This window comes from Canis lupus, chromosome 32 (assembly GCF_011100685.1).
Source record: "Canis lupus familiaris isolate Mischka breed German Shepherd chromosome 32, alternate assembly UU_Cfam_GSD_1.0, whole genome shotgun sequence".
Classification (NCBI taxonomy): Eukaryota; Metazoa; Chordata; class Mammalia; order Carnivora; family Canidae; genus Canis; species Canis lupus.
This window is the reverse complement of record NC_049253.1, coordinates 15,316,888-15,438,783: the sequence shown is the minus strand read 5'-3', so window position 1 is coordinate 15,438,783 and position 121,896 is coordinate 15,316,888. Positions and strand designations below refer to the sequence as shown.

The following is a 121,896-nucleotide window of genomic DNA, read 5'->3' as shown; positions in this document are numbered from 1 at the left end:
TAGAAAGGGAGGTGGGCAGGGGGTTGGGGTGACTGGGTGAGGGGCACTAAGAGGGGCACTTGACGGGATGAGCACTGGGTGATATGCTATATGTTGGCAAATTGAACTCCAATTAAAAGAAAAGAAAATTCAATTAGAGTAGATGGCAAAAATGGATTTAAAAAAAATCCCTGACCTAATTTTCACATATAAAAACATATGCACACAGTCTTTGGTAAAACTGTCCCTTATTGCCCACGATAGCTTGGAGTTTAATGATCTCTAGTCACACCCAGCTGTGCTTGTTGCTTTACTAACAATTTCCCTTTAACTTTTGAGAATTTTAGAATAGATTTTATACAGATATGAGAATTCTCTAATCAAGGTCAAATCTAATTCTTCTTGATGCAGCTTTCTTCACCTTCCCTTTGTCTGGATTTTCAATAATCATACTCTGTGACAGCCTAATATAGTGTTGCAAAAATTTGCTTACCCATCTATATTTTCCATGAACTAAATTTCTTTAAGGCTAGGGACCATATCTTTTTCACCCTTATATTACAATCAGCCCATCTTATGAGATATTTAATTCTAAACGTGAATTTCACAAAGGCAGTACCTTTTGGTGCCTAGATCAGTGCTTGGCACAGTAAACAGCCATTAAATATTTCCTGAATATGCATGGTAGGCTCTCACTAGGTTTCTTGGATATAATTTTACCAGGCTCTCAAAAAATATTTCCTACAAAAAAAATAATTTGTCTTTTTTAGTCTTGTCTTTACTTTTCAGACCACTTTCGTGTTGTCTGACCATATTATTTCTTTTAAACATTGTTGCATGTTTCATTGTTGACTTTCATCATTGTACCTTCACAGCCGTTTATCATGATATTGAAACCCAGATCCTAAAAGGGAGATGTCAATGACATGGAGGACCAGAAAATTCCACCTTTTTCTCCCAGAGACAGATTTAAAACAATATACAGACCAAAATACCTTTATGAGAACTTAGGCTAGTTAAGAAGTCGCAGTACCCTAGGTAAGGGGAAAGCTGAGAACAGCTGCAATGACATGGGTAAGAAGAGTCATTTCATTTTCCTATGGCTCCACCCACCTCACCCCTTGCCCAAGCTAGCACATCTCAGCCTCTGGCTCCTAGTTTCTCCAGGGGAGTATGGGGAAGAGAAGAGTAGAAAACAAATCCAACGTTCTGGCTTTTTATATGGGAGGCCAAGGGGCTGGTTTCTGTCTTGCCTGACTTGGGAGTGCGGATGGAACTGGTGATAGTTGGCACGAGAGGGCCAGTGCTCCAGGTGGAGGCCAGAGTGGTTCAGCACAATTGGGAGAGGGAGAAGTGTAGAGCAAGTGCTTGGTATTCCAACTTTTTGGAGGGCTGTCCAAGACTGCTGTCTTGCCTACCTGAGGTGCTAAGGGGGAGCCAAAATACTTTGGATGCCTGAGGGCCAAGGAGAACAGAGTGGGGTAGCCTCTTACCACAAGAACATGCTTACTGCAGAAAGACACCAGAGGGAGCCAGAGATCTGGCTCCTAGGAAAATTGGTAAGCCTCTCTAATTGGCAAATTATACACACAGCCCAGAGAGGTCACATCCTCCTAAAAAGGTTTCAGAGATTCTGAGAATCTCCAACCAGGCTGATAGATGAACGTGTTCCCCTGTATGAATCAGTCTGTAGTGGTGGCTGCTTTTTCAAATGCATAAAGCTCAGAAAAAAAATCAGAACGCATGCACATTCACACACAAAACATGACCCAAAGGAGCAAAATGAATCTCTAGAACCCAACACCATGGAAGCAAATTACCAGAGGAAGATTTAAAAATAGTTTTTAAGAAGCTCAAAGATCTACAAGAGAATGCAGATAGGCAACTACACGAAATCAGGAAAACAATGTATGAACAAAATGACACTATTAACAAACAGAAACTAGGGACACCTGTGTGGCTCAGCGGTTGAGCGTCTGCCTTTGGCTCAGGGTGTGATCCTGGGGTCCGGGATCGAGTCCCACATCAGGCTCCCTGCATGGAGCCTGCTTCTCTCTCCGCCTGTGTCTCTGCCTCTCTCTCTCTCTCATGAATGAATAAATAAAATCTTAAAATAAAAATAAAGAAACAAACTAACAAAGAACCAAACAAATTCTGGACCCGAAGAATACAATGACTGAATTTAAAAAAATTACTAGAGGGGTTCAATAGCAGACTTGATCAAGCAGCAAAAAGAATCAAAGAAAAAGGGAAGAAATAAAAAAGAAAAGTGAAGAAAGCCTAAGGTACTTATGGGACATCAGCAAAAGGACCAAGAGTTGCATTATGGTACTTCCAAGTAGAGAGAAAGGGACAAAAAATTTATTTGAAGAAATAATGGGCCCAAATTTCCCAAATCTGAAGAAAATGAACATCCAAATTCTAAGTTAAGCAACATTTTACTAGACAGGATATCTGATGACTGATTATGCTTTTAATGGCCTTAGTTTTATTATCTAGGTGGGCTTATTGAGTTACTTTTATTCAGCGGAGGAGCAGACATTGTAAAGAATCAAATCTGCAGCTCTGTTCCAGTGTCTTATTTGGGGAAGCATGGCAATGAGAAACAAGACCCTGAAGGGGCAGGCTTGGGGGAGAGAATTATAGGGAGGGACACCTTCCCCTTAGCCCCAGTGAATTCCTGTGATAGTATATCAAGGGCAAATATCCACTCATAGATTGTAAAATGATGGCTATGATATAAACCATAATCTCTTCCTTTCAATGAATCTTCTTACCAAAGAACCAAGGATGAGTTGAAATCACTAACTCTGTTCTAAACGTTATGCAACTTGGTGATTTACGTGCTTTTTCAAAGTCACACGATAGAGAAGTAGTATCAGATACTCTCTAAAACCACAGTTCTTAACCTCCAATAGGATGACAAATCCTTTAAGAATATGATAAAAGTATGGACCCAAGTATCCTAGAAAAAGGAATCTATACATACAAATTAACATAAAATTTCAGAGGTTTCACAGACTGCATGAAGCCCATCCATAGATGCCTTATGTATCTGTGGGGATTCTGGGTTTAGAAGACTTTCTACTTTGATAGAAACTCTGGTGCTGTTTCCTCATGTCTGAAATAAAAGGGTAGAATGGTCTGTGAAGTTCGTCCAGCTGGGAGTGAAATGTAGTAGAGTACAAAATCTGATAACAAACCAACCAATTCTGAGTGCTTGTATAGGGGGTTGGTGGGTAACAGAAAAGCACAGGATAATTTTTGTATTTGTTATAGCCAAAGAAAGATTAGCCTAGAAAATGAAGAGGTCATAGCATTTTGCTATCCCGTAGCAATTTAAATCCAGAAAGCATGTATATAATCTCATAGCAAAATTCTGAAAGCCAACAAGCGAATAAAGCCAAATATACCAAATATCCCACCAAGAAATCATTATTAGAGTTGTGATTCAGAACCACTAATTAAACATTTATTAGGTACTTAAAAAAAAGCTTATAATTTTACAAATTAAATGATGCTTTAATGGATATATTATGCCTTAGAATTATCTAAATCATATGTGGATAACATTACATTAATAAAAATGAATACATTTTATGTATACATGAAAGACTGGAAATTTCCTTCAATAATTTTGCTCTTTACAAAATATATAAATAAAACAATTCAACTTCTAAAGTATTACCACATTCAAGAAGAAGATATTGCTATCACCATTCTAAATTACTGGAATGCATTAATCTCCTGTTCCTTCATCTTCTAATTGTAACGGCAAAGTAAAAACTGAATTGAAATTAAGTTGGATTGTGACAACAATGCCAGGGATAGGCACATAAAGTAATAATTTCCAAACACAGAATACTGGGCCCCCAGAAAAGTGACAGTAGAGGAGTCTACTGGGTCTTGCACTCGGGCACATCTTTTCCTGAGGAGGCATGCCATAGACCAGGCTGAGGATCCACATTCTCTGCTCCAGCAATTTGTTCTTCTGAGAAAAAACAAAAGGAAAAAAAAAAAAAAACCTAAATCATCTTATTTTATTAAAGAAAACCCATAAAATTTGAATACAAGTAGAAATGAAACCAATGTTAAGACAGTAGAGATATGAAGAATGAAAAATGACAATCTGGTCATTAATGAGCTCAAGTTTGGTCATTAAAAAGGTGCCTTTCACTTCACCAAAGGTGGAGAAGTTTCTTCCCCATTTTCTCATAAAATCAACTGTTAGAAAAGCCATTTTGTACATAAAACCAAGAAGTAATAAAGTGTCACTTGAAGTTCATCAGTTTGAGATTCAAAGTGAATCAAACATAGGTTGGGTCTTATTTTCCTTTGCGTTAATTTTGGAAAAATACATGCTGTGCTAAACAAATAGCATATATTTTGAAGAATAGTCATTCTCAGAAAACTCTGAGGCTTTTAAAAGTACTTCATTTGTTTATAAACAATATTCATTTTCAAAGGATCATATTTAATAAAGTAAATCTCATATATCTGGTCTTTGCAATTACCTCAAGTTGTTGAGAAAATTCAAGTTATCTTTTATAATTCAAATTAAAAACTAACATTAAAATTCTTTTAGAACAGTATTCTACTACTTCAGGCTGGAACCATCTCCTTTAATTCTGAACTGGTCAGTTTTTATTCATATATTCTTCCAGACTACACTTTTGTTTATTTCACTTAAAAGTAGTACCCCCCCCGCCCAAAAAAAGTAGTACCAGAGTGATCCATATATTGATAAAAAGACTTAAACATTTCTATTTACAGTTGAATTAATTCATATCAAGCATGTGCCTCTGGCACGATCAGAAAAAAAAATCAAAAGGTGATTTAAAGTTTCTCCATTTTTCAAAAAAATCTTCTAAAATAGCATGTATGTGTATACAGCAAAAGTTCCATTTAAGTGCCAGCTAATGGAAGGTCCTTAAATGTTTGTTAAATATTATTCCATAAAGTGAATAAATGGTTCAGAAATGTTCTCAAAGTTGGTGCCTTCCTATACCCCCAGGAACACTTCCAGACTGCTGACTTGATCTAGCTAAAAATGATCGGACAGCTGCCTCTTTTAGCATATACTTTTGTTGCTTTAGCTTTCCTCCAACTGTGTAACAGCATTTCTGACAGGCAGATGCACTGGCACATGGACACATGATTAATGCTGAGCAGTGAGAAGGACAAGAAATGCAGTATTACAGAGCATCTCTGGCAATGTTCCACACCTCTGTGTCTGGCACCCAGGCAGAGATGGGGATGACCCTTGAGGCTGCCTCCCTCTATCCAGTCAGGTGCCTAGCGCTGATTTTTTCCCCAAATCTCACCTGACCATCCACTCTTCATCTCTACTGTACCCGCTCAAGTCCATGCTACCATCACCTCTTGCTTGGACAACTGTCATAAACTCTTGCTCCTATTATTTGTTGGTTACCATTTAGGTAAGATGGTATGTTCAAAATTTACAACTCCTTATGATCCCCAACCCTCCCCTCTCCTGCGCCTCATCATGTTCTTTAAAATATTTCAAAGGCTTCCTCTATATGCTTTCAAGATAAAGTAAAAATTCCTTTATATAATCTGTGGTCTGGCCACATCATCTTTCTTTCAACCCCTCCCCTGGTTATGGTCCCTTCTACCTTGGGCTTGTCACTGTTCCATCTGCCTGATTGTTAAGCTAACTCACGTTAACCTCTCAGATCTGTTTTCTTCTTCAAGGAAGACTTCCTTAATATTCCCAAAACAAAAACCTATTATAAGCCTCACAGCCTTTTGCACTCCGTAGTTTTACCTACTTTTATTATTATTATTATTATTTTTGACTACTTGATTACTGTGTGTATCTCCTACTAGACTCTAACCTCCAGTAGGGTAGGGGCCATGTCTGGTTTTGCTTATCAATGTAGCATCAGGGTCTTACTCTGACACATAGTTGGAGATCAAATTTTTTTGCTGACCGAATGAATAAGTTAATGAAACAAGTCTATGATTTGGCTTGTGTAAAATGAATATAATTGGAAATACTGGCCCATTGCATTGATAAGAAAGGCTTCCTCAGTAAAAAATTTTATTTATAGGGTAGTGCTTTCATATTTTTGAGAATTGCTTATTTATCTTAGGGAAAAGTTGAGGGTTTATGAGGCATAATACAGACTTAGGGTAAAAAATGATGCACTTTAGGGCTGTGCTTTGGAGAAACTTTCTCACAACAGAAATGTCAAATGAAGTCTGCACTCTCTAGCTTGCTCAACTATATCTTGTCTAACTTTCCCTTTGGGGCCAAAATTAAAGATAAGTTCTGACAGTTATCCCTTGATTTCCAAAGAACCAGTATATTTACCTACCTGGGCAAAGGCCTAAACCCGAGTTATCAAAGTAGCGAACTGGATGAGGTGATGGTAAAGACTTTGATCGGCTGTCAAAAAACCAAGACTTTGGCGATTCCCTTGGCACAGGATCTTGTAAATTCCGTTCCTTGCATTGAGAAGGCGTATGCGGCCTCTTTTTGGGAGCTGTTATAGTCACTTTAGGAGACTGTGGAGAATTCTCACAAGTAACTTCTCTGTGAGCCTCTCTTTTAAGGATTCTCTCCTTCCATGTTTTGACTTCGTTGGAAAGATGATGGTTATTGCTTGAATGTAGCAGAAAAAGAGAGAGAGACTAAGTCTGCGCAATTTCTGAATTTATTAACACATAACATTTTTTTTAACTGTGGTAAAATATATATGATTAACTTTTTTTTTAAATTTTAGTTCCACTATAGTTAGCATATGGTGTTATATTAGTTCCAGGTGTACAATATAGTGATTCAATGGTTTCATACAACACCTGTGATGGTGCTCAACATAGCAAGGGCCCTTCCCCCCACTCCCCATCCTTCCCACCCACCCTCTTTCTGGTAACCATCAGTTTGTTCTCTACAGTTAGGAGCACTGGGCATTATATAAGATAATGAATCACTGACCTCTATATCTGAAACCAATAATATATTTCATTACATGTTAATTAACTGAATTTAAATTTTAAAAAACTCTGCTTCTTGGTCTCTTTTTCTCCCTTTGCTTGTTATAATTGATCTCATACTTCTAATTTTAATTTCCACCTAATGCCTCCTATATGGACTATTTCCACAGTTCAGAAAATGAAATGAGGCCTTGTAAATTGAAAAATTGTAATCATGAAGTCCTAAAAAGAAAGCTTAGAGTATGATACTAGGTTTCCAATGGATCAATATCATCCAGAGTGGTTTACTTATTGATACCTTGCAGCAATAATTTGATACATTAGTCTTCTGAATAGATGAACTTTTTTTCAAAGATTTTATTTATTTATGAGAGAGAGCGGGGGTGGGCAGAGACACAGGCAGAGGGAGAAGCAGGCTCCATGCAGAAGCCTGATGTGGGACTTGATCCCAGGACTCTAGGATCACACCCTCGGCCAAAGGCAGGCACTAAACCACTGAGCCACCCAGGGATCCCCTAACAGATGAATCTTTAATGTACTTCTGTTATTTTAAAAGAAATATATTACACCATACTTCTGAGTTATAGTCTTGCTTGTTGCAGGAAATGCCACCAGCATTTAACCAGTTCCTGCAGAGAGAAACCTAGAGGGAAGTCCCAGAGGCTCTGCTCTCCTTTATCTGGTCTTCCATGTCTGTGGACACAACTCCACACTTAATTCTCAAATCTATCTCCTTATATTTATGCCCACTGACCCCATTCTAGCCCATGCCAAAATTATCTTTTGCCTGCACTGCAGCAGATAGATTCCTAAACTGGGTTTCCTTGATTGCTTCAGCAGCCAGAGACACTATCTGATCTCATCAGGCCCTGGCTTAAAATCCTCCACTGGAGGTAATTTTCTCATTACATTTTGGATACCACCCAAACCTCTTCAGAGTGTCCTGTGTAACCTACACCAGTTACCTCTGGCATCTCTCCTTGCACCTGACTCTGTTTCGTTCTCTATGCCCTGGCCCACACTGTTTGTCTTTGAGCTCCACCAATTGGTTATTCCTTCTGACTGAAAGCCTTTATCTGGCCTCTTATCCTTTTCCCACAGCTACTCTTTTTTTTTTTTTTTAAAGATTTTATTTATTTATTCATAACAGAGAGGGGCGGGGGCAGAGACACAGGCAGAGGGAGAGGGAGAGAAGCAGGCTCCATGCAGGGAGCCCGACGTGGGACTAAATCCCCAATCTCCAGGATCATACCCCGGCCGAAGGCAGTGCCAAACCGCTGGGCCACCGGGGCTGCCCTACAGCTACTCTTACATCAGTTTCTTCATCATCACTCTTCCCCATACCCAGATAAGGTCCTATTTGTGGCTTTTTATTGTTACTGTTTAATAGCACTCATTGCAAAAAATTACTTGTTTGTATAGTTATTTGTTTAATGCCTACTTTTCCTCTATTGTATCATCACAGTAAAGTGGTTGGCACAAGATTCTAATCTTTGATAGAAGTCAAATAATTTGTCAGAACTGTTTAAAAAGTAAAAGCAAATAGGCTACAGTAATGGACTTAAGGAGTTCTCTTTTGACTTGGGTATGCAGACTTGTGGTATAGTTAAGCTGGCCCTCAAAGATCTTTATTTACTTCCTGTTTCTTGGCTTTGTTAAAAATAGATCAATTGATAGCCAACATCTGGAAGGGGGGGTACCAGTCTTATTCCTTTTAAAAGACATTTATTACATTTACTCTAAAAATGACTTTCCCCACGTGTGAAGGGTTGTCAACTCCAAAAAATACGTATGTGTATACACCAAGCTCCCCACATGTAATAGCCAGATACCTAATTTTGATATCATATAAGCAGATTTTACCTTTTGTGTGTGTGTGCGTGTGTCCATTTTCTAAAGGCTAGGGCTTTTATCTTGTGATCTGTTGTGTTGTTTTTTTAAATTCATGAGAGACACAGAAAGAGAGAGGCAGAGACACAGGCAGAGGGAGAAGCAGGCTCCTCGCAGGGAGTCTGACGTGGGACTCAATCCCAGGTCTCTAGGATCAGGCCCTGGGCTGTAGGCGGCGCTAAACTGCTGGGCCACCTGGGCTGCCCTAAGCAGATCTTACCTTAATAGTTCATTCTTTTGCTTTATTAGCTGTTCATTTTGCTGTTTTAACTTAGAGATTTCCTTTTCTAGCCGTATATATCCACTTTTTAAAATAAGAGCTTTTGTGCTTTGTACGATGCCACTGCCACCTCCACAAGTTAAGGGTTTATTTGGAGGCTGAGAGTCCGTATATTCTGATACAACTGTGAGGGAGACAAATTACACAAATAGGTGATAATTTTAATTATCTCCAGAGTTCAAAATAAAAGTAACATTACAAAAAGAGCAGGAAGTCACTGCAAAAACCAGAACATCTTAATCACCATCTCCCTAGAAGCCATCCTTGCTTTCTTCCTCCTACCTCACCTCCCATACCTTTTTGATCAACACTTCTAATTGTTTCTAGAGTCCTTCTGCTTCTCTTTACCCACCAATTCCACTAGCCCAACACTGCTCGCTGGAACCTTTCACTACCATGGCAGCAGTAGCAATCACCCTAGTTAGTGGTGTCCTTCACTGCTCTCTCCTCTACATCAGTGGAAACGCAGCAGGGCTTCCTGCAACACAGAATGTGTGTAGGGTCCACCACCAGTCATTCAGCACACTGTAAATTCTCAACATATACCTGTTACCTAAATAAAACTCAGAATGATACCAAAGCTATACTATTACGATATACTAAATTCAAGAGTCTATTAAAGTATACTTTTAAGTATATACTATTAAGTATTCTATACTATGTGTGTGAAAATAAGGTAAGGAATTGTTTTGTAAATCTTAGGTAAAACTGCATAAAAATGTGAGGTACTTATAAAGTAAAATAATCCACTGCATAACTGACAATTTACAAGAGGGTTATGTGTGTGGGGGGAAGATACTCAATATCCATTTCCTTTTGAATTATTCTGAATTCAGATACAATATGTACCCGAAAGTCACAAATCAAGAATAATTATCCTGACCCTTCAAAAGGCATACTCGTTGCTTGCTTGTTTTCGATCTTATCCCTTGAAGTTTTCCAGATAGGGGTGCACTTATCCTGCAATAGACTCTAGAGAAGTTCAGGCCAAACATGTACTAGACAACATCTTGAACACTATCTCATTATTTTTAAGTGAATGGATAAAAATACACAGAAGTATTATCTTATGTTTGCTTGACATTCAGAATTTGTAGTGTGCTTTCACACATAATTTTCAGTTTGATCCTTACAATAAGTATATACATAAGCTAGAAGGACAGGTATTGTCCCCATGATTTCATCTAGTCATGAAGTGAGGGGAATCTGCCCTTAGTTCAGTGCTTGTTTACTACACAAAGCTGTCCCAAACACTGTTCAGCATCCTCTCTTTTCAAATGAAACACAAGAGGCAGTAATATGGAAAAAGGTACAGGTTGAGGAATGCATATGTAGAAATTTGATCATTAGATTTGAAACTGTGTCATAGCCAAACTGTGGAAGGAGCCTCGGTGTCTATCGAAAGATGAATGGATAAAGAAGATGTGGTTTATGTATACAATGGAATATTACTCAGCCATTAAAAACGACAAATACCCACCATTTGCTTTGACGTGGATGGAACTGGAGGGTATTATGCTGAGTGAAGTAAGTCAATCGGAGAAGAACAAACATTATATGGTCTCATTCATTTGGGGAATATAAAAAATAGTGAAAGGGAATAAAGGGGAAAGGAGAAAAAATGAGTGGGAAATATTAGAAAGGGAGACAGAACATGAGAGACTCCTAACTCTGGGAAACGAACTAGGGGTGGTGGAAAGGGAGGTGGGCAGGGGGTGGGGGGGTGACTGGGTGACGGGCACTGAAGTGGGCACTTGACAGGATGAGCACTGGGTGTTATTCTATATGTTGGCAAATTGAACACCAATAAAAAATAAATTTATAAAAATAAAAAAAGATTTGAAACTGTGTCTAAGATAAATCTGAAAGTTTTTCTCAAGTAAGCATCAACTCTATTTTCTATACTAAGAATATGTAGGATATTATTTCCTTATTTCTACTGTGTGCTGATTGTATTTTTACTGCGCATATGGTTAAAATCTATTAGAACATGTTTGTGTTTTTATTGGGAAGGGTACTTCTACCTTGATAGTTACAGGATTCTTTTATAGTACTGAAGATACTCTACTCATGTAAAGATCTAATAACACAAAGGTAAAATTAATATTTTTTAAGAATCTATAATGGATAAGCAGTTGAGATTACAGGAAGCTAAGGAGATGTCTGTCACACAATAAATTTGATCCCAATAAATTCATTTCAAGATAGTTTTTTCTAAATTAGTGATTAACAGGTTTATTCTTGACTGTCACATCTACAATGTCTTCAAAATGTCTAAGTGTATTGAGAAATAAGATGGAAAGGACCTCGAAACATCAGCATTTTCTACTTACTTGAGGTATCCTGGGCTTGTTGATTTCTTCTGAGATTTTCTCTCAGTACCCTTATAACTTCTTTTTGATGTTCTACAGTGGCCTTTGTAGAAGTAATTCTAATAAGAACAACAATGGAAATATGTAAAAGCCTAGCAACCGATTTTTAATGGAAGGATAAACAGAAATGCTGTCGAGAATTTTCTAATAAGATTTATCTCATTGACATAAAACCCATAAGTGGCAGTAGATAACTCCCTGGTATCAAATTTTATAGCTATAACACCATCAGATTGGAAGTATTCTATTTTGTTGCAAGAGTAATTTTTAAAATTCTTCTTAAATTTCTGGAAGGCCAATAGCTATTAATTGGATACAATTACCAGACCATAAAGTGAGAACTTCTACACCTATTTCTACATTGTCAGGGAAGCAAACCCTGGCTGCAGCTTTAGTCTAATGTGATACAATCAGAGGTCAAATTCTACTCACTATTCCCTAGTACAAAGTGACATTTTATGTATTGTAGGCTTAAGTATTAATCAGCAGTTATGAATCAAGAGACTTTCTGCCTTTAGAGACTCTGGCAGTATCAACCGATTCTATTCTATATGTGAAACTGATCTTTTAAAAAAAGATCAATTGATTGATTTATGAGAGAGAGACACACACACACAAAGAGTGCAGGAGGGGAAGACATAGAGGGAGATAGAAACTCAAGCAGATTCCACAGGGAGCCAGACATGAAGCTGGATCTCAAGATCCTGAGATCACAATGTGAGCCAAAACCAAGAGTTGGATGCTTAACTGACTGTATCACCCAGGCTCCTCTAAAATTGCCTTTTTATAATGAAAAACTTGATGGGTATTAGTTTCACTAAAACCAATAGTCTTCTTAATGGAATGTGGGAAGCTTGAGTGCTTTCCGGGCAAATTTGGTATCACGGTTAAATATTTATAGGAAGAACAAAAAGCATCAGGAGTCAGAAGGAATCTTAAGAAATCCTCTACTACAAACCTATCCTAACTGATTATGAATATAAAGACCAGAGAGATTAAACTGCCTGTATGTAAAGTGATATAATAATAAGTGGCAATATTATATTTCTAATTCATTGTCCCTGACTCTGTTTAATGTTCTTTCATCAGATTAGATCATAAAGAACTTTAGGCATGCCATGATGTATAGTAGTATATATAAATAAATAAAAAGAGGTTATGCTTTTGGGTACTAGGTACCATAATTTAAAAGGAAATACGATTTTACATAAAAACACAACAGGAAGAACAAATTAAATTATGAGAGCCAACAGAAATCTTAGTTGAACTGCCAAGCACACACAGATGTGTGTGTGTGTGTATATATATATATGTTATTATTATTCATCTTCAAGCATAAAAAAGGCCAGTTTTAAACTGTTTATAGAAGACAGCAAGAATCATCAAAAAAAAAAAAATCATCATCAAAAAACATGGTGTGTTAGTAATTGACCAGAACTATGCTTATTTTTAAAAACTTTGCATATGTAGTAAGAATTTAACAAGTTTAAAATCTGTGGATGTTTGTATTTAGTTTAAGAAGTTATTTTAAAACGTTAACCAAAGCAAAAAATTTTATATAATTTAGAAGGGAAACTTAAGCTATTAAAGTCGTGTTCAGTTAGACATACTCTTTTTCAAACTCTTTGGCATTCTTCTTCTTTTCTAGATCCATTTTCACCAGTTTCATCTTGAGATCTTCAATTTCTTCTTTATAGGGCTTAGCTCCTAAAGCAACTTTATCCTAAATTTTTAGGGAAAAGAAAAATAATTCCAGAACACTTTTAAAGAGCTGTTAACTACCTTATTTGGTAGGAACATTTTAAAACAGCAAATTCCAAACATATGAAAAGCAAAAAGGCACAAAATTTAACCCTAAAATGAATAACAAGTAGATATCTGATGTGAGGTATACATGAAACTATTGGAAGGTATAATTAAGAACATAAGACTTTCAGGTTTTTTTGTTTTTTTTTTAAAGATTTTATTTATTTATTCATAGAGAGAGAGAGAGGCAGAGTCACAGGCGGAGGGAGAAGCAGGCTCCACGTAGGGAGCCCAACGTGGGACCTGATCCCAAGTCTCCAGGATCACACCCTGGGCTGCAGGAGGCACTAAACCGCTGCGCCACCGGGGCTGCCCTGACTTTCAGTTCTTAAAAGACTTTTTTTTCAATTAAAAATGAGAAACAAGGGGATCCCTGGGTGGCACAGCGGTTTGGCGCCTGCCTTTGGCCCAGGGCGCGATCCTGGAGACCCGGGATCGAGTCCCACATCGGGCTCCCGGTGGATGGAGCCTGCTTCTCCCTCTGCCTGTGTCTCTGCCCCTCTCTCTCTCTCTGTGACTATCATAAAAAAAAAAAGAGAGAGAGAAAGAGAGAGAGAGAGAGAAACAAAATGAAACAGAAAAGTTGAAAATAAGGAGTAGACAAAGTAAATCAGGAAAATGAAACAACAACAAAAAGTCAGAATAGCAATATAAATACCAAACTGGAACTGAATTCAAGGTATAGAGTATTATAAAGTGTTGTTGTGATTATTTGGACTAAAAGATGGTTAAATCCAGTGCTGTAAATGTATCTACTTTCTCCTAGATAATCAAAAATCCTATGCAAATACATATTTACATGTATTTATTAGTTTTTAAAAAAACTTTTGAGTTTTATTTCTTTTAAAGATTTTATCTATTTGAGAGCAGAGCACAAGTGGAGAGGAGGAGGGACAGAGGGAGGGAGGAGCTGACTCCCCACTGAGCAGATATCCGGGCTCCCATCCCAGGACTCCGAGATCATGACCTGAGCAGAAAGCAGACACTTAACTGACTAAGCCATCTAGGTGCCCCCATACTTACATATATTTAGGCTCTTTTTTTATAAATAGATTTTTATTTTTTAGAGCAACTTTAGGTTTATAGAAAAACTGAGCAGAGTACAGAGTTCCATATGCTCCATCTCCCTCCCCCCCCCCACCTATTTCCCTTATTATTAACATCACATATTAGTATGATTTGTTACAAATGATGAGGCAATATACATTTCAGGCTGCCTTAGAGTTTACTGTTCCTATTGTACATTATATGAATTTTGACAAATATCTAATGACATGTGTTCATCATTACTATATCCTACAGAATAGTTTTGCAGTCTTAAAAGTCTCCTGCTCCACCTACTCATCCTTCCCTCTCTTACCCCTTTTGGATCATTGGCGAGCCTTGATCTTTTTATTGTCATAGTTTTGCCTTTTTCAGAATGTCATACAGTTGGAATCACAGATTACGAAGTCTTTTCAGATTGGCTTCTTTTAATTAAGTGTGCATTTAAGGTTTATCCATATCTTTTTATGGCTCGATAGCTCATTTCTTATCATTACTGAATAAATCACTCATTTCTTTTTATTGCTGTACCACAGCCATACGATGGAGAATTAGAATTACAAAAAATAAAATCCATCTAAATAGGGACCCAGAGAGTTCTCTTTATTCCTCCAGGTAAATAGGGTTTCTATGGGGGTTGGGTTTATTCCCAACCGCTGTACAAACATTTACATGCACACCATGGCTAGCAGACTAAAGAGGTGCAAAACTTCCATAAATGGTAAATGCTCAGCTTAAGGAGGTCGATGACTGGGTAAGAGAAGCCCATTCTTGGAGGAGCCCACTGTCTGCTCAGTCACAGCACCACTTCAACCCCACCTTCTCAATCAGGTGCTGATATCAGGGACTCTCTGAGCATATGACTGGCTGGAGTATTGTAATTTTGTAAGAAACTGCCAAACTCCCTTTCAAACTGGCTGTCCCATTTGCAGTCCTACTGGCAATGAATGAGAGTTCCTACTGCTCCACCTCCTCACCAGCATTTAGTGTGGTTTTGGATTTTAGCCATTATGGCATGTTGAAGTATCGCAGGTTATGTAGTGGTATTTTGTAATTCTCATAACATATGATGCTGAGATTCTTTTCATATACTTGTCACATGTATATCATCTTAGGTGGGGTGTCTGGTCAGATCTGTTGCCTAGTTTTTAATCGGCTTGTTTTTGTGATCACTGTTAAGAGTTCTTTGTGGGACTCTGCCCTAGGACCCCAGGATCATGACCTGAGACAAAGGCAGATGCTCAACCACGGAGCCACTCCAGCGTCCCAGGTATTTTTAACTTAAATGGAGTTTAACTTACCAAGTTTTTTTTCTTTTACGGATAGTGTTTTTGGTGTTGTATCTAAAAAGTCATGACCAAACCCATGGTCACCTAGATTTTCTATCTCATCTTCTGGGGATTTTCCAGTTTTGTGTTTTACACTTAGATTTTTGATCAACCGAGTTAATTTTTGTGGAATATAGAAAGTCTGTGTCAAGATTTTTTTGTTTGTGGAAGACCAGTTCCAGCATCATTAGTTAAGACAGACTATCCTTCTCTACTGAATTGCCTTTGCTCTTCTGTTAAGGATCAGTTGGCTGCATTTGTGTGGACCTATTTATAAACTCTCTATTCTCTTCCATTGAACTATCTGTCTACATATTATTTTCAAAGTTCAAAGAAGGGGATCCCTAGGTGGCTCAGCGGTTTAGCGCCTGTGTTTGGCGCAGGGCGCGATCCTGGAGTCCTGGGATCGAGTCCCACTTCGGGCTCCCGGCATGGAGCCTGCTTCTCCCTCTGCCTGTGTGTCTCTGCCTCTCTCTCTCTCTCTCTCTATCATAAATAAATTAAAAAAAAATTCAAAGAACTCTCAAAATAAATAAAAGGTATCCATTTATGACACCAAAAAGGAAATTTCAAAATATTCTAGAAATGCAGAAATTACTGTTTTTTGTTTTTGTTTTTTGCCACAGTATAATAAAATAAATCAGTCATATTTAAAATTGTTTAAAACATTCTTAGGTAAAATAAATCAAAATAGAAAATACTGAATTAGAAATGAAAGACAAGAGAATTCCGTATTTCAAACACATGGCCAAAATTACACTCAAGAAACATTGATGATCTTAAACAGTTTTACTGTCTGAAAAGACAGAAAACGAATTTCTTGGTTAACATCACCTATTTTATCATCTGCAGCTTGGATGGATTCAGTTGTTAAACTTTTGTGGCTCTACTGGAAAAAGAATTTCTTTGAAATTCTGATTTGAATGACATGAAATTTATGAATTAATTTGGGAAAAACTTAGGGTCATATAGTTTTTAGATTCCAACCTAGGAAATGATGTGTTTTTTTATAAAACCACATGTTCTATTTCTTTTTAATTTTTTTTTTCTTTTCACATCCTTTGCCCTCACTTTTTTTGTTAAGGTTAGTCATTCAAACATCTTTAGATTTTGTGTCCATTATAAATAATGGCAAAATCTTTTTCTCATCATGCAGGATGTCCATAAAGTTCTAGTGCAATTTATTTATTTTTGAAGATTTTATCTATTTATTTGAGAGTGAGAGAGCAAGCATGAGTGGGGAGGCAGAGGCAGAAGGAGTGGAAGAAATAGACTCCCTGCTGAGCAGGGAAACTGACTCAGGCTGATCCCAGAACCCCCGGTGAGAGATCATAACCTGAGCAGAAGGCAGATGCCTTTCCAGCACAGTTTAAAGTTTTGATCAATTCACTGCTACTTGATATAAACAATTTGTAATGATATAACAGAGGAAATGTATCAATATTTAAACAAAATTGTTAATGATTCATTTGTTCAAATTATTTTCTTCTCTATTCAATTAACAAACCCTACATTATTTATTATATTGGGACAGTTATAGCCAAGATGTTTTCAAATAATGGTGAATAGGTTAAACAAAAGTTTTTTCTTATGTCAAGTCTTGAGTTAAATACATTGTTGTATTTTTAAAAAATGTTTTGTTTATTTATTCATGAGAGACAGAGAGACAGACAGAGACACAGGCAGAGGGAGAAGCAGGCCCCATGCAAGGAGCCCGACGTGGGACTCGATCCGGGGTCTCCAGGACTCGATCCAGGGTCTCCAGGATCAGGCCCTGGGCTGAAGACCGCGCCAAACCGCTGAACCACCTTGGCTGCCCACATTGTTGCATTTTATAGAATGTTTATAGTAATACCGAAAAGCAAATGAAAGAAAACTCAAACTGTATAAAGATTTTATGAATACCCTATATTTTGCTTTCTTTCCCCATAGGTGTTATATAATGCCAAAACCCAGAAATAGTTATTCCTGGTATACAGCAAAAATATATCTGTCTCCATAGATGCCTGTATCAATCCAGACAGAATGTGAAGAAATCTGTTGCTTACTTCCTTTCTTGAAATACTTTTACTTACATGAAGAAACTGTAACCACTGTTTTGCACTCTATGCTGTACTGCCCCTGCCCAACTTACTGGCTACTCCACCTTGGTATCCTTTGGTTACTCCTTATCTCTTCCGCATTATGCTCATGCCTTCATCCAATCTCATGACTTATATACTGACAATTCCCCAAACTTACACCACAAGTCTAGAGCTCTCTTAGACTTAAGTATACAACTGCTTTAGTCATATCTCAAGTTGGATGTCCCCAGTACCCATTTCAAAATCATTATGTCCAAAACTTAGTTCTGATTCAGCTCTCATGGTTTCAAACTTGCTCTTCTGACAATCTTTCCCATCTCCATAAATGGCAAGTCCATCCTTCCTGGTGTTCAGGCCAAAAACTCTGGAATCATCTCTGACTCCAAGAAATATGGGAGGAAGGGATGTGTCCCATTTCTGGGCCAGAGCCTTTAAGAGTAGAGGTTTTAAGATGATTTTTAACTTTTCTATCTGTCCCTTTCCTATGAACCAGGGCATGGACAGTTAACAACTTGGCTTTAACCATGCAGATGAAAACAGCACCTGAGGGGGTGGCAGAAAAACAGGAGGGAAGTGAGCCTGTGGAGCCATCTGCCAACCTGGAATTCACACTTTTATAGGAGATAGAGAAATAAAGCTCCCTCTTGTTTGAGTTGTTGCAGTTTGGTTCCCTTTGTTGTAGCAGTTGGTATGTCAGATTAACAAACACACCCTCCTGGATTCTATTTTCAAAGGGCATCTTTTAAGAAATTTAATCGGACCATCATAACCTTTTGCCAAAATCATCTGATGACTTCCCATCTTACTCAAAATAAAAACCAAAGTTCTTACAACAGCCTGTGAGACCCTTTATGACTGGACTCTGCTACTTCTCACCTTATTTCCCACTTCTGTCCCCTTGCTCACTCTGCTCAGGAGACATGGGCTTTGTTTCTTAAACATACCTGCACTATTTGCGATTTCCTTTGCTAAGAAGGCTCTTCTGCTACCACATAGCTCACGCATCCCTTCAAGAAACCTCAGTGGTGTGGCTTTCGTCAGCTCCCCTTTATAAGATCATGTCTGCTTCCCTCATGCCCTCACATCCACCCAGTACCCATATACCCCTCGTCTCGCTTAATATTTTCCTACTGCATTTTCACCATCTGACACAAATATGTACTTGCTTATTTTCTGTCTTCCTAAACCAGAATGTAAGCTCCTTGAAGGAAGGAGGGACTTTTATTTCTTTCCATTGCTGTACACATGACATCTAGAGCAATGACCAACATATGCCAGATATTCAACAGATATGTATCTTGACTGAATAAAAATGTGATTTGACATATTAAATGATTTCTCTCAAAAATTCTAGAGCTTTCCAATTGATTTTCATGGCTTTTAGCTTTACATTTAACAAGATTTTTTTTTTTTTTTACAAGATTGTTTTTTATTGCCTCTCTGTTTCATGTCTTATTGAATGAATCAGAACTTTCAGAACAATGTTAAAATGATGAAAGGAGCAGACATTCTTGACTTGCTCCTAATTTTAACTGAAATGAAGAGATAGCAAACTTAAGTGCTTATTAGGGGTCAGGCTCAAGCAACGGAAGTGTGGGAAGGGCTGGGGCTTTAAAAAAAAAAAAGTGGTAAAGATGTGATGAATGAAGGTGACTTGTTTAACGGCAATCAAGTTCAAAGACAAGCTTTCCTAAACAGGTCAGAGTCAGGCCACAGGCTACCAGGTGGGACTTACTAATGGGATTAAATTAAAAAAAAAAAAAAAAAAACAACAGGGGGCAGCTTGGGTGGCTCAGGGGGTTTAGCATCACCTTCAGCCCAGGGCATGATCCTGGGGACCTGGGATCAAGTCCCACATCGGGTTCCCTGCATGGAGCCTGCTTCTCCATCTGTCTGTGTCTCTTGTGAATAAGTAAATAAAATCTTTAAAAAATAAAAAATAAAAAAAATAAAGGATTTTAAAATTTACTTAATAAATATTTAGATAAGTGGGGTTTTTTTGAAAAAGAAAATTACATTTTAAACTATAAAGAATAATCTTTATATATCTTTTACAAAATAATTTTTCTAGGAATATAAAAATAATAATTTTATATGGAAATATTTTACATGCATTTCATTTCTCAATTTCCACTTGCTTTTTAAAAGATTGAGTACTGAACTTCACGTGTACATAGGTAATAGGAAGTTCAAAGTTCAGACACCCAAATTATCCTCCATTTCAACAGTAAAAGGAAAAAAAAAATCTTGTTATTATAGAATGAGTTCGTTAAGTTACCTGAAGTAATTGGATCCTTTCTTTTGTTTTTTCAAGGCATTTATTTGATTCATTAACTTGCGACTGAAGTTTTGCTATGATGTCATTAGTCATCTCAAGTTCTTTCTGCATCTTTACAATCTTGTTTTCCTTGTGCAAAGCACTTTCTTTAGCTTCATGCAGTGAAGCTTCCAGCTCCTGAATTTTCTGTTAGAGAAAGCACACATATATAAGGTGTGCCAGAATCACAGTATATATAAGTTTAAGACAAAGATGATCATCTATAGATATTAATGTTTCAGACTGCATTAACAAAGAATAGAAGAGAAACCAAATGTCACTCAATTTACACATGTATTGTTTTCTTTATTAGAAGCTGATGATTTTTGGATTAAAAAAGACCCAAATTTTATAATATAAGGTTTAGTGCTTATTTTATTTATGGTTAGTGCAGTGTTAAGCACTAACATTTTAAATTAACATTTTAAATTAACACCACTTAAAGCACACTTGTTAACTGACTCTTTAAGAAATGTACATAGTATATCTTTCCCTTTATTTTTATTACCTGGTTTTTAAATTAAAAAATACAAGTATATAGAAAAATTCAAAGGCATATAATGAAGGGTAAGTTTCCCCATCTCAGAATGTCAGCTGACCCTGTAGCAACCACTACTAAACTCTTTCAACTGTATCCTTCTAGAAACTTTCTAGGCCTATCTGAGCATTTGTGAAATCTATAGTTATAAAAACAGCCATATACACAAGTAGGAACATACTGAGTATACAGTTTTTTTTTAACTTGACAATGTATTTTCCAGATCTTTCCATGACCAACACATATAAATGTCTCCACCTTTTTGTCTTCATGGATACATACTTAGTTTCTTGGTTGTACTATAAATTAGTTAACCCATCAACCACTAATGAACATCTAGGTTATTTCCAGTTTTTTTTTTTTTTTTGCAAGTATAAAAATACCTGAATTTATTTATAAAAAGATTTACTTGTTTTTTGCATGCGCGCACACGAGAGAATGAACAGGAGTGTGTTGGGGGTGGGGGGAGAAGAAGAGGGAGAAGCAGGGAGCCAGATGAGGAGCTCCATCCCAGGACCCTGAGATCATGACCTGGGCCGAAGGCAGGCACGTAACCAACTGAACCACCCAGGTGTCCCCCAAATACCCAAATTGTTTCATATTTACAAGATTACTGACCTACACACATATACAGGTTTTCCTAGAAAACGTCTGTTTCTTTTTGGCCAAAGCAGAGTTTATTTTTGTTTAAATGAGTGAGGAATCCAGATTTATTTTTTTCCAGGTGGCTAACTGGTTGTCTGGAATCAAATATTACATAAATCCTCTTTAGGCTATTGACATTATCAGTTCTCATCCTTACTTGAGTATACTGCTGCTGAATCTCTACTCTGGTCCACTGCTCTATTTGACTATTTCCGTTATCATTACCAAATTATGCTGTGCTACTCTAATTTGGCATAATTACCAAACTCCTAGCAAATGATAATTATCGGATAAGGTATTTCATGGGATCGTTGGAGATGGAATTTCCTTCTGTTTCCTTTTTGCTTTGGTAGATAGGTTTAATATTTCTGCTACTTTTGTCTCCTCCAGCTAGCAAATCTGTAGGGATTAGCAAACCAATAAACTGTACTAGTGATCTTCTAGTTTCCACGGTAATTGATTACTAAACTAGTGGTTGATGTTTTATTGTATTTACTTTGGTAAAAATGATAAATTGTAATTTACTCTTCGGTTCTTCACTAAGTCATTTTGTGTGCTAACAAAATAAAATAGCATATTTGCTTCACAGATTCCCAAGTAAGGCTAGTTGATGAAATAAGTGAATCATTAGAATAAGGTATTGATTCTTGGATACAGGCTAATCTGCAAGGCATTTGTTATATTTTTAACCTCTTCCATTTTAATTTTGATAGAACATTAACCAATATTAAAGACTCTGATGATAGAGAAGAGCTGGACTATTCTTTCCCTTAAGCTACTTCTATAAATAGACACAGATTACAGTTCATGATCAAAGAAATTTATAATGTACTGTAATGGCACCTTAAGAGGTGTATGTATCTCTTAATCAAATTAAGTTATGAGTTACTTATGTTTTATAATTCAAAGGGAAGATGTCATATAGTATACAGTTCTGTAGTTATTTGAGTGATAGCCACAATAAAACTATATTTAAAAAATAAGCCCATCACACACACTAACGTTGTCCATATTTCCTAATACATTTGGTACTATAATTTTGTTCTGAAATATTATATAAAATACATTTTAACTCTGATCAATCTGCAAACTGAAAAGCATCTTATAAGAAATCACATACCTCTGTGGTTAGTTGTGTGGCTCCTGATGTAACATGAAGATTCTTATTGTCTTCTGTGGCAGAATTTACCGGGATACCAGACGTCCGGGTGAGCTTCAAAGTTTGATAGTTTTTAAATAGTTGTTCATTTTTCTCTTTCACTGAATTCAGGTCACGTTCCCATTCTTTGGCTATGATGGCATATCTTTCCTCAAACTCTGTAGATTCATTCATTATAGCCTATTAAATAGTAAAACACCATTATAACACTAAAATCAACTACATGTAAAAATACTATGAAAACTACTAGAATTCTAGGGCAACGCATATGCTGAAATTCATTATTTAGAACATTCTAGAGCAGTACTTTAAAAGAATGTGAACATTCTTTGTGGTTTGCATCAGTTCCTGAAATTTCAGAAGATGCTGGATGTTGATGATGAGAATAAAAGGAGAATAAGGATTGGAGAGGATTTACATTGATTTGCAAGATGATAAATCTCACTTTATTAGATCAGTTGTAACATGAAGAGGAAATCTGCACAACTGTGCAGGTTAAAGTCCTTATGTGTATTATGACATTTATAATGTCATATACAAACATTAACTGACATGTAATGGCAGAGCATATCCAATAAACTTAACAGCAATCTATTTTCCTGCTTCAGTTCAAACCTCAGTGTTTACAGGGAAAAGAATTCACTGACTTTTATAATGAATCTGAAAATCTTGTATTTCTGTGCAGGGAGTAACAGTCAATTAATACTTTATATTGAAGGCATATTCTGAAATTACTCCTATAGCATCTTTTTACTTCTAATTCTTATGGGATATTCTCTTTGCTCTCATCATTAATGCCTTATTGGTCTTATCTACATCTTTAAGGCACTTCTATCAGACTTGGATGCTAAATTAGTTGTGTTCTTGCTGGCATCCTGGACTCTCCTTTGTTCTAGACTACTGCGCTCATACCAGATGAAGTTATCAATTCCTATTTTCAAGGTGCTGGAAGAAGCCATATATCTACACATATCCACTCATCCGCACAGTAGGTATCCCTACTTTCTACCTCACAAGTAGGCCTTCGATATTACAAGAAAAACCCTGATTATACATGGCAATTATCTTATCCAAATATTGGTTTTGATGCTTTTCTCTACTGATTGTGGACTTTATATATATATATATATTTTTTTTTTTTTTGAGGCATCTCGTTTACTATTTTGCTAGCTTGAGGTAGTCAACAAATGGGAACATCCAGAAGAAAACATATTTTGAAAATATTATCTGCATTTCAGTGTGATTTAAGTATAGTTTCCAGATGAAGTTAAAGTCTCAAAAAAGACCTACGCAAACATATGAAACATAAAACCAATCTTAGAAGCTATAATATTGATCTAGTTCCCTTTCCTCCAGCTGCATGATACAACACACAACTTTCTGACCACTGCATATTTTACCAGGATACTTCAGAGAGCAGAATGAATATTCTGATCAGTACAAAGTAAAACAAATTAACAAACTGGTCCTAAGCAGTGTTGGTTCTTATGAATCTGTACACTCTGCCAGTCACTTTGGGAATGAAGATACAAACCACATCTCTGAACCTCAGAGTTGAAGGACCAGTGAGTGCATAAGGTCACCGAGATGAAAATAACATCTCAGTAAAGTCACTAGACAAGTTTTCTATGGAAAGACCACACAGCAGCTGTCTGTAGCCCTGAAATAGGCTCGTATCTTACCCTATCTGAGGCTACTTGGAGAAAAGACTTAATCCCTACAGAAGCAGAGAGAATTGAGAAAGATAATTCAAGATTCTGTAAGTGGAAACTGATTATTATATCCCAAGATTTTGTCTTCTTTACAAGTCTAAGTTGATATTTTAAATTATAACATGTTAGAGGAAGAACATGTTTTACCCAATTTTTTCTCGTTTCATTTTCAAATAACAAAATAAAGTATATACAAATAAATTAAAGAAGCATACTTAAGATTAAGTTGCTCAAAGTCCTTTATAAGAAAAAGGTAGAGAAACTAGAGCAAACAACAAGAAGAATGAGGTAGCATATAAAAATCACTACTTACAATTATTTTGTTATTATAGAAGTTATTCACTTGACAAATATTATCATTTTCTTTCTGGATGCCATTTTTAAGCTTTTCTATATCAAAATGAGTATTCAACCATTCTTCCAAAAACTGGGTTATTTCTCTCCTATTACTTAGCACTTGTTGAAATTCAGTCTTTAGTAAGTGGAAATCATTTTCTGAAAGATCTTTGAGAATTTCCTGTTTGAAAAATAAGTATTGAGTTGTCTGGACATTAAGAAAGTTTTTATCTAAATAGCATACAAATATCATAAAAAGGGGAAAATACCTTACTGAACTCTCATTCTTAATATTTTGAAATAATTCTAATTTATTTTAATTGTATTAGAAATAGAATTCTAATTTACAACCTTGTTCCAATCATAAAAATCTGCCTGTACAGGCTATGTAAGGAATGTCTACAAATTCTGCCTGTTAGAATTGAAAACTCAAAACTATGTGACAAATAATCAGTATGTGAAATGCTTCGGCATGTAGCTTTTCTGTGCACCCAGGCCTTGTATGCATGTTGGTAACTGTTTGCCAGCCTCACACTGCTGGGTGAAAGCCAGATAATCCATGTGGAGTTATAATAAAAATGTTCCTGATTCCCAACCATAGATCTAGGATGTTTTAGAAAGCATTTGGAAACTTATTCTGGGATTCTATGAATTCCTGCTTGTTGGTACTAAATCTATTTTTCTGTATCTGCGGAGTCCTAAAAGGAGGCCACCTAGTCCATTATGTGGCACTCTCTACATCTGGCCAGCAGTCAGCATGCAAGCTATTTTTAATTTTTGGAATATGAAAATGGCTCCAAGCCCATGAAAACGTACCTTCTCTATATGATAAAAAGGCTTAAAAAAATCTAAATCATTTGAAATAACTTATACCTCAATACGTAGATCCATCTTCTGGCTCAATTTGAGGTCCGTTAATTCTCCAGATGGTACATTAAAATCTTGTTGAAGGTGCTGTATTTTAATTACCAGTTCATTGTGCTTTTCCACTTCATCAATAAAAACCACTTCTAATTTATTTATGGATTCATGTTGTTCTTCCTTTATCTTTGTAATCTGGCTTAACACGTACTTTTAAGAAAAACATTAAACAGATTGGGAAATGAACCTTTTAACAACACATTTAGAGGAAGTTTTGAGTACTCAGGACTAAGAAGTGGGATGGCATCTTTTATCTATATCGTCTGGTAAGCTGAGGAAGCAGGAAAGAACATTTCTCTATCCCTAATTTTCTCCTCAGTATCTTGGGAGAATAACTTCCAGACTTCGAGTTCCTTATTTCGGATTCCCTACTGGATACACTTCATGGATGTCCCACAATTACCTCAGATTTGCTGTTACAATGTAACATAATCTCTTTCCCTATAAACTTCCTTTTCTCTTCTCATTTTTCAGTTAATTATACTACCAATCACACAGACTTCCCAGCTAGATGCCTGAGATTCATTTTCAATTTCCTCCTACCTTGACTGGGTGGCCAATGTGGGTATGCCAGCCTCAAGATGTGTTTCTCACATGTAGTTAGTTAGATGTATGACATCAAGGTGACAATTTGAATGCCATTATGTTCCACAGACCTCCTGGATAAATTCTGGGTATCTGATTGCCAAGATTTGTGGAAAAATATCAGGACCTGAGAGGCAATCTACCTAGGAAAGACAGACACCAGCTCCCTACTTCTTCAATTTTCCACTCTTCCTTAACCTCTTATAATTTGGCTTTTCCCTAACCACTCAATTAAAATCACTCTGACAAAGGTCAACAATAAAGTCTATTATCAACAAATTAAGGGCATCTCTTCAGTTCATATTCTGGCTGTTTGAAGAATCTGTCTTGACCACCTCATCTTTGACATGCTGTCCGCCACTGACTTGAGCAATGGCACTTTTGCTTCATTTTTCTCTTGCCTCTTTGACATTTCCAACCTCAAAGCCCTGTGTTGCTCTCTTTTCTGCTACTGGCTCTTGAAAATTGATCTTTTCTAGAGTTCTCTTCTTATCCGAAGGCTCTTATTTTTCTGTTATGCTTTCTGGGTGGCCCTATCATACATATTGTATTATCTAGCATCTCCATGCTGATAAGTTCATACCTTTATCTTTAGTCCTGACAAACCTCAGACTCACAACTAAGTGCCTACTTGGTTTCTCTTCTTGAATGCTCCATCATGGGTATTTCTACCTTACAACATCTGAAACTAAACACCTGATCTCTTCTCCTGCCCTCATCTGCCTTGTTTCTCTTTCTTTTTTGTCAGTTAATGGCACAAACCTGGCTACACCCAAATTCTGGCACTCAATCTAAATGTCTCCCCCTTTACCTCCACTATCAATCACATGAACCTATTATTTTAAATTGCTGAATATTTAATTTCTTTTATCCTACCTATGCCTATAAATCCTTTTCTAGTAGTATGGTCACCTATCTCATGTGGACCACTATAAATTATACTGCCTCTTGTCTCTTCTCTCTGCCACAAACTCATTGCTTTTCTTTCTTTCTTTCTTTTTTTTTTTTTTCCCCATTTGGTTACCATTAGTTTATTAGTTCAACCCTGCTCAGGAGCTGCCGCTGCTGCAAGGAAACTCACTGCTTTTCTATAGTTAAGCAGCTAAGATGGTAATCTGATCATCTCTTGCCACCACTGAAAATAACTGCCTAGTGGCTCCCCATCATCTGCAAAATGAACTCCAAGCATTACTGTTTGAGTCCAGCTTCGACTGTGATCTCGTTTTCTGTAACTCTTTATCTGGTATGTCATACAACCTGCACCTGCTTCTATCACAATACTTACTACCTGGTTCTATGTTTGCTTCATGCACTAGATTGGGAGATACCTGAGATGTTAATGCTATCTGTCTCTTAAGCACCATGATGATATCTAGGCTCACAGGTAGAGCTCAAGTTTTGGTGAATGAACAGATCCTAGATGTACAGTGGATCTTGCACATACTGAGATACACATAACCTTTAATTCAGTAGCAAATATACTAAGTAGCAAATGTGCCAACTCCCAAAGTAGGACCTAAATATACTGATGTTAAAACTAAAATTTATAGCAATATTTAAAAGCTTTTCCTAAAAAAGGTGATACCTGAAATCTCTTGATGATTCTGTGGAATTCCATTGAACATCTTTGGTTTACAGCGAGAAGTTTTTCAATTTGTTTGATTTGTGAATGTGGAAGTGAGAGGTTTGCTTTTATTGTAACTGAAAGCTCTTTTTGGGTTTCAATTTCTTTCTCCAAGTCAAGGGATAGTCTAGTTAAGCACTCATAATGATTATACATCTCTGAGTATCTCTTCAGAAGCTCCTAAGAAAAATTAGAAATCATTCAGTTTAACAATAGTCCTTGTCCTAGAATTGTAACAAGATTTATGCTTTAACATTTTCCGTAGTACAGAAACAAATTAAGACCTTTGTGCTAAAAAAAAAAAAAAAAAGAAAGAAAAAAAAAAGAAACGTTCATTGTTGATTTTGGATTATAGTAATAATGTATGATTATTGTGAAAATTTTAAAGACTTAAATATAACAAACCCAGAAACCACTACTGTTACCATTTTGATACATTTTTAGTTTTTTGCATTCATGATTTAAATGACCACCTACAAAGAGTGAAGACAAATTTGAGTGAATTCAAACTAGTACCTATTACAATTCAAGACCGAATCCTGGCTCATGTTTACAGTAGGCAGTGTGAGTTTGTAGGTAAAACAAGTGACAAAGAATCCAATAGCCGTTTGCCTGCTTGGTGCAGCCTCTTTACACATTTCTATTTATCTGCCTAGCATTTCAGTTTTCTAACTTTTTATCAGAGTTAGAGTTCAGGCTCTATCTAGGGAACTCACTGAACCATTTTCCAACTACAAAATGAAGACTATGGTAACTGCCATGGAGTTTTTAGGGGAAAATAATTATTATATGATACCTGTATCTATGTAATCTATAAAATACAGACATTATGACTTAAGGGAAATAAAATTTTATTTATAAAGATGTTTCTGTAGTCAAGTTTTAAACTTACACCTGATTTCAAATCCTGACTACCAACCTACTAGCTAATGTGACCTTGGGCAACTACTAAACTTCCTCTCCAAGCCTCAGTTTCTCTGTAAGTGGAACAATAAAGAGTATCTCATGAGGTAAGGCACCTGGTATTAATGCAAATGGTAGACACTAAATAAGCCTGGCCTATAAGCTCAAAAAGACTAGAGGCCATGCAGGGGACACTGGTTATTGTATAGGTGGAAGAACACAATAGTTCAAATTGCTAGTCATATAACAAATGACACGTTTAATTCAGGGTGCTAAATAATAAAACAAAGGGCTGCTGACGATGAGTTTCCTTTTTAATAACTTAAGGCTGTTCATTCATCTGGGATGTTGGAAAGGGGATTCCCGCCTTTGGTCTCAGTATGATCAAATTATGGTATGGAACAGCACTGTATAGTCATTCGTTTATACTTTTAAAACATATTCTGATAGGAATGTGCTCAATGATATAAAAAACACACCAAAAAAGTCTTTAGGGATCTTGCCTTCTAAGAGGAAGGACAGTTAAATCATTCCCTCAGTATATATTCACAATCCAACTTTTTCCCACTGCTTTCACTGATACCTCTTTAGGTTGAGCCAGCATCATCTTTGCCTGGATTATTGGAATTAGTTTCCCAAATGTTCTTCCTGCTTCTACTCTCTATTTTTAACACAACGATCAGAGTCATCCCTTTCAAATGTAAGTTAGACTATGTCTCTCACATGGTCAAAAGCCTCCAACAGATATCCATCTCACTCAGAGTAAAACCCAAAGATCTTTCAAGGCCCCACAGCTTGTATCTTCCCCATGAGCTCTCTGACATCATTTCTTATTAGCTTTTCCCCTTCTTGATGTTCCTGGAACCCATCAGGCAGGCTTCTGCCTCAGGAGCTTTGTACTCATCATTTTTTCTTCTCATCCTGTTTTTCCCCCAGACAGCTATGTGACTTAATTCTTTACCTCTTTCAGGTATTTGCTCAAATACCACCTTTCCAATGGGGCCTTAAAATCATACCTCCCTCCCCCCACCAGTTTTGTGTGTTTATGCATATACATATGCATACACATGCACACCTATACTAGATTATAAAGTTTAAAAAAAACACTGAACACTATCTATTCATTCCATAGAGGTTCCTTTGATTCCATTTAGGCCTTTGGAAGGGTACCAATATTCATTCATAATTTTAACATGGGACACTTACTTTTATCCTAGAGCACTTCTCCCTTAGGCTTTCTGTGAGGTGGTGTTTTTCATTACATTGTAACCTTTTTTCATATTTTACTATCTCTTTTTGGTTCTGTTGGTCCTGCATTGATACAAAGAAAAAAATAAGGCTTCAACTATAGCTACATTCATTTATATTTATAACCTCTATATGCTTTTCCAATTACATTTTTTCATGTCATTTCAATAATGGAATTATAAGCTTGCAACTCAAAAACAAAGTTAAAAATGGCCAGAAAATAAATAACAAGAGTACCACTAAGTATTGTAGGGAGTGGCCTCAACTCATTAAGAAAAATCGTGTAAGAACCACATTATTTTTTGAGACAGGATTTATTCCCATAACGCTCAGTCACAAATTTGATTTTAGATTTATATCTGATTCTTACAATTTCAAGTCTCTGAATTGTTGCCAATTAATACACTAGCAAAACCACCTGAAATATATCTATCTATTCAGACTTTTCCCAGCACAATGGAACATAAAATACATATCCTGTTCCTTTTTGTACTTCTGATTAGAAATATAAAACAAAACCTTTTCTCTCATTTATTCACTACACTATTTAGAAGAATCACTGTTTAATAAATATTTGTTGAATGAATTAAATTTTATAAATTTAATTAGGGCCCACATAAGGATGGTTCCCAAGTGTCCATGTTTCTGTTGATATTGCAAATGATAAGGTGTTCTAGTCTTGCTGAATTATGAGAATAAAAGATTTTTATAGATTTTATGCAATTTCTTGTCTGAATTGTATGTTATTTTCTAGAGGGTTCCACTGAGTTTTTTAAGGTGTGATTCTGAATACCTAAAGACAGTCTCACTGGATGAATTTCATTCTGCTGTGTGTCTGGCCGCTTCCCTCTAACTTCACTGAGAAGATCCCATGCCTAAAACTCCATCATAAGGAGACAGAGAGATGGGCACTTAGCTCTTTTACAAATCTAGTCCTTCAAATATTTTTTTATGGAGGATAATGGCATTTCCTGGTTTAAAAACCTTTTTAAAAAATTAAATAGTATGCTTTATGTAAGAAATTTTTTCTTAAAAATAAATAATTAAAATGATATTTCCTGAAAAATATTTTGGCTTCTTTTAAAACTGCATCTTCTATTTGTGTGAAAAATTATAGTAATAGTTATCCTATGATCTTTTACTGTTTGTAGAAATTTCTAAAAAGAAAAAAAACCCACAAACAACCCTCCTCTCCCCCCACAAAACAAAAAAGGCAAACAAACCCCACACCACAACAAAACCAAATTATTCCCCTTTTTGAAAAAGCTTGATTCTTATAAACAGTTACTAGATAAGGGAAGATTCTGGACTCACGCTAGCTATCATCTCTGTTAAGGTTTCTCTGAATTGGTCTCTTTCCATTTTGAGAGACTCTTTTATCCTCCTTAGCTCATCTCTTTCCTTAGCTATAATTCTTTTTTCTTCAAGGCATTTATGAAGTTTCTTTGTCAAGTCTAAGTTATCCATTTCCACACTTTGCATAGATAAGTTCTGGGCCTCAAACTGTTGCTTCAATTGTTCCATTTTGTTTATATTTTTATGAGTTTTATTGACATCTTCTTTCATTTTGAGAAGTTGAAGCTCTTTTTTCTGAAGTTCTTCTATCTTGAGATCATTATAAAACAAGTTAGAATGTGAACAGAATTCCTTCAAGGAAGGAAAATAGTGTCTACTGGTTATATGTATATCTCTATATCTGTATCTATATCCTTTCTTATTCCACAAATGATTGTGGGCAGTTACTCCTCAAAGAACAAAACAACACATACCTTTTTCTGTAACTCATCTTTAGATTTATTTAAATCCTTTTGGATATTTGAAATCTGAGTTGTCTTTTCTGAAACTCTCTCTCTGAATTTATCAATAGTTTCTTGGTGTTCTTTCAAATGCAAAAGAGCAATTTTTAGTTCTTGTTGTGTTTCCAAATCCTTTATTAGAAGAAATTGAGAAATACCATGGTATAAAGGTACATTACCTTTTCTTAATGATGTAATAGTTAACCAAAATCTTTAAAAATGCACGCTCATAGTTCAAAAAACAAGCACACCACCTCCAGATTGGAACCGTACAGAAGGACATAAATGAAAGTCCCTGTCCCTAGCCTCATCTATCCTCGTTGGGCTTCCTGGTGAACTCGGTCAGTGCTTTCGTCCCTTTCATACCACTTGGACATCATTCTAAATCAGTACACTATGTAAAAAGGGCCCCATTCTCATGCTTATGAGTAATCCATTATACAGGTGTACCCCATTTAGCCTGGTGGACAGTTGGATTGCTTCTAGATTTTCGTCAGCACTAACAATGTTGCAGTGAACGCTATTGTATTTCTGCCCCAATGTGCGCATATATTGGTAGGATAAATCACTACAAGTGGAATCACTGTAGCAGATATATATGCTGACAAATCTTTAATAAGGCATTGTGAAACTGTCTCCCTAGAAGGTTTTAACATTTACATGTTCAACAGTACTTTAAAAAGAAAGCTTCTTGTACTAAAAACATGTTTACTGGGTAAGTAAAAAGAGCACAACTCACTCTGGCTATGGTTTCCTGTAGGTTTGTCTTGAGCTGGTCTCTCTCCAATTTCAGATTATCTCTTTCTTGCATTACAGATTTCATTTCTTCAAGGTTTTCATGAAGTTTCTGAGCCAAATTTAAGTTCTCCATTTCTATTTTATCCAGAGTTAAACTTTGGCCCTTCAATTGTTTCTTCAATCGCTCTATTTCAGACGTCTTTTTCTGTGTCTCACTGACATCCTCCTTTAGCTTAAAAAGTTGATGTTCATTTGCCTTAAGTTGTTGAATCTGAAGGTAATCATAAAATAATGTGTTAGGACACAGAGTTTTTAAGAGAAGCATAAAGAATAGTGTCTAAATTGATTAAGACAAGTCTTCCTATGTTGCTCATTAATATCCTGCCTAATTTCATACAGAATTTTTCTTTTGAGGTACATTAATCTTAAGTATATAGCTTAATTACTCTTGACACATGTATACATATCTAGCACCGCTATAAGGTTCCTGTATGCCCCCCCACAACTAAACACTGTTCTGAACTTTTTTCATTCTAGATGAATATTGCCTGCTTTTGAACTTATAAATCACAATAGATTTATCCATTTTCCTATAGATAGGCACTTCACTTGTTTTCCATTTTTTGCTGTTATGAGTACAGAACTGTTATGAGCATTCTTGCACATAGCTATGTAGAAGTATGCATTTTTTTTCTCTTAGGTATATACTCAAGGAATAGAAATGCTGAGTTATGGGTAGGTATATGTTCAGCAACAGTAAAGAACTGTTAAGATGTTTTCCAATGTGGCTAAACCATTTTACATCCCCCAAAGGAGTTTAGGTACAACTAAATCAAATATCCAAGCAAGCATATTCTCCATACCTTTTCTTGTAATTTAGCATTTGAATTTTCTAAATCCATTTGCATATTTGCTATTTCATCTGTCTTCTCAGAAACAAGGCCTCTGAGTTTATCAATAGTTTCCTGGTGCTCTTTCACATGCATGCAAACAATTCTTAGTTCTTCTTGTTTTTCCAGATCCTTTGTCAGAGAAATTTTAAGAATGGTGACACAGGTTAATGCTATTTTTTTTTTCCTAAAAGTGACCCATTTCCTTAGTAAAAATAATAAAACTATTACTTCTTACTCTCCAACTTTGTTATTAGAAACTTATAAATTTTCCCTGCCCTCACCTCTCCACGACCTAGTCTTACTTTTGAAAAGCAAACACATGATATATATACTATTCTACAGCTTGCTTTTCCCTCTAAGATTTGAATAACCTGATTTGGAAGCCCAAATCAATTTCTTCTTTTTAATGTGTTGCAGAGTATTATGACATATCGCTCATATTTACTGAGTTTCCTTCTGATGGACATTTAGCTTGTTTCCCACTTTTTATTACAAATTGCTACAATCAACAACCTTGTGTGCTTGTGTACATACATAAATATATATGTAGGATGAAGTCTACAAAGAAAATACTGGTTACAGGGGCGCCTGGGTGGTGCTGTTGAGAGTCTGGCTCTTAGTTTCAGCTCAGGTCATGATCTCAGGGTTGTTGAGATGAAGCCCCATGTGGGGCTCCAAACTCAGTTTGTTAGGACTTTCTCTCTTGCTCTGCCTGCCTTCCCGTGCTCGCTCTCTCTCTCTCTCTTAATAAGTAAATAAATAAAAAGAAAATAATGGTTACAGAATTTAACACTTTTAGAACAATACCAAATTACCTGCCTGAAAGGTTATCAGTTCACTCATATCTATGGTGCCACTTATGTCAAAGAATGGTTCACCGTTATCAGGAAAACATCATGTTTACTCACTAGTATAGGAAGAGTGACTTACTTGAGCTTCCTTTTCTCTGAGGCTTTCTCTGAGCTGGCATTGCTCCATCCTGAGGGTTCTCTCTGCTCTTTTTAGAGTGTCTCTTTCCTCAGTAACACATTTTATTTCTTCAAGGTTTTCATGAAGTTTCTGACTTAACCTCAGCCTCTCAGTTTCTACACTTTCCAGGGTTGAATGTTGGGCCTGTAATTGCTCCTTCAATTGCTCTGTTTGATACATATTTTCTCTGAGATCATTTTTTACTTTAAGAAGTTGATGTTCTTTCTCCTGAAGTTCTTGGATCTTGAGATAATCATACAATAAATTAAGATATAGATAGATATTGAAAAAAATATTAAATAATACTTTCAAAATTAGGTAGGCAAATATTTGTCTTCAATTTTAGGCTAATTCATATCCTGCTTCATTACATAAAAGACCTAATTCAACCTTTCAAATAAAAAAAAAAAAAAGAAATACCTGTGTTTTTAAGGCATCATTTGTGTTTTCTAAATCTATCTGCATATTTGATAGTTCATCTGTCTTCTCAGAAACAAGGCCCCTGAGTTTATCAATAGTTTCCTGGTGCTCTTTCACATGCATGCGAGCAATTCTTAGTTCCTCTTGTTTTTCCAGGTCCTTTATTATTAGAGAAAGGAAAATGGTATATTCAGAGTAAGAAAATTCAGTGTATAGAAAGATAGAGAGGGCAAGAGGTAAATATGCCCTGCCCCCTTAGGTCTCATCCTCTAAATTCACCTTAATTTCAGTACATGCTAGATATATTACTCCACAGCTTATCTCCTTTCCCCAATAGGATACTTCCAAATCAGCACCATTGGCACCACCTCATTCTTTACTAGTGGCCTACTAGTCTATGGTCTGCATGTGTTATACTTAATTAACCAGTCCCCTGCTGATAGACATTTAGCATTTTCCTTATTTTCTTTTTGTTTGCTTTGTTTTGTTATTGCAACTTTTTGCAATGAGTATCCTTCTACAGATATCTTTGCACAACTGTGTTAATGTGATGTGTACAGGATAAATAGCTATGACTGGACTTTTGGGGTCAATGAATAAACTTATTGAAATATTTGAAATATATTATCAAATATTACCCCTCCAACCTTACCCAGTTGGATGGATTTTACACTCCCATCAACCCTTCTGCCCATGGTTCTTTTAGGATACAATGTCATATTTACTGAATGGGGGAAAGGTGGTAACTCACTCTAATTACAGTTTCTCTCAGGTTTTCCTTGAGCTGGTCTCTCTCTACTTTGAGAGTCTCCTCTATACTCCTAAGATCATCTCTTTCTTTTGTAACAGATCTCATTTCTTCAAGGTTTTCATGAAGTCTCTGAGTTAACCTTGCATTCTCCATTTCTATATTTTCCAGAGTTGACTTTTGGGCCTCAAACTGGTTCTTCAAGTGTTCCATCTCACATATTTTTTCCTGAGTCTCACTGACAGTTTTCATCTTAAGAAGCTGATGCTCTTTCTCCTGAAGTTCTTGAATCTGGGAAAAAATAAAACAAGTTAGGACACAGGCAGAAATTTGTAGGAAAAATAAAAATTGTTTCTAAATTAAATCAGTCATCTTTAATGTATATACTATTTTCTTCTACTGGACAATGAGCAACACAATAATCAGATGTCATTTTCCAACTTAATGAAACAAGATCTACCTTTTCTTGTGATTCAGCATCTGAACTTTCTATAACTCTCTCAATATTTGCTTCTTGGTCTGTCTTCTTTGAAATATTCCTAGTACTAATGGTTTGTTGGTACTCCTTCAAAAGAACAGAAGTAGTTTTTAGTTCCTGTTTGATTTTCAGTCCCTTTATGGTTGCGTAAAAATGAAACAATAGTGAATCTGTTAACTACCTTAACACTATTTTTACACCCCAAAAAACATTAGAAGGAAACTCACCTCAGCTACAATTTCTTTAATGTTTGCTTTGAGTTGGTCTCTCTCCATTTGAAGAAGTTCCTGTACTCTTTTCAGTTCATCTCTTTCCTTAATTACAATTTTTATTTTATCTTGACTTTCCTGAAGTTTCTCAGTCAACTTGAGCTTCTCACTTTCTATATTTTGTAATGATGAGTCTTTGACTCTGAGTTGCTCCTTTAATTGCTCCAGTTCACTCATTTTTTCCTGAGTCTCAGTGATTTCTTTGGTGCTCATAAATTGCTGTTTCTCATGAAGCTCTTGGATCTTAATACATATACACATAAAACATGTGTGTTTATATGTGTGTGTGTATACATAAATGTTTTTGTTTTTAAAGGAAAAACACCCAGAGTGTTCTGCATAACAATTTAGTACATAAAATTAGTTTCTACAATTCAGTTAAGCTAGCTCCCTCAAGTTTTCTCCTACATGAACTTCACCCCCAATTTACCTTTTTCTGTAATTCATTATTGGTTATTTCTAATTCCTTTTGAAGGCTGGATAGTTCAGTTTCCCTCTCTGAAAGATTCACTCTCAGCTTATCAATAGTTTCCTCTTGTTCTTTCAGGTGACAACGAGCAACTTTCAGTTCCTCTTCAGTTTCCAGGTGCTTTATTATCAGAGAAAATTGTCGAGAAATTTATAGAAACATTTTAACTATTACACTCTAACTTCTTTTTTGAAAGGCTTAATTTTTGCACAAATATCTGCTTATAAAGTGTTAAAAAAAAAGCACATGGGGAAAGGTGAAACCTACTTTAGCTATGATTTCTCTCATGTTTTCTTTGAGTTGGTTAGTTTCAGACTGAAGAACTTCTTGTAGCTTCTCAGACATCTCAAGCCTTTCCATGCCCACTCTTGGCTGTGGTGCCTCTTTGGCTTTAAGCTGCTCCTGCAGTTGCTCCAACTCACTCACGATTTCCTCAGCTTCATCTTCTCTTTCTTTCATGTCAAAGGACTGTTCTTGTTTATTTTGAGGTTCTGAGATATTAAGAGAATCCTAAAACAATAGAGTTGACAATCAAAGATCTTTTATTTTAACTCTAGGATAAAATAAATCATGATACTTCCTAAAACAATGAAGTCAGGATTCAGTGGCTCGTTACAGAGCATTCTTTTCACTCCCACTCGACAATACTCAGGTGCTGAACACTAACTTCCTGAGGGCTCATTGTATTGTCACCATCCTACTAGAAGCTAGAGATAAAATGGTAAATGAGACTTATATGATATTTGCCATTTTGAGACTTGCACTTTAGAGGGAAAGATAGACATTATGCCAAATCTTATCCAACAGAGGTTCTGGGTTCTTGCAGGGTATGTGGCAGACCTAACTTACCCTTAGTGGTTAGGAAGGTTTCCTGGGGGATGGAAAGCTTCAACTGAGATCTGAAGGATGAGAGAACTAGTTGGGCAAGGGGGAATGGAAATGCTGTAGGCAGGGACCCCAGAACATCTGGAAGCCATGAAATGACCAAGCACAGTGCTGAAGCATCATGAGCAAGGGTAAGAGTGAGCAGAAATATGGCTAGAGACCAGTAAGGAATGGGACTTAGGGCCTCATAAGTAAGCCATGTGAGGGATTCTGGTCTTCAGTTCAAGAGCAGCAATAAATGATTTTAAAGGACTTCAAGAAGAAAAGATTACTTGGGTTCAGAATGGGAAATGAATTACAGACCTATAGGAATGAATATGGGGAGGCCAGTAAGGAGGCTACTGCAGAAAGTCAGGGACAGAAATAACAGTGGCTTGGATCAGGGTGTTGGCAATGAGGAGAGAAAAGGGGGAAGATTTCTCTCTCTCTCTCTCTCTCTCACACACACCTACCTACACACACATCTACCTAGTTTTCTAGTATTTATAATTTTAATTTTTTAAGATTTTCTTCTTCTTCTTCTTTTTTTTTTTTTTTTTTTTAAAGATAGAGCACGAGCAGGGGGTGAGGCAGAAGGAAAGGGAGAAGTGGACTCTGTTGAGCAGGGAGTCTGACATGGGGCTCAATTCCAGGACCCTGGAATCATGACCTGAGCTGAAGACAGACACTCAACCTCTGAGCCACCCAGGCACCCTGCTAGTATTTATATTTTTAGTTCTGTTTCCAATCACTTTATAATTAAGAGACATTTAAAGAAAACATGGTAGTAATATTGTAACTGTAGCACAAGTGCTTCCTTCCCCAAAGATTTTTTTTTTAGATCTTTTTTTTTTTTTTATTCATTCATGAGAAACAAAGAGAGAGGGAAAGACATAGGCAGAGGGAGAAGCAGGCTCCCTGTAACAAGCCCAATGTGGGACTCTATCCCAGACCCTGGGATCATGCCCCGAGCCAAAGGCAGATGCTCAACCACTAAACCACCCAGGCATCCCTCAAAGACTTGATTCTTATAAAACACCTCTTAAATCAAAGGAAAGCATGAAACTTACTTCAGCCAACATTTCTCTACTGTCTTCTTTCAGTTGCTCTTGTCCAACCTGAACTGCTTCTTTTATTGTTTTAAGGTTGTCTCTTTCCTCAGTTAGAGATTTTATTTCTTCATGACTTTCTGGAAGTTTTGCAGTCAACCCAAGCCTTTCTATTTCTATGCGTGCTGGTGTCATTGAATCCTTGGTTTTGGACTGCTTTTTCAATATCTCCCCTTCATTCATTGTTCCCTGAGTAGCACTGACTTCTTTCACATTAGGCAGTAGCTCCTGTTCCTCATGAAGCACTGGGATCTTGTGATATACATAAAATACCAAGGTTACTATCTGGAGGTTATTATGATTTTGTGCGTGTGCGCACAAAAAGGTGACTTTATTAAAGCACGGGGACAGGACCCATGAGCAGAAAGAGCTGCTGTATTATCATAATTCTTTAAAGAGAAAAGATGAGGATACTGTCCACAGAAATAAAAGTGATCTAGAACCCACTGCCTACTGTGGATCATGAACTCCCCAATTTATTCACATTCTCTTGATTCCTACTGAAGTTCTTCATGACTTTTCTGCTGGTCATTTTCTGCCATAATTTTTTTTTGCTCCAGCTTACATCCAGAGTGAATCAATTCTTATACTTGACTAACATACTGTTGATTCAGTGAGTTGTACACTTAATTTCTTTACTAGTTCCCAAAAGCTACCAGAGAAAAATCAATCATTGAGCAGATTATATGTCAATTAATGAATGGTCCCTCATTTTCAGATGAGCTCCAATGCTATGTCTCAATTTTTTTATGTTTACAGATTGATTCCCCTTTCCTATGGTCATTAATGGTTCCATGTAAATTTGCATGTCCTATTTCTGCATTTGTCCTACTGGAATTGAGGGATTATTTTATATGCCCCTACTGGGGGGGGGGGGGGGCATGGGGAGGACAATGACTCATTCACTCACAGTTTCAATACCTTGCACATGGTGGCCTTTAACATAGGTTGTTTCAGTTATCTCAATGTTTCATTTTCTCTATAGCAGCTGCCATTATCTCAAATTACCTTTGTTCGTTTGCTTATTTACCCGTTATCATCTCTTTCCATTAGATTACGCTCTATGATCACAGAAATTTTGTTCCTCTTGTTCCCATTTTATTTCTATAACCTGTAACTCTGCCTGCCACATTAGACTTTCAACAAATAATATCCAATAAATGAACAAACACATTCACCACTTACTAATCATCTTTCCTTCAAAGAGAAAAGGAAAGAAGGGACAAAGGAGAGAAGGAAGACAGAAATCTTTTCTTGTAATTCAGTATTGGATTTTTCTAAGTCCTTCTAAGTATTTATTAATTGAACGTTCTTCTCAGAAACATTTTTTCTTAGTTCATCAATAGCTTCTGTTGTTCTTTAAGATGCATGTGAGCAATTTTTAGTTGTTCTTTTGTTTCTAGTCCCTTTATTAGTAAATGGAGTTTAAAGAATATTATAACCACATCATCCTAACATTGCCTCCCCCTTTTCCAATCAGTTCCATTTTAAAGAAACATTTAATAGATGAAAGAAAAGGGTAATAACTTACTGTAACTTCGATTTCTCTTATGAATCCTTCAAGTTGCTCTCTCTCTAATTCAAATGATTCCTGTAATTCCTTTAGATCATTTCTTTCTTTGGTTAATGATTTCATTTCCTCATCATTTTCATGGAGCTTCTGAGCCACCTCTAGCCTCTCCATTTCTATACGTTCCAATGTCAGTTCTCGGTTCCTAAATTCATTGTTTACATTCTCCATTTCATTCATCTTTTTCTGCATCTCACTCATTTCTTCTTGTACACTAAGAAGTTGTAGCTGTTTTTCTTGTAGTTGTTGGTTCTTAAGAAATAAAATTTTTAATTATCATTTTGCCTATATATTCTTAAAATTCTTGCGTAAAATGTATTTTCTGAACTGAAATAATCATTATCACAGCCCTGCATACACTCCCAATGTAAATGGTCAAACAGCTTTCAAGTAAAGTAACCTTCTAAGCACAGTGACTGTAGTTGGTTGAACAGTGTTCTACCCAAAATTCAAGTCAATTCAGAACTTCAGAATATGACCTTACTTGGAAATACAGTTTTTACAGATGGATTTCTACTGGAGTAGGGTGGGCCATAAATGCAATGAGAGTCCTTATAAGAGGCAAAAAAGGGCACACAGAGAAAGTTCTATGAAGATGGAGGTAGAGATAAAAGGGATATAGTTATAAGCCCAGGACACCAAGGACAGTTGGCAGCCAGGAATAGTTGGTATTATAACCACATCATCCTAACTGCCTTCCTCTTTTCCAGCTGGCTCGGTTTTAAAGAAACATTTAAACTCAAGAAAAGATTCTTCCTTAGAGCCTTCAGAGGGACATGGTATTGCCAGCAACTTGACTTTGGACCTCTAAGATTCAGAAATTTGACAATAAATTTCTCTTATTTTTTAGCCATCAAGTTTATGGTAATTTGATAGAGGGTCTAGGAAATTAATACAGTATCAGGAGACAAAGTGAAAATGAGAAAAACTTGAAAAGAAACATTAAATATAAAGGTATAGCTGCCAAATAACTGTAATTCTTCATTCCTTAAAAACTTTTTGGATAATCTATTTTTACTTCTAATGAGGTCCTTACGGGTTGGCCCAAACAATAAGGCATCAACTTTTTAAATTAAACTTACTTAAATTCAATTTAATTAACATATAGTGTATTATTAGTTTCAGAGGTAGAATTTAGTGATTTATCAGTTGCATATAATACCCAATGCTCATTACTTCAAGTGCCCTCCTTAAATGCCTATCACCCAGTTACCCCATTCCCCCACCCACTTCCCCTCCAGCAACCCTCAGTTTGTTTCCTATAATTAAGAATTTCTTATGATTTTTCTCTTATTTTATTTTTCCTTCCCTTCCCTTATGTTCATCTGTTTTGTTTCTTAAATTCCACGAGTGAAATCATATGGTATTTTTGTCTTTCTGTGACTTATTTAGCTTACGCTAATACCCTCTAGCTCCATCCATGTTGTTGCAAATAGCAAGATTTCATTCTTTTTCATGGCTGAGTAATATTCCATTGTGTGTATATACCACATTTTCTTTATCCTTCATCTGTCAATGGACTTCTGGGCTCTTTCCATATTCTGGCTATTGTGGACACTGCTGCTATAAACATTGGGGTGCACATGTCCCTTTGATTCACTCTTTGTATCCTTTGGGTAAATCCCCAATAGTGCACTACTAGGTCACAGGGTAGCTCTATTTTCAACTTTTTGAGGAACTTCCATACTGTTTTCCTGAGTAGCTGCACCAGTTTGCATTCCCACCCACAGTGTAAGAGGGTTCCCCTTTTTCTGCATCCTTGTCAATATGTGTTGTTTCCTGAGTTGAGTTGTCCATTTTAGTGAGGCATTATGTTTTATACAAGCCTGTTAATTCCCTTCTTTAGGATGAGTATGAAACTGACATAAGATTTTAGTATTTGATTACGTTATAGTGAAAAGGAGGAGAATTAAGAGAGTACATACTAGGAAAAAGCACTCCACAGAAGCACAGTGGGAAATCACAATCTATTATTTATAATGCATCTGGCACTATCCTTAAAACAGAAAAAAATCTTTGTAGGTACACTCTAGAATTACTTGGGCAGCACCATTATTACAAGAGTCTTAGCTCTTATGAATTATAACAGCACCTGACTTCCATAAAAGAAATGACACAGGAAACTGTAAATGTCTAAGAGATGGTAACGGTCAAAAATCTTTAAAGAATCTTAAAGAATTCTTTAAAGAATTTTAAGAATCATTAATATATCTTTATAAAGGCAGGATCTTTGTGTTATTAACTGATGGATCTCAAGTACCCAGAACAGCTCCTGGGCTAAGGTGGTTCCCAGTAAGTCTCTGATGAATGAATATTGTATGATTAACTTAGATGAATCAAGGTAATGTCTCATCTAAAGATTAGGGTAAGATAAATCTCACAAAAAAGGATGTTGGTTAAGAGCTAGGTAGGTGTTGAAACTGTCCACTAATATTAGCATTAAGATCTGTTCATTTGGGAAATATATGCTATTTCTAGAATTTAGTTCTACTGCAATCAAAATGTATTAAAAAAAAGTTTAGTCAGGATGATAGCTTTAAAAATTCACCTTTTCCTTTAACTTTTCTTCAACTTCTGCTAATTTCTTATAGGTCCTAGAGAGTTCTTCTTCTTTCTTTATAGTGTGGTTCTTTTCTTGTACAAGTATCTCTTGTTGCTTTTTAAGTTCATCTCCAAGAATTCTCAATTCTTCTTGGTTTTCAATAGTCTAGAATTTTTTGAAAGTTGAGATTAAATATTACATTTATGAAATCCGATAAAAATCAGCATTTATCTCAGCCTGAAAATGAAGAAATCATGGCAAATTCTATGGGAAAAGACTGCCTTAAAAAGAAAGTTCTTTTTTTTTAAAAAAGATTTTATTTACTTATTCATGAGAAACACAGAGAGAGAGGCAGAGACACAAGCAGAAGGAGAAGCAGGCTCCATGCAGGGAGCCTGATGTGGGACTCGATCCTGGGACTCCAGGATCACACTCTGAGCCAAAGGCAGATACTAAACGCTGAGCCACTCACACGCCCCAAAAAAGAAAGTCTTTAATTTAATCATATAGATGCCAAACATCTGCTTTTTATGCTGTTTCTTTATTGCTTCACTTATATTCCTACCATGAGAATTAGAACTGGATTTAGTATTCTATCTTGAGAGGTTTGATATTTTCCCACCCTCAAGCCAAGGGAGACTGTCTCTAAGCTCTCATGAACTGATGGTGAGACTACAGTTATGGGCTTTTCATATGCTAGAATGGTTATGGTTTGGGGCACCAGTTAACAGCAAGCTCAAAATGGCAGCCAATCTTTGCTAGCATGACTTGGGCTAACCCTAGTTATAAACTTAAAACAGTGACATTCTCAAGGGTCATGACCATAGAAACACTGCAAAGTAAGACCAAGAAGAGTTACAACTTCTGTCTGTATTCTTATTTATACTTAGCTCTTTTGACCTAACAGACAATCCCAAGAATATGGAAAATTACACAAAAGGTCAGGTTCTCTTGTAATCCACAGTAAACTTCTAAAAATGCTAATTTCGATCTACCCATATTATACTGTCCCTAAATACAAAAACTAAAGTAGATTTGACAATATGGAAAACATTAACAAATAATTAGAAATGAAGTTTAGAAACTACAACAGAATAAATAAAAGAGAATACAGTTAGGAACAAATTTAACCAAATATGGACAAGATTGGAACACTAAAATCTACAACACAACACTGAGAGAACAGATAACTTATAGAAAGATATGCAATGGCCAAAAAGCATATGAGAAAATTATCAATATCCTTAATCATTAGGGAAAGGCAAACGAAAACAATGAGGTACATATCCAATAGAATGGCTAAAATTGAAATCACCAGGAATATGAAGTACTGAGTATGTGGAGTCATCAGAATTCTCTTAATTTGCTGATAGGAATGTAAAATGGTCCAACTGCTTTGGAAATCAGTTTAGTAATTTGCTATGACCCTGCTATTCCATTTAGATACTTAGCCTAGAGAAATTTTTTTTAAAGAGTTCATAGATTTATGTAAGAATGTTTACTACAGCAGCTTCATTCAAAATAGCCAAACAGTGGAGAGAACTCAAATTTCCATCAACAGGAGAAAGGTTAAACAACTTATGGTCTATCCAAAATGGAACACTACCCAGAAATAAAAAGGAGTGTAAAAAAAAAAAAAAAAAAAAAAAAAAAGTAAGATACAAAAGAGTACATGCTGTATGATTCTATTTGTATGGAGTTCTAGAAGAGATAAAGTGATCTATATTTAAAAAACATCAGGACAGTGACTATATAGGGCAGAGTGTGAGGTTAGAATTGACTGGGTCAAGGTTCAAGAGAACTCTGTAGGGTGAGGCAAATACTCTACATCTTGACTAGGGTGGAGGGTACACAAGGAGTGATATTTGTCAAAAGCCATCAGACTGTACACTTGCATGAGATGCATTTCTCATATGTAAATTATGCCTCAGTGAAGTCATAAAAACCCAGAACATACAAGACAAAAACATACTGCTAAGTAAGGATACAGTGCCAGATCCTACCATTTCAATATTTTCCCTTAAGTCAGTCTTTAACTGTTCCTTTTCTGCTGTAACACTCTCTAACATTCGTTGCAGTTCATTCTTCTCCTGTATTAAAGAAAATATATTTCTCTGTTGCTCAGTTAGCTCATTATCTTCAACATTCACAACCAGTGCTTGAGTATTTTTGGCTTTCAAATTCTGTTTTTTATCTGTGTCAACCATCTAAAATATAAATAAAGAAGAATTTCTCAATTAATAACAATTTAAATAAAAATTGCCAAAACTTACATTTTAAAATTATTTATCAGGCACTACTTGCATATACATTTAATCTTCACTCTAACCTTATGAGGTATGTACTAGTAATATTTACATTTGACAGATGAGGAAATTGAATCCCAGAGAGGATGACAGGTCCTTTGCCCAAAGTCACTCAGGTTTTGAACTCAAGAGGTCTGGCTCCAGAGTTTATGCCCTTAAGCATACTTTTGTTCATGGATAAGAACTACCTACACAGCTGTAGATAATTAAAAGTATCGTCATGTATGATAATAGATCAACCTAATTTTATGAAAGAGTAAGCTACCTCACATTTCCCCCACATTCTTTCCATCAAAAGTTGGAAATAATTCTCTATCCCTCACACTCAAGAAATCATTATTTTCAGAAGCAGTCGTATTCATACAAGGCTGGATGGAGTTTTATCATATGAGAGGGCAAAATAATTTTGATGGAAACGGATTTCATATTATAGTAGTATAATCCATCTTTCTAAAAAATATACTTTTTATATTCTGCTTAAGAAAAGCATGTTGTATAAATTCATTTATCTGTTAATAAGTCTTAAGCAAAGATAATCTAATATGTTTACTCCTTGATAAAAGGAGACAAAGACTGACATTATAATCAATGGTATGAAATTAGGTTATCACTATATAACCTTACACATCCAGGAAATAAATTCAGCTCCATATCGGCCACATATGTTTTAAAAAGTTTTAATAATAGGGGTGCCCGGGTGGCTCAGTTGGTTAAGCATCCAACTCTTGATTTTGGCTCAGGTTATGATCTCAAGGTTATGTGATCTAGCTCTGTGTCAGGCACCACGTTCAATAGGGAGTTGGCTTGAGATTCTCTTTTCCTCTCTCTCTGTCCCCTGCTCTCTCTCTCAAATAAATAAAAGCTTAAAAAAATTCTATGATAATCTACAAATGCATTAGAAACTGAAAAACAGAAAGAAAAATCCCATCCAATGTCACTAGTTTACACAATCCAGTACTAGAATTCTAGAATATTTTCTTTCAGTTTGTCCTTGAAAAAATTTTGAACACAGTAATTATGACTAATGATTAATATATGTAAAATTCGTTTTTGCTTTTTTCCACTTAGATCACATGCATTTTCCCATGCTGTTACATAATCTTCAAATTGTAATTTTTAGTAGTTGCTCAATTCTCTTAAATGAGTTTGGACAAATCTATTCTCTTACTGTTGGCAGCATGCATGAGTTTCTGACAATAGCAAACACAGAGCTAATTACATGAGAACTTAAGGTAAGGAAAAGTCATTGGGACTAGCTTGTCAGATACTGTAATTCAGAAACTTGCATCTATACTTCTAAATGTAGGAATGTACACAAAAACAAAGCAGGCTGAGACAAAGTATGTGAGAATACCCAAGGTACATTTCAGAACTGAACTCAGCCCAGAAAGTATTTCAGCTATCATGAGCAAAATCTAACAGATATTATAAAATAAAGAAAAAGAATTGTGTCTTTTACATTAGATAAGCTTACTAATCATTGTTTAAAATTTCTGTTGAGACAGACTAGAGGAACTGCATTTCTAGAGAGAAACATCAGGCAGGATTCAAATTGGGCACTCTAAGGGAATTCATGAGAGACCTACTAATACAGCCCTCTGGGGCCCAGATGAATAGAGGGATCCACATGAGATTCCATCATGAACATGTTAACAGAAGACCAAGCTGATCCTACCCTTCTATCCCAGATTTGAGAAACTCCAAGAAACAGAAAAGTGCCAGTAGGACATTTTTTATGAACACAGATGATTCTAACATAAACTTAATACCACAGACCAGCTGGTTCCAGTGAATAGAACTCTCCCTCTCCCTCACTCTGCTGCCATTGCCCCTTCTCAGGGGGCCCTATGATTGCATTTTACATTTGTTTAAAGCAGCTATTAATTTTGGCTTATTTTCAAAAATCTTTTCAAAAAACCTTCCTCTAATGAAAGTGAAAGTCAGAAATTTCAAATCAAGGTCAAACGCCTTTGGCTCATTTGGTGGATCCAAACTATAGATAAGCTGAGAACACAAGATATTTAAAACAAGTGAAAAAGCTTTTCTAGGAGAGAAGAACTGAAGCATAGGGAGAGGGAGGAAAAGCTTTTCCAAGGCAAAAATACTGTACCCCATGGGAAAAATAAAAGCTTGCTTATATAGAATAGTAGATAAATCTATATAAAGATTTATTTACATAAGCTGGAGCTTACTGAATTATTCTGAAGTAGTTATTTGCTTTTATTTAGTAATATGTCCATCTGGTGACTTTTCTGTTTGCATATAATATGTAGTTTTAAAAAATTATATGACCATATAAAACCCAGTTGCCTTATCTATATACATACATATCTACATAGACTATTCCAAGCTATGGATGTACAAAAGATTATTTCATCAGTCTCCCACTGATGAATGTTTTAAATTCCTGGTAGCAAATATTCTAGATTAAATAGTATTAAGTACATAAAATTGAAAGACAGTAAATGAATCCATCGTACAAAATTATATGCAATCACCTGTTAGAGACTGAATTGTGTCCTCCTAATATTCATGTTGAAGCCCTAACCCCATGTGGCTATATGTGAAAATAAAGTCTTTAAGGAGAGTAATTAAGGTTAAATGAGGTCATAAAACTGGGGTCCTAATCTCATAGGACTGGTGACCATTCATTCATTCATTCGTTCATTCAGAGCCAGATGTGGGGTTCAAACTCACAACCCTGAGATCAAGATCTGATCTGAAATCAAGAATCAGTTGCCTAACCAACTGAGCCACACAGGCGCCTCAGGATCAGTGTCCTTTTAAGTAGAGGAAAAAACATTAGTGCTCTTTCTTAGCTCAAGTATAAGAAAAAGGCCATGTGAGGACACAGAGGGAAGGTGCCATCTGCATGCAGGGAAGCAAAGACTTAACAGAAACCAAATTTTCTAGCACCTTAATCTTGGACTTTAGCCTCCACAACTGAGAGAAAGCAAATTTCTGTTATTTTAGCTACCCAGTCTGTGATAGTTTGTGATGGCAACCCTAGTGGACTAACACAGCTCTTAAAACAAAAAACAATGTTGGCAAAATGAACACCAATAAAAAATAAATTTATAAAAACAAACAAACAAACACAACATTAGCCTTTCTTGTGTATAATTAAATAACCTTATTCTCCCAAAAAAAAAAAAAAAAAAAAAAAAAAAGACGACCTTATTCTCCTAAGGTCGCAGGACAAAATGAGCCATACCATCTAGAATAAATTAAGGTTGAGATTTAAGCCTCTAACATTAATATTTTTTTTCTAACATTAATATTATAGCACAAGCCCTAGAAATAGTCATAAATGCAATATACACATTGATTTTATAGTGAACTCTAAGCAAGTTTCATATTTAAAATCTGACATAAAACCAAGTATTTTAGAATTCAGAGGCGTTTTCAAAGACATTAAAAATACATCAGGCCTCTGAAAATATCAGCTCAAAGTTCAAATGAATTTCTCTCTTTTTGTTTCAAATTGATTGTAAGCAGTTATATCTGAAGTTATTTCAAAGACATTAGGGTTATGCTTGTAAATTATTTTAGTTACTAGCACAGTGGATGATAAATGGGATTGAGACTATCATTATGTTCTTAAGTGTTTCAAGTAAAAGGGAAAACTCATCTACACATATATAAAAACTTTGGATGGAAGCACTATTTTTACCTCTTCCTGGAATTCATCCTTAGCTTCTCCTAGGTTTTCCTCTGTTTCCAAATGCCTGGAAGTTTTCTCAGCAATTTTCAGTCTTAGTGTGTTAATTACTTCTTGGTGTTGTTTCAAAGCTTCAAGAGCATTTCGTAATTGTTCTTGGGTGTCTATATTCTTTGTCAGAAAAACGGAAAACAATTTCTGTTAGAATAATGTGAACCAGTAGGAATAACTTTGTAGTGACTACTTGAACGTGAATGATGTTCACGTTTAAGTGATGGCTCCTGTAATATTTGTATGAAGAGGCTCTGAGTTTTCAGAGTTTACTCAAAGCCTTACCATGTTTACAGTATCCTGAATGTCACTTTTGAGTTGGTCCCTCTCAATCTGCAGGCTCTCCTGGAGTTGTTTTAGGTCATCTTTTTCTTGGGTTAAGGTTCTTACTTCTACCAAGGTTTGCTGAAGTTGCTCAGCAATCAGTGTTTTTTCCTTTTCTATAGTTTGCAGCCTTGAACCTGTACTTTCTAATTGTTCCTTCAGCTCTTCCACTTCATTTAATCTTTTTTGACTCTCAGTTGTTTTTTGTAGAAGTTCTTCAGATTTGGGAGAAAGCTTTAAAATAAGAAGTAAATGTGAAAAAGCAGAGCACTCCATGGTGTATATATATGGAAACTAAACCCCAGAAGACTACAGATCACTTCCCTAGAGGGTGTCTTATACCAACCTCTGTGTTGCTCAAAGCATCCAAACTTAAACCAAGTTTTTGAGCTTGTTCAGAGAGATTTCCTAATTCCTGATTCATTCTTGCATTCTCTTCAAGGACCATCTTATACTTTTGCTCTAATTCAATATGATGATTTTTAAAATCTTGGAATTCTTGATCAGTGCTTTCATAATTCAACCGGATAGTTGCTAGATCATTTTTAGTTTTCCCAATTTCTTCAAGTAAATCTTGAATTCTACTTTCCTTTTGAACTACTTCAGAATTCAATTTCTCTCTTTCCGATGTTATTATATAGAGCTCTTCAGATTTATCATGTATCTATGGAAAAGAAATAAAATTTAGCTCTGTGAGCAATGTGTGATCTACTGAAGCAGTTGTCAGGGAAAAAAGAAAGAGTTTCTTCTGGGGCAGGGTGGAAAGACTGTAACTAAGCAAAGCTTTGACCGAGGAAAGGCAACATTTTTATCATCACCAACCCCTTAACAATGTATTATCCTTTTTAATACATTAAAAGTTTTGTTTTCTGATCTCTTTGGGTTCTAGTAAGAAATGCATGCATAAGGGACACTCAGAAACATTTCATTTCAATATGTGCCTTTATTTCCTTATCTATCATTCTATTTTCTAACCTCTTGGTGTGTCAGACATTTTATGATTTTTCTTAGAATTTGACACATTTTTTTCCTAAAGCCTTTGAATGCAGCTCCGATTTCTAAAAATGTAATCCCTGAATAGTTTAAATAATTAAGCTTTATTTGAATTATTATTTAAATAAGCCATAGCCAGCTTATAAAAAGTAAAATCATTGTGAAAGGTAAGGTAGAAATGGTGGGAAGAAGAGAAGTGAACTAAAGCAGAGACCAAGGACAGGGATAATATAGCAGGGCTGTTTCAATCACAGGCTGAGGATAGGAGGTGCATCTATGAAGCTCAACTATTGGTTGAGCTAAAAAATAGCAACTACACTAAAGAGTTTTTAGGATGACTGAATAAAATAATGTTTCTAGAGTTCTTTAGCATGATGTCTGTCATTTGGTCTTCAAACACTTGTCATTTTTATTTCTTTTAGAAAGGCAGAGAGAAAGGAAAGGCTGGTAGATGGTTTATGGGATTATTCACTAGCCTACAAGATTTACACTGATTTCTAAACTATCACTGCCCTCCCTGATATCTCATTACTCTTTTTTATTCAACATAGTGATAAGACTAGTGCAAAAAAAAAAAAAAAAAAAGATTAGAAAAAGGATGGGCCATAGAACTCTGTTTAAAGAATTTATTTTTAAGTTATCTTCCTACCCAATGTAAGGCTTGAACTTACAACCTTGAGATCAAGAGTCTGCACCCTCATAAAATCTTAAAAAAAAAAAAAAAAAAAAAATTGGCTCAGCAGTTTAGTGCCTGCCTTTGGCCCAGGGCGTGATCCTAGAGTCCCAGGATGGAGTCCCACATCAGGCTCCCTACATGGAGCCTGCTTCTCCCTCTGCCTGCGTGTCTCTGTCTCTCTCTCTCTGTGTCTCTCATGAAAAATAAAATCTTAAAAAAAAAAAAAAAAAAAGAGTCTGCACCCTCTACTGACTGAGCCAGCCAGACACCCCCTATAGAACTCTGTTTATTTATTTATTTTTAAATTTATTTTAGAGTGCGGGGGGAGGAGCAAAGGGAAAGGAGCAAAGGGAATGGACTAAGTGCAAAGCTGCTGCGGGGCTAGATCTCACCACTTCCGAGATCATGACCAAGCTGAAACCAAGACTTGATGCTCAACTGACTGAGCCACCCAGACACCCCTAGAACTCTGTTTAAATGCAACATTTGAGGACTGTAGAAATGGTTGCAAGGTGGATAATGTTACTAAGTATACTGTTAAGTATGCTTTGAAAATGTGTTTTTACGTCTAGTAGTAAAAATCAGGAGGAACTACAATCATTTCTATTCCCAACAAGCTGAATGAAATGTTTATAGTCTCTTGCTTGCTACTTTAAAATAAACTATGGCAAAATATTTAAAGTGCTATCACAAAGGTTTTTATTTCAAAAGAAGAGTTATTTGCTTGAAAATGTGTTTACCTCTTTCCTCAGCATTTCTATTTCTGAGGGTAAAGATTTCAACGCTGAGAGCAACTTAACTTCTTTATGCAAAGCTTCATTTTCTTCAACTTTTTCATTTAGTTCTCTCTGGAAATCAGTAATCTTTCTTTCCAGTTCCAAATTACAGAGCAAACCTAGGACATTTTAGGTAAATTAAATAAAACAGCTTTCAGTTATTGTAACAATCTAAATTACAGGCAAAGTTAGATCATTTAATCAGACCATATAAAATTTATTAAGGAAAGAGTATTGGTTAACAGGTAACCTGATTGTTAATAGTTCTTCAAATTTTAACAATTAGATTGTTACTTTTTGAAAATTAGGTCCAATTTATTTGAAAAATAATTCCTAAACCCTTATGACTCTAATTCCATGGAAACAGTTATAAATAGTAATACCAAATGATACTGAAACTTATATTAGTCTATTAAAAAAATCAGATCAGAGAATAATAGATTTCTTTTTCTTTTTCTTTTTGAATAATAGATTTCTAATCATTGAAATGTAGTCACAAAATCCTTCATGTAGGTTTCCAGATAAAGTCAAATCTGCAAAGAGGGAAGTCTGAAATTATGAAATACCTTTTGGAACTTTGCCATCAATAAGGGAGGTGAGTTTCGTTATCTCATTAAATGAAGATTGTAATTCTTTTTCCAGATCAACTTGCATTTTCTTTTTTGCCTCCAACTGTCTTTGATATAACTGAATATCATTCTCCATTTGCTTGTATCTACTTCTAAGTTCTTTCTATTAAGAAAAATATTACAAATTCACAGAAATGTACTGATTGTAAAAACTGCTTTATTATAAATATTATAGGAATCACTTACCATTTTCTCTTTCAGCTCCAGATTTTCACTTCTAAGAAAGGCTGATTCTCTCTTAGCATCAAGGACTACAGTTTCAGCATCAAGTAAAGTCTGTTTCATTTGTTTTAGGTCTTCAGTGCTTTCCTATACACATGATAAAAATAATTTAGTGAAATCTAACTTTCTGAGAATTGGAAAAGACTTTAGAGAACACGTACACAGATGTTATTCCAGATAAATAAAAAAATAGTGAAAATATACTAATTATCAAATGTGTATTTAGGAAAGATGAAAAGAAAGATTTTCCATAATAAAAATACTTTAAAACCTCTGATTATATTTTTCCACATTATAGTATTACATAGACTGAAGAAATTTGCTATTGTTTATAAAAGGTTAACCCACAGGGATGTCTGGGTGGCTCAGTGGTTGAGCATCTGCCTTCGGCTCAGGGCGGGATCCCGGGCCTGGGGATTGAGTCCCACATGTCTCTCCCTCCATGTCCCCCTCTATGTCTCTGCCTTTCTCTTTGTCTCTCTCATGAACAAATAAAATCTTTAAAAAAAAAAAAGTTAACACACAATTGTTTCCTATGTATTTTTAAGTTATTCTAAAACATGGTAGGTGAGTAGTTCATAGTTAAAATTAAGTATATGAAACCACAAATTAAGACAAAAAATCCAATAGACAAACAGGATGAACGGGCAACTCATAGAAAATGCAAATGATTGATAAATACATGAGAAGATCCAGTCTCTGAGTGTCATTTTAAGATAATATAATTTTTTATCTTAAATTCAGCTTACATAAATTCAGCCATCCATGTGTTTGGCAGAGTATTAATGCACAATGAACAAATGAATAAGTTGGATGAATAAAGAGAAAGAAATAACAATTTTTAAAAAGTGGGCAATTCTGCTTGCCACTCTATCAATAGATACTCCAGGATCAGATGAAACTGCTTTTCTTCCCATGACCTTACCATAGTAAGATCACTTTCACAACGGATTGTCATTAATAACAGGTAATAGAAGAGTACCAAGAGAAGGTAATAAAAAGTATTCTGAAAAACTCAAATGAAAACAAAAGAACAGAAACTGAAATTCCAGCTAGAATCTGCTAACTTCTTAAAGAGAATGTTGAAAATGGGAATCAAACTGATACTTTCTTGAAGCAATGAGGAGGACCAAGAGCAAATAGAATAGAAAGCAAATAGCGAAAATTAACAATTTCACCATGAGATTCAATTTAATGCCATATCTTATACCAACTAAAGTCATCTAGAGCTACAGTTTCTGAAAAATACCAAACTGTTAAAATACTTATTTAAATTATAGTGAGAATGCATTAATATTAATGAAATTTATAAAACCATGCTCACTCATGATACGTATAGTTCTAGTTATCAATATCAACATAAGAGCTTACCTGGAGATACGGACTACATACTTCTGCATGCATTTGCATAAAACAATTAGAAATAAAAATGTTGGAATAACTTATTTTTTTTTTAAAGATTTTATTTATTCATGACAGACACAGAGAGAGAGGCAGAGACACAGGCAGAGGGAGAAGCAGGCTCCATGGAGGGAGCCTGACGTGGGACTCGATCCCTGGTCTCCAGGATGACACTCTGGGCTGAAGGTGGCGCTAAACCTCTGGGCCACCGGGGCTTCCCGGAATAACTGATTTTTAATGGAAGTTCATCTTTAACTGACTTATTCTCATTCAGAGTGATATCCTCAATTCTCTACAAATGATTCGTTAACTACACAATGGCAATGATACTAATAGTCCCTCTTTCATGGACTTATTGACAAAATTAAACAAAATACAATATGTAAAACAATTACAAGAGTGCCTGACATAGAGCAGGCTCAATATAAGTATTTGCTGTAATAATGATGATGGTATACTAGAAATGCTTAACATGACTAAACAACAAAATAAACCTGATTTTTACCGATGAGTAGGACAAGTCCGTTTTAATATCTTCTGACTTCTGAGAGTCTATGTATTTCTGTAGCTTCTTAATCTGGTCTTCCTTTTCTCTAAGCAGCTCTACTTTTGAACTTAGTTCATTCTATAAGAAGTGTGAAACATATTTTATTGGATTTAAATTTTAGGGGATTAAAAAGTTTAAATAGTTGATAGTTTTAAATAAAGTTTAATAGTTTAAAGAGTGAAATTTTAAAAAGTTGATATTTAAAAGACAAAATGTTCTATTTTCTGAAATCATGTTCAATTACATATACTGTACATTTTATAGTTCTAGTTCCTTATAATAGAAATACCAACATAAATGCTCACCTCAAGGTCTTGATTATACACCTCTGCATGCTTAACTAAATTCTTTAAGTTGGAAATTTCATGAATTAGTTGCATCTGGAAGAGCATGTGAATAGACAACAGAGCAAACCAACAGTTAATAAAGCAAAAAAAAAAAAAAAAAAAAAAAGAGAGAAAGAAAAAAAAAAAATAAAACTCCCAAAAGACTGCTTTACTCACTGATTCAGAAACACCAAAACAGTAAGAGCACCTCATTATTTGAAGATACAAAACAAACAGAAACATGATAAGCCAAACAAAAAAAAATCCCCAAACCTCACAAAACAAGCAAACAAGAAAAAACCCTCAGCGTGGCCCAAGTAACAGTTATGTCATCTGTTAATAATGCTATAATGTTAAAAGCAAATTAGTACGCATCCCTTGGAGGGGATAAACTGGTAAGCAAACTTAAAAAAAAACCACACTTTTAATAGATCTTGTTTTGGCTAAGTTAAATGCAGTTGTGTATTTATTTTTTTTTCTTCCCATCAATTATCCATTTAGCTTTAAATGGCATACTTTCTAAGGATTTGTGGTTTAGAATTTAGGTTTGGTTTAGGGTAGTTTCATGTGGTGCCTTTACAATAATATCACCATTCACTAAAGCTACAGAGATATGTATAGGACTACCAATTATTACCTTGTTGTTGACTCATTCTACAGAAAGTATTGGAATGATGATTTATTGTTCCTATTTTTTTAACTGTGTAAAGTATAAAGAATACTTAAAGATTTAAGAATTTCTCTTAAAGTTTCCTTTCCATCAAATATCTGGTGCATTAAATATTTGACACTTTTGTGTCAAAACATGTAAATGACAATTTGCCACAGATAAACATTTTTTCTTAGAATTATGAAATTTTCATAATTCGATGAGTCCTTAAAAAGTTAAAGGCAAGGTAGGTGGGGGGTTGGGGTAACTGGGTGATGGGCATTAAGGAGGACAATTGATATAATGAGCATTGGGTGTTATATGCAATTGATGATTAACTGAACTCTATACCTGAAAGTAATGGTACACTAAATGTTAATTAACTGAATTTAAATAAGACTAAAAAAAGAAGAAAATAAGTAATGGCAAATTCTAGTAGAATATAAGGGATTTATGAAAATAGCAGCTGGTTTAAGTAATATTTTCTGAATGTTAATAATTCAGTCCTAATTAGTTTTAGATTCAGAGCAGTGCTAGTGTTAGCATTCCCATTTTAGGACAGCATCATCCAGAAATATGTGAGCCAAATTAGTAAGCGAAGTTTCACTTAATAGGATGAGCCCTGGGTGTTATTATGTTGGCAAATTGAATTTAAATAAAATATCAAAAAAAAAATTTTCCTACTGGCCACATTAAAAAAACAGAATTCATTTTAAAAATCTATTGTAACCTAAAATATCCAACTGATACACACTGATATAAATATCCAAATGACAATGTAACAAAATGTTATCATTTATTCATGTAATCAATATAAAAAACTAAAGAAATAGCTTACATTCTTTTTTCTATACTTAAGTCAATTCAGACTAGCTACACTTCAACCATCACATATGGTTAATGGTTATCAACTGGCAAAATTTCAGACATTTGCATTGGGTATAATTTAAATTGGCTTTGTCTTTTTTCTTTCCTGTTTGTAAATTTTGTGCAACAAAATCACATTTACCAATAAAGAACTAAATCATTAGTCTTCATTTTAGAAAATACACATTTAGAAAGAAATCTTCTCTTCTGAAATAGTACTTTTAAGTATTAGTTCTCATTAATGGAGAAAGATTAGCTTTTGTAAAGCTTGGACTGTAACTTCCTAATGAGGTATTATTTAAGATGGTGAGCATAGGAGAAAGTATATGACATGACTGATAGTTAATCAGTTGCTACATTAAGAAAATATTACAGATTTCAGCTATAATTTTCAGCAGCTGAAAGAAAATATTTAACTTAAGATGAAAACCTCCAAGTTGTTAAAATTCTAACATAAATCAAGTTAAATCAGTTAGAGGGTTGGAATTTCTTTTGTTCCCTGAGCTTGATGATACTTGACCTTGTCTACCCCTCCTTCTAAAAATTACTATCTAAACATCCCGTATTTCTATATTCCCATTTGAAAATGATACACAGCTCTGGTGATTTATAAGACCATTAGGCAAACCAGGGCAAAGACCACATGTCCTAAGGCTATAATTTGACATTTTATTCCTTTTTGGTTAAGCTTTTCCCCAAAATGGAGGTTTAGGAACATATTTTACTGCATACACAGACTTCATTTTTAGTTTAAAATAGAATGGAACTGCCTTTGAACGGAGTAAGCTTTTATTACTTAACATTTTAGGTTACCTTATAAAATCTAGAAATTTAATTGTGTCCAAATAATGAGGAAAAGCACTGTTACCCCCTTGAGTGTGGTTAAAAGGAAAAAAAAAAAAATCAGGGGATCCCTGGGTGGCGCAGCGGTTTGGCGCCTGCCTTTGGCCCAGGGCGCGATCCTGGAGACCCGGGATCGAGTCCCATGTCGGGCTCCCGGTGCATGGAGCCTGCTTCTCCCTCTGCCTGTGTCTCTGTCTCTCTGTCTCTCTCTCTCTGTGACTATCATAAATAAATAAAAATTAAAAAAAAAAAATCAGGATGTGAGAGTCAAGTCCTATACTCTGTGAGCTTTAGTTTTTATTATTAATTGAATATATAAATCATGTAAAAAACTTAGAAAGTAAGCCCTGGGAGATTCTGGGACTCGCTCAAGGCCTTGTATTCCACTCAGATGCAAGGTTGTCTCCAGAGCCATGCTCTTAACCATGACACTAGACCACATCCCTTCTTATGAAACTCAATTTTATTGATTGAAGTCCACGGGTTAATATACAACAGTTTGTATTTTGTTAACATGCCAATTTTAAAACAAATTAAATGAAACCCTGTGGAGAACACATAGACTGCCTCTTAGAATGGAAATAATACTTTTTGCACTGAACTCTTTTTCCTTTAAAGAAAAAAAAAAAAGGAGGATGAGAAATGAAGCAATAGAGGAAAAAGCATTGTGTCCCTTTGGGCTAACCTTACAGTAATCTCAGAAGTAGCTGCAAATAAACTCATATTTTAACTACACTAGAACACTGGCTACTACTTGAGGTAGGAGAGGAGAGTCCTACATCGCTTTATAGTTTGATAACAGCTATGGACACTTGTTCCAGAGAAATGAATATGCATTCAAAAATTCTGTAAAATAATTCATAATATCTGTAACTTCTAAGTTAAGGACTCTAAGAAATCTCTTGAATTTCTTGGATAATTTCTAAGTGTCTGAAGTCTGAGGATTTTTGGATTAGGTTTTCTTCACATGAAGCCTAATATTAAATATTTAGAAAATTTAAGTGATCGGTTTCATTTTTTAAAATTTCATTACTAGTATTAGTTACACTAATTTTCACAGTAACTCTGATATGTTAAAAGACATGAGCAAAATCAGCTTCCCCAGTTATTCCAATAATGTTCTAAATATTTAGGAATATATTTTTTAAAGAAAATGAAATCCATTAATACATGGTATCCATGCATAGAACATTCAGCCAGATAGTAAAATTTCATATTGGTCTCAGTAGGAAATGGTTATACTCTAGACAGTATTTCCAGTGTACTCAACAAATTAACTAATATACAAATTACAAGGAAATCATTTCTTCAAGACAAATCCACCTGTAGGCAGATGCACCAAACCTTCCCAGACATTTTAAATTGGTACTTCTTGTGTGAAGTACAAGTGAAACAAATACGATTTAAATACTTTAAAAATAATATAAACAAATTATTTCTTAAATTCTCTAAATTGTGTATACATAGAGAAAATGGTTGGATTCTCCACATATCAACCTTAGAAATAAGTATCTTTAAGAGAATGATCCTTATTTTAAAAGTGTAGTTTTAGTTTCATGTTTCCATATCTCTTACCTCCTGATCTTTTTCTGCTTTTCTTTCTAGAGCCTCAAATTCATCCAAATCATTCTTTTCTTTTAATTTCAATTCCATTTCTTCATGTTCTTGTCTTAGTTGTTCATAGTCCAATACCAGATTATCATAGTTGGCACGAAGTGAATTCAGCTCACTTTCTAAGTTCTCCTATTAGAAACAAAACCAGATTTTCAAGTCAGAGAGAATTCAAATAATATATTCTTTGTTTCCTTAACTAGAATTTGGATTTGTCAAATATTTTAACCTTAAATCGTGTAGTTAACTTAGGCCATTCTCTTCTTCAATATCTTTCTAATGGTCTAACTTGATCCAGGGTAAAATAAAGGGTGTGCACTTCGTAAACTAGCTTAGAAGACTATTTTGAAAGGGGTATGAAAAAAAGAAAAGATCATGTAAACAAGTGCTCTGCCTGTATCTGACTGGAAAAGTTTTCAGATGTAAGAGGCTGGGGAGCATCCTGGGAAGTCCACTTGACCACAGATCATTAAGCTCCATAGTCATAAAGCTGATAATTTAATTCTCCACCTTTTTGATGCCTGTTTTATTTCTCAGATAGGTCTGAATTTAGAAAGGGAACAGAGGTATTATTTATTGACCTCTAACACTCTAATGGCTGCTATGTTTTACCATACTCAAAAGAGGCCTGTTTTTGTTTTATATACTATTATCAGAAAGTGATAAACTGTAAGTTAAAAAAAAAAAATTAACATCAGGGATTTTCCAAAAACAACACACTTCTAGTGAATGTTTTAGAGATGTAAAAGCACTTTATAATACTCACTTAATTTAAACTAATACAATCGTTAAGTAATGATAATAATAATTCCTAAGAATCACTGTAATTTTATTCTAAAACGAACATGAAATTTTCTTAAATGCATTTATAAAACTATACTGTATTTCTTTGGACATTAGTAGCCTAGAAAGTAAACATGGACTCTATACCTACCAAAGAATTCACTATAGTATTCCTTAAAGTTTTGATAAAACCACACGTACTAATATATTGACTTTTATTTTTCAGTATGATTTGGCAGTATTACCGCTTCCCTGATGTGCCATTCTTCTACTATATGCCTGAGAATTTTGACACTTTAAAAGAATCAGCTCTTTTTATCCTTAGGGATTGTCTAAGGAAAAATAAAAACTTAAAAAATTAAAAATCATAGATACCAAGATCTGCTGGTAAAGAACTAGACACAAAAGTTTACCTATTGCCATACATCTGCATTATGAAGTTTTTAGCTTCCTTCTACATGTCAGATACCAACTAGGAATATAGTGAATAATTAGAACCAAAACTGTTAAAGAAATTAAGTCAGAGCCAGTAATGTACTGCAACAACATAAACACCAATAAGAAATGAATTTTAAAAAGAGTAAGGGTAATATACTATAACACGCATTTAAGTTACCTGACTTAGTAGCTTTGTTGCTGGATTCCACTCTGTTTCATTTAATGTATCAAAAGTATTACTGAAAACATCAGACTCTGAGCAGAGAGCTATAATTAGGAGAAGGAAATTTATCCATAAACATGTTAATAAAATTTCTTAAAAGTTGAAGACAAAAAAAAAAAATCTGATCAGAGGTAATAAGCTCCAATTAGCTAACATGTGCTCACAGCATGAATGCCAAAAATGCATTAATAACAAATATGATCATTTATATTACTGTATGAATTAAGATTCTTAGTAAGAATTAGTAATAAAATACTGAATCCTTAATACAGTATAGGTTAAATGGACAAATTCTGAATTTGGGAAGTGATCATTTTAAGTAGGTTTTAAAATGCCCCTTAAAAATACTGCTAATGTTGGAGACACATTATTTTGAAACATGCCTGTGTAATGCCAGCCTTTCAAGATTAGACAAAATTTAAGGCAGATGTTATATGGATACTAATTTAACTGGATAATGATTAGTACAAAACCAATGATAAAAATGTCTCATGTGGGGACGTCTGGGTGGCTCAGTGGTTGAGCGCCTGCCTTTGCTCAGGGCATGATCCTGGAGTCCCAGGGTCCAGTCCCACATCAGGCTCCCCATGGGAAGCCTGTTTCTCCCTCTGCCTTGTCTCTGTCTCTCTCTCTGTGCCTCTCATGAATAAATAAAACCTTAAAAAAAAAAAAAAAAGTCTCATGTGTTTTAACTACAGTGTATCATTAAGAGATGTGAAAATAATGGAGAATGTTCATTTTCTTTTTTTTTTTTTTTTAACTATTTTTTTTTTTTAAGATTTTTTATTTATTTATTCATGATAGTCACAGAGAGAGAGAGAGAGAGGCAGCGACACAGGCAGAGGGAGAAGCAGGCTCCATGCACCGGGAGCCCGATGTGGGATTTGATCCCGGGTCTCCAGGATCGCGCCCTGGGCCAAAGGCAGGCGCCAAACCGCTGCGCCACCCAGGGATCCCGAATGTTCATTTTCTTAAAGTCACTAATTTTTAGCATTATTTCCAATGAAATCACATTTAAAATACATACATTTTATTAAATATGCTTATCACATTAATGGAGTTATAAATAAAGTAATTCTTTACAGGGATGCTTCTGTAATTTAAAAGTAGCTGAAAAAGCACTTACATTCATCAATTTCGCCCACTACTGTTAGAGCTGCCTTACGTGTTGTTATATTTGTTGACATATTAAATTCATTTATATAATTTGAGTCCTTCATTTTGTTAATTTTGCCAAGACACCAAGTGACTCTTCGTTTTCTTTTAGCCTAAAAGGGTAGAAATCAAAATTACCTCACGCAGATCTGGGCTCAACTGTTATAAAACATGGGGATTAGTTTACATTTTTGGAAACCATGGACTTGGTAGAATTCTTTTTAAGCCTGGTTTAATATCTTATTAGTCTAAGGACATCCTAAGAAAACACTCAAACTTTTAAAATCAGTGTTTAACCCCATAAAAAAAATGTGATGCGAAATTATGATTTAAAAATCATGTTTTATTTGAAAGTTTCCCTACAAACTTTTCTGGGACTTCATTGAAAGGAATGGGCTGACTCAACCCTTTTAAATAATCTAGGAAACCTGCCACTGTCACACCATAGCTACCCAAAGCACTCTGGGGTGTCCAGCTCTCACTGGGAAGGGACAAAGAGTCTATCTGAACTTTCTTCAATGAGTAAATCTTACGCACAGCCTTCAAGATGCCAGTTCTTTTTCAATTCAATAAAGCTAATGCCTGCTCCAGAGCTCCTAACCTCATTGTTCCTTTCTCCCTTGGGACCTCTTGCTCCCTGGTTATCTATTCATCTGTTATCTTCACCAGCTCCCTCCTGGTGAATTCTCCTGATGAATGAATGCTCCAGGCCTGTCTGCTTTTGATTTTTTTTAAACTCTTTACTCCTTACTTCTCTCTAGCTACAATTTTCTTTTCATTTTTCTTTTGTGCCCTTTCTCGTCATTTGTCTACTTCCTCATCCTTTTAGGAACACCTTTGTCTTCTGGTCTTTATCCCACCCGGCCAGCTACCCTCACCACTCACTCTCCTTTGCTGATTTTTCCTCCTCTTCTTGTGTTTTTCCAGATTTCACAGCTACCATTCTTCTCTTGTCCTTCTATACGGTACAAGTACTATTTCATCTTATTTGATCCTCTCCACATTCCTTTTACTACATCCTTTTCATAGGTGAGCTAATTTATAAATGATCCTTTTCTCTAAGTCCAGTCCCCTCTACTGTGTTTGTGATCCCATCCCTTGGAATCATTCCAACCCTCTGTAAGGTGGCTTTCATACCTAGTACATAACTCAAACTGCTTTGTAAATAAGCGTCTTGTTTCCAAATCCAAAAAAATTTTGACTATATTTATCTTAATTAACTTCTCATCAGAATGTGACACTGATGACCACAACCGCTCTGAAATATGCTCTTCCTTTAGTGACCACAATTCACCTGATTTCCTTCTTAACTCTAGAGCTAATCTCGGCTTGTTTTTATCTAAAAAATTGTCTGCCTTTATCTAAAAAACTGTTCTGGGGATCTGGTCTTTGGTCTTCTTTTCACTTTCAGCATGCTCTCAGAACAAGCCCATCCATTACTATGACTTGACTTTGGATCTGCAGTAGCTAATGTCCAAGTGGAAAGCTCTACGTCACATTGTTCACCTGATTTTCATATATTTGCATTTTCAATGGCCTCAAGTCTTAAACTGAAGATGTCCCAAATAAAACAGCAGCTCCACTGCTCTTCATTTGGTGTTCCTTAACAATGAATACTGTTACCAACTACCCAGCAATGTTTACAAGTCATCCTGTATACCTCTTTTGCCCTTTCCCTGCCCCTCACATATAAACAATCACAAAGCCCTGTTGGGTCAACCTCCTACATAGCTCTCCAATTTATCCATTTTTTTCCATCTCTAGAGTCACAGTCCTTGTAGAGTCCCAGCCAATCAATGCTCATTAGCAATCACATCTTTCTGAAATACAACTGTGATGTTACCATATAAGATTTTTCCTTGCTTTTAGCATAATGTAATATTCAAATCCTTCATTGTGATTTAAAGTCAGACCCTGCCACCAAAATATTTTAAGTCCAAGGAATACATTATGTTGTTTTCACTACTCCAAGCATTTGTACTTGGGGATCTCTTCCTGAAATATTCTTCCCTACACCTTCCATTGGGCTGTTTCCTATTCATCCATCAGTCAACAAACAGCTCTTGAAATGCCTTCTTTATACCTAGTATGGTGACTTGAACATAATGTCTGCTAATAATTATCTTAAGAGCATCCATGTTCTGAGGATCTGCCCTGTGGAAAGTATGCTGAGCACATTCTATATTATTTCATCTAATTCTCACAACAATCCTATGAGGTGGGAATCAAATTATCTTACAGATAAGGAAACTGCAACCAAATGGATTTAAGACATTGCCTAAGGTAGAGTTAGGAATTGACAGCATCAGGATTTAAATCCATGCAGTCAAACTCCAGGCTATCCTTTTAATCATGATACCATCATAGCCAAAAAATATCTACTGGACTAAAAAAAACCTAACTAGTCAAAACAAAAAGTACAAATACTGGAAGTCAGAATTTTGATCATTGTGATCCATATTCTAGATCAATTTTCCTGAGATTAATATTTCTTTAAATAGAAAATATTACCATATATCCTAGACATCTATGCTTCCAATCATTTGGCCAACTTCGTTAGAATTTCTTAAGCATATTGTACATAGATTGCTTGTCAATATTTCAGACTTCTTGAATTAAAATCTCTAAATGTAAGCTCAGAGATCAATATTTTTAGTGAACCTCTAGGTTTTGCTGATGCATAGCAAACACACAAAATGTTCCAGGTTTTCTGAATATATTGTATCAAGGGGTTAAGAGATATGTAACTATATAATAAACATATAGGAATACCTATCCTAGTCTCTGTATACCAAGCCTGAGTTGTCATCTTTTAAATTTTACCTTTAATTCCTGATGTGATGTGAGGGAAGAAGAGGTCACCAGCATCCGTGTTAAGTTCTGAATTTTCTCAGTCTGTACTTTTTGAAGTAAATCTTTTTCTTCTAAAAGTTGGGCCAACTGGTCTTTTTCCATTGCCTGGGCCCGAGTCTCTAAGGAAACCTATGGTATGTAATATTAAGTTATGTTAATAATAATTGTAGCTAGATTTTAAATCCTTGAAAGTAGTTTAAGAATAGAATATTAAATTCACATGTGGCAGCTCTTGGGTGGCTCAGTCGGTTAAGCGTCCGACTCTTGACTTCAGATCAGGTCATGATCTCAGGGTTGTTAGATTGAGCCCCACATCAGGTTTAGTGAAATGAAATATACCCTACCTACAAAAGATTAATACTATGGCAGTTACCATGGTAATTTCTCAAACATATAATGAAGTATAAAATGTATTTTTCCCATGTGAGTATTCTAGATGCCATATATAAGATTGTAACAAGGCTGTTAAAGTAATTCCATTAATTGCCTAAAAATATATAAATAATAGGTACAGAAGTCATAAAAGCAGAGACTTGCAATACCTACAGCAAAAGAACAGATGTTCTCATAAGACTTCCATTTGGCATTTTAGTTCATTTTATATTTTATTTTTTAAAATTTCAGCTCATTTTTAAAAAGATAACTAAAATATAAGATTTTTACAAAATATGAAACCATAATGGTTAAAACAAAGAAATTATGACAAGTGATTATGCTACCATATTAGACGGTTATCTCAGGGTCAGAAGAAGAATTCAAGATAATGTGAAAATACAAAAGATAGTTTTAAGTAACTATATGTGGTCTCTCTTTTTAACCTAATTCCCTATGTATCTGTGATAATTTAGAAAGAATATCTCTACTTGGTTCATTTAAAAATCTCAAATTTTGCCCTTTGGAAATGAAAAACAAAATCTAAAATAATTTTAAGAAACCTAAAGTTTTCAGTTTATAGTCAATTAAACTAAAATTTTTATGAGTTGATTTCTCCTTACTTGAAAGCTGTTTTATTTTTTATTTTTTTTATTTTTTATTTTTATTTTTTATTTTTTTGAAAGCTGTTTTAAATATAGGTTACAACTGAGGGTTTCTGGAGGGGGGTGGGGTAGGTGGAAGCATGGGGTAATTGGGTGATATAAGGAGCACTGGGTGTTATATATAACACTGATGAATCACTGAATTCTACCTCTGAAACCAATAATACATTATATGTTAACTGAATTTATTTATTTATTTTTTAAGATTTATTTATTTATGATAGACAGAGAGAGAGAGAGAGAGAGAGAGGCAGAGACACAGGAGGAGGCTCCAAGCCTGGAGCCCGACGTGGGACTCGATCCCAGGACTCCAGGATCGCGACCAAGGCCAATGGCAGGCGCCAAACCACTGAGCCACCCAGGGATCCCCATGTTAATTGAATTTAAATAAAATAAAAAATAAACATATAACCTCCCACCCCAATAAATTTAGGTTATAGATCTCAACTATTAATGAATAATGGATCTCTGGGCATTTGGGCAGATATTAGTTCTCATTCCGTCCCTATTCTTTACTAAAATACTTCATTCATACATACCTCCTCCAACTGTTTCTTAAGATCCATTATTTCTTTTCTGTATCTTTTCAAGAGAGCTTCATCACTTGATACCTCATTAACATAAGGAGTATTCTTCATATACTTGGCAGTGCTTGCAAACTGGGGGAAAAAATATAAGACTGTTAAGTGTTCAATATTAAAAAATTAATTAATAATATTTAGGGTTTTTTTATAATTAAGTTTTATAAAGAAAGATCAATACTCTTCCTAAGTAGATTAAAATACTTTTGAACATGCAGAGTATTCCATGTCCTTATAATTTACACTGGCTACTAGTCTTCAGAAGAGTGAAGGAAATTATCTTGAAGACAGATGGATGCCAACAGCGAACCTAAAACATTGGCTTACTGGAATCCCAGTAACTCCAGTGTAAATGCTCCCTCTACTTTGAAGTTTGCTTCTACTTGGAAGTACCTCTCCTTCCTCCAAACTATTTATTAATAGTTAATTAATCCAAGGCAATCACATTGGAAGACAGGTCTTATCTTCTAAGACTGCTAAATTGTGAAATTTAGTAGGCAACACATCAGTTTTATTGTAGCTGGTACATTATATCATTAAAAAAAAAAGATACACTAATTTTAGTGGGTTATTTTTTCTGCTTAAAGATGATTTCCCCCCCATATTGAAATAAAAATTAAACTTACCTGTAGAGTTGTAAGGGTTTCATCAAAAGACACTGGAGTAACCGTGCAGATGATACGTGTTTTTGCATTTCCACCCAAGGAATTCTGGAGAATTCGTGTTAATTTACTATCTCGATAATTTATGAAACCACTTTGTGAGAAAGGAGTTTGGGGAAAAAAATAATAAGAATTTTTATACAACAAAGTGGTTGGTTTTTAATGCAGAATCTTAAATTAGCTACAGTTTAAAAAAATTTCTTTACAGGTTATGTGAGGCAGATCAAAACTACTAACTAAAAAATATTTAAAATAAAAAATTTAGATCACAGTCATATGTATAACTACGCATGCTCAGATTCACAAAAGCTTTTTTAATACATGGAAGAAATCAGTACATTATTTGATTGCAACTGAAACATTACAATTTTCAACCTCATGAAAGTAAGCATTAATAGGTAAATGTACAATGGAATAAACTTACCCAACTTGTCCATCACTAAGTTTCTTGATTACTTGTCCCAAAATAAATAAACTTCGATTTATATTACAGCCTTCTTTGAGTCGCACACCTGCATTTATTAGGCAAATATGAAAACAAAAATTGACCTCTGTACTAGATGATGAACTTATAAATTATGAGAAGTTAAAAATTAAAGCATCAGATGGTAAAGTATATGCTTTTTATTAGACTGAAATCCCCTTTAATACCACTGCTATAAGGAGCGCTCTCCTTATTCCTCCCACCTATTAAGTGGATCAGAAAGGTTATCACCTGAGAGAAAGAACGAAAAGAAATAGATAGCTAAGGCAAAAAAAAAAAAAATCAATCAATCAATCAATCAATCAGAGGGAAGTTCACTTCCAAAAAAAACCTAGCTCCTCAGTTTAAATCTGTTTGTTCCAAACCTCCAAATATAGGCAACTATATGTTTAGCAACCAAATTAATTCCTATAGGGTAAGTTCTTATTTTTAAACTAAGATGCTCACATGGCTTACGTGTAAACAAACAAAACAAGAAAAACAACACTGAAAAAAAAAAACTCTCTTCCACTCTAATGTTCCATTTAATCAGTTCCAGTCCTCCTACTGGGAAATCACTTTTGTTAGTCGACTCTTGTAAAGATTCTTAGAAATACAAACTCATATACATTTGTTTCTTCCTATCCTTTTTTACACAAATAGTAGCACAGTATATATGCTAATCTGTACTGTGGGTTTTTTGTTTTAATTTATATATCATATCAGTAAACACTGGTGTTTTTCCTTCCTTTTACCAGCATAAAATTCCACTGTATGGATATATCAGAATTCATTCACTCAGCACTCTATTGAGGGACATGTAGGTTTTCAATCTACCACATACACAAAAAGTACTACAATAAATAGTTTTGGACAGCTAGTACTTCACAGGTGAATTATTCACCTACTGCTGTAATATGCCAGATATAATATGCTATTTAACATGCCAGATTAAAACACAAATACTCATTTCTTATTCACAGGTTGCAGGATCCACTAGTTTGGTAGACATAGGACATGCTCAATGAGTATCTCTGTTAGGCTGTAGGATATTAACATAGAAAGGTCTGACATCTTCATAATTTTGAAACTTCCCATCTAAGTATGTTTTTCCATTTATTTTAATATTTGATTATGTCCCTTAGGTCTGCTTTAGAGTTTTCTTTATTTTGGTCTTGGGTAATTTTTGTTGAGTTTCTACCTAGGTATTAGATCTTCAAGTCATTATTGTAAATGGTATCTTTCTGTATACTAAATATACTAACTGGTTGTTGTTTGTATTATGAATTATTAATGTCTGTATATTAATTTTGTATTCCACTAACTTTCTGAATTTCCTTACTAATTATGAAAATTTAGATGGTTTTCATGGCACTCTCACAAACTCTGTGGCTATCCAATCCTACCAACTGCATAGTTAATTAAGCTTTTTAATTGATGCTATAGTAGCCTAAAATAGGTAATTTGCCAGATACAGATGTTTTTTTAAATAAATTTTTTTTTATTGGTGTTCAATTTGCCAACATACAGAATAACACCCAGTGCTCATCCCGTCAAGTGCCAACCTCAGTGCCTGTCACCCATTCACCCCACCCCACCCTCCTCCCCTTCCACGACCTCTAGTTCGTTTCCCAGAGTTAGGAGTCTTCATGTTCTGTCTCCCTTTCTGATATTTCCTACCCATTTCTCCCTTCCCTTCTATTCCCTTTCACTATTATTTATATTCCCCAAATGAATGAGACCATATAATGTTTGTCCTTCTCCGATCAACTTATTTCACTCAGCATAATACCCTCCAGTTCCATCCACATCGAAGCAAATGGTGGGTATTTGTCGTTTCTAATGGCTGAGTAATATTCCATTGTATACATAAACCACATCTTCTTTATCCATTCATCTTTCAATGGACACCGAGGCTCCTTCCAGTTTGGCTATTGTGGACATTGCTGCTATAAACATCGGGGTGCAGGTGTCCTGGCGTTTCATTGCATCTGAATCTTTGGGGTAAATCCCCAACAGTGATACAGATGCTTTTAAATGAACTTTAAAAACGTTTTTAACTTTGAGGCACCTGGGTGGCTCAGTTGATTAAGTATCTGCCTTCAGCTCAGGTCATGATCCCAGGATCCTTAGATTGAGCCCCATGTTGGGCTCCCTGCTCAATGGGGAGTCTAATTCTCCCTCTGGCCCTCCCTGCCCTCCGCTTGTGTGTGCGCGCGTGCACTCTCTCTCATAAATAAATAAAATCTTTAAAAGACATTTAAAAAGAAATATTTTGAGAAAGAGAACATGAGAGTGGAGTGGGGGAGAGAAAAATCTCAAGTAGGCTCCACACCCAGCACGAGCCTAACACAGGGCTCATGACCTAAACCGATATCAAGAGTTGGGACATTTAACTGACTAAACCACCCAAGTGCCCTCAGAAGCTACAGTTTATGTTAAAGACTTTCATGACAAAATTACCATTTTTAATAGTCTCTAAAATGCAAGGTAGCACTTTTTTTATTCTGTAAAAGAACAAGATGACATTGAGATCAAATCCATTTATGAGTTTTCATTACCTTCAGCGCCTGTTTGAGCAGCTCTTTCACTGCCTGCAAGATCAACCAAATTCTGTAAGATAGATAAAAATAAAACTTTAGGAAGGGTAACTTGAAATTAAAAAATCCCAATTACTGAAAGAACAATTTTAACACATGGTCTATTTGCATATCCATCTGAAATGCTTGTCTTTCATCCCACTGTTTAGGCCTTCCCCTTTCTGAGTCAAACTGATCTGTAAACCTTGTTCATTCTTTATAACATATCCTCCAAAATACTGTCAGAATAGGTTCTCCATTTTCTACACAAAGTTCAAAACCTTAGCAGTGAATACGATTCTTTACTAACTGGCACTTTGTTGCTCCAGCCTTAAATCTAGCCAGTACTCACTGTGAATTCTAGCTGACCTACTGCCTATCCCTTAATGTCTTACGTATTTTTTCTATGCTTCCAAGAGCTACCTTTTGCCACTCCCCCCCCCCCCTTTTTAAAAAGAGTTTATTTATTCATGAGAAACACAGAGAGAAAGAGAGAGACAGAGACATAGGCAGAGGGAGAAGCAGGCTCTATGCAGGGAGAGCCTGATGTGGGACTTGATCCCAGGGACTCCAGGATCACATCCTGGGCGGAAGGCAGACACTTAACTGCTGAGCCACCAGATGTCCCTTGCCACTCCCTTTGTTTAGTTAGTTCTAATATTCTAGTCTGCCCCTATTTTTTATTCAGGACCAAGACAACTGTTACCTCCTTAGTAAAACTTTTCCACCTTTATCCTTCTTCTCCCACACCTTAAATAAACTTCTCTTTCAATCCTGTACTCCCCAGAGGTCTTTGAAAATACAACTTATTCTTTAGCACTTACTATGTTGAGCTAGTCATTTGTGTCTCTAAATACACTGTAGAGTCTTTAAAAGCACTGGCCTCTCCTTCAGTTCACAAATATTGTTGACAAAGGTTACTGCCTGTCATGCTCCAGGCAGTGTGTTAGGTGCTAGGGATATGGCAGTGAACCAGAAAAGTAAGTTCTCAGTATTCACAGAGCTTTTATTCTACATGGGGCCGGATGGGAAGAGGAGGTGAGAAGTGAGAAAAAGAGATAAGAAACACATCATGGTAAGTGTTTAAGAAAATTTAAATAAAATGCTGAAAGAGGAAAGAGGAAGGTACAGAGCAGGTTCTTTAGACATGCCATGGCTACCATGGCATAAGCAGATGGTAGCTTAATGGCAGAAGATCTCCCATTAAGCTACCATCTGGAATGACAGAGAAGAGGAGGCTAGTCATGCAAAGACCAAGTGAACCATACTCTGGATAGAAAGAATAGCCAGGACACCCAGTCACTAAGCAGAAATCAGCTTGGTCTATTCAAAAATAGGGCAGTGTGGCAGAGTTGGTGAAGTAAAAATGGGACAATATAGGGTAAGAGAAGTAGGTGGGGGTTGAACTGTGCAGGGCATTGTAAGGAAGAGTAAGAACTCTGGAATTTCTAAATGTGATGGGAAAGGGTTTAAGCAAGAGAGTGACAAACACATCTTGATTTAACTTTCTGAAGGATAGCCTGTGGCCCCTGGATGGAGAAGAACTGGAGAGGGGCAAGAGTGGCAGCAGGGAGTCTGGTTAGGAGGCTTCTGCAGGAGTCTGAATGACAGGTGATGCAGCCTGGGCCAGGGAAGTAGCAGTGCAGACAGTGAGTGGTGGAGAGATATCTTCTTTATTCTTTCAATCTCAGAGCCGTACTACGCTCAGAATGTGATGAAAGCTCAGCAAGTATTTTTAATGAATTAAAACAAAGAGATTTAAATTCTATCTCTGTGTGGAGACTTTCAGGATGGGCATTAATTATGTGTACTTCTGCTTTAGTTATGTACGGTCTCAGACACTACTGTCTCTAAAATACTCAACGTCTAATCTTTCTTGTATAGTATCTATATTACAGAAGACCTAGATACGTAATAAAGGAGTAAAATGGTGAGGAAGACAGCATGAATTAAGAAATAAAGGTGGTAACAAGTATCAGTGTTCAAGGCACCAAGAGACCCAATCTACCTATCAGAGAGCAGCTCACATGGAGTAGAAGGAAGTGAAATTAGGTTGGTTAAGAGTGGTACAGTAAAATAATTCTAGGCAAACTAGAATTCGATATTTAATTAAGATTCTGATTTCTCAAATCTGAAAGTGAAAAAAAAATTATTCTATTTGATTTGAAAACTTTAGGGAAAAAATAATCTGACATCATCCTATACAAAGCTAAAAAATTGGGATCCCTGGGTGGCGCAGCGGTTTGGCGCCTGCCTTTGGCCCAGGGCGCGATCCTGGAGACCCGGGATCGAATCCCACCTCAGGCTCCCAGTGCATGGAGCCTGCTTCTCCCTCTGCCTGTGTCTCTGCCTCTCTCTCTCTCTCTCTCTCTGTGACTATCATAAATAAAAAAAAGAAAAAAAAAATTTTAAAAAAGCTAAAAAATTTAGACCATGAAGACAGAGAATATTGGAAGAAACAGGAAGGAAGCACCAAAAAAAGAGGGAAGTGATAAGAGTACAACAAGAAGGAAGGGGAGGTTTACTGATGTGGAATAAAGGAACATCTGAATAATGTTTACATTCACTATTCAACAAACAAGTATTGAATATAAACTATGTAAAATGCGCTGAGGCTATAAATATGCATAAGATATCACTCTTCCCTTCAAGGGATTTATAATCTAAGACACTAGGTTTATAATATAAAACATTTTCTTATTATATTTACAAATATACTTGAGTAATGTGATTTACTGTTTACCAGTCCCAGCTAGGTTTCTGTTGATATCATAAGTTTCAATTCTATAGGCAAAGACCAAAACAACAACAAAACCAAATGGCCCCCACTCCCATTCCAAGAATACTCTAACTCCTAAATGCAAATGGAAACTCTCCCCAAGAACTCTGGTTAGGAAAAGTCTTTCCATATAAATCATAGGAGATGGCACCCATAACAACAGAAAGAAAGACCCTCTGAATTCTTCCTATGTTTTAGCTAGTAATTTCATGTTTATAGATGAAATTAATTAAACTACCAATTTATACATGTTTCTGCCTTCTTAATTCAGTTAACAGTTCTTAGGAAACCAAACATCCAGCAACCAAATTAAATTATGCTTTGACCCATATGGTACAGCATCATGGTCCATCAGTACTTACCAAATGGGACACTTTGACAGATCCGTCACAATTGGAAGGTTCCCCTTTCTCTCTACTTTCCAAAATCTAGACAGAAAAGAAAACTTGTAAAAAACTTAGTGCATTTTTAATTGGAGAGGCCAAACAGAGAGTTACCTACCATCCTAAATATGGTATGAGAACGACTGCTTCTTTGATTCATTTTTGTAATTCCATAATGTCTGTTCTCTGTAAAAAGCAAATCATGTTTCAGCTGTGTACATAAAATTCCAAAGAACATCAACTTGTTTTTTTAGAGTGAAAGATGTGATTTGAAACCTAAATACATTTAGCTGAATAGTTTTTACAAGTGTTTTGGAGAAATATAGTATAAAGTCTTACTTTCTCCCTTTGTGATCCACTTCAAAGCCATATCTGATGTATAAACAACTTCTTCTGTGAGATCAGCCACGTACACATTCCTCTGAAACAAGTTTAATTATGAGAAGAGTAGAGAAGAAATTACTAAGAGATAAGAAACACATCATGGTAAGTGTTTATCCTTCTTTAATGGCTAAACACTCTCAAAAAAGGTGTAAACTATTATAGAATTCATTTGTGGAAGTTACAAGTGGAAAATATATGAAAGTAACAAGTAAACCTATGATATGTACAATTTATTTCCTATCCCAAAGTACACCATATTCTAACCTGAAATTTCCATCTTGCTCTTTAAGGCACTTATGTCAAAATACCACAGCTGTCAATGTTTAAAAACTATATATATTGCTCATATGCGATCTCTGTAAACACTTAAGAAACAAAAAATAAACCATACAAACAGGAGACAGTTTAAAAACTACAGAACTTAAAGGTAAATGTTCAAGAACAATAATCTCAATAAGCAAGTTTGTTTTTAGAGCCATCTCAACTCTGTTACTCACATTGAAGTCTTCCCGAATTATTAAAGGCTTCATTTTTTGAGTGTCACAGAGTAAGTCTGTAATGGTTTCATTGTATATCTCCATGTAAGACACACGTAAGAGAAATTCCCTATCAGGAAACTAGAAGGAAAAGAAATATGTAAAAACATCAGAGATCATCCATTTATGAAAACCTAATATTGAGTATTTATGTGCTAATATTAAATATAGAAATGTTCTGAGAATTATCTTCGTAAAGAAAACGAACAAAACCTCATTTGATTTTATATAGACAATAAATACAAGAACTTAAAAATAGGTTTCAGGAATAATGAATAGTATCAAATTATTAGAAAAGGAGAGTGCTCAGTCCATCTCTCTAAACTCTAAAAATAAAACCCTACCAATGAATGTTCAAATAAGGACATTAAAAATCATTAAAAAAGTAATGAAAAAATAAACCTAAAACCAACTCTTAAAGTAGGTTGCTTATTCTGGTCTTTTCTCTACCTCTACTTTTCTCTGCCCCTTAATAATCACTGGTAGCTAAGCAAAGGCAATGTGGAGCTAACCATTCTGGTAAGATATTCCTGTTCCTCGACACCTACTTCTCGGTGTCATTAGTACTGTTTCAGGATTCAAGGGAAAGAATGAAAAAACTGTAAGCTCTACAAAGTAAGTTTGTGTGGAAAAAAGGAATTCATGTTATACCGTCTTTACCCATAGCTAATGAAGAGATAACCCTAAACCTACTTCCTTTCATCATTACAAGATAATACTAAGGTTATGTGATCCTACTATTATTACTTTTATCTGTACGTACTAGAAGTTTACCTAGGTATTTACCTTTTTAATTTTTTGAAAAATGTCATGAATTGCCCTGGGTATTACTCCCAAATAATCCTGTGAACCCATCATCGTGTATGTTTTTCCTGAAGCAGTCTGCCCATAGGCAAATATGGTACCTGTAAAAATAAATCACACACGTGTAAAACTATCAATACTTGAACACAGAACTGATACGCAAATATTTCTACAGTGAATACAAACCATTGTAGCCTTGTATGGCAGAATCTATGATTGGGACTGCTATTTCTTCATACACATGTTTAGTAGTTTCATTACTGTGAAAAACACGATCTAAAAAAAAGACAAACCACACACATATACACAAAAGTTAAATCAAACAAATCAACTTTGTTGTCTTGCTTAGCAGTTGTCCAAAGAAATAAAATTGTCAGGATATGGTAAGATATTTAGGACACAATATTCTCTTCACCTTATTTGTTGTTCATACTTCTTTAAAAGTTATGTTAATGCTCTAAAAACAGTCCTTTACCAGAAATTATTTTTCTCTTTCATATAGCTTTGATCTAAAACCTTTTATGATGGCTTTCTAGTTTAATGCTAGTCGAACTGCCTAACCATTCTTACTCCTGCAGTTGAGAGGACCTCACTGTTGCCCTGAGGTGCCTAAGTGGTAGCATGCTAGTGTGGCTGGATTTGGAGTCTGACCCTTCCATTTGCTGGCTGTGTGACTGCAGGCCTGTTTCCGTTCCTCACTGAAATGGAAAGGTACTGGTCATATAAGCTTGTTTGGAGGATTCATGAGTTAATATGCATGCATGTTTAGAACGGTGTCTGGCATACTCTCAGCACATATCCATATTAAATCAACACACAAATCAACTTAGTCAACCTTCAGTGTCTCCATGTTTATCCTAGCTAGCTCTCACGCATCCTGCAGGTCCCAGGTCAGTGGTACCCTTTTAGACACCTAGACTAGTTAGATTTACCATAAACTCTCACAGAGCTTGTGTCAACACAAGGCTAATTACTTGTTTAAAGCCTTTCTCTCACCATATGGTAAGTTCCACATAAGACAGGGTAGGTATCTGCTGTATTCCAGCAAAGAAGGAATATCTTTACTATTTATTCTTTATGGGGATTTCTTAAAAATAATTCCTTAAAAATAATTATGGAAAGTATATACTACGCTGAAAGAAGAACGCCTGGGTGGCTCAGCAGTTGAGCGTCTGCCTTTGGCTCAGGGTGAGATCCTGGAGTCCTGGGATCGAGTCCCACATTGGGCTTCCTGAATGGAGCCTGCTTCTCCTTCTGCCTATGTCTCTGCATCTCTCATGAATAAATAAAATCTTAAAAAATAAATAAATAAACTGAAAGATCTTAAAGATGATTTGACATTAAGCAACATGGTTTACGCTTATGGGGTTTTGTGACACTAACGAATAAGAGAAAACATGTTAGTTTGAACTATAAGGCACTCTGATATAATTGCATTTTAAGTATCAATTTATTATCTTATATATCACACAAGATGGATGAACAATTTTTTAAAGCTTCTACTGAAGCAGTTTATAGAAGTTTTAGTCTGATCTTTAATGCCAAGTCCAGGAATATAAAAGGCTTTTATATTCCTAATAGGAAAAGGATGACAGATTAACTTTTGATGCTATTATAAGCCTACCAAAATTGAAGGATTTACTGCCATCAACTTGATAAATGGCATTATTGTCAGTTTTCCAGTAAATTTGGGTATCTCCTCCAAGAGCTTCTTCTCTGAAAGAAAAAAAACATTGCACTTTAGTAAAACTGGTCATAGAAATCATATTATAGGGGACAGATAAAAGATTCCCAACTTCTGAAGATTATTTTAAAAGACAGTATTGGCTTATGCTATGTATAAGAGAAATATGGAAAATGTGACTTTGAGAGGTCAATACTTGTAAGTGGGAACTAGTAACCTCCTGCCTTCCCATGGGAATTTCTTTGTGAAGTTCTTGATTTCCACCTTCCTACCCAGTACTGGTTGCTGAAAAGATACATTCAAATGCAACTCTGATTATATCCCTCTTGCTCAAAACTTTAAGAAAACATCTGAAGTTCTTACCATGGCACACTAGATTTGGATCATGTTTATTTCTCTCTTCAATGTTATCTTGTGCTAAATTCCGATATATAGCTACCTCCATACAGCCACCTGAAGATCCCTTTCAAAATAAGAAATGCAGCCCCTCTGTATCTGGAATACCCTGACTTACCTTTCCATTAAGTAACTGTTCTTTCATTCATGGAAAGTGTCAGGACTTCCTGACACCAGCTCTGTCCCTGGTGTCATCTCAGAGGCATGAATGACTCCTCTAGCCACCATAACGCTTGTTATCATGTATTGTAATGGTTTTTTATGTAACTGTCTTCTAATGCGTTACACGATAAGCCCTTTAAAAATAGGAAATTCCTGAAAATTGGACATCTACGTGCAGAAGAATGAAACTAGACCACTCTCTTTCACCATACACAAAGATAAACTCAAAATGGATGAAAGATCTAAATGTGAGACAAGATTCCATCAAAATCCTAGAGAACACAGGCAACACCCTTTTTGAACTTGGCCACAGTAACTTCTTGCAAGATACATCTATGAAGGCAAGGGAAACAAAAGCAAAAATGAACTATTGGGACTTCATCAAGATAAAAAGCTTCTGCACAGCAAAAGCAACAGTCAACAAAGCTAAAAGACAACCTACAGAATGGGAGAAGGTATTTGCAAATGACATATCAGATAAAGGGCTAGTTTCCGAGATCTATAAAGAACTTATTAAACTCAACAGCAAAGAAACAAACAATCCAATCATGAAATGGGCAAAAGACATGAAGAGAAATCTCACAGAGGAAGACATAGACATGGCCAACAAGCACATGAGAAAATGCTCTGCATCACTTGCCATCAGGGAAATACAAATCAAAACCACAATGAGATACCACCTCACACCAGTGAGAATGCGGAAAATTAACAAGACAGGAAACAACAAATGTTGGAGAGGATGCGGAGAAAGGGGAACCCTCTTGCACTGTTGGTGAGAATGTGAACTGGTGCAGCCACTCTGGAAAACTATGTGGAGGTTCCTCAAAGAGTTAAAAATAGATCTGCCCTACGACCCAGCAATTGCACTCCTGGGGATTTACCCCAAAGATACAGATGCAATGAAATGCCGGGACACCTGCACCCCAATGTTTATAGCAGCAATGTCCACAATAGCCAAACTGGAAGGAGCCTCGGTGTCCATCGAAAGATGAATGGATAAAGAAGATGTGGTTTATGTATACAATGGAATATTACTCAGCCATTAGAAATGACAAATACCACAAATACCAATACCATTTGCTTCGACGTGGATGGAACTGGAGGGTATTATGCTGAGTGAAATAAGTCAATCGGAGAAGAACATTATATGGTCTCATTCATTTGGGGAATATAAAAAGTAGTGAAAGGGAATAAAGGGGAAAGGAGAAAAAATGAGTGGAAATATCAGAAAGGGAGACAGAACATGAGAGACTCCTAACTCTGGGAAACGAACTAGGGGTGGTGGAAGGGGAGGTGGACGGGGGGTGGAGGTGACTGGGTGACAGGCACTGAGGGGGGCATTTGATGGGATGAGCACTGGGTGTTATTCTATATGTTGGCAAATTGAACACCAATAAAAAATAAATTTATAAAAAAATTGGAAATTCTTGATTTTGATACTGTCATTTATTAAACACCTGGTAATATTTAGCAATTATTTCTTACACGCAAAATACGCTAGTATTCTGGAGTGAAGGCAAAGACTTCATTTCTTCCCCTTCTGGCTTTTTCTCTACAGCATTTATTACTCCTATAATGTTATGTCAACTTAACAGTTTGTATTTTTTTTATTACCTATCTTCTCGCCCAGAATGTGGATCCACATCCACAGAGACAATGATGGTAGTGATGTAGGAACAAGAGGGGCAGACAGGGCTAGACAGGGAAAGATAAAGGAAAGGCTCTAGAGTCAGGATCCTACCCATCCCCAAAAAACAGAGATAGGACAGTAGAAACAATAAATAAATAAATAAATAAATAAATAAATAAATAAATAAATAAATAAATAAATAAATAAATAAATAAATAAAATTAAAAAAAATAATAAACCTGGCTCCCTAGCTCCAAAATGTTAGGGAGTATCCCCCTTTAATGGCTACCAAGCAATCACAGAAATCCCAGACCTAGAAAAGTGTTACGGAGCAGACATTAACCAGAGAAGGGAACACCTTGTTTGTGTTCACAATATTTACAGAGAAACATCTTGTTCCTTACAAGTCCAGGGGTGTTTGTTCTAAATATAGACAGGATATTTACAAATCCACCCTGATATTGATAAGAAACTTACCAAGTTCCCTGGTCAGTTTCCTGTAAAAGACAAACTATAAAAACCCTAAGTGGTAACCCTGTCCACCTCTCTCACTTTTGAGAGCTTTTTCTGTATCTCTGCTTAATAAAGCTCTAGTGATTTGCTCACTCTCTGTTATCTTCAAGATTCATTCTTCCACTCAGTGAGACTAGAACCAAGCTCTCCTGTATCATTTTGGTCCCAAAACCAGAACTCCCACTGAGGGGTGAGTAAAAGGGGACTCTCTTCTTTTCTTTTCTTTCCTGGGAGAAGTCTTTCCCTTGGATAACCTCTTCTTGTAACAAACAGCAAAACCAGACATCTGTCAGCCAGTTAAAGGCAAATAGTGCAGCTGCTGGTCTTAAACACTCAGGTGACAGGCTTCTGGGGAAAGGTTTGGTCAATCCCCCTTCCCCAAAGGAAGGGAATATTGGCCTAACCCTAACCAGTTCCACTTTCTGTTTTCGAGCTTTCTGAATTGGCTTTTCCCCAGCTCAGGGGTTTTGCTTATTGCAGGGCCATGCTCCTAAAGGGGGCCACAGGTAAGGGAACAGAAAGGCAGCAAGGGTGAGGGGAGGAAAACCTAAATGAAATTGGCCAATAATTGGCCTGACAGATCAGGCACCATGGGGCTAGGCATGCAAGTGAATTTACATGACCAAAGGAGGAGGGCTCAAACAAGAGAACTTTGAGGAATAAAGTAATTTATAGGATTCCTTGCTAGCCTAAGATTCATCTGGAGGGTGCACTTTAGGACTAGCAGTCCAGGGCTCTGAACCTTCCCACTGACGGCCTTGGAGTCTCTGAGACACATAAAAGGATGAGACCAGCCCTGGGGGGTCACACTTGGGAAAGCTTCATCCATAAGCAGCACACGCCTCCTGCTGAGAGGTCCTAGGTGTTTTGCTTACTTCCTCACCTTTCTAAAAGGAGTATCACCATTTAAATTATTAACCTCACTAAGTTCTGTGATTAGGTCAGACTTTTTTTCAGGGAAATCTAGAGGAGGCAGGCGGATTAGGTGGCAAATGGGTGGGTAAGAGTGGCTCCTGCTGCTGGCCTGATCCCTCCTTATCCTAAGATGTTAGGCCACTATCACCTTGGGTAGGCAGTGAACCAAGGGACGCATTGGTTTAGGTGAGAGCTGACTTGTAGGGATGCCTTCATAGTCAACCTCTCCATTACAGGTAGGGGTAAGAGACTCTTACCAGGATTTCGAGATGGGAAACAACCCATCCTAGGCAGAGATGCCTCTGGATTTCACTATGAAAAGTTGGGGAAAATTTGACCCACTGATGCTTAAAACAACAGGTATGGGGTAAGAGATTCCTGCCAGGATCACGAGATGGGAAACAAACCATCCTCCGTGGTTATTTCTCCAGATTGGGTACTGCAAAGTTGAGTATTTTCCCCTTGTAAAACTTTCCTAGTGTTTTCCATGGGTTAAAAAAGTTCTTCAGGGCAAGGTTAAAATAAGGTGTGACCTTCGTGGTAAGGCATGGTCTGGTCAGTTCCCAAGGACTTCCCCTTGGGGCGCCTTTTTAACCCACTGGAAACGATTTGGATTACAAAATTTAAGGAAGGACTGATCTCCTGGAGCACTGCATGGCCTCACTGGGATTTATCAGCTCTTCTGCAGAGAACAGGGCTCTACATCAGGACCCCCACCTAAGGGCCTCTAGCAGAATGTGTGTTTGCCTGAACCTGTTGGCTGGTAAACTCCCTCCTGACATTGGATAGTTATCTAAGTAGGCCTCAGAATAAACCCAGGTTGCTGGAGGAAACGCAGGCCCTCCCTAGTAAAGGGGATGCGGACACTCTCTCTCTGTTTCTCCCAAAAGATACGGGCTACTCTAGCTATACACGAGGAGCTTCTCCCTCATTTCCCAGGTTAATGGTTATAATTGGAGCCATCTGTGGTTAGTCTCCCTCAGGACAGGGACTTTAAGGAATATTCCCAAGCAGTTGCCGAAACTGTTTCCGGGGAAATTCCCTGTCTTCTCTAGACTGACATCCACTGCCTCATTCCACTCATTGGGGAAGAACATGAAATTGGCTCATCTGTCCAAGTGGATGAGCTTTAGAACAGTGAATCCTTTTTCTCAGTCTTCTGGCTGCACTTTGCCTCCCCCACCCCCCCACTCCTGGGTCTGCACCATCTTGGGTGCTGCCTGCATACTCCACTCACTTCAGATTTCCTGACCAGTGTCTCAGGTAAAAATTGACAAATGGGGAGCAAAGGGGCTTTTAAAAAGTAGACCCAGGTGAAACCTATTCAGTATTTAAAGTTTGTTGGTTTAAGATAGACGTGTAACATTTATTCGGTTTTGCTAAAGGTCAAATAAACTTGGGTTATCTGTTGCGATGTTAGCACAAAGATGACTGAAAAATGGTTTATCTCCTGTCTTGGTTTTAATAGGTAATTGTTAAGATAGTTTTCAAAGTTTTGTTTGGATGGTAACTGAGACTGAATTCATTGGATATTCAGATCTTTTCCAAATAGGATATAATGCTAATGCATCAAGTACTAAATATATTTGTGCTTTTGACTTCTTACTGCAGAGAAACTAAGAATACTCGAATCTGTTTGTAAACATGTTTTGCCCTTAATCATAAATTTGCCACCTAAAGTTCTTGTGTAACAGTTCACAATTGGTTACTACTTAGTTTTCACTGGAGGCTAAGGTTTCTAAGAGTGAAAAATTCTGCTAAATGTAATTAAGACTCATGGAGAATAAGGAAACCTCTGTACATAGAAAGGTTGGCGAGACATAAGAAATCTAAGAATGGGAATGCATTTTATTAAAGGTAAAAGAAGGTAATTTTGTCCTAAATGAGATTGTTTGTTTAAAAAGAAATGGCTTGGTACAAAAATCTGCATGCAAAAGAAAATTGTACAGGTTTGTGAAGGGAAATCCTTGAAAAAGATTTCTAGATGTGGTCAGAACACACTAAGATTGATGATGAATGAATTTTTTTTTAAAGTACACAGGTATAAGACTAAAATTAGTTTGCTTTCTCTCTGTTCGAAAAGACAAGTTTTCTTGAATTGTTGGTTGCTCTAGAGAATAAAATAAAGTTTTCTCTTTGCCTACCCAGAAAAGTTTCTAGGTTTTGCCTTTATCAGGTCTCTAACATCCCTAATCCTATTTAGGCATGTGCTTTAAAACTTTCTAAGGTTTTAAGGAATGTCTCAAGATTTAATTGGAAATGGAGTCTTTTTGACTCCTTAGGACTTTTATTTAGTATGTTAAGTTACTCTGAAAGTACTGTTGAACAAATGATACACCTTAGGTTACGTTTGGGTAAATACTATAACTATTCAAGAGATAATATGCAACATCTGAAGTTTTAGTATGTTTTAATATAAGGTCATCAAGTGATATTTTGATCATTGAAATGTTAGGTGTCACAGAAATAACTGATTAGATTCCATTTCTAAGTTTTTGTCATTTATAATTGTTATCTCTTGTAAGATGAATTTCATTTTCAAGGAGGTTCATATAAGGGATCGTTAGGACAAATATAGGTTTTAATTTCTTTAAAATCAAAACTGAAATGGGTAATAATTTCCAGAACTAAAATTGCATTCAAATTAAACAAGAACAAGTAACATGGAAATAAATAAACCAAAAGGATGATTATAGTTTTGTGACTCCTTGTTTGATCCACTACTGGTTCTGTTTACTCTCCCAGGTTAAAACTTTCTCTTAAGATACCTGATTTACAGAAATATGAAGTATTCATTCGTAAACAAAATAAAGCATTAACTTTTCTCCCTACTTGAACTCTCTGAAATTCAAAAGGTGTCTTAGTAATAAGCATTCTTCCATGGCAATCATAGTTATTTGCATACATTCCATTCTTTTAACAGGACACCATTGGAAATAATTGGTTATTTTACCAACGCTTTGACTAGAATGTCATATTTGAGAGACCTGCATAGACTCAGATATGACCAAACAGCTTTAAGGAACGAAAGTTGACTTCGTGAAACCTGGAGCAATAAAGCCCCTTGGAAATGTTGGCCTGATACCTTGCTTAAGGAGCTAAGTAAGCTCCCCACAGCCTCATCAAGTGAGTAAAGAATGTCACTCACTGGCAGGTGCAAGGAGATACTTCGGGGACCTTGTGAAGAAGAACCTGCCCAAATCTACAGGTATTGCAGGCATGTCGGATGGCAAGTACTTGGCCTGGCTTCTGGCCTGTAGAGGCTACTAAAAGTTCAACCTGGAGATTCCTTATAAAAAGTTCCAGCAAAGCAGATTCTAAAAGACCTATGTGATCAAATCATTATTCTTGCTGAGCTTATGTAAATAATTAGGCCAAGTTTATTAAAACTGGACTTGTTTTGTAGACAGGTCAGTCCTGACTTGGCTACCTCTGATTAAGAAGTGAGGATTATAGAGAGAAACTTTCAAAATCACATCTTTGTGGATGTTAAATTGTAGCTGATGATCTTTAAATGAATGTCGTTTGCCTAGCTAGACTTCTTGAGGTAAACTTCAGAGAAATAGCTTTTTCATTTCTACATAATAGGGCATGTACAAGATACTCTATGCTTTTTATCCTATGGGGATAATTAACTGGACAGCATTGGTCTGATTATTAAAGCAACAAAAAAATGGAATTCCCCAGCAATTGTATATACAACTAGCACTTTGACCATTCTGTATGGCTGGGATGACAAAATTGCTCCTTTAAAGGCCGAGCGTACTCTACTGCATGGGGTGAACTATGGACTTGTAAAGATAATGGATGACCCTACTTTTTGATTGGATTGGATGATGTACATGGGGATGCCCATATCTCTTGAGACAAGTTTTCTCCTACTTGTTAGTGATTCCTTTTAATTATAATACTGTTCAGGCTAGACCTCAAACCAAGAGGGCTTCTTGATGGTTTTATCCTTTAGTCATATTTATTCTAGAAGCCACCTCTAAGGTATAATTGTAAACAAGCACAGCCAAGCATACCTTGGCTCTCATGGTAAAAAAAAAACCTCAGGGCACACTATGGGACAGTATGAGTGCTAGAAGGACTGCAATATAAAATAAATAAAAAATATGCTTGCTGGACAGGACTCTAAATGGTACTTCCCAGGCACTGGATACACTCAACCAATAATTAAATGAAGTCAGAGGACTTCTCAAGGACCGCACCATTAGGGACTATTGCTACATCATTTGGGGTAGGAGGAGTATCCTCACATGTGTTGTTTCAACATTACGATTAACTCCTACAAAGTGTTCAATTAATAGCGGACATCTGTGATCAATTAAAAGGATAAAAGGTATCCATGATCTATTCAACAAAATTGGTAACTGAAAATCTTATGTAAGTAATCATAATTTAGAACCTAATACTTGTTTTATCCTTTTGCATTAACTCCCACGAAGTTTGCTTTTTAATAGTGTAATAGGTGTGGGGGCCATGATGAAATTTTATGACTCAACCAAAGCCTTACTACTCAGCTTCAAGCTGCTTCTCTGCAATACAGGCCCCCCCACTCCATACGTATAAAACCTACCATTCAAGCCAATTGTATATGTATAGTCTGCAGTGAGGCTACTATCAATGAAACTTTATACCTCCCATTGCCAACTAACGAATCACATCTGCCCATCTGCCAAGAGAATGGACTTTGTTTTGCCCTGATATGGCCTATTACACCGTTCCTAAACAATTCTTGGGATTCCCTGCTGTAGGCAAACAGGGATTGGGCGTCATCACTCTTGCCTCCCCCACAGCAGCCCATTACCAAGGAGAAATGCCTCATCTACCCTCTCCCCCCCCCCCCCCCCCATGATTATGTGGTTCTCATATCAAACAGGGAAACAGCGGCTTTGGCTCTCTCCCTCGTGACTCTGCCGGCAGTAGGAAAAGTCTTACATCCTAAGATCCAACAAACTGCTTACTCAGCAGAACCCTGAATGACGGGTCTCAAACGTTAGACGCCCTAAATCAAGAACTAAGTGAGGTCAGGGCAAGACTCTTGAGAATCAGACCACTACTGATTACTTACTACTTCAACATCACTTAGGTTGAAAGGGTTTCTCCACATGTGCTGTTTTAATATAACTGACAATTCTCATAAGCTCTCACAATTAATACATGACATTCAAGCTCAACTGGACAAAATCAGTCTCTCCAGGATTATTCGATTGGTTTGGAAACTGGGGCAATATTTGATTGGTTTGGAAACCAGGGTCAATATTTCAGTGATTTTTTTTTTTTTTCTTCATAGAAATAATTGTTAGGTTTTCTTTTTCTCTGTTTGCTGGTGCTTATGTCCCTTCATGCCTTCCAACATCTCTTGGGAGCCATACCATGGACCTCCTGACCCAACCCCTGAGAATACTCTGCTGTCCCACCCCACACCGCCCCTTTTCAGCCTGAAGCAGCCAGACTGGTCATCGTCCAGTTCCCTAATGGTAGTTAGGATTACTCTTCCAGGGGGAGGAAGACGACGGAACGAGTTAGGGGCAGACAGGGAAAGATAAGGGAAAGGTCCAGAGTCAGGCTTCCAGCAATCTGTGGGCTCCCATAGACCCTGAAAGGCCCCAGGAGTCAGGCTCCTAATATCCCAAGGAAACAGAGATGAGACAGTAAAAAACAAATAAACCGGGCTCCTTAGCTCCAAAATATTAGGGAGTATTCCCCTTTAATGGCGACTGAGTACTCTCAAGAAATCCCAGATGTAGAGAAATCTTATGGAGGGCGTATTAACCAGAGAGAGGGGAACACCTTGTTTGTGCTCAGGATATTTACAGAGAAACATTTTGTTTGTTACAGGTCCCCCATGTTTGTTCTAAATATAGATACATTTACAAATCCGCTCTGGTGCTGACAAGAAATTTACCAAGTTTCTGGGACATCTTATAAAAGACCATCAAAGCCCTCAGTGGCAACCCTGCCGGGGACCCCTCTTCGCTGTTCTCTCTGCTTAGTACATTTCTACCTAGCGCTTCGCTCACTCTCGTCCTCTGTGAGATTCATTCTTGGGACTCCCGTGAGACGAGAACCAAGCTCTCCTGCAGCAGCAGTGTCTGTTGAGGGGTGTACAGCTATACTGTAAAGAAAAAAAGTCAGTATTGATAGAGATCAGCCAACGTTGCGAATGTCGGATTCAGCGACTTACGTCTTGAGCGCCTAGGAATACAGTGCAACAAGACAGACTAGTCCTTGCTCTCAGGGCATATACAGCGAGGAGGCAGAGGCAGTTAGGTGCAGTTAGGCAAAACGACCGCCCCTGAGGAGTGAGGAGGGCCGGTAACAACCGTCCGACCGGGCTTCCCTTAGCCGGGTGGGGAGGCGCCGACAGGCCAAGTCAGCGCAGCGCCGGCGTGGAGGGCCTACACGGGAGCCAGCCCGAGTTGTACGGTTAGGCGATTACAGCTGGAACGTGTCTCCTCCTCCTCCGGTCCTTCCCCGTCGCTTACGCAGAGGGGACACCGTGGCACAAAGCCAGTCAGCGGCCGGGATGGAGCAGCGCGGACTCCCCGGGAAGCCGCAGCGGGGCCCTGCTCTCGGCCGGGCCTACCTACCTGTCGTTGAGCGGACGGACCCGCACGCACACCGCGACAGCCCCTTCCTCCGCCATCCCGCCAAGGCTGACTCCAAACCAACTGGCGCAGAAGCTCAACCTCCGCCGCTTTCCAGAGCGCACGGGCCGCCCCGCCTTTAATTTTAAAATTTCCGAAACGCCGCGTCTGATTGCGTCGCGGCCTCATGACGTCATGGGTTGTTCCACTGCGCGCGGTGCGGGGGGGGCGCGAGGCCGGCGGCGCGTCTATGGGTCGGGGGGGGGGGGGTCGGGTAGGAAGTCGCGGAGAGGGATGCGGGAGGCCCGCGGAGCGCGCTCCTCCGGCGGCGGCGGGGGCGGCTGTTTCCCGCTGAAAGCCCCAGAAATGCAGGCCGCCGTTTACGGACTCCTCCTCCTCCACCTCACCCTAACAGTATTTGCAATCTGTACGACAAATAAGGCAGAGAATTTTTTCACCAATAGGTGTTAAGTCCTTTAAAGAATCCACTTTTTTTTTTTTTTTTATTAAAAACCCCTCGAACGACAAGAACTGAAGTCCCTGCACTGCCCTGAAACCTAAGAATCTTGTGCTCCTTAGAAACTGAGTTTTGGGTTTTCCTTTTTCTTTGAACTCCTGTTGCCATTGGCTGTGAGTTCCTACGAGGTTGTTTTAGAAAAAAAGGAATTATGGAGGAGTGGAAAAACTATGAGTGAGGTGAGCTTTTACTAGGAAAAAGTGGGAAAATAATTCTAATGCTTTCCCAGAAATGGTGCTGTTTGTATTTTTTAAAAATACGTATCATAGTAAAGTGTTAACATTTTCCTTAGGAAGCATTTCATTCCCTTTCTTGATTTAAGGCGTTTCGGGAATTATTCCCTTTCCCTCACCGAAAATAGGACCTGCAGTTAATAATTGCTTATTATTTGGAGGAGTAGAAAATTCTGGTGATTTAATAAAACTTTTGGAAGGTAATTTGGCAATATCAATAAAAAACTTCAAAAATAAAAAACTGAAGGCACATGTGCCTTTTCTGCAGAAATTCTGCTTTTTTTTTTTTTTTTATGATAGTCACAGAGAGAGAGAGAGAGAGAGAGGCAGAGACACAGGCAGAGGGAGAAGCAGGCTCCATGCACCGGGAGCCCGACGTGGGATTCGATCCCGGGTCTCCAGGATCGCGCCCTGGGCCAAAGGCAGGCGCCAAACTGCTGCGCCACCCAGGGATCCCCTAGAAATTGTGCTTTTAAGAATTTATTTATACCCGTATTTAAAGGACTGTGCAAGGATATAATGTAGATAGGTTGCCTCATTGTTTATAATAGCAAATGGCTAAAAACATTAAATGCCTGTAAATAATAAATATGAGACTAGTTAAATGGATGGCGTTTTATCGATACAATGAAATGCTATGTAGCCAGTACAAAGAATGATTACAGTTCTTAATGTGAACTTTAGAAAGCCTTTCAGGGTGTTTCCTTTGAAAGAAACCCAAGGTGTGGAATTGTGTGCAGGATGGGATCCTAGTTGATATTTCAAAAGATATTTATGTCTGGATATGCATACGTAGTTTCTGATACACAGAATATACCTGATTTCCTTGGAGAGGGAAGGCTGAGTGAGATACCGGATCTATCTTCCTTTGTATAATTCATTATTAATCATTACTATCATTATTAATATTTCAGCCATGCAAATATTAAGTAGTTTCTTTCAACTTGAATAAACTAGCTAATAGGAAAAAAAACCCAGCAAGTCACAATGAGTTTAATCATTCAAGATTTGTTTAACCAGCTGCGAGCTAGTATAGACTACTCTCTCTTGTGGCTATACTGTGATGGTACTTGGCTGTACCTAATAAGACAGAGTTAAGCAAAGTATATTTTAACTGATTTTTAAAAAAATAGTAGTGAAATACAGCACATATTTAGCTGAAGGGAAAGAGCCTGTAAAGAGGAAGAAGGAACATGCAATTAATGAGAGAAAAATCTCTGACAGCATAAAGGGAGTTGGTTCAAAAGCACAGAGGATTTGCCTTTCATAGTTGTGATTGTTGCCATGCTAGTCTCTGTTGTCATCATTGTAGCAGCTAACATTTATTGAGATTTACTATGTGCCAGGTGCTCTGTTATATGCTCCACGTGCATTTTTTTCATTTAATTTTCCATATATATTCATTGGGAAATACTCATTGAGCACCTACTGTGCCAGATGTAGCTATTCTTCTCTTAGGGGAGATGGATAATGCCCTATATATACCGTGGTAATGAGTATCGAGAAGAAAAGTAAACAGCAGATCAGAGGAAAGAGAATGAGAAGGTGGGCTGGAGGTGCTAGTTTCTCATGCAACACATACGTGGGAAGAAGCAGACAATAACACATAAGTAAACTAACTTTTGATAAGAAGAGGCACCATATTGGATGGGATGCTCAAGAAAGGCCAACAGTGGGGACTTTGGAGGTGAGACCTATATGATAAGAATTAGCCATGCTTGGGAGGGTAGGGCACCTTTTTTACATGTCCCAGACAGAGAGACAAGTAGGTCAGGGAACCCAAGGCTTGTGCAGTTTGTCTTGTACATGTCTGAGGCAGGGAAAGAGGGCCCCTGTGGCTGAAACATTTTGGGCAATGGTGGGAGATAGGTGAGGGCCAGCCAGGTCCTGTGGGGCCTTGTGGGCTATGATAAAATGTTTGGCTGTTATTCCAATGGTGAAGGGAAGTCCATGGAAGGTTTTAAGCCAGGGGGTAAAAAGAGATTCACTAATTTCTTTTCAACAGATAATTTATTTTCTATAGATATAGAATAGAAACAAAAAAACAAGATTTTCTTTTCTATTTAACTATGAAAATAGAAGCAACCAGAAGAAACTTTACACTGACTCCTGCCAACCTGGTTACACACCTACTTGTATGTGCCCATTTCCAGACTGTAACTAGGTCGACAACTGTCTCTCCTCCACTCTGAAACCTTCTTCACATTTATATTAGATCCTGGCCCTCCTGCTTTTCTGTCTGATGTCGTCATTTCCTCTTCTCTAATAAACTAGTTGTTAGCAAATATATGTCATAATTTCTTTCATCTTGGACATTTAAGATATATTGCAAACTTAAAATGTCTAATACCAAATTTGTGATCTTCCTCTCAAAACTTAGTGGATCTGCAGTTTTCCACATCTCAGTTGATGGCAAGTCCACCCTTCCAGTTACCTAGACCACAAAGGTCTAATTTATTTTCTCTTAGTCTATATTTGGTGTGCCTGAAAATTTTGTTGGGGCTACCTTGAGCATTTTCTAGAATATGACCATTTATCACAACTTCTGCTACCTATCTGGTCCAAAATACCCGTATCTCTCACCGAGCTCATCTCCATGCTTCTACCTTTGCCCACCAGTACTGCTAGTATCTTCACAACACAATTTCAGTGATCGTTTAAAAGTATGTTAGGTCATGTTAATTCTCTCTTAAGACTCCCAGTGCCACCCCCAACCTTGTTTTTTCTCAAAATAAGATTCACAGTCTCAGCTGTTGCTCTGACATGATATCATCCCTTGTAATCTCTGTGGCCTTACCCTCTCTTTTTTGCTGTTTCTACTACAGCCACAATGGTCTCTTGACAGTTTCTTGAATACTAGACAGACGCTTTCTGAAGGCCTTTGCACTGGCTGTTCTCTGCCTGGTAGGGTCTTACCCTAGATATCCATGTTTTCCCTCTTCCATTTAAATCCACTATCTGCTCAGATGTCACCTTCTCAGAACTCTCTTCCTAGAAAATAGCAACTGTCTTTTTTATGACTTCTCTTTCTTTACTCTTCTTTTAAAGATTACTTATAACTTCCAGAAATGATATGTATATATCAATTTATGTGTATTGTTTGTTTCCTATTAGAGTGTCAGCTCTATGAGGTTAGCGACTTCTTTTTGCTTATACCTTACGCCGTGCACCTAGTAAGAGATTTGGAGTCTAGTAAACATTCAATTACAAAATTGCTTATTCAATTATTTAATAAGTGCTTTTTAACATAATTTCTAGAAGGTTACACAGAGGACCACTAATCTTCTTTGGTGGGGAGGAGTGTGTTAGAAAATAGGTCTACCTTTCATTGTATACTCTTTCATAATCATTAATATCTTAATTAGTAAATGTTAATTATTTCCCTCAACTTTAAGAAATTAGTTGATAGGTAAAAACTGTATGTAAAATAGGATTGGTTCATTCAGGATTGGTTTTGGTTAACTAGTATAGACAACTTTAAATTATGAAGATACTAGGCTGTATCTAATATAAAATACAGTGAAGGAAGCTGTATTTTAATGAGTGGTCAGGTAAGGCAAAGAGATTTGTTAAAAGATAAACTGAAGCATATTAAGTTTTAATAATTTGAGACAAAATTGATTCAAATTGGGCAAAAAATTGGGGACGCCTGGGTGGCTCAGGGGTTGAGTGCTTTCGGCTCAGGGCATGATCCCAGGACCTGGGATCGAGTCCCACATGGGCTCCCTGCATGGAGCCTGCTTCTCCCTCTGCCTATGTGTGTCTCTGCCTCTCTCTCTGTGTCTCTCTCATGAATAAATAAATAAATCTTAAAAACAACAACAACAAATTGGGCAAAAAATTGAATTCAAATTGAATTCAAATTGATTCAAATTGATTCTATCTCTCCAATCTAATAGATAGAAAGGAGCCCTGAGGACCTGTACAAAATGAGACTTTTATAGGAGGAAGGGAATGGGAAGAAGGAAGTCATACTAGGCAAAACAAAACAAAACAAAACAAAACAGGTTAGTTATTGAAAAGTTACTTTCCTTTAGGAGATAGGAGTGGTTAACCAGTCAGATTACCTAACTAGTGCTGATTAGGTGATTCCTGATTGATTGGTTTAAGATTCTATTTCTGGAAGAACTGAAAGAGTAATTAAATTCAGTTTGGTGATGTGAGGCTTGGCATAAATAACTTAATTTGGGGCCTGTTTTTTGGTTTGTTTATTTGTTTAACAGATTGAACAACTTGTCTGAAGTTATGGAACTTCAGGAGAGAGTGGTTTAAGATTTGGATGCATAACCTTTCTCTAAAAGGTACTTAAAACATTTATTGATTAATTTTTTTTCTTACCTGGAAGATTAGTACATGCACATGATGAAAAATTATAAGTAGTAAATGAAGAATCACAGTGAAAAATAAATCTTTTTGGCCCGTCTGGTCCCCAGGGTACCATTGTCATCCCAAAGGTAATTTTGCCATTTCCTAGAGTGTTATCCTCAAATTAATCTATGGATGTACACATAAATATCTTTTCCTATATTACATATCTTTTAACAAAAATACCTGTTGTACATGCTGTAGTGCACTTTGCTTAAAATGTGATCTTTACCTAAATATTTTCATTCAGTTTAAGACGGTAAAGTGAATTTTTGAGGCATGTTAGTTGTGTATTTTTCCATGTTGTTTAAATTACTGTTTCTCCCCCCAAACTGTGTTTATTTCTGCTGAAGCTGCAGAGGGCACTGTACACCTTCCAAAAGCATGGCATAGCCTGAAAGAGTGTTTTGCAGTTCTTGAATATGGAGCAAATTTTAGGATTCAGAGAAGCTCCTGATAATTAAAAATATGCATCAATTCAACTTGTTCTCCTGTACTCACTTATTTTATGCATTTGGGATAAAATTAATTACAATATATAGTTATACCATTACCTTCAACAGGAATGCTTTTTCTTTAATAGACACGATGTTTAATTCCCAAAGCACAAGTCTTATCTTTAATTTTGGTATAATTATTTGCAGTGATCACAAGCATAGTACCCATTTCCTTTTAATCATGGTTACATTGGATTTGGATGGCATCTTGGAAACGGCAATGACCTGGGTCAGTCCAGCTTCACTGTTTATAATCTCTGCAACAGTACCAGAAAATCATTCATCTATGTGATTTACCATTTTCTCCTCCACAGAATGAAGAAATTGGTTGAGAGAATTTCTAGCATTCCTGTCAGCACAAGTAAGTCCATGACATCTTCATAAAAAGAGGAACTTGTTAAAATTGAGTTTGGATGTGTGTCAGAACAGGAATGAGGGAGCAGGATAAGTTTGCAGAGGATATCCCCGGTGGTCACGGTGCTGCAGAGATGTATATAATAGTTCACCAAAATCCTTCATCTTCTTTCTGGCCAGAAAGCAAGCTTTGCACTTAAAGCTGTTACTTCTAGGCCCAGAGAACAAGAACTTCATGGGTGCATGGTGTCCATTTGGTCAGTGAGCCTCCTCTTTCCCTCACTAATGATTCCAAACTTCTCTCACCCTCCGCATGCCTGGGTCCCATCTTCATCCTTACTGAGAGACCAGGTCGCCAGGCAGGATGTCTCACCTCCCAGCTCTCCTACCCTGCTGACTGTGCTCCAGCTGACCTATATCCTGCCAATTCTATTTTCACACACTTCCAGAGAATGAGGTGTTTGTCATGTCTGAGGCAGATTCTTTTGTGTATGCCCTGATTCCATCCTCTGCAGTCTCCTTCAGGACCTTGCATCAGGAATTATTCTCTATTTTAGAAAAAAGGCTATAAAATAACAAAAGGAAGAATCATCTGTCAGTCTACTACTCTAAAAAAATTGTCTAAAGTTGTCAAGTGAATGTTCCTTATCTCCCATCTTCCTTAAGGTGATGAACATCGTTTCTTTCTGACCTTTTCTTGAATATGTGCAAAAACCTATTTGGAGAAGTAGCCGTATTTGTATTTTCATAATGGAATCATTCTGTACTTACTGATATGCAATTTGCTTTTTATGCTAACAAATCAATGTGTAGATCTGTCTTTTTTTTTTGAATGGCTGTCTAATAGTCAATTGTATCGTTATATTGTAGTATATTCAGCCATTCCTTTATATGGACTTTTAGATTGTTGCCACCGTTTTAATATAGCTTATAACACAAAAATCCATCTGTGTACACTTTTACATACTCTTGCCCTTATTTTCATAGAATAGATTGCTGGAAGTTAAAATATTGACCCAAATAATACGCTTATTTTGAATTATAACAAATATTACCAAATTACTTTCTAAATAGCTTGTACCAATTATACTACAAGCAAGAGTATGTGAGTGTCTGCTTCCCCATTCATCACTATTCCTTGATAGTATATCAGGTATTTCTATTTTAAAATTTTTATAGGAGAAAAAGATATTTTATTATTACTAATTTATTATTATTAACTTAACCTGCAATTCCTTGACTGCAAATAGAATTGAGCATCCTTTCATTATTATGTATTATTTATTGTTCTTATTTTTTGTTCATTTGGATTAAAAAGTCCTTTGCTATTTTTTTGGTGGATTTTTTATCTGTTCAAATACCTTGCTCCCTTGCTGCATGTGCTCTGCAGTTGTACCCTGGCTGCTTTATCCTTCAGAACAGTTGTCTGCAACCACTGTCTTTGTGTGTTGTAGGCAGCATTGGTCCCTGGCCTGAATGTGGTGTGTTTGAACTAGGTGTGCTTTGATCTGCTTGGGAAATGAGATCCGTGGCTGCTGCCTCCATGTGAACTGAGGCCTTGCCAAACTCCCTGGTGGGGAGATGCAATGTTGGCGGGGTTTTGGGCCAGTCTTCCGGGGGAGGGCCTGCTGCTCTGGGACTGAGGCAAGCTTGGCTAGAAAGGGCTGTTCCACTGGAGCATGGGGGTTTAGATGTGAGGTACGCAAGTTGGGTAGGGAGTATTGGTACTGTGCTGGTTCCCACAGGTAGCCCTGTGCTTATGATGAGGGGCAGAAGAAGGAAATGTTGCCAGCCAGTTCCTTGTCCCTGGAGGGGTCTCTCCATGAATGCTGTCTCTCAGAGATGCACTCTAAGTGAATAACCTCCCCGCTCTGTGCCACGTGCTCTTCAGATCACTGTTTCCAAGTTATGTGTGTGTCAGTTGGTTCAACAACAACCCCGTTATCTAAGAGAAAAATTGGAAGTTGTTTTTAAGTCCTATTCTTTCTCACAGCCAACACAACCAACCAGTCAGCAAGTCCTACAGGTTTTTGTACCCTTGTTTTCTTGTGCATCACTAATACCACTGATACATTCAGCTTCATCTTCCTTTTATGACTATTTTTTTCCATAAGTAATTCAAATGTCATTTTTCAAGAAGCCTTTGTTGGTCCTCTGTGTTCCTCTAGCATGATATGTAGTACTTATATCTTATAGCTTCCATATGGCTTCCCAACTAGGCTATAAGCTCTTTGAGAGTAGGGCTGTGTCTCCATTTCTTAAATCACAATTGGTGATAGTTATCATGCCCTTGACAGAGATGAAATACAAATTCTTTAATAACTATGAAAAATTACTGTTGTCTAAGAAGTTAAGTTATTTTTGTACTGAGAGAAGTAGCTGAAAATACCCATGAAGTAACTATCTTCTTAAAAATGTTAATTGATATGCTATAACTAGAATGAACCCTAATAACATAATTTTTTCAGGCCTAGAGCTATCTCTGCAATGTAATCTCTGGAATATGTGTATACTCATAGTATTGAGAACCACATCATTTCATTCCAGGATACATAAAGGGCATTGCATATGTAATTAGCAGAACAAATTACCATGTAGGTTACATACTTTTACATTTGCATGGTGAGTAAGAATGATTATTTTGGGGACGCCTGGGTGGCTCAGTTGGTTAAGTGTGTCTGCCTTCAGGGGGTCATGATCTCAGAGTCCTGGGATTAAGCCCTGTTTTGGGCTCCTTGCTCGGTGGGGAGTCTGCTTTTCCCTCTCTCTCTCTGCCCACTCTCCCCCCCACCCGCCCTCTGCCTCCAGGCTTTTACTCTCTCTCTATCTCAAATAAATAAAATCTTTTAAAAATATATTTTTATTATGATTTCCACGTATTTAATTTTTTGCTTACTTTGACTTTTACAATCTTTAATGTATATACCTTAGTACAAGAGGAAACACTGAAATTTTAAAATAAAATATTTATTTAATTTGGTGAAGTATAAGATCTCACCAGTAAAACACCCTGGCTTAAACTTATTGCTACCTATGTTTCTATTAAGTTTGTAAGCATGACCTCTTTACTTTTTGAGAGTTACTTCCAAATCCTTTGCAATATATGCATGGGAACAGCATGAATTTTCTTAGTACACAGAATAATCATTGGAATGGGTTTATTTGAAAACCTAATAGTGGCACTTGCCACAGTAAAACATTGAGCTTTTTGCTGGAATGTACTCTTAATTGTTTTTCTTTTTTTTCTTAATAGGTTTGTAATTTGATCTCTTTGTGAAATAACCTGTCATCTTATGAGAAACTGTTGGAGCGTTAACTGAAAGTAGAAAGAAGCAAGTCCTAGGGAACTCCTAAAAATAACTGATCCCTTTATTTTACTGCCAACTTTTGCTACTTCAGACTGAAACAACCCAATAGTAACAACCTAATCCTGTAGAACTGTATGCATCTATTAACTGGAAACATGCCCAGTGTCCACATTACATAGTCTCAAGAGATTTGAAAATGGCTGTCTCTGAGGAGTGGGAGTAGGTAGTGGATGAGGGGTAGAGGGTATAAGGTGGGGAACTTCTGTTTTTAAGTTTTTTTTTTTTTAATTTATTTTTTATTGGTGTTCAATTTACTAACATACAGAATAACCCCCAGTGCCCGTCACCCATTCACTCCCACCCCCCGCCCTCCTCCCCTTCTACCACCCCTAGTTCGTTTCCCAGAATTAGCAGTCTTTACGTTCTGTCTCCCTTTCTGATATTTCCCACACATTTCTTCTCCCTTCCCTTATATTCCCAAGTTTTTTAGCACTACTTGATTTGTAAAATATGTACACATGCTATTTTAATAAAAATAAAACAACTTATAAAAAGAAAACTTACAAAAAAAGTTATTAACCCTAAATTTGGCCTTTACTTCTTGTGTTATTTCTTATGGGCTATTCCTTTCCATTGAAAGGAAGCTGGATTGATCCTCCTTGAGTAGTACTTCTTCCAAAGACTCTCCAGGAGTGATTGAACTGCAGAGAAGAATGAAACACACAGGATCAGTGACTGAGGCAGGAGTCCGTTATGGCCAGATAACACAGGGAAACCATTATTATATCAAATGAACCACAGGTAAGAGATTCCTTAAGCACTCCCAAAGAGAAAGGGTTATTTTCCAATGCAGTCCTTTCTGCCTTGCTTCCAAAAACTAGTATGGTGGACTGATGTTTCTTGTGTAAAAGAGAATGAAACCAGAAAGTTAGTAGTTCTGGGATCCTTGGGTATATGGATACGGATCCTTCACTAAATCTGGTCTTGACTGTGAGAAGCATGAAAGCAGAATTCACTTGCATCTCCAAATGTGAATCTCCTTTGCTTGCTAATTGAAGAAGTAATAAAGTAAAATGAAAATATTTCCAGCTTGTCCAAATTGTAATTCTTACCAGTCTTTGTCCCTTTGATCAGATTATGTAATTTGACCTAGCATGATTGATACTGGGGAGAAAATTAGCTAGAATGACTTCATGGTTTATGGGGAAAGATGGAGACCAGGTTGAAATTTCCCCTCCTTTGCCCCCACTAGCTGGGTTTGACTTGCTATGAACCCATTGCTTTTGGAGATGTTGAGCTCTGGGTTCTCATCAGTGAAATACATTTGGGTGCCAAACAACCCAATGGAGTTCTCTAGGTAGAGTAAAAAGGAAAGAGATTATATAGGGAGGAGGCTGTTAAAATAGAAGGCAACTCGTGTAGCTAATGATCCCCATTAGAGAAGGTGTCTCTGGATGGATCATATCAGCTTTTCCAGATGGATAACTATAGTTGGCATTCTTCCTTTCTGTCCTGGAATTAGATTGTCTGAAACTGTTATTTTCTTTTCTTTTCTTTTTTTTTTTTTTTTGTTATTTTATTTTCATTTCAATTCAGATCACTTCAATTCACTAATAACATTGAGAAAGGTCATGAACTAATGATTACTTTACCTAATTGTACTTGTTATTCAGTCTAATTTCTTTAATTGTTCCCTAAGTAAAAATACTTGTTAATTATGTAGGTAAAATCAAGGTACAATCTGTCAACCACATACTCTTCATTGATCAACAATTAGTAATTGAATATCTTTTTTGTGCCAGGAACTAGGAATTTGGGATGCATCTTTGAACAAAACAGATAAAAATATTTTGCTCTAATTTTCGTTTTTTTTGTTTTACTCCCATTAATAATGGCTTAGACCAAAAGATTTGAAATTCCAACTACATTTTCATTCCCTATAGACCTGTTTTTCCTCTCCACAAATACACACACACGCTAATTCACTCACCTATGTAAAATTTGTATTATTTAATGGTAAATGTTGAAATACAAATGTACTTTTAATTAGATTTCCTTTCACTTCTACTTTTTTCTTGCTACAGACCATCAAGTATGATTCTTTCTGAATCTGTTTTAACATTTTTATTTTAGCTAAGCTGTTGTGTTTTAGGACTTATTTTTAATCTCTAGATAACAAAAGTTTAATGATCATTTATATGTTTTTGATTTTATGTCTCTCAAGCACAATGTTTTTACTTTTGAAGCATTATGTACATTGTTTTATTTGAGGATCAATTAACAAAGTTGGATTTTGTCTTATATGTAAAAAAACTTCCCTTATTCTATAAGAAATATTATTTAATAATATAACATAGAAAGAACAAGGATTATAAATTCACTCTTTTTAGTATTTCATGACCTCACCCTACTCTCTGCATCCAAACCTATTATAAATGCTGTATACAATATAAGGGGAAAAATTAAAGTGAGAATTTCTGTAAACCAGAAATAGTACAAGAGTATAAATAGTACAGAAATAGTACAAGATGAAAAGTTGAAGCCAAGGATCTGCTGGGTATTTGGCTCCTGTGAGGTAATGGGCTGAGGGCAAAAACAAAACACCAAGCCAGGTTTGGTTTGAATCCAGGGGCTACAAGAGGACTTCTCTATTCAGCAGGGGAGACTGGAAGGTTACTACCAATGACTGCTAAGGCAGTGGCTTATACAAAGCTTGAGTCTGTGGAGGTTTCTGGATTTAGTGTTTTGACCAGGTCCCAAGCCAAGCTTCCCTCTGGTGCAGCAAATTGATTTGCAGTAGGCTTAATTTTATTGGGAGGGAGGAACTTGGAGCTGCTAATGGAAGATTTGGTTCTGGACTGTCAAAACATTGGGTGAAAGAGAGGTGAGCAGAAGAGAGAGAGAGTCATCAAGAACCTTCAATTAGAGAAAAAAACCTGAAAAATCCAAATTCCAAAATGTGGAAAATTCACTTTAGGAAACCCATCCAACAAAAGCAGTAGGTAGAAGAGGACTTCCTCCTAGACAGGTCGCAATCAAAGAGAGATTTAGTGAATTGCAAAATAATACTCAGGAGTTTGTTCAGAATGCACCCCAGATAGACAAAACGATTTGATTCATTACAAGAAATGAAGGATAGCTAGAGAGGCTCCAACATTTGCACTTAAATCGAACAGTGATTCCAGAAGTGAAGAATAGAGGAAATAAGCAATATTCAAATATTCAATGTTCAGATGCCTGAAGAATTTTCAAAATTTGAGGAATTTTCAAAATGCCCAAGATTGAAAGGGTACTGCAAAGAGCAAGTAGGATAATTAAAAGTAACTTCACACCTAGTCACAGATTTGTGAAATTGGGGAACATCAAGAATACAAAGAAAAATTTTTAAAGCTTCCAGAAAGGAAAAATAATTACCTAAGAGGATTGACATTAGACAGCAAATTTCCCACCAGTAGTAGCATATAACAGAAGGTAATATACCAATTGTCCTCAAAATGTTGGGGTGAAATAATTGTCATTTAGAATTTTATATCTAGTGAACCTATTACAAGAGTGAGGGTAGGATTATACCAATATTGGCAGACATAGAAATAATAAGAGAACTTAGATGTTCATTGAGAAAACTACCAAAGCATGTGTTGGGGGCGGGGGGGTGGTGGTGGTGGTGGTGGAGAGGAAGAAGTGGATGAAAGAAACAGGAAGTGGCAAATGTTCTGATAAATTTAATGAACTACTGATTTTCAAGGCATATTTTTAGGAAAAGATAAACCCCTAGTAAATAAGGGATATGAGAGAGGAGTAAAGTTCAAAGGGTAGTTGAAACATATTAAGGTTTTTGTTTTGGGAGGAGACTGAAGATCCTCAATAACTTTATACTTAGATAAAAAAAAAAGTAGAGTTAAGAATGTGTAAATTAGGCTATGTGGATGAACTAAGAATCTCCTTTATTGTGACATCTAAATATCCTTGTTACTGGGTCAGTTCTACCCTGTATTTGATCATATTTCTAACTCTACATTGGTGAATTGCACCCAGTCCAGGTGAAGTAGTTGGTACATCTCCTGACTGGTCTGAGAATATAAGTCTGGACCAGGAGGAGGACATTTAGGCTACTGAATTTCTTTTCTTTTCTTTTCTTTTCTTTTCTTTTCTTTCTATTTCTTTCGTCTTTCTGTGGATGTTTCTTTTATGGAGGGGAGGGGGGGTGGGATTGTGGCGTTTTGGGGGGTAGTTGGAGTGTGATTTTGGAGGGTTGTCTTTTTTGTTGTTTCTTTTCTTTTTGTACTTCTTTCTTTCTTTCTTTCTTTCTTTCTTTCTTTCTTTCTTTCTTTCTTTCTCTTCCTCTTCCTTTCCCTCTTCCTCTTCCTCTTCCTCTTCCTTTCTCTTTTCTTTCTTTTCTTTCTCTTTGAGAGAGAGTGTGTGTGTGTGTGTGTGTGTGCATGCGCCCATGACTGGGAACACAAGCAGCGGGAGGAGCAGAGGGAAAGCTAGAAGCAGACTCCCTACGAGCCTGCCTCCTGGTGGTGGTGGTGGGGGAGGGGACTCCATCCCAGGAGCCTGAGATCATGACCTGATCCAAAGTCAGATGCTTAACTAACTGAGCCACGCAGTCACCTCAGGACGACTGAATTTCTGATATGCCTCTTAATTTGACAGAGATTATTACTCATACCAGTCTATTAGTCTACACACTATTGAAGCTTTTGGGGTCTCAAAGTTTGGTCTGTTGTCTCTTCTAGAGAATGTTACTGATCTTTTTTTTTCCCCCTATTTTTGATGACTTTGAATTGTTAAACCCTGTTTGCTTTACCCAGGTGGTGATCTGAGATTTCTGCCAATCTGGTATCATTAATGACTAATTTCCAACCAGCAGAGGAAATCTATAACTACTAGATCAAGAAGAGAAAAACTCTGTATGTGTGTTTGAGATGGAAAAGGAGAATAGAAAATTTTATTAAGCCAAGGATAAAGAGGAAAATAGATGAGACAGAAGTACCAACTAAGAATAGAAATAAGTCCTGATATATACATATATAGAAAAATTACTGTAAAAAAATTCAGTCAAAAAAAAATCACTTGGATACAAAGAAAAAATGCTAAATGTTGCTTACAATGACAGATTTATTAAAATGACCTAGAGGATTAATAGTAGACAGAAGGGAAAAAATATACCAACCTAAGCATGGCCAATAAAGAATGGTAGAACAATATTAATATCCAGCAAGATAGAATTGATGGTAAAAGTATTAATGGAGGTTAAAATAAGGCAATATATGTTCATAAAAGAAACATTACAAAAATGATAAAATAATCAATTATTTGTAAGTACTGGCCATATAGCCTTGAAATATAGAAAACCAACATTACAGAAGTTTGAGAAACTGATGAATTCACTCTTACATAAAAAACATTATTAAGACTAATCAAGAGTAAAGAACACAAGTTGGGTTTATTATAGGACTTTGTTCCTTTAAGAATATACTTATTTTTCAGCAGGCATAGAGCCCTGTAAATATTGACTACTTATTTTCTGCAGAACCTATTATAAAGGGTTTTTTGTCTTACTGCTACTACTACTATTCATACTACTGCTAACAGGTAAAATTATTTCCGCATATGATTACTGTATGTAAAGCACGTGCCTAATATACATTTCCTCATTTAGAACAAAGAGGACAAAACTTTTTATATGCATGCTTTCTAATTCAAAGGACAAAGAAAATCAATGGTGATAAAAGATTTTTTTATTATTTAAGTTATATAAAGACTATCATTCTTAATTCTTTAGTGCCCAGAGGTAGTGAGTGGTATTTTTTTTAAAGCTGGCTGCCTCAAAAAGATATCATTATACACCTGTCAGAATGGCTAGAATTAAAAATGATACCACCAAATATTGGCGAGACTGCAGAGAAATTTGATCACTCATTCATGGCTGGTAAGAATGTAAATGGCACCGGCACTCTGGAAAATAGTTTGACAGTTTCTTAAAAAATATGACCCAGCAATTGCATTTTTGGGCATTTATCAAAGAAAAACAAGTTGGCACAAAATCCTGTATATCAGTGTTCTTAACAGCTTTATTCATGATAGCCAAAAACTGGAAGTGATTCAAATGTCCTTCAACAGGTGAATGGCTAAGCAGACTGGTATATCTATGACATTCAGTACTAGTCAGCAATAAAAATGAGCCATTGACATATGTAATCATTTGGGTGGATTTCAAGGTAATTATGCCAAGTGGAAAAAAGTCAATCTCAAAAGTTATGTACTTTATGATTCCATTTACGTGATATTCTTGAAATATAATTATGAAGACATAAGACAGATTGGTGGTTGCCTGGTATTAGGGAAGGGAGGTAGGAGTAGAGTTGGAGTTGTTATAAAGAGGCCAGGGGAAACCTTTTGGTGATGCAACAATTCTGTATCTGGATGGTGGTGATGGTTACAGAAATCAACACACGTGATAAAACTCCATAGCACTGCACACCTTGGGGCACCTGGGTGGCTCAGTGGTTGAGCATCTGCCTTTGGCTCAGGTTGTGATCCCAGGGTCCTGGGATGGAATCCTGCATCAGGCTCCCTGCAGGGAGCCTGCTTCTCCCTCTGCCTGTCTCTGCCTCTCTTTCTCTATGTCTCTCATGAATAAATAAATACAATCTTAAAAAAAAGAACTACACACAGTTATGAGTACATATAAAAGTAGTGAAATCTGAGTAAGTTTTGTAGATTGTACAGAGGTAATTTTCCTGGCTTTGGTATGGTACTATAAATATGAAAGATGTGACCATTGGAGAAACTAGATGAAGAGAGTATGGTATCTCCCTCTACATTTTGTTTTTACAATTTACTGTGAGTTTACAATTATTTCAAAATTGAAAGTTAAAAAAGCGATCTACTTTAATGCTTAACAGTTTCTTAAATAATTATTCTAATCTTTGTGTTAGAATTTTGAAAGCCCTAAATTATATTTAATAAAATAGGTTTTCTATGAATGTAGAGGATGGACTCTTCACACTCTAGGTAACACAATTGTAAATATTTTGCTTAGAAAAAGAGAGGGTTCTTTTTGTTAGTTTGTTTAAAGCCATATGACTTATAAAAATAAATTGATCAATTTTATAGATTGCCAATTACGTTGGACTTCAGGATGAGACTGTGTCTTATTCATTGTTGTTTGCTTCCATCGTCCATAACAAATAAGACAAAGTAATCATTTCAGGCACTCAACATATTTGCTTATTTCTTAATTTTGCTGTGCTGTATTCTAGCTATATTATTAAATTTGCTATGCTTTGTTACTCTAGATGTGTAGTAACTCCCTCTTTTTTTGCTGTTCATGAAAAAAAAATTTGACCAATTTACTCACAACGGCATTTGCACAGGCAGCTAAGTTTTTAGGTGGAGATAAATGGAGATGGTTTACACAGTACAGTTCGTGCAATTTAATATTGAATGTTTAAAATTCCTCTTCTTCAAAGTTCCTTGGTGACTTCTCATAGACCAATTAGATCTATAGGCTGCACTCTTCTGCCACATTGTCTTCTCCCTTTATCTCCATAAATTCTTTCCTCTTCTCTTATGCTTTTCCCCCATACACTTCTTCATGAAAAAAAAAATGCAGTGATTTTTTTGTCTTATTGTTTCTCTCCAATGTATATTTCCAGAGTCTTACCTTTCATTCCTAACAGAGAATTCTTCCTTTGATGGAGTTTAGGCATTAGCTATTAATACTTCCAACTCGACTATAGTAATTGTGAAAGCTGTCTTTAATACTTTTTGGAACAGTTTGAGGTATAAGTAAATAGGTGAGAGAAACTTGTGTATATACCACACAGAAATCCGTACATATGTACATGTAAAAATGTTCATAGCCTGGGTGGCTCAGTTGGGTAAGCTCCCGACTCTTGATTCAGCTCAGGTTGTGATCTCATAGGTCATGAGATGGAGCCCTTGTGTTGGGCTCCCTGCTGAGCCTGGAGCCTGCTTGATATTGTCTCTCTCCTCCTCCCTCTGCCTACTCCCCCTCCCTCCAAATGTTCATAGCAGCATTATTTGCCATGGTCCAAACATAGAAACAACCAAATGGTTAACAACAGTAGAATGAATAAATATAGTATTTTCATACAATGACATAAAATACAGAAATGAAATGGAGGAAGTACTGCTACCGACCGTGACATGGGTAAAAGTCACAAATGCAACACTGAACAAGAGAAGCTGGACACAAAAGGATGTATACTGTGTGGTCTACTTTAATTAAAGATCAGAAATAGTCAAAAGAAATTCATAGTGTTAGAAATGAGGAATGGTGATTTCTTTTTGGGAAGAGGAGCATTGTAATTTGGAAAGGAGATTTTGAGGGTCTTGATAATATTTTATTTATTGATATTTATAGAGGTTATAAGTGTGTGTTCACCTCATGAATGTTCATTGAATGGACCCTTGTAGTTTGTATATTATGTATATTATACTTCAAATTACATGGTTTATTTTAAAAATGCGAGTGAAATATTCTCATTTCCATTTCACAGTTGAGGGATCTAAATGAAAATATGATGTGCCATGAATGAAATGTGTAGTGCAGCTCCAGCGCTTCTCTTCCACCACTGCTGCTTTCAAAAAGTATTTACTTAGCATCCATTCACATGATTAAACGTTTTCTGATACTCTTCATTCTTTTTCTCTAAAAGGCCATGGCCATACAGTAAATATTTTAGGCTTTGTGGACCATCTGGTCTCTGTTGGCATTACTCAACTCTGTCACTGCCGTGTGAAGACAGGTATATACAGTTCTTAAATGAATGGTGTGCTGGTGTTCTAATAAATAATTACCCACAATGAAACTTAAATTTCAGTTGATGTTTGTATATCATAAAATATTATTCCTCTTTTATTTTTTAACCATTCAAAAATGTAAAAACTATCCTTAGTTCCTGGGCCACACAAAAATGGGTGGCAGGCTGGATTTGGCCCATAGGCCCATTTACCAACCCCTGTCTTAGAAACAAGAGCTTAGGTGCTCTTTTTGCGTGTTTACATAAATTGCAGTTTCTGTCCCTAATTATGTATTTCTTTATATATACATGGACAAGGAAGCAGCTCACTCTATATTGTGAGGATCTTTAAATTGTAAAATTTTTAGCTTATTTAGCACCTCACTAATTTCATGGTTCATAGGTTAAGCTTGAAAGTTCTTTGAAGGAAAGTTTTGTCCACAGTCCCTCTCTTGTGTTTTCTTTCATTTCTTCCCTTTGCATTTAATGAGAATACAAAAAATTTTCTAGGATAAGAAGAAAAGAATTTTTCAAATGTACAGCTGTTGAACCATCTGTTATTGAAAAAAAGTTTGATTAGCATGCTAGGGCAAAGAAGCCATTTTAGCTCTAGATGGACCAGGGGAAAGAGGAAATAGAAGGCATAGCTAACCAATGATGAGCATCACTAGTGACAGCAGAACATACCTCATTTTTTTTTAAAGATTTTATTTATTTATTCATAGAGATGCAGAGAGAAAGAGAGAGAGAGGCAGAGACACAGGCAGAGGGAGAAGCAGGCTCCATGCAGAGAGCCTGAGGTGGGACTCGATCCCAGGTCTCCAGGATCACGCCCTGGGCTGCAGGCGGCGCTAAACCGCTGTGCCACTGGGGCTGCCTGTCAATGTCCTTCTTAAAGCATGGTGCTCAGAATTAAAACAATTAATGTTGTTGACCATTGTCAGGTTACAGTGCGTATTGGGTACTATGACCTACTTTGATCTGGATGTTAACTTCCTATTAATGCAAATGAAGAAGTCTATTAGCTATTTTAGATTTTGTGAGTTATTATTACTTAATATTGTACTTTTGGCATGTACTTTTTGGTGGTTTTATTGGAAATTCTATTAGTATTTTTCATCTTATACTTAAGTTATCGAGGTTTGTTCTGTTATATTTTATTTTTACATTTTTTCTTGTTGGTTTTTAGTTTAATTAGACTTGTGAAGAATAGTTTGAATCTTGATTATGTCACTCATTGCATTAGCAATTCCTCTTATGCTTGTCAATTTTCAGAAGCATGATTTTTATGTTATCTGAATTATCAATAAAAATGTTGAACAGGGCAGAGGCAAGGATAGAATTCTTCAGTAAGTCACTAGAGAAAACTCCAGGTTGACGCTCATTAATCACCAATCTAGTTACTATTCTCAATACCAGTAACCATACCTAGTTATTTTATCCAATTCACATCTCTGAGTCTTTTGACTTGTCTGATGACTTGAAATAATTAAAGTATGTATTAGTCTATGGTACGGTTAAGCACTTTGAATTTATAGTTGAGTAAATGGAAAATCATATTGCAGGGCATTTGTAAACTAGGTTTATAATTTGTGTCTGTGTATCTATATGTGTATAATTTTATTATGACAAATATTATTCTCAGCTTCCTTCCCACTCCTTGGTGGCTTCTGCTTTCTCACATTTTTTCTTCTTCCTAAGGCTCCAACAGTGGTCTAAGCTGTCAGATACTTCCTGTGTTAGTGATGTAGAGGTGGGAAAAGGGATGAGGTAAAATAGAAAAAGAGAGCAATCTGGGAATGAGGGAAGAGATATTTCAGAGGATTGTTCCCCCAAATTGGATGAAGTCCCTTCATTTGTACTGCAAACTGATGGAAGAAGGGGAATTTTGGGGTCTGGTGGCTCAGTTGGTTCTTCGTTGGACTGTTGGTTTTGGCTGAGGTCGTGATCAGATGGGTTGTGAGATTGAGCCCAGTGTCCACCTCTGTGCTCAGTGGGGAGTCTGCTTGAAGATTCTCTCCCTTTGCTCCCCCCCGCCACTGTCTTTCTCTCTCTCTCTCTCTGTCTTTCTCAAAGAAATAAATAAAATCTTTGAAAAAAATGGTGGGGGGTTAAGAAATACTGCTATGAAGTATATGTCCTGTTCACTATATTTGAGAAATAAAAGAACTTGATACTATGTTTTGGTTGTTGAAACTTATTCCTTTAGGAGTCTCTTCCTTGAATTTGGGTTGTATAGGTTCTTGAATTTAACAAGGGTAGGGAGGGAGGGAGGAAGAAGAAGAAGAAGAAGATGAGATGAGAGGAGGCGGAGGAAGGGAGAGGAGATAGAGAAAGGAGAGAGGAAATTGAGGGAGAGAGGAAGAAGGGAAGAAGAACAGCTGAAAATTTGTTATAGACAATCTACAGGTATTGACATCAGAGTATTAACAGTGATTTTCTCTGGAGAATAGGCTTGGGAAGGTGGGAAATTTTAACCATATATAGCTGTTGGTTTTAAGTTTTTAGTGGATATTTATCTAGATTAAAAAAGTAAGAAAAAAAACCCTAGGTACACTTTTTATTTACAAGTTACTGAGATAAAATTTCTATGTAGTGACATGTAGAAATCTTCTAGGTATGCAATCCCATGAATCTTGACAAATTCATGTCACTTGCATACACACAAATCTATCAAGATGCAAAATATTTCCATCACTTCAGAAAATTGCCTCCCCTAAGTGTTCTTTTGGTATTTCCTCTTCCGATTGGGTCTTCCATCTTTTCTCAGTGGTACTTGTTTTACTCTTTTGATTCATGGCAATCTGTTTCCCTTGGCCACATCAACCTAAGCTAAAAATAGAAACTCTCAAGCATAATAAAGCAGTATTACTTTGGACCTCTTCCAGCTACTATAAGGGGAATGCTAAACCTACTCTAATAATCTGATATTTGGTAAAAGAGTATGTTAAAGAATCAATAGACAAAATCAATAGCATTCATATTTACACTTAATAATCTATTAGAATGCAATAGGAATGGAGGATCCTGTTCATGATAGAAAATGAAACGAACGGAGATAGAGTATCTAGGCATGAACTTAAGAAATATTCAAGCCTAACTGAGGAAACCAATGAGACATCTTCAAAATGCACACAATTGGATTAGAACAAATGGAAAGACACACCATATTATTAGCTAAAAGACTGAATAGCATAAAAATGACAACTCTTCCTAAGTTAATTTATAAATTTATTATTATCCAAATGAAAAGTAGAGATATATTAGTTTATTCAATTTTTACTTGAAAGAACACCAAGCGGGATGCCTGGGTGGCTTAGTGGTTGAGCACCTACCTTCAGCCCAGGGCATGATCTTGGAGTTCCAGGACTGAGTCCCACATCAGGCTCCCTGCATGGAGCCTGCTTCTCTATCCGCCTATGTCTCTGCCCCCCTCTCTCTCTCTGTGTCTTTCATGAATAAATATATAAAATCTTAAAAAAAAAGAAAAGAAAAAGAACACCAAGCAAGAATAGCTAGGGAAGCTCTGAAATGATCGAGATGCTAGTTTTAGCAGACGTTATTGGTGCATGACTTAGACAGACCAATGTGATAGAAATATAATTAGACAGACCAATGTGATAGAAATATAACTAGACAAATAGAATAAAAAAATTCAGAAATAGTTCCAAGTGCATATAGAAATTGTTATAAGATAAAGTTAGCATATCAAAGCAGTGCTGAAAAGATGGATACTGTAATAAATAATATTGGTATAATAAATAGCTACATGGAAAATGATAAAATTTGATCCTTCCTTGAACCATATGCCAGGAAAAATTCCAAATGTATCAGAGAGGTCGTGCAACTACTAAAAAAAAATGTGCAGATTCCTTTATAATTTGTAAATGGGAAAATTTTCTTGATGAAAATGCAAAAGAAGACATGGAAAATGACATAAATTTGTGCTAAAATTGAAAAAACTTTTGCATGGAAAAAAGCTAAAGGAAAATTAAAAGAAAAAATAATAAACTGGGAAAAGTGTGATTATATTACAGAGAAAAGATTTCTATCTCAAATGCAAAAAAGCTGCTAAAATTACAGTAGAACAAGACCAGTAACACCAAGAAAAATTGGCAGAAGCTAACTAAAAAATGTAATAATAAATGCTAATGGTCTTAAATGAAATGAAAGCTATTCAACTCACAAATAATGAGAAATGCAAACTAAAATTATACTCACACAATTTCTCAATCTTCAGAAAAACAATAATAAGAAAATCTGAAAATACATTTTATTGCCTGATGGGAATGAAGAAGGTACAAACCTGACCTAACAACCCCACTTCTAGAAGTTCATCCAAATAAATAGATATTGCAAAAGTACAAAGGACATATGCACAATACTACTCATTGCAGAACTGTCTTTAATAGAAAAAGATTCAAGTCTAATATCCATGAATAAGTAGTTGAATAAACAATTATGCATCCACATTATGAAGTACTATGCCCCTGTAAAAAAGAATTAATAATTTATCTATACACTGCTTTGAAATGCACTCCAGGGTAGATCATTACATAAAAATATAAGGGGAAAACTATGTATTATACATACTGTTTATCTAAGAAAGTAATTTTTTCTTTTGCTTGTATTTGAAAATGAAAGAGTAGCCCAAAACTAAAAGAAACAAGTGTTTTTTATAGAGTAGGGTTTCTCAGCAGCAATGATATTGAAAGTTTGGACTGAATAATTCCTTGCTGTAGGACTATCTCATGCATTGTAGAATGGGTAACAGCATTCCTGGCCTCTAACCTATAGATGTATCTTCCTAGTTGTGACAACCAAACATTGCCAAATGACTCTAGGGGGCATTATTTTGAGAACTGCAAGGATTGTGGAAGGAACAGAGTGGAGGGGTAGAAATGGAAGCTGGAGTTCTCAGAATATATCTTTTTAATTTTAAATTTTTAGATTTGACTTTGGAACCATGAGAATGTTTTACCTAACTATGTAATAAATTAATCCAAAGTAAAAAGGAGTTCCTAAAAACTGGGAGCAAAATGAAACAAATTGAGTTGGTAGGTTCGTGACACAGAGAGTAGATTCTTCAAGTGACCTTAAAACATAATAATTTTGACTGTAAAGCTCTAGTGAATATGCCCTAAGGATAAAAAGATCTGCAAAGAAGTATTAGATTGTTTTTTCAGTTATTAGTGTTACCGATGGTATTGTTCGAAACTAATTAGTAACTAATTATGTTAAGCTGTTAGGAACCCATTTTTTTTTAGCATAAGACACATATAGAAGTACAAACAAAAAATTAACTAAAAACATCAACCTAAATTTGCATTGGAAAAATTAACACGAATTCATGATGATACATTTTTTTTCTTAAAACAAGTTGTTTCCTAGCCCTGTCTGCTAAAAAAAGTCCTGAGACAATAATTAATTGTACTCAAGCTATGGTTTTAAAATTTCTTTTTTTTCCATAAAAAGAAACCACAGTTTTTGCAGAAATGAGTGTTTCCAGGTCCAGGACAGAGAATGTACAAGAGGGATCAAAAAGATCTTGTTACAGCAGGAAGTGAGGAAACTACCAAATATTGTTATGAGTTATGACAAACATGGCATAGGAGCCAAATTAAAGAGGCTTCCTCATATAAGGATCAATGAATGTATTGGATTAAAAGACATCAAATATGTGAAACTTCATGACTTCATAATGATAATCAAATAAATGGATAAGGAAGATGTGGTACACACATACACACACACCCAGGAATACTACTCAGCCATGAAAAAGATTGAAATCTTGCCATTTGCAATGATGTAGATGGAGCCAGAGAATATTATGCTAAGCAAAGTAAGTCAGAGAAAGAATCACAAGTACCATATAATTTCACTCATATGTGGAATTTTTTTTAAAAGTATTTTTTTCAATTTTTATTTATTTATGATAGTCACAGAGAGAGAGAGAGAGAGAGAGGCAGAGACACAGGCCGAGGGAGAAGCAGGCTCCATGCACCGGGAGCCCGATGTGGGATTCGATCCCGGGTCTCCAGGATCGCGCCCTGGGCCAAAGGCAGGCGCCAAACCGCTGCGCCACCCAGGGATCCCCCTCCTTTTCTCTTTCAAATCATTTTATATTTGTAGTTTGACTATATTGGACTCTTTCCAATATTTCCTTCCTTTGTTATTATTTATTTTAAAATGAAGAAGCCGTTCCCTATATAAATTTCTATCATGTCTATATTACAAATAAGTCCGAAATAGAATATTAATATTTTTTAATCTTGTGCATAAGGATATTATCAGAGAGGCAAGAATGAGAGAGAGAGAGAGAAAGAGAATGAATTTCTGAAGTAGAGTACTTTTTCCTAAGAAGGATTTGACTTTTAGCAGATAGTCTGTTTGAGACTACAATCTCTTGCCTTTGTACTGGATTTGTAACCTCTGCCAGTGAGGTATCATTCCTTTCTTCTATGTGGGGATTTGTAATGATATTATTCTCTTTCTCCCTCATCTAAATGCTAGTGCCTGGCAAAGTAAGGCTTATGAATGAATAAACCCTATTCTTGTGCAACATCTATGTAGCTGCTGTTCAGTTTTCATTTCCAAAATCATGATCTTCATTCAATAGAGGCAGATGAAGCACCACCTGTGCCCCCGTTTCCTAAGTGGGGCTTCAAGGTTGCTCAAGTTAAATTCCTCTACCTTCCGACTATGTTGTTTCTCATAGTGAATCAGCAGAAATGAGTTCACATTCAATATGGATTTTATATTTTGCCCGACTCACTTTAGAGCTATTTTAATAGCATTTACTGTATATACTGTTATAGAGAGGCAGCACATTACTATGATTTTAGGTTTTAAATAATATACATGACCAATGAAAATGTTGAAATTATGATCATTCAAGAAGTTAGCTAATTAGCTGAGAATGATGTCTAAAAGATTAAATGTGGATTAATGTTGTAGGGGTGTGTGTATGTGGGAGAGATAGAGATTAAAAGAGGAATATTGAAAAGATGACTATTATTGAAAAATGCAAGATGGAGCTACAACTATGCAATAGTCTGTTTTGAATTTTATAATTGAATTACTTTGCTTATTTCACTGAAATTGGAAAATATTTGGATCAAATCTAAAATGATATGAATTTCTCCAAATGCTTTTTATCAGATTAATTTTTATTGGTTCAAAATTCAGCTTAGATGAGATGAGATAAATGGGAGGAGAAGAGTGTGAAAATTGTGAGGAGAAAAACCAATGCTAGATTCTGGACCACCATTTAATTAGTTCATTCATCTCTTTATCCCAGCATCTGTCACAGTGGCTGGTCCATAATGAGTGCTCAATAAATCTCTGTTGGATTAAATTGTGGTGATAAACATCAACAGAAAGAAAATGTAGGTCAGCTACTGTTTTAATACAATGTCTAAACTCAAATATTTATGTTTGTCATACATGTGTTACATTTTAGCTTTTTGGTTCACAGTACTACCACTTAAAGTTTTTAAGGTTTGTCTTGAATGAAACGTTTCTTGAGTGGTAGTTGGTATTTTAGTCTTATTCATCTAATGCTTTATATAAAATACAGGTTAAATTTTACTTTTACTTAAAAAGGTAAAACACTATGGTAAATAAAATTAAACGGTAAGGGAAATATTTCTTACAGTGTTTTTAACAGGATAAATACACACTTCTGTAGCATTTGGTACTCTCCTGATTTCTTATTGATACTTGCTTATTGCAACAACACTTTGATCCACAGACTTCAATTTGCATGTGTTTAGTATACATTTGAGGTACTTTACTTGAAGTTAGAAGTCCTTGGATGTCCTTAGGAGTTTGGACTGTGAGTCAGCTTAGAGTAAATGCTTGTGTATCTCTTCCTGGCTACCACCTGTGGTAGTAATGAGTCTAGACTTTAGTTTTATCTTCTGTTGAAGTAATTCCTCGTAGATTTCTACTGTGTTTCAGAATTCTTTCATGTTTGTGCATCACAAAAACAAAATATATAGTTTTTTTAAAGATTATTTATTTATTTTTTTAATTAATTAATTAATTATTTATTTATTTATTTATTTATTTATTATAGACAGAGAGAGGGAGAGGGAGAGAGAGAGAGAGAGGCAGAGACACAGGCAGAGGGAGAAGCAGGCTCCATGCCGGGAGCCCGACGCGGGACTCGATCCCGGGACTCCAGGATGGTGCCCTGGGCCAAAGGCAGGCGCTAAACCGCCGAGCCACCCAGGGATCCCCAAAATATATAGTGTTAAGATCATTCTCTACTTCTCAAGAAGAGTGGAAGCTAGTAGTCTGTTTTGTCTGCTGACCTTTGCTTAGAAGCACTAACAAAATATTTACATTTAATATAATTGCACGCTCATACTGCTTGCTCATTTTTATGTGTTTTAAAAAATTTCTCTAAATTTAAAAACACATTACTGAGTACAGAGATTGTGTGTTGCTTGAATTTTTTATATTCTCAAAGGCACTTATCAACTGGATTTCACTTAGTTTATAACTGATATTTGTTGATTTAAAAGTAAACATGGTTTCGGGTTCCCTTGCTCTTCTCTTCTTTTATGAACCTGTTCAGTAGCCTGTAAGTGAATATTATCACTGGCTTTCAATACTGCTGATTTGACAGATTTCGAGATAGTACATAATCTCTCATCAACTTTCTCTATGGCTGAAGAAAGGATGGACAAGCAAATTCTTTATACTCTTAGTGACTCATTAACATTTTTATAAACATAATACCAGAAATAATAAAATCATGAAAGTACAAGCCTGGCAGTTATTTTGAAAAATTTAACTTTTCTTCCTATACTTGACCATGTCATAATGACATTCCAGAGAGAAAACATGTATTTCTTTTTTTATAGCATACAGAGGTTAAATCTTGTCTACAATAACAGTTTTTGTTTGTTTGTTTGTTTGTTTCTTGTTAGAACGTTATTATCAGCAGGGAATGTCTGGTCTTACTTAAATATATGGAGAAAACCAGTCTTTTAGAAAATTCGTGTTTTACCCAACCTGACTTCTACTTAATTTTCCCTCTATTACATAGTTTGCCCAAACATAGCTTCTGGTTTCTTTGAAATATTTGAAAGGCTCAATATTGTATGTGATTTATGGTATATATTAGTTAAGAAACTTTGAAGTACGAGAAAGCATATCACACTTATTAATTTTATATCTTTTTACTTGCTTCAGTATTGCCATGAAAACAATGAAAGTTAAAAACAATTGGAATACTTTATATTTTTATAATTTTGGGGGATCTGTTACAGCTTAACTAATTTTCAATAGAAACTGCCAACAAAGGAATCCCTGGGTGGCTCAGCGGTTTAGCGCTGCCTTTGTCCCAGGGTGTGATTCTGGAGTCCCAGGATCAAGTTCCATGTTAGGCTCCCTGCATGGAGCCTGCTTCCCTCTCTGCCTCTGTCTTTCATGAATAAATATATAAAATCTTAAAAAAAAAAAAAGAAACTGCCAACAATTCTCATATTATGGATAGTTTTTATCCATAATCATTCATATAAACAACTATTAGACACTACTGTGTTCTCCTTATTAGGTGCTAGATCTTTAAAAACATGTGGCCTGAAAAATAAAAATTAAAACATATGGTCTGCTAAGTTTTGAGAATCTAATTTGAGAAGATCTGGTGAGAAAGTTATGCTATGAGGATGATGATGATGATGACCAGGATAAATTGAGCTATTACTGAGTCTCAGAGTTTTTGGCTGCCTCAGCTTTTTTAAGGCATATTTTTTCTAGCTTTATTGAGATATAATTAACATATTAAGTTTAAGACACACAATGTGATGATTTGTTACACAAACATATTGCAAAATGATTACCACAATGAGGTTAGTTAACACCCTCATCACCTCCCGTAATTGCCTTTTTTTGGTTTTGCTTTATGGTGAGAATATTTAAGTTCTACTCTCAGCAACATTCAAGTATGTAATACAGTATTGTTAGCTATAGTCACCATGGTGTACGTTATATCCTCAGAATTATTCATCTTATAACTGGAAGTCTGTACTGCTGATCAACATCTCCCCATTCCCCAAGCTCGGGGCTTGGGTTTAATTTCTGCCCTGCTACTTACTAACTCTATAACCTTGAGCAAATTACTTAAACTTTGTCAGTTTTATATGTGAATTTTTCTCACTTATAGATCAGTTAAGTGGATATTAAAAGAATTTTGGGTAAGTTCTTGCTATGCAACAGACACTGAATAAATATATAGTTTTTTCTCATTCTGGTCTATGCTACTTTTTTTTTTAAAACTATTGTTCCTTGAGTGATGCTGAAAAGTTAATTAATAATTCATCTTTAGCATTTACTGTATGTATGACACCGTGTTAGTGCTAAATATTTGATGTGAAAATGAAACCTTTCTTTAAATTCATCATGGGCTGCTATCACTATCTTATGCTCTTTGATTTATCTATTTATCTAGACAATTAGGGTTATTGAAAATTCAGTCTTTCAACAAGTTGCAGAGAACTAGAACTTTAAGCTGAGAAGACAAATTTAATGAGTCTGTTAAAAAGATTTGTGAATTTAGGACATTTTATTCCGTAGAGATGTTTATCTCATTTACTTGGATTATAATGAGCAAATATGTTATCTTAAATGAGAGAATGAGCTGTTTTCAGGCATTTGAGGACCACGAATTCCACAGATATATCAAATTCTTAGGTTAATTATAAAGAGAGGAATTGAGGAGTCAAGGTTAAGAAGATCACCAAAGAGTAGAAACCGTGGATCCTCTTTTTCAGTTTTCTTACTCTTTTCCATTCTCTCCCACTCCCGCCCCCTAATCCCACTATCTTTCATGGACGCATATCATTTTGTTCCATGAGACATGTCTCCGTGATAGATGTTGCCAGGAGCAGAGAAATCATGATAGGGGAGCACCATTATCAAACAGACACACATCTACAGATAATTTTCTCATTATTCAGGAAGGTAATTTTGAGTGAGGAGCTCTCTATAGTGTTTCTAGTCTTCTCCAGATTAAATCTCCAGACCGAAATAGCCTGGTATACCAGTTAGTTTTACTTTAGTTTCCCAAAGTGGAGATACATACTATTTATGAAGAAGATAATTTTAGATAGTACGCCTGAGGTTCATAAATAGCATCTAAGCACAGACTTTTTTGAACTTTTATAATTCTTCTCATTAGTAAAGAAAGATCTAAGTTTGATGGTAATATATATTTAACAACTAATACATCATAATGTAACTTTTTATAAAGAGAGAGCAGGCCTCAAACTGAGCTCTGGCTGACAACAGTACCCAGTTAAAATATAATCACAGTTTTATTTTCACTTTTTCTACTTTGGGGAAGTGGTGTTGGATTTCCATTTATGATAGTGATACAAAGTTCTGGAAGATACATTTAAATTAGATGATGGGTTAGTTGATTTGAAGATAAAAGTTAAGGAAATAATTGTTCGATTGTTTGAAGTACCAGCTGTGAAGATACTATTGACAGTAATTTAACTTTAATCTGATTTAACTTTAATCCTTTACAGTTGATATGTCTTGTCATCTGATACCTAGACTGGACACAATACTTCATGAAGAATCTGACCAATGAAAAATACAGTGGTACTATCAGCAGTTCAGTCCTGCAAAATATACATCAATTGATGCCATCTAAGATTGCATTAGCTCTTTTGTAGAGTCCATTATGCTTTTGTCTGTTATTGAACTTGAAGTCAACTAAATCCCACAGGTGTTTTTCATAAGAACTTCTGCTAAGTTGGGTTTTCTCCTTGAGACTCCAGTACAATTGATTTTTTGAAAACCAGGATAAAAATAAAATCACACTGTTGGGGTACCTGGGTGGTTCAATTGGTAGAGTATGTGACTCTTGACCTTAGGTTTGTGAATTCAAGCCATGCATTGGGTGCAGAGCTCACCAAAAAAAAAAAAAAAAAAACCTTAAAATTTTATCTTGATTACTACATGCTATTGATTAAGCCTATTCAGAGTTTTTGGATCTTGATTTTCTTTTTCTTTTTTGACTTATTAGCTATTATCCCAGTGCTGTCTTTCTGAAAATTTGTTAGGAATGACTTTTATGTTTTCATACAAGTAATTGATTTGGAAAAGTTAAGTGGGAAAGAGCTAAGGGGTGAAAATTACTACATTTCCTTAGAGGCTCCTTTTAAGTTGACAAACTTTTGATCATGGTAAAATCCCTTTAACTTTATAGTTGAAGGGATACCTGGGTGGTTCAGCAGTTGAGCATCTGCCTTTGACTCAGGGCATGATCCCAGAGTCCCAGGATTGGGATCGAATCCCACATCAGGCTTCCTGCATGGAACTTGCTTCTCCTTCTGCCTATGTCTCTGCCTCTCTCTCTCTGTGTCTCTCATGAATAAATAAATAAAATCTTAAAAAATATATATATAGTTGAAGAAACTAACAATTCATTGCCTCTGTGTTTAGTTGCGTAGGTTGTGCAATGCACAACTTTGTATATGTAGTTATATAGATTTTAATTGTATACACAATTCCAACTTTGGCTGCTATTTTGAAATTATTAGAAATTCATTTCAGTAACAGTTTCACTTAGATAACATTTTCCTATTTTAATCCTAAAAATATTATAAACTATTTCATCAAGTTCTTGTTAAAAATCTTTAAAAAGTTCACAAAATCATTAAGAAAACTTACCAATGAAAGAAATTAGATCAGTATGGCATTATTTACTCTTGACTTTATATATTTTTAAATCATCTATTGATCATGTGTAAATAATTTAGTTTTGGATTTTTTTTAAAAGTTGACATTAAGCTTTGACACTTTTCTGAAGCATCTTATTTCAAATAAAAATAATATAGAATTTATTTTAAAAACTTACCACAGAGAATATAGAAATTATACATGGAATTAATTAAAATCTAGAGTTTCTACCTTGTTTAATAATTTAGGTAAACTTTTTGGTCTCCTTGCCCTCAGAAAAAAGATGATTATAAGGAAAACAGGTATATATGTTTTCTATTTGTAAGGAATTGTTTATACTAGTTTCTGGTTTTTTGAGTTAGAAAAATATCTGCATATGACAAAAATAATCAAGCAATGAAAAATACATCTCATATTTGAAATTGCAAAAGTTGTTTCTAAATTTATGTTTTCAGAGTATTCATAGATAATGTTTATTGAATGTTTGTTTCCTACCGGGCACTGTTCTAGGCAGTTTGTATGTGTTACTTCACTTAATTCCCTCAAGAATTTTATGAGATAGTTCTATTTCACAAAGAGGAAACTGATTCAGAGTTGCCCAGGATGGTTAAGTGAGTTGCCCAGGATAGTTTTGATAGAGTCAGTGTTGACAGTCAGCTATGGTGACTCTAGCATTCATTCTCTTACATATTGTTACATGCTATAGTAAAGCATATTATCTGAAGACAACTTGCTACCCACTTTTGCCAATAATTCTTTGAGATTGAATTTTCTCCTGTTTTGTTAGAAAAGTGTCAGGAAAAAAGCTTAAAAGTGTACCATTTGAGTGTCATGTCATAGAGAACATCGAATGAAAGCCAGTAATATTTAATACAACAGAAGTTCTCTATAGCTAAACACCATCGTTTAGGGCTTGTTATTATAAAATTAATCTCCGTTGTATTAAGAGAGACCTTTCCTGAGTTTCTAGTGGGCTAGAGAGTTCCCATACATTATCTTCAACCTATGCAAATTTCCTATCTTGAATTTATAAATGAGGAAACCAAAAATTGCAGAGGTTTACTGGCTTGTCTAGCATCTCATGTGTAATCACACTAGGATTCAGACATAGATATGTCTGATTCTGAAACCTATGCTCTTTCAGTACATCAGGCTCACACAAAGACCATACTGGAGTAAAGGGAGGTCTGTCTTTAAGTCTGTTTTTATTCCAAGGATTATGCTATGGTGAGAAGTTATAGGTTTCAGAAAAACAAAACAAAACAAAACAAAACAAAACAGAAATATCTTCTCTCATTCTCTAGGAATTGTGTCTTTTCTTTTGAATAAAATAAAGGAGAAAAAAAGGCAATGAGCCAGAAATTTATTATGAATTTTCCTAGTGTCTCTTTCCTAGAATATAAAATCAATGTGATATGTCTCTTGAATACTGGATTATAGATAATAGTATTGCTGTTAGATTAGTTGTGTTTTGCTGTTTGGTCTTTGTACCTGAAGTATGTTTTTTGACTTTCTGCATCTTGATAAGACCAAGAATTCTGATATCACTTTTTGTCTATCGTACTTTGGTTTGTATAAATTTTAATGACTCAAATGAACTCTTTAAAAATCTATAGAAAAATATTGGAGATTGTTTAACTGCAATAAAAATAGGGCTTTGAAATATCAAAAATATCTTTATTCTTTCAATAAATATTTCTTAAATGCAGATTCTATGGCAGTTTCTTTTCCAAGGGTTAGAATTATAGAAATAAAGAAAAAATAGAGAAAAACTTAGAAAGAATACTCCTGCCTTCATGAAATGTACATTGTAGTAGGTAGATAATGATAGCAAACAGATAAACTATATTAACTATCAGATGGAAAAAATTGCTAGGGGAAAAATAGAAAATGATAAGGAGTGCTGGGATACTTTGGGAGTAAGTAGAATTTACAATTTTAAATGGAGTTTTCAAAAAAGACCTTATTGCAATGGGGATTCTTGACCAAGGACTTGAAGGAGGTGAGGTAGACATCTGGGTAAAGAGCTTCTCATTCAGGACAACCACACCTTTGAACTTATTTATTTTTTTGTATATTTTTTAAATTGGAGTTCGATTTGCCAACATATAGCATAACACCCAGTGCTCATCCCGTCAAGTGCCCTCCTCAGTGCCCGTCACCCAGTCACCCCAAATCCCTGCCCACCTCCTTTCCGCCACCCGTTGTTCCCAGTTAGGTGTCTCTCATGTTTGTCACCCTCACTGATATTTCACACTCATTTTCTCTCCTTTCCCCTTTATTCCCTTTCACTATTTTTTATATTCCCCAAATGAATGAGACCATATAATGTTTGTGCTTCTCTGATCGACTTACTTCATTCAGCATAATACCTCCAGTTCCATTCAAGTCGAAGTAAATGGTGGGTATTTGTAATTTCTAATGGCTGAATAATATTCCATTGTATACATAAACCACATCTTCTTTATCCATTCATCTTTCGATGGACACCGAGGCTCCTTCCAGTTTGGCTATTGTGGACATTGCTGCTATAAACATCGGGGTGCAGGTGTCCTGGCGTTTCATTGCATCTGTATCAATTTTTTTCAGAAGTGTTCTATAGTTTTTAGGGTATAGATCCTTTATCTCTTTGGTTAGGTTTATTCGTAGGTATCTTATGCTTTTGGGTGCAATCATAAATGGGATTGACTCCTTAATTTCTCTTTCTTCAGTTTCATTGTTAGTGTATAGAAATGCTACTGATTTCGGGGCATTGATTTTGTATCTTGCCACATTGCTGAATTGCTATATGCGTTCTAGCAATCTTGGGGTGGTGTCTTTTGGGTTTTCTATGTACAGTGTCATATCATCTGCAAAGAGGGAGAGTTTGACTTCTTCTTTGCCAATTCGAATGCCTTTGATTTCTTTTTGTTGCCTGATTGCTGAGGCTAGGACTTCTAGTACTATGTTGAAGAGCAGTGATGAGAGTGAATATCCCTCTCGTGTTCCTGATCTTAGGGGAAAGGCTCCCAGTGTTTCCCCAATGAGAAAGATATTTACTGTGGGCTTTTCGTAGATGGTTTTTAAGATGCTGAGGAATGCTCCCTCTACCCCTACACTCTGAAGAGTTTTGATCAGGAATGGATGCTGTATTTTGTCAAATGCTTTTTCTGCATTTATTGAGAGGATCATATGGTTCTTGTTTTTTCTCTTGTTGATATGATCCATCACATTGATTGCTTTATGAGTGTTGAACCAGCCTTGCATCCTGGAGATAAATCCCACTTGGTCATGGTGAATAATCTTCTTAATGTACTGTTGTATCCTATTTTCTAGTATCTTGTTGAGAATTTTTGCATCTGTGTTCATCAGGGATATTGGTCTATAATTCTCCTTTTTGGTGGGGTCTTTGTCTGGTTTTGGAATTAAGGTGATGCTAATCTCATAAAATGAGTTTGGAAGTATTCCATCCCTTTCTATCTTTTGGAACAGCTTTAGTAGAATAAGTATTGTTTCTTCTTTAATGTTTAATAGAATTCCCCAGGGAAGCCATCTGGCCCTGGACTTTTGTGTCTTTGGAGGTTTTTGATGACTGCTTCAATTTCCTCCCTGGTTATTGGCCTGTTGAGGTTTTTTATTTCTTCCTGTTCCATTTTTGGTAGCTTGTGGTTTTCCAGAAATGCGTCCATTTTTTCTAGATTGCCTAATTTATTGGCCTATAGCTGCTCATAACATGTTTTTATGTTTGTATTTCCTTGGTATTGGTTGTCATCTCTCCTTTTTTTCATTCGTGATTTTATTAGAGTCTTTTCTCTTTTGTTTTTAATAAGGCTGGCTAATGGTTTATCTATCTTATTAATCTTCCAAAGAACCAACTCCTCGTTTTGTTGATCTGTTCTACAGTTCTTCTGGTCTCTATTTAATTGAGTTCTGCTTGAATCTTTATTAACCCTCTTCTTCTGCTGGATGTAGTTTCATTTGCTGTTCTTTCTCCAGTTCCTTTAGGTGCAAGGTTAGTGTGTGTATTTGAGTTTTTTCAAATTTTTTGAGGGATGCTTGTATTGGGATGTATTTCCCTCTTGGGACTGCTTCTGCTGTATCCCAAAGATTTTGAATGGTTGTATCTTCATTCTCATTAGTTTCCATGAATCTTTTTATTTCTTCTCTAATTTCCTGGTTGACCCTTTCATCTTTTAGCAGGATGGTCTTTAACCTCCACGTGTTTGAATTTCTTCCAAATTTCTTCGTGTGGTTGAGTTCAAGTTTCAAAGCACTGTGGTCTGAAAATATGCAGGGGACAATCCCAATCTTTTGGTGTCAGTTGAGACCTGATTTGTTACCCAGTATGTGGTCTATTCTATAGAAAGTTCCATGTGCACTTGAGAAGAATGTATATGCAGTTGCATTTGGATATAAAGTTCTGTAAATATCAGTGAGATCCATCTGGTCCAGTGTATCATTTAAAGCTCTTGCTTCTTTGGAGATGTTGTGCCTAGAAGATCTGTCATTTGCAGAAAGCGCATGTTGAAGTCTCCCAGTATTAGTGTATTATTATCTAAGTATGTCTTTACCTTGGTTATTAATTGATTGATATACTTGGCAGCTCCCACATTAGGGGCATATATATTGAGGATTGTTAAGTCATCTTGTTGGATAGATCCTTTAAGTATGATATAGAGTCCCTCTTCATCTCTTACTACCTTTTTTGGGATAAACTTTAATTCATCTGATATGAGGATTGCTATCCCTGCTTTCTTTTGAGGACCATTTGAATGGTAAATGGTTCTCCAACCTTTCATTTTCAGGCTGGAGGTGTCCTTAGGTCTAAAATGAGTCTCTTGTAGACAGCAAATAGGTGGGTCCTGCTTTTTTATTCAATCTGAAACCCTGCGTCTTTTGATGGGATCATTAAGCCCATTCACATTGAGTTACTATTGAAAGATATGTATTTAGTGTCATAATACCTATTCAGTCCCTGTTTTTGTGGATTATGTCTTTGGGCATCCTCTTTCTTTTACAGTGTCCCCCTTAATATTTCTTGCAGAGCTGGTTTGGTGGTCACATATTCTTTCAGTTTTTGCCTATCTTGGAAGCTCTTTATCTATCCTTCTATTCTGAATGAGAGCCTTGCTGGAT

At 36.1% G+C, this 121,896-nt stretch overlaps 1 protein-coding gene and 1 long non-coding RNA gene across 7 annotated transcripts; one reads left to right on the top strand and one right to left on the bottom strand.

Moving 5' to 3' along the window:
- Positions 1-3,414: 3,414 nt before the first annotated feature.
- On the bottom strand, positions 3,415-86,211 carry CENPE (centromere protein E). 6 transcript variants are annotated; one of them, XM_038581994.1, is made up of 50 exons: positions 86,035-86,197; positions 75,763-75,854; positions 74,325-74,414; positions 74,121-74,239; positions 73,296-73,415; positions 72,754-72,835; positions 72,533-72,600; positions 72,394-72,459; positions 69,235-69,286; positions 66,635-66,722; positions 66,175-66,304; positions 65,507-65,626; positions 63,901-64,059; positions 61,049-61,190; positions 59,878-59,966; positions 58,443-58,610; positions 54,488-54,562; positions 54,141-54,260; positions 52,199-52,321; positions 51,950-52,115; positions 51,348-51,502; positions 49,285-49,602; positions 48,900-49,172; positions 48,576-48,734; positions 44,600-44,803; positions 42,603-42,761; positions 40,016-40,306; positions 38,446-38,736; positions 36,779-37,021; positions 36,473-36,631; positions 36,001-36,285; positions 35,756-35,860; positions 35,299-35,586; positions 34,548-34,706; positions 34,089-34,370; positions 33,129-33,287; positions 32,267-32,536; positions 31,501-31,659; positions 31,046-31,336; positions 29,690-29,794; positions 27,542-27,760; positions 25,324-25,521; positions 24,428-24,631; positions 22,364-22,582; positions 20,022-20,207; positions 13,092-13,204; positions 11,443-11,540; positions 9,050-9,233; positions 6,321-6,607; positions 3,415-3,970 (listed from the first exon to the last, which is right to left on the bottom strand). In XM_038581994.1, the coding sequence occupies exons 1-50, from the start codon at positions 86,088-86,090 to the stop codon at positions 3,876-3,878; spliced, it is 8,283 nt and encodes a 2,760-aa protein (XP_038437922.1). In that variant the 5' UTR covers positions 86,091-86,197; the 3' UTR covers positions 3,415-3,875. The 6 variants fall into 6 exon arrangements, 5 of the variants coding, with proteins under 5 accessions (XP_038437922.1, XP_038437924.1, XP_038437923.1 ...); XM_038581996.1 differs by lacking the exon at positions 31,046-31,336 and having other exon boundaries at positions 86,035-86,196; XM_038581995.1 differs by lacking the exon at positions 54,488-54,562 and having other exon boundaries at positions 86,035-86,196.
- Positions 86,212-86,322: 111 nt separating this feature from the next.
- LOC106558126 lies at positions 86,323-95,641 on the top strand. Its single transcript, XR_005382524.1, has 4 exons — positions 86,323-86,727; positions 91,005-91,082; positions 91,958-92,004; positions 95,251-95,641. It is a non-coding gene; the product is annotated as an uncharacterized LOC106558126 (long non-coding RNA).
- Positions 95,642-121,896: the final 26,255 nt, after the last annotated feature.

What these genes read in the sequence shown, in the direction of transcription:
- CENPE (XM_038581994.1), bottom strand. Translation starts at nt 86,090, where the DNA reads ATGGCGGAGGAAGGGGCTGTCGCGGTGTGCGTGCGGGTCCGTCCGCTC. An exon ending in TTCAGGATACTGTAAACATG is followed by an intron (nt 48,735 to 48,899) that starts GTAAGGCTTTGA and finishes TTTCTGACAAAG; the next exon opens with AATATAGACACCCAAGAACA. An exon ending in CAAAAGAATGAACTATTAAG is followed by an intron (nt 6,608 to 9,049) that starts GTAAGATCTGCT and finishes GCTACATTCAAG; the next exon opens with CAATAACCATCATCTTTCCA.